The sequence below is a fragment of the Aplidium turbinatum genome, chromosome 2 (genome assembly GCF_918807975.1).
Source record: "Aplidium turbinatum chromosome 2, kaAplTurb1.1, whole genome shotgun sequence".
NCBI classification, from domain to species: domain Eukaryota; kingdom Metazoa; phylum Chordata; class Ascidiacea; order Aplousobranchia; family Polyclinidae; genus Aplidium; species Aplidium turbinatum.
This window is the reverse complement of record NC_137473.1, coordinates 11,030,770-11,134,527: the sequence shown is the minus strand read 5'-3', so window position 1 is coordinate 11,134,527 and position 103,758 is coordinate 11,030,770. Positions and strand designations below refer to the sequence as shown.

General features: G+C 37.8%; 6 protein-coding genes and 1 pseudogene across 9 annotated transcripts; 3 read left to right on the top strand and 4 right to left on the bottom strand.

Annotated features, from left to right (window-relative positions):
* Positions 1 to 6,736: 6,736 nt before the first annotated feature.
* LOC145765561 (neurocalcin homolog) lies at positions 6,737 to 11,436 on the top strand. Its single transcript, XM_082577397.1, has 3 exons — positions 6,737 to 6,968; positions 8,639 to 8,807; positions 9,558 to 11,436. Exons 1-3 carry the CDS (start codon positions 6,766 to 6,768, stop codon positions 9,726 to 9,728), a joined length of 543 nt encoding a protein of 180 aa, XP_082433523.1. The 5' UTR covers positions 6,737 to 6,765; the 3' UTR covers positions 9,729 to 11,436.
* A 3,373-nt stretch (positions 11,437 to 14,809) lies between these two features.
* On the bottom strand, positions 14,810 to 15,688 carry LOC145788321 (putative methyltransferase DDB_G0268948). Its single transcript, XM_082600099.1, has one exon. The coding sequence runs from the start codon at positions 15,686 to 15,688 to the stop codon at positions 14,810 to 14,812; it is 879 nt and encodes a 292-aa protein (XP_082456225.1).
* A 7,701-nt stretch (positions 15,689 to 23,389) lies between these two features.
* On the top strand, positions 23,390 to 26,874 carry LOC145765084 (protein LZIC-like). Its single transcript, XM_082576829.1, has 4 exons — positions 23,390 to 23,531; positions 24,321 to 24,453; positions 24,910 to 25,104; positions 25,980 to 26,874. The coding sequence occupies exons 1-4, from the start codon at positions 23,431 to 23,433 to the stop codon at positions 26,121 to 26,123; spliced, it is 573 nt and encodes a 190-aa protein (XP_082432955.1). The 5' UTR covers positions 23,390 to 23,430; the 3' UTR covers positions 26,124 to 26,874.
* Positions 26,875 to 27,898: 1,024 nt separating this feature from the next.
* Positions 27,899 to 40,666, bottom strand: LOC145765083 (uncharacterized). Of its 4 annotated transcripts, none has more exons than XM_082576825.1 (8): positions 40,613 to 40,666; positions 35,767 to 35,819; positions 32,180 to 32,326; positions 31,359 to 31,493; positions 30,950 to 31,077; positions 29,147 to 30,355; positions 28,705 to 28,872; positions 27,899 to 28,051 (listed from the first exon to the last, which is right to left on the bottom strand). In XM_082576825.1, the coding sequence occupies exons 2-8, from the start codon at positions 35,807 to 35,809 to the stop codon at positions 27,932 to 27,934; spliced, it is 1,950 nt and encodes a 649-aa protein (XP_082432951.1). In that variant the 5' UTR covers positions 35,810 to 35,819; positions 40,613 to 40,666; the 3' UTR covers positions 27,899 to 27,931. The 4 variants fall into 4 exon arrangements, with proteins under 4 accessions (XP_082432951.1, XP_082432952.1, XP_082432954.1 ...); XM_082576826.1 differs by lacking the exon at positions 40,613 to 40,666 and adding an exon at positions 40,411 to 40,506; XM_082576828.1 differs by lacking the exon at positions 40,613 to 40,666 and having other exon boundaries at positions 35,754 to 35,860.
* Positions 40,667 to 48,679: 8,013 nt separating this feature from the next.
* Positions 48,680 to 49,399, bottom strand: LOC145788320 (uncharacterized; annotated as a pseudogene).
* Positions 49,400 to 59,300: 9,901 nt separating this feature from the next.
* LOC145765129 (cubilin-like) lies at positions 59,301 to 80,624 on the top strand. Its single transcript, XM_082576884.1, has 13 exons — positions 59,301 to 59,416; positions 62,054 to 62,229; positions 62,729 to 62,876; positions 65,696 to 65,880; positions 73,605 to 73,752; positions 74,720 to 74,898; positions 75,417 to 75,561; positions 76,143 to 76,327; positions 76,672 to 76,819; positions 77,303 to 77,484; positions 78,297 to 78,441; positions 79,877 to 80,052; positions 80,282 to 80,624. Exons 1-13 carry the CDS (start codon positions 59,353 to 59,355, stop codon positions 80,441 to 80,443), a joined length of 2,043 nt encoding a protein of 680 aa, XP_082433010.1. The 5' UTR covers positions 59,301 to 59,352; the 3' UTR covers positions 80,444 to 80,624.
* Positions 80,625 to 81,786: 1,162 nt separating this feature from the next.
* LOC145788231 (CUB domain-containing protein 2-like) lies at positions 81,787 to 85,857 on the bottom strand. The gene is made up of 4 exons (XM_082599994.1): positions 85,768 to 85,857; positions 85,173 to 85,317; positions 84,443 to 84,618; positions 81,787 to 82,017 (listed from the first exon to the last, which is right to left on the bottom strand). Exons 1-4 carry the CDS (start codon positions 85,852 to 85,854, stop codon positions 81,856 to 81,858), a joined length of 570 nt encoding a protein of 189 aa, XP_082456120.1. The 5' UTR covers positions 85,855 to 85,857; the 3' UTR covers positions 81,787 to 81,855.
* Positions 85,858 to 103,758: the final 17,901 nt, after the last annotated feature.

Here is a 103,758-nt window from a genome sequence, read left to right as displayed (position 1 = left end):
TAAACCAGGGGTCGGCAACCCTTGGCACACGTGCCACTTGTGGCACGCGAGATGATTTTTCATGGCACGCCAAATGATTTGACGCGCACGTTATAGCACCTTAACAAAGTGCAACCATTGCATCACTAACATTATTATTACATCATTATTACATGGTTAAGTCGCGATAAGGTTCTCTTGAGGCTTGTTGAATGTCCAGTCGAGATAAGGGTCTTTTTGGCAGGGAAAGGCAAGGTCTACCCTACCCTGAAATGGAGGATAAAAAGTGGCTTGTAAAATAAATGTTTCTTGGAGCTGTCACCACCCACCTTAACAAACTTAATCTTTGTCTGCAAGCTTCACAACAAACGGTGATGGATCTTTTTGAGGCATGGAAAGGTTTTGTAGCTAAATTGGATATCTACACAAGGGACATCCAAACTGCAACTTTTCGCTACTTTAAATACCGTACCTGAAGGTTTTCTCATTGGGTCACCAAGTCAACATAGTTGAAATTGATGTGTACATGAAGGATCTAACGTCTCAATTTTGCAATAGATTTCAAGATTTTTAACATTTTGGTTCAGTATTTTCATTTCTCATCAAGCCCGAGAGCAGCAAAGACTTGAACGTATCTGCATTTGAATGGTTGGACATCGAAGACTTCCAGATGCAGCTGATCGATTTCAAAGCATCCTTATTGTGGACATCAAAATTTGTCGAATTGCGGAAATCGCTGAAAACGATTGAAAACAAACAAACAAGCATTGTGACATGCTGGGAATCTTTGCCGGAGAAATTTAGCTGTCTCAAGAAGATGTCAATAGCTTTGCTATCTGCATTTGGCTCCACTTATTTATGTGAACTAATATTTTCGCACATGAATTTTATTCTTAGTCCACATCGCAGCCGACTTACGGAAGATCATTCGGAAGCATGTGTTCTACTTAAAGTGTCCAAATGTAATCCTAATACTACAGAGCTAAGCAAGAAAAAGGAAGGACAAGGATCTCATTAAAAAGTGACTCTTATGACTGCAATCGATGTTTTCCAATACCTAAAGTTAATAAAACAAATTTGTTTCTTGTCTGTTAACTCAGTCAACTTTAGTGTTTAATTTTAACATCAGATAGTTGCCAATACAAAACCAAACATACAAAAATGTTTGGCACGCGAGTTGTTGATATTTTGATATTATTCATAAACTATTCATAACACTGCATACGAAAGGTTGCTGAATGCTGACCCCTGGCCCTGGGATAAACAAATAACATTTCAATTCAATCAATCCCATTTCCGACCACAGTTGCCAAGTGTTTTTTTCTAATTTTCTGTTCATTAAATAATATGAGATGTTCTACTGGTGCAAATTAAGCTAAACTATCACAAGATGTATACAGTGACAATCTGCTTTTATTCCGACGTTTCGTCAATCAGACATCGGAATAAAAGCAGATTGTCACTGTATACATCTTGTGATAGTTTAGCTTAATTTGCACCAGTCATCATCATCATTAAGTTCCTTCCTCTCGTCGAGGGTTGGAGGCAATGAGACGCCAAGTTTCTCTGTTGTAAGATTTTTCTACTGCAGTTTTGTAGTTAAGTCCTGACCAGTCTTCAATATCATTAGTCCAAATTCTTGGTGGTCTGCCCCTATTTCGTTTGCCGTTCATTTTTCGTTCTAGTAGTTGTCTTTGAATAGAATTACTGCGAATCATGTGGCCAAAATATTTCAATTTTCTTGATTTAATTTGCATCAGTAGAACATCTCATATTATTTAATTTAATGCCTGGTGAACAGCCTCATTCAATTTTCTGTTCATTGTTATTGAAAGTAGGCAGTAGCCGTCAGAACTGAAGTGATCGTCACAAGTGATGGGAACAAGCGACAAGCCCAAAAGTATCCCAAAATATAAAATATTTGCACAAAATATAGTCAAAATCAAAAACTGTTGGTAAAAATGTAACAAAATCAAACGAAAAAGAACTGCAATTGCAAAAATTTTCCCATAACGCCAAAATTAACTGGCCCAATTTTGCGGAAAATTGCTGAACTGGCAACTCTGATTCCGAATCATCTTCGGCGTTGCCAGATTTTTGAAGGTTGCTAGGAATGCTAGGGTTTTCAAAATTTTGGATTATTCAAAAACAATAAATCATCATTTACAGGCAAAGCACAACAACACAAAAAGATTGTGCATTATAAGAATCTATTTTACATATTTACACAAAAATGGGCATCTGCTACGTTAAAAATAATGATCTACTCGCTACCGCTAGTCGGGCTAAAGTAGCGTGCGCTACGGCTACTTCTTCTGCTACATTAGCCTACTCCTAAATTGATACAGCACTTTGTGACGTAAAAATTGCCTTGTAAATAAATGATACCATTCGTTTACACTGCCATTTCAAGGTCGTTACAGAAAACACATTTTGGGTGAAATTTGTTGTTACGCATCTTCTGAAACACAAGCCTTTCAAAATGCGAGTCGCTGAGTTATGGTCTCTTTGGTAGCCTACGTCTTTTTCAACAGAGAAATTTCTCTCCACCAGAGTACCATACTGAAAGTAATTGCGAATGGGGGTGTTGTATTTAATAAATAGACGATTAAAATCGGCATTGGGAAAGCTCAATGACTTGTTTCTGTCTGAAGAAAGGTTTGCACAATTGACGTTTAGTGCGACTGAAAGAAATGTAGCTCTTTTCCACTACCGCTACATTAAAAAAGCAGCGCCTCTACTGCACCCGTAGCCATGGGCGCCGGAATTGCGGGGGGCAGGAGGGAAATGGTGCTCTTTTAAGGTCATCTAAGCTACTGCACATTTTGCAATATAGCAATTTCTGCTATTTTCTTTTAGCCTAAGTTATTGATAATTAAATCTTTCATTTTTGTCTCAAAGTAATATTCACGACACAAAATTCTGTATCACAGTAGATTAACATCATTATAACATAGCATGATGCCCTTCCGTGCCATTGTTCTTTATAGCCTATAGGCTACCGGACATTTGTATCATTACTCGATATTGAGCTGATAGATGAGCATTAGGCCTATCGCTATAGGCTATGATACCTTAAAACTTTTTTAAAAAATGGGCCTTTCAGCAACAAAAGTGCCTTTTTTCATAACTTTTCCCCCCCAGTCAAAAATCGTTTCGGCGCCCCTGCCCGCCGCCGCTACTCCAACAAACATGTACAGTAGTTTCCCTACCAGTATAATTAGCCTACTACTGAAAAAGTAGCGGCGCTAGTAGGGGCAGGGTTGGAAGTAACGACTAGTTGTCACTATTCAATAGCGATATTAGTTGCTTTCTGAATATCGACTGCTGATACCCATTCCTTTTAAAAATAAATACTGAATGCGCGTCATTCACTGCTTTTTTATGAAAGCAACGAAATCATTATTTGTTTTTCATTAATCGATATTTAGGAGAACTGCTGAATCATTTTTTGTTGTTCACTTACTATCGTCGTCAAAACGAATTTACAAGATTTAGTTTTCGGATTGCTATCCGACTTAGTTCCCTTCCAGTTTTCGAACTTTAAAGGATTAGGAACATTTTTGCGGCAACATAGTTCAGAAAAACCATGCCAGTGAGAGTCGTTGACAGTGTTGCCAACCTTTCAGTTTTCCCGCAAGCTTAGGCCTGTTTAATTCGAGTTTACGTATTTTTTTTGAGTTTGCGGGTTGCTTGTTTTTTACTGGAATTGCGAGGTTTTTATTGTAGGCTAGTCAACATTGTATCCCTTTTCAAGATAATAATTTCTAGGAATGGCGTAAACAAATGTTATTCTTGAAATAAACGTGATGTATGGACTGCAATTAAAGGTTGTATTGAAAACTTTGAACTGCTAAACTGCGTGCTTTATGCCAATTGGCAATGGTTGCAAATTATTGGGCTTGTTTTTGTATTGATTTGCCTGTTTTGGACTGGTTTTTTAGATTCATTTGCTTGTTTCAAAAAACAACCTGGCATGGCATCAATGGTCGTTAAATACGCAAATACAATAAAATACAATATTTTTAGTAACTGCTATTCATTGCTTTTTTTAAAGTATCGATAGCGGAAAGTCATTGCTTTTTTGGGCACTATCGAATAGCGAAATAGTCATTGCTTTTTGACTAACGACTTTCAACCCTGAGTAGGGGTGCTGCAAAAGTAGCGCGCTACTATACACACCTCTGTATTTTCAAACAGTTTTAACAGTCGAACATTTTTTCGGCTTAACTTAATCCCCATCGTGAATCTGAAAATATTGTAAAAAATGGAATAATTTTCCTTGGTAATGCAGGCTACTACTTACTAATTCAATGCGATTTATTTTTTATTGTTGAAACGTAAAAGAAACGATACTGTAGAAATGAACTTAGGCTACAGCAACAAAACTAACAAAAGGAAAGGGTGGCAAAATAGCAATGGTTTAGGTTAGGCCGTGCATGTAAAGAGGGAGGGTGAAAGAGAAGAAATACCTTTATTTGCCAATCAACGTCTGTAAACGTTAAATCAATGTAAAAATGACGGGTTTTGCTCTCTGGAGACGCATTGAGTAGCCATATAGTATCGTGGGCCTCTTCAAATTTATCTACCGTTGGCTACCCTGTAATACTATTGTGAAAAAGATAAAACAAAAACGTTATGCTACTTTTTTTAGAAAAATTTATTTAGATGGTAAGCTAACGTTTGGCATCGTTGCATTAACGTGGATAATATTATTTTTCAGGCCCATTATTTTCCCGCTACGCTTCATTTGAGGTTTTTATATTGACATAGCATTGTGTAAAGAATGTAAATGAAAGCGTTGGTATTTGATTGTTGTATTCAGTGGATACCTGTGAAATGATACACAAAGACATAGATCACTAACAGTACTATCAACGAAAGCCATAAATTCCAGTCAGTCAACAACAAAAGCTGTGTGCCTTCTTCCCAAACTTCAAAGGTGGCCTACCTAATCAAGCAGCGCTTTTCGCTCTGCGTGTGATTGAAGGCAAACAGATTTTAATACCAGAAAAAGTTTACTGAACAGACTTTATTTAGCGTTTAAAGTCAGAAGAACCAAGCGTGTCAAGAAAAGCAGAATTTTATGAAGCAACTTTGTCTCTTGACATTGAGGTTATTGCTCAAAGCAGTAGATAAAGTTAAGTGAGCCTGTAGCAATCGTCTTTCTTGATAAAGGTGGTTGAAGTCTGTTAATAGTAAAGGTCACAAATGGCGAAATGGGCTGGTCTGAAGTGAAGTGACAAAATTTGCTTTCAAATCTAATTGTATTCCGGTTAATTACTCGAGTCAAGTCCTAGGTCATATAAACAGACTTGGACACAGGCCCGGATTTAGGGGGGGCAAAGGGTGCAGGTGCCCCGGACCCCCCGACTTTTGAAGGGCCCCTACGTGGATAAATGTGATTTTGTGTTTTTTTCTCTTTCAGTTTTTGAAGTTTCTGCAAAATGCTGTGCAGTGCTGGATTAATGCTAGCCTACTGTAGACGTAGAGGTGGTTTTTCCCGCCCTGGGCGCGAAAAAAATTTTTGCACGGGGGGCCCCCCATCAGATAAATCCGGCCCTGCTTGGACAACAAGATTTTTTGTAGTCTTTCGAAATTAGATTAGAATTAAAGTAATTTAAGCTTTTACAAATTAGACTAGGATTAGAACTATAGAGCTACCCAAGTTTTCACAAATCAGAGTAGAATTTAAACTAGATAAGAATTAGTTGGACGCAGTTGTATATTTTTTTAGTTGGATAAAAACGCCAATGTGACAACTCGGAATCAAAGTGTCATTCCACCATCACAGCGCCAAAACCACTTACGTCATAATATGCATTGTAACGTCAGTAAATTGATGAATTAATCGCATTTTTCATGACTTTGCTGCTCAAGAAATGGAATGACACTTTGATCTTGATCGTTTTATTGCATTTTCTTTGTATGGCATTGATAAGAGCGCAGTATCCTTCCATTTGCCAAAAAATACTGTTGGACAGACTAAAATTTCTAGCAAAACTGGAGATTGGATAAGAACTAGGCTACTGTAGGCTACGATTAGAGCAAACAGGTTTTTACCAAATTAGATTAAAATTAGAATTGGCGACATTTCGCTCTAATTTATCGAATTAGACAACTAGAATTATCTAGTTGTCCAAGTCTGCATATAGATGACTTCAAAAGGTGTGGCCAGGAATAATGTATCTATAATAATAATAATAGAGGCCAAGGAAACATTTTTCGTGTCCACCTCTAAACAAGTTAACAGGGATACCAAAATGAACTAGCCGGGGATTTTTAGAGATAAAAATGACCCCATTTTTATACAAAACAGTAGCACTCTGCCTGGCCTACAGCCAAGGGGTCTATTGGAAAAGATCTCGATTTCTAGGGCCGTTAAAAGGATAATTTGGGCCCAGTTGGCTTACCAATGAGATCCTCTTTCCCAATCCAGACATTCCTATAAGAAAAACGCATGATACCCAAAAAATACGCTTTTTCAAGTTGCCCGTCTCCTTGGAAAGGTTACGGGCCCCTAAAACCATCCCGGGTCCAAAAGTACCCCTTGGACTTTCCTATCAACGCCACTAGATATAGTCAGCACCTGGCTATATGCGTCTTGCCAAGACATAGCAGGAGAGTATTGAAAGCTTCCAAAACACCTTTTATAAACTTCTGGCAACGAATTAAACAGAAGATAAAACAAACTCTTTACAGCAGGCTGCTGATATATAACTTATTAAAAATATATTCTGTGTACTCGTTCAGATATAGACTACTACGTATTTGCAAAAGAACCAAATGGGTAGCTTGCCTTCAAAACCAGACAATTTGCCTGAGATTTTAAGCAAAACTGAATTCAGTCAAAAAGAGATACTGGATTTCTACAAACAATTCAAAAAAAGACATCCTTCTCAAACCATCAGTAAGGACGACCTCAACGGAATATACAAAGAAAAGTATCCAAAAGGAGACGCAGAAAAATTTTCCGAATTTGTTTTCAGGTAAAGAAGCGTTTTAATTTCTAAGAATCTTTTTTTCTAACCAAAAGCAACGTACCAGCAACCTCATTGACAGAGATCCAAACCAGTGAAATTTTCCGAAAACAGTGTAATCCTTATAAGAATTACTGTTCTCTTGTTTTTGTGAACGTGTCGTATAAGCTCAATGGAAAAATTGTAAAAGCTTATGTTTTGCATGGTAAGACATTGGCATTAAAATTGGCCAGCCCCGACAGTGATCCACACTGTAGCAATCCAGTATTATGCCAAACACGTTTTCCTTCCTAACAAATGAACCATTTTAACCCATACGTCATTTTCTAAAGATTTTGTATTTTTCCATCTAAGCTGCTTTAAATACTGCAGAAAAAAGGTAACAGAAAATAAAACTGTTTACACTCGCCCTTTGGCGGGAGAGACGAAGAGACACGAGAAAAAATAAAAATTAGAACACAGACAAATTGGATGACTGCTAAAACGTGATAATTCGTAATCTCTTATTATTTCGTTATTCTATAATGTTTAAGTTCATTTTTGTTATTAGAACTACAATATTATATGAACTATGAACACCTTCTGATAACTAAAAATTATAATTCGAATAAGAATTGTGTGGAAATAGTTGAATGGAGTCAAGTTGTCAAATTAGTTAAAATAACCGTCTGGCATACAGAATTTCATTAGACAGCCAATTAACATTTAAAAATCTCAATAAAATCATCCCTACACGTAAAAGAAATATATTACCACAACTTGAGACTACCTATGCCTCTCTTGCTAGAAGCATTAAGCTTGCCCAACATTTCATTCGATGGTTTATATTTTGCATTTCAAAAACAGCATTTGCAATGAGTTTGAGCCTTTTTTAGCCTTTAACTTACACCTCTAATATTGCCGCCAAGAATTCTTGGTTTACCTTCGTATACAACAAGTCTTTCAAAGGAATTGTTCTTTGACATCACACTGCAATGATGTTTAGTTTAAAACGACTAAAAAAAGAAACATTTGATGTCTGGGATCAAAAAGTTATTGTAAATTATTTTCTTTCCATCTGAAATATGCCGACTACTAAACCAAGTTTAATCTGTCATGTCTCTGTTAATTGCTCTAGCCCAGTGATGAGCAACCTTTTTGTGACTGTGGACCATAAATTTTTTTTAGAAATCTCTGTGGACCATAGCCTTTTTTGTATATCAGATTTATAATTGTGGCTTAAGTTTAGAAAAACAACATAGTAATAAGTAATAAATTTAACCAATTATTTATAAGTAATAATTGACCAAGTATCATAAAATTTTACGTCAGTGACTGCTTTGTTCTGTCACACATTAAGTTTGTTGTTTGTCACACATTAAGTCATAATTACAAGTAAAAGTTTGATTCAATCTTAATCTTACTGTACTACGCTTATTAATATCAACTCGGTTTCTTTTTTTACAAAAAATGTCATTAATAACAGAAAATCCAGCCTCAACTAACCATGTTGTTGGAAAGGATATGATGAAACATTGTACGATTTCGTAAACCTGTAGATTATTATTTATTATTTTAAATAATTATTTTATCCCTGGACCACCGAAAATTCTCTGTGGACCACTTGTGGTCCACCTGGACCACGTTGCTCTTCACTGCTCTAGCCTACCTTTGCTCTCACTGGTTGTTTTCCATCGCAGAATGTATGACACCGATAAAAATGGTGTAATCGATTTTCAAGAATTTGCATGCGGCCTGTCAGCAGTTTCAAAAGGCACAGAAGAAGAAAAGCGACGTTTTTCCTTTCGACTGATAGACGAAGATGAAGATGGTTATATTTCAAGGAAGGAAATGATTTTTCTTCTTGCTGTAAGTACACTGCGAATATGAATATGCCTTCCACAAGGTTACAACTGTAAATCTTGCTTGCAATGATAATAATAATCATGTTATATTTTGCTCCCATTGCGACAATAGACAGTTAGCCTACTGCCTACACTGCGAATACGGAAGCAGCAGAATAGGAATTATCTAGCCTAAGGGACATGATATAATCTTCGATTCAGCTTCCACCCATATTTTAGTAGGCTATACAATAACAAGGGTTAACGAGTGGCACGCAAACTACGCTAAAACTGTAAAAACTTCAAAATGTTAAAGAAAAGCTTCAATTTAGATGTCTATAACGTTCACAGCATATCCTAAAGTTTCTGAGTAAGCATCTTGCTTAAAAACATAGTTATCAGTGTTTTTTGCCATTTTTGTACAATCAAACGTGGATTCAGTAGCCTATAAATTACCTCATTTACCTAACAGGCTATAGTCAAATTATGTAAGCGCATTTCTTCTTCTTCAACAGATTGATCATGTTTGATCAGCTGTGATCTCCCTTATGAACTGCCTCCATTTTGTTCTGTCTTTTGTTTTTATTAGTGCTTCCGGCATGCTTTTTATTCCTGTAATTTGCTTGATATTGTCAAAATATTTCATTTTTTGTCGTCCTTTTGTTCGTTTGCCTTGCACCATCCCATTACAAGCGCATTACATTGGTTGTTTTACGTAATAATATTGTGTTAGTTATTTTATTGTGATTTTATCATCCTGTGTTGCTTATTTCAGGCTTACTTCCGACTACAACCACAAGTAAACAAAACGGCACTAGAGCGCGCGATAGAAAGAACAGAGAAAGCTTTTTCATCATTGGACAAAAATAAAGACGATATGTTATCTTATGATGAATTTAGCCAAATTAATTTAACGCCACTCTTAAAACAACTTGTGTACAAATGATGTCTTTTTATGTAGGCTACTACTTTTTAGATTTCTTTACTTTAATGGCTTGTTTTTTTTATAACCAAGCTTCAAGCCAGGAACACACTAAACATTAAATAAATGTGGAACCATTGCTTTTCTATTTCTGTTGACTTTTGTATTTTTATTGCCTGAGTAGACAGTTTTCTTTGTTGTGCCATGTAACCGAACACCACAGGTTTTCAAACGTAAGCTGAAATTACAAACTAAGGTTGAGAAAACCATTGGAAAGCGTTATCGAGAGTCTTCAAAACAACGTTTTGCTAAAGCGTTGTTTTAAAGTTTTAAAATAATTGAAAATTAGTTTTCAACGGTGCATGCCTTGTATCTGTCAGCGCTATTTGTGATCTTTTGACCTAATTCAGATATTTCCAAGTTTGTAGTCTTCATCAGGCGCGGATTTATGGGGGGGGCCCAGGGGGCCCGGGCCCCCCCCCGAAATGTTGCGAGGAATTATTGTTGAAATTCTATGTATCCGCATCAAATCGTTTGATATGCGTCTACACAACTGATATTAGTCCCACGGCAGACTTCACTTATCTGGGAGGGGGGGGGGTAATTTTTTGTTATTATTATGGTTAAAATCATCCATCGATCAGACTCCTTTATTCCGTTATACAACTGTAAATGCATTTTAATAGCAACATTTGTTGGAGCTGACTCAGCTGAAACCAATGCTGAACCAAATGACGTCAGTTGAAACAATCTGAAACCTTGAATGGCTGTTTTATAGTTTTTAGCCTTCATTATAATTTCAATCAATTGCCGTCTATGCTTGCAAACATACAAACATCCAATTGGTCATGGACACTGCATACAGGGTTTTAAACCAGATTTCAAGTTTACTTTGCATGCTTAGCAATTTTTATTCAAGCAAAATGTATTTTTCAAACATTCACAATTGATGAAATGGCTGTTTCTTTTAATGTATATTTTATTTTATGGCATATCGTATATGTCGTAGTATAGTGGCGTAGCCAAGGGGAGGGGGGGGGGTTACAACCCCCTCCCCCTTTGGCACGCGTGTGACATCACGATATTGAGAATAATGCTTTCAGTCTCTGTTTCTCTAAAATAAAGTTTTCCTAATTTTAAACGAAACTGCATTAAAAGAGCGAGTTTTGCCAATACCAAACATTTAAATATCTCAGCCAGGAATTAGCAACAAGAAAACATAGAGACTTAGGTTTATTACCGAAAAATCCGAAGAAAACATGATCTTATCACCATTTTACAGGAATATTTATACCCACATTTTTGTTGAAAATGCTCCCAGAATGCACCAAATTCAAAGCAATTTTTCAAAATTTTCTGGGGGCTGCCCCCCAGACCCCCGCCGCTGGGTGTCGCATTTGGCGAAGACGCCGACGGGCTTCGCCCGCCGGCCGTAAAAACCCCCTCTTTCAAAATTCCTGGCTACGCTACTGTCGTAGTATCATTGTTAATATCTGTTTTATCTTTTTCTTTCTGTTTAATTGATTTTCAAATTTTCTGGCCCCCCCCGAAAAAAACTCCTAGATCCGCGCCTGGTCTTCATCTATTGTGGTTTCGGAGAAACCTGTATGTTCTAAAGTGGGATAGTTGCCCAAATATCATAGTATTTTGCTGATCTTACTATATGTAATTGTGGTATAAATTGCTCTGATTATAATCTCACTTTGCAAAAATATATATTTAGAACATCGTGTTTGGAAAGCAGTTAAGGATTGGTTAGAAATAGTAAGTAGTAGATTCTACTATTTAGAAGTCCATGGGTTAGTTTTAAAATAAAAGCTGATCATCGCCTGCCTGAAAACAACAGTTGTTTGAACAAGACAATACGTAAGTGATGTTTGTCAATGTGGTCAGTGGCCAAAAAGAAAAACTTGCTGCGCAAAGCAGAAGACTGAAAACAAGAAAATTTTGTGTGATTGATCTCGTACAAAAGCAGTTTGAAGCTTTTGATTTACTGAAATGCACGTTTTGTTCTCGAAATTTGCGTCACTCAGCAATCTTTGTTTTTACAACGTCCCACTTTTCAAGTAAAAAATTTCAGCTTTGAAGGTTTTCCTGACGTTGTCTGAAATCGTAATTTTCATTATTCAGTGGCCGTTCATGTTACATAAAGGGCTGTCCATAAAAGACGTCCGCTGTCGGGGGGGGGTTGCAAACTGCAAATTTTCTTTATGAGACATAGATTTTGCAGACATGGGAAGAAGGGTAATTTTTTTGCAATTTTATAAGGACGTCTGTTATGGACAGCTCCTAAACACAAATCGGCTTTACAAAAATCAGCGAATTAAAACTTAGCCTAGCACTCAGCTTGAAAGCGAAAAAGACGACAAAATGTGTGAAAACAACCTGCAAAGAATCGCCGCAAGTCAATTGGCACATTGGAAATGCAAAATGATGTTTAGTTGGTCAAAGAAATCGTCGATGCTACCAATTTTTTTTGTCGGATCCGTACAAAATGATATCGAGCCAGACGAAACATTGAACTCGGTGATGATGAGTAACTTGGAGTGGGTGTGTTTAAAATCATAGGCGTTCTGCCGAGACTCGTTAGAAAGTGTCGAGTAATGCAAAAGTACGTCGATTTAGCCGACTTATATTGTCTTTTGCTGTTGACTATTGAGACAAAATATAAAAACATTAGCCTACTTGCGCTATCCCACAAAAATCGTTTTTCTTTGTATAAACTACTTGTCTTTTGTGACCTTACTAGGCCTACTGTCGTAATCGTTTGTTGATATATTCTGTTTTTTATTTCACCAACATCGTCTAACAATCACAACAAATAACTTAAACAGAAAATAAATAATATCAGTGATTGGTTTATTGCAATCAAAAATGTATCATCTGCTCGAACACATTTAAGACCTAAGATTTGACAAACAAGAAAAATTAAATCAACTTTAAAGCCGTCAATGAACGAGATGAACTGTACGTAAGCAAACAAAGCATGTTGATATGCAGTAAATAGGTCTATGGGTGTCGCCATGGTCTTGAATTGTCAGCTATATAATAAGGTTCAAGCACACATAAACTGTTTATTAAACGTTCGGCAATGCAAACTAAAATTACAGTAAACACACAATCATATTTAGGAACAACGTCAACTGCAGAAAACGTAAATAAATATTGTATGCAGCAACTAAAAGTTTTTTACCTTGTCTTTTAATTTAAAATAATCTACGATATTATTATGCTCAGTTTGGGGGGAGGCTGTCGATTCTTCTTATGCTTTAGGAGTGATATCTCTGTTATTTTTTAAGGCACGATTTCAAAATTTGGGATTCACTTTGTAAAATTATTTACGCTGAGCATATCCGAAAATTAAAACTATGTGAATTTTAGAACTGCTCATATACGTTGAAATGTTGAGGTGACTTTTGACTGTAATTGTAGCGTGAGTTTACACATTATTTTTTGGTAGAGTAATGAAAAACATGCATTGTAATGTTGTGATTAAAACTTTTTTACATATTCTCGATTTGAATCTATATTTTTCATGCAAAATAATATAATAATGCAAAATAACATATAATAATGCAAAATAACATATAAACAGAATATGAAATATTTCAGAGGATGTGCTGAGAAATGCCTTATATCTCTCAATTTATAACCTTTATTCGCTCAAAATTTCAGCTCAATAGAGGTAAATAAAAGTTAGGAAAAGTCAAGAAATCTCGTAGTCGCAACCTCAGTGGTTTTAGAGATACAACTTTTGATACAAAAAAGTTGAATTGACAGCCCCCCCCCAACCTTCAAAGGGTTAAAGCCGTCAATGAACGAGATGAACTGTACGTAAGCAAACAAAGCATGTTGATATGCAGTAAATAGGTCTATGGGTGTCGCCATGGTCTTGAATTGTCAGCTATATAATAAGGTTCAAGCACACATAAACTGTTTATTAAACGTTCGGCAATGCAAACTAAAATTACAGTAAACACACAATCATATTTAGGAACAACGTCAACTGCAGAAAACGTAAATAAATATTGTATGCAGCAACTAAAAGTTTTTTACCTTGTCTTTTAATTTAAAATAATCTACGATATTATTATTGTTTTATTTTCAAGATTCATTCGGTCAATGTTCGTCGTAAGATAAATTAGATAAATCCAGTAAATAAATTAAATCAGCGCACGCTGCATATTGCAACCAAGTTATTAATTCAAAAGAAGGATACAAAGCTAAAATATAATTCTTAGGATCTCATAGTAGCCTAATTACAAAACAAAAAATTAACACCTACATTACTTACTTTTCAGAATTAGAAAAAAATAGCCTACAGCAAGGAAGGAAAAACAGGATGCTTAAACCATAGGCTAAGGTCATAAAATGCAAGACTGTCATTTAATTCCAGCAATTCTTTTGCCAGAAAGGTCAGATATTGTAGTAGGCTACACCAATCACATAAAATAATAACTTATATAAGGTATGTAGCCTAAGCTATTGTTTTTTGAAATATTAAAAAAAAATTGGAAAACATTTTATCCCTATTTTGCTCAACAATAAGTCAAATTGAGATGCCATAAACAAACTGCAAATTTTCAAAAATAATGCAATAGAACTGATTATTGGAACATTTTTGTGCTACGAAATAGTTTATATATTTAATAAAAAAAATTCCAGAACGTTAAACAAAATTTATCGTAGACCAGGCTTCTAAAATAAAAAACCGGTAACAAAACTAGAGTAAGATATTCCACACTTTCAAAGTTTAGTAAAATTATGCTCCCATTATAGGCTACTCCCCAAGCACACCTAAGTAAAAACATCTGATTTAGATTTTTTTTATATCATCATGTTGTCAACCTCCTCGTGTTAGTTACGTAAGTTAAAAAAAAAAAGTAAGAAAAATACATAATACATGATTATACGAATATAAACTTAATCATCGTCAAGGACCTTTGCATTTTTGCATCATTTTTTTTTTCAAGAAAGTTTAAAATATTTTCCAATAATTAAATCTAAGTAGCCTAAAAGATGCTGTCATCAACGTTGAATTTCTGTTATCCAATGGTAGATTATTTGCTAGACTTAGCGTAAGTTTGATTTCAATTGCTGAAACCTTAAATTTTTGCAAGTACGATGAAGAAATCAAATTGAGCCTTCATAATCTTTTCATTTTCAGGTTCTGCTTCTAGCTTCCATAGCTTTTTTAGATCTTTTGAAAACTTCACTGCGAAGTCAAACAACTCAGCGTTTTCCGGATTTACACTTTCTTCCCTTTCTTCCAGTTCTTTCATTTTTCTGTTCATGTAAGAATAATATGAATCCGTAGATCGCATGAATCCCAAAACATCATTCATCGACCACTCCTGACAGACTTTAATGTTGTCGATATGCTGTTTCGTCACAAATGGCATTGCGTCAAATATGCTTTTGTAATGGTTCTTAATGTTTAGGTATGTCTGGAAAACTTTGGGGTCGTCTTTTACTCCTTCCAATATCAATTGCTCCAATAAATCACTCGCTTTTAAGCAGCAGTAACCGTTAGTGAAGAGCCTGGGATTCCAGTAACCAAATAATCCAATACATCCTGAAGGTTTTAAGATTCGTTTAACCTCATCGTAGAATTTGGGGAAATTAAACCAATGTGCTGCAGACCCAGCCACAATGACGTCAGCACTGTTGCTTGCAATCGGTATATTTTCAGCCGTCCCTTCCACAAATTCAATGTGGGAGTGCTGATTTTGCTTCTTGGCGTGTTTGAGCTGCTCCATACTTACATCCACAGCTACAATTTGCTTGAAATAAGGAGAAAAAATTTCGCTTGATTGGCCACTCCCACAGCCGACATCAACCAACAAATCTAGCTTTTCGGGAGGATTACTGTCATGGTTGGTCTTGTAAAACTTTAATAACGATTCCGCTATTTCAACTGGGTAATGTGGGCGATATTTTACGTAAAATTTTGCAATTTCGTCGCTTTCATAATATCTATTCATTTTCATCCACTTAAATCAAGAATGATATATCGCACGTCTGCAAAATTGCAAAAATGTCATCAGTATAACTTCTGCTTATGCAAAATACTAGGGCGACTAGGTGTACCGTTTTTTAACATTTTTACCATTCTGTGGTTTGGATAAATGACCAGTTTTTTTTTTTTACAAAACGTTTTATTGCACCAAAATCAAAATCCAAAGCTGGTTTGGTATGTGTTATACGAGTGGCCTAGTGTGACTCATTTGATTAGGAGTGCACTTCAGAAGCACAAATGCTTAACTTGACGATTGAATTTAGTTTTCGACAACTTTTATTCTATAAAGTTCGAAATTTACTCATTATCGTATCCAATACGCATTTGTAATATCTGTCCATTTTCATCTCTCTGATTATTCGCGAACTCGAGCAGTATGCACAGTTGCACACATGAGAAAAATGTCAAGAAACTATTTCTCAAACGAGTTTTAAAAAGTCCTTTAGTTTTATATTTTTATTGACTACACTGCTGGTTGTTCTCATTTTAAAATGTCCTACTTTGCATCTTTTAACAAATTTTGTTTGTTCAGCGCGGCAGCGCCATGGTTCAGCTTAATCTTTTTTGCTAAGAGTGGTGCTGATGGTAGGCTTATCGATACGCTTTTTATACGGATATATCTTTGCATGAAAAAAATCTGCAATGCAGTAAGCGCTACAATAATTTAAGTCAGCACGTCACCAAATAGCCCTGGCCCAATTATGAGCTTATGACACTCGATTGACAACACAAAAACATAAAAAACGAATAATACTTTGATGTGACGATGATGTCATAAATGCGTTTATAAATAGGCTACTTGATCTGTAACAATGTTTTTAAACCGCAAATTCATCAGTAACGTGTTATTACAATGTTTTGGATATTTGTTTAACCAGTTTTGAAAACAGAAACGTTTCAAATAGGCCCAATGGGCCTATGCATGAGTTATGCTATTCAAGAGACACATGAGTCAGCTAATCAGTCCCTTTTTACATTAAATTTACATTTACAACGTACGTAGACGTTGAATCAATGTGCAAATGACAATTCGTTATCTGGGTGGTGACTTTTATCGCTCACATGTCTTCATATTTCATACCACTTCATATTTCCAGAAAATTTATACTTTATTAAAAGATTTTTTTTCAAAGAAATATTAATAAAAAATTATATTGCAACTTCAAATCTATTGGGGAGCACTTGCCCTCTGTGCCCCTTAGAGGCTACTGATTTACGACTTATTTTGTTTTGTTGGTCTGTGTGTTTTCTAGTTGAAGAAATACTAAAAAATTTTATACTTACACTTATGTTACTTAGCCTATGTGTTTCATAGTGTCATAACTCTCAAATAGCCTACTTTAAATTCTGTTTTACACGTTTATGACGCAAAACGCATGTTGTTGAACAGAACCGCTAAGACTTTTCAATGTAGCACGAGATCCGAGCAAAACCAACAAGGATTGGGATTCTTCAAGCTTAAGATCACTGTGGCTACTTAGTAGGCTTCTGGTTGCAACTTTGCAAGAATTGTGTTCAGGGCCGTTGAGAAGATAATTTGGGCCCAGTAGCCTACTAACGACATTCTCACGCCCTAAATCAAGACATTTATTAGAAAAGCCTACCACATTTAAAGAATATACGGAGGTTTCTTTAAGTTCCAGGGCCCCACAATGCTACTGATTGTGCCACGTATACGCTTGCATTAGCCTACTCTTAAGTTTACGGAATGCTTGTTGTACTGAATACTGAAAAGTTTGGGTGTTCATCAGGACAATTATCATTTCTAGCACTAGTCGCAACGTTCATCTGATGAAATTGAAAGTAAAATTGTTGTTAATTTTACTTTCAATTTCATCAGATGAACGTTGCAACTAGTGCTAGAAACAATGCTTGTTGTAGCCCACTCGCAGAGGGATATGAGTTTGTTTTCATTTTTTTATGGGTTTAGTTGGTGAAACTAGAGGTGTTGCGTTTTCGTTTAAAATAAGAGACGACAGCGAGTAGGTTAAATATGTCCATGGATTTGTTTTACAATAACCAAGTAAGTTTACACTTTTGTGCTGAAAATTGCTTTTTCACAGCTGTTGTAAAATTTTGTCTTCTGTCCATGTAAATGTCAACAGACATCTCATCTGTTTAACAATTCAGGAAAACTATTGTTTAACAATGCAATTCGTCATGACTAGGAAACTGTAACCTATTCCTACTACCACACGGAACCGGCAGCCTCATGTTAAACAGGTCGTTTGAATCTGCATATGTTAAATGAATAAAACGCCTGTCTTGTGTTTTAAATAAAGTTTAAAATCGGGACGAGTTTAAAATAACACTTTTATCTCGTTAAATCATTCAGCGCTGCTGTAGGCCTACGATAAAAATCGCGTGTATACGATAAGACACGGTTGCAGTTATACGCTGTTACTTTTAACCAGAGCAGATAAGAGGATAATTTGGGCCCTGTGCCAGGCATAGAGAAACCATTTAAAAAGTAGGTGGGCCCAGAGGCGCAGCAGTCAAAGTCAATACAACTTCTGGGGGGCTTTGTCTCCCAGACCCCCCCCCCCCATAACATTGTGGCATTCCTAATACTTGAAATCGTTTATTCATTGTGTTTTCATTATTGCCTTTCGTGCCAACAAGCGAAAATTTTCTAATTTTGGACCCGATTTGGCCAAACAATTTACAAATTGTTAAATTGCTCTATGGCGCTGTACAAAATATGGCGATGTACACACAAATAAAAAACAATGCACCCACAGTTATAATACCACCTGGTAGTAATAATCTGTAGCATTATACAGTACGTGCATATGTAATGATATCATTGTTAAGAGATAAATTAGGTATATTAATTGATAGATTGCTCTACCAATCACAGGCAACCACACCCACACGCGTTGCCATTCAACAGAAAAGTTTGAAGATTAAATTTCATCATTGAGCTATCAAAGATAATCAAACTAGTGTGTATCAAATGAGTGAAGACGTTTTTTTGGAACTCCCTCTCTGATTTGCCGTTTTTGCTACATTTTTAAAGAAGTTTGGCTTTCAAAAGTGGGTGGCTGGCCCACCCAGAAAATAAAGTAGGTGGGCACAGGTCCACGTGGTTCCTCCATACCTGCCCTGTAGTAATAAGATTTTCATGCTCCCAAGCAAAACAATTTCAAGAAGAGCGTACTATAGGTTATCCAGTATCCAAAGAATACGCTGTGGCTTTTCAAATTCCCGGGACCCTTGCAAAGATTATGGACCCCTAAAATCATCCCGGGCTTGGGTCCAAAAGTGCACCCTCCTGTCAACGGTAGTGTTTTTAACTGTCAATGCGCTCGGTTATATTGTAGAGCTACGCAGGAGGCTACGTAGGCTATAGGTAACCTATTGCACTATTGAGTCCCGCACTTCCTCTACCGTTTTTGTCGTTACAACATCCAGTTTTTGCCACAAGATATGGCTAACCTGATACATAGGCTATATTAGGCGATATGCCTTCTTTGATTGGTGTAGCCTACTGCAGGCTACATTCCTACAGGCTGCGTTCCAGCTTGCAAATTCGTCACTTTTATATCGTTTTATCGTCGATAGATCAAAAAATGACAACAATACGATAAACTGGAGCGTTACGTCCGCCTATTTATGAAATTTACTCTTGGTTTCATTTTTGACACAGTTCTTCAACAACGACAACAAACTTCTAACACTACACTTGACGTGTCCTCAGTTTTATATTCGGTTACCATCTGCCTGAAGGTTAAGATGAAAAGCAGTTTTTGTAACCACCGATAGCCTTCTTTTATCAAATAGCAAAAACGTTTTTAAGATTGCAATAATACAATTAAAGGCAGCCATTAATTCCTGGAAGCAAGGATGCCAAATTACAGTAGAGGACCTTAATTAAAGAATTAAGTTCAGTCAAGTTTAGTTCAAATGAGTTTCCTTTTCAGTCACCATCACAAAACATAGGCTACCATTGAACAAAGTGCTGTCGATGTCACAAATGAAAGAATTTGATAAAATAAGAAAGAATCATTGTGTTCTTGGGTGGCGATTGCATGTTAGTAAACTTAATTGTTGCAGTTTCGTATTGATTCAATGATTCTATAAGAGAAGTTGACTTCTTGCACTGTGGAACATCTCATGGAGGATATTTGGTTGCTTAAAAATCCTAGAAAAGTAGGCTACAGTTTTTTTAACTAGGAAACAGAATTCTTGGTCTCTTTTCTCGCTTCTTCTTGAGTATGAAGTCATACGGTAGCAGATGTGTTTCCATTCAGGCGCTGCAGCCATGGAAGTTGATGGAACTGTGTTGTTGCTGTAGCCTATGATCAACATTTTTATCTCCACGTTTTAATCGGAAAGGCTAAGCTGCATAACCGATCGTGGTGAAAGCCCTGGTTTGACGTTCGATAAGGCGCCAGTTCGATACCGCTGAAGAGCATGTGACTCTTCGTCGGAGTGGACCAAGAGCATGTAGCCTTTATTCTTCGTAGGCTACAAACTTTCTTCGCTACTACAAGGGGGGGGGGGGCTGTGCCTTTTCCAACCCTTGTGCAGTGGCGGCGGCTAAGCATCGATTTTTGGTTAGGGTGTGGACTGTGGAGCAGCCACTGAGTTGATTCGTCATTCAGATTACGCACACCATCTGGCGCATGGTAGACGGTGCAGTGGCAGTTGGTGTGGTTTGCAGTTTATTGCCCTCTTTGTCACACTCACAGACCGTGGATGGAGTCATAGCCTACCTCATTTGTGCATGTTCGAGTGGAAAAGTCCGACGTCGGTGTAAAAGCGGTTGAGCCACACCCAGGCCTTCCTTTGAAAAGCATTCTATAGGAGATAAAACTTTGGACTCTTGCTGAAGAATTCTCCTTCCACTCGGAGCTCTATTTAATAGTGGTTATCGCCCAGGCAGCTGCACTGTGGCTATGTCTTTGACAAGACACTTAAAGGCATGTCGTCGACTGCGGAGTGCGGCGCCCCTTCGACCATAGCCTTTGATTTCTTTCATGAACAGTAGGCTACGCTGCTCCAGAGAGAAATGCGAAATGCCAGCGGCCCTTTTCAGAGCAATGACCTACCGTATTGAATGAAACAGTGATAGTGTTTTGCTGTTTGATCCCCCTGTGTCTGATCCACAAACAGAGGGCGATTTGGAAAGACTCCATTGAAATATAGGCCTAGCACAATTAAAGCGTCTCACTCCAGTAGCCTACAAATAGCGGTTGAGCTTCACCCAGTCTTTTCGGGATAGCACTCCCCAATCAGATGCAAGGGAGAGAAATGGAAGTAGCCCACTGTAAACGGCTCTGCATTGGTTTTACAGTTTCATAAAAACGTTTACTCCGCTCTCTGGAGATTAAAATTAGAGTGATAGAGATCTGTAGCCTGGCAAGAGAAGAGTCAGTGTGATTTGAGACATTGAACGCTGTGCATGATTCTCTTGCTCACATGGGCTACATTAAATTGGTTTGGTTTTGAATCTTTATATCCTCGGATTGACAAAGCCTTGAGTGGTTATTCCTGGTAGTTTCGCATACTTGTAGAGGTTTTTGACCCAGGGCCGGTTACCGAGATTAGCAGAATTATATAGGCTAGGCCTAGGCTGCCTGTGAATTTTCAACGTTTAGATAAGTCTTAGCCTATTTAGAAAATTCGACCAGATCCGTTGAATTGCTATGATTTGATTTAAGTTGTTCAAAACGAAAGTTAAAAATACTTTGTATCGAAGCAAAGTTCGTTTATTTTCATTTCGAAACAACTCTATTTTACTTCATTTTTAATTTCCAACAGAAATGTTTAAATAAGTTTATTTTAAAATAGAATGCTTAACCTAGGCTACCTACTTTCTTCCGGCACAGATTTTGCTGTCTGCATTTCATTTCAACTTAAACCTTTTATTAAGATTTTTGCTTCAACCACAAAGGGGGAATTATAACCTTGATGAATTGATCATTGAAAAATAACGTAGGGGGTAATGCAACAATCCATCATTGCGTCAGATCAGTTTCCCTTTCTTTAACTATAGTGAACTAGTTTAACATGGAGTCCCCAAAGATTGTAGATTCAAAGTCAGGTGTCTTTGATCCAAATTAACAACTCATGGTTTGAGAAACATTTTAGACACTGCCACTAATAAATAAGGGCCTATACTAGTAGATTTCAGGGAGGGGGTGCAAAATAATGCTTACACCTGTTCCAGACAATTGTTCACCTAATCAAACGTCATATAAAAACCGTTCAAGTCTACTGAATATTACGTCATGGAAATTCCTAAAACATGTGCCAAAATTGCACCATCGTTCGTAAGACTTGTGTCAAACCTGTTTAAACCTGTTTCAGTTGAAACCTGTTTAAACATGAAATATTGCGTCACACGAACTGCTCACGTGCCTTTGAGTTATCACAAATTTTTCTGATTCATTCTTGAAGTTGTTTGTTGGAAGTCGGTCGCACATTTAACTGGTTTTTGGTGCTTGCTAGCTGGACAAATTCTCCGTCTTTTATCCAAGTAATCTGTATCGTAGTGACAGTTTTTAGAGGTGTAAGGCGTTGCATCTCGATTTCGATAGCCGCGGGCTAATTTTACAGGAATACACTTATTGAATAGACGTTTCGAGGAGTGTTTCTTTTTCGGTCACTACATGCAGACAAACGGATCCGGGAACTTTATGTTACAATTTTCCCACGAAGAGATTATGGTTTACCGCTGTGACCAACACCTTACACGGTCCTTATTTACTACTCCAGTAGAAAAATTTGCCTCAAAACTAGGTGACTACCTTCAGATAGTGATCACATTGAAGTTGAACTGTGGTGTTAAAATGTGTTGGTGAAATGCAGCTGCATTGTGGGAGCTTACCAGACAGCTGTGGGAAAATAAGTTTGGCGATACCTGGCAACCCTGGCTTGAATGATGCACAAAAAGATTTAACTTTGGGACGTGGCTTGTTGATGTAGAGTTCTGTTTCTGGTGCTTGGCGTGCTTGATCGATTTTTTATCCTTCTTTGAGAGTTTAATCCAGGAAAGCTTCTTTGAGAGTTTAATCCTAGCGGTTTTGTATGCTTGTAGAGGCTTTGCACCACGGACGCAGACTCAGTCATTGACAGAGTGAAGTTTCCCACCGAAGTGTTGTTGCCGGAGTTACGGTACTCCACCCATTAAGTGGCGCTGAATGGAAAGCAGTTCTTAAAATACATCGCTCAAGCGCATACCCTGAGAGTCGAACCAGTGTTACTTGATCTTGAAGCTTTTTTATTTATAAAGTCATGCGCTAATCAACTGAGCTGATTGATTGAATCTTTATCCTTGGACTGGGAAAGCTTCTTGCAGAGCTTAATCCCGGCAGTTTCACATACTTGCAGAGGCTTTGAATCACTGACACAGGCTCAGTGGCCAAGATTGACAGAGTGAAGTTTCCGATTGTTGAAGTCTTGTTGCGGGGAATTATACCATCCATTAGATGTTGCTGAATGGAGAGCAGTGCATAAAGTGCGTTGCTCAACTGTACAACCCTAGAGTCGAACCAGCACCGCTTGATCTTGAAGCTTCTTCGTTCCAGAAGTCACACGCTAACCAACTGAGCTTTCGGGACAACTTGGTGGTTTCAGACTGATAACTGATTAAATTCTTCATTATCACAGTTATTATTATTATGCGTATTACTGTAACCAAAAACTTTGTTTTTTCCCAAGTTACTATAAATTTGTGTGATGAGTATTTAATTTGTTATCATGACTTCTAGAGGAGAAAATGAGTCAAAAAGATTGCAGCAGAATTTAGTTGATCAAATTGATCGTCTTGTGCATCAATTAGCTGATTTAGAAGAATCGAAGTGAGCCAAGACATTTTTCTGTTTGTAGTAGCTAGGCTATTATACTGTTTTGTGCTATCGGCAATCTATAATTTTGCAGCAAGGTTTTTTATAGTTATGTTTTATAACTTCACAATTTTTTTAGTTTCAACAGTCAATTCTACGTTGTGTTACATTGTTACAACTACTTGACATAGTGATTAGAACTAACATGCTTGGGCACTAATAGCTCTTCAGTAACAAGCGTTTTCCTGATTTAAAATTTGGAGGCATTCCTCTGCTCGTCATATGCAGGCTTACCCTCGGTGATTGAAGATTTAAATTGAGTGAACAGGAAGGCAAGGAACCATCTTATGACCACCTTCACTCAGGGTCAGGCATGCCTTTATGTGTCTTGCTAAAGACGCAGTTGCATGCTCTTGAGCTGTGTCGAACCGACACCCTTTTGAACGTCGTTCCAGGGCTCTCGCGACTCGGTAATGCAACCGACATTCTACTGCTGATATGCATATACTGCTTAACAGTTTCAGTAGCTGAACCTATTGTAAATACACAAGTTTCTCTAAAATGCATCTTATGTTTTATTACCGTACTGACAGAACAAGCTTTCAGTATGCATAATTGCATATCCACCGGTAAATCTTTGTTTTTTTGTATGTACTTGAAATTTTATGCATTTTTAATTGTAAAGTAGGTTTGCTGTGATTTAAAAAAAAGTACATAAAGTCAGTTAGAAAAATGTACTACATGAAAGACTAAATCTTTCTCAAAAATCTGTTTAGTCGACTCATGATCTTCATCCATTTACAGAGAGGAACTTGAAGATGAATATGAGGAAATGAAAGCAGAAACTATTGAACAACTAAAGGAAGTGAAAGAGGCTCTTGATAAGATGGTTAAAGGAGATATATCCTTAGTGAATGATGTCAATGCAATGCAGTTGGTACGTTTGTGCTTGTAATGGTGCAGTCAGCTAAAATTTCGGCTGCATAGCCGAGTGGTGAGAGCGCTGGAATGACAATCGAAAAGGCGCTGGTTCGACAATCGACACCGCTCATGAGCATGTAGCTGTGTCTTTGGCAGGACACTTAAAGGCATGCCTGAAGGTGGACATGAAGATTGGCTTCCTTGCCTTCCAGTTCACTTAGTCTAAATCTTCAATCACCAGGTGTAAGCCTGGATGCAACAACGAGCTAAAATTTCGAAAAGATTAGACATGACCAAACTACTAAATAGGAAAATTCAGTGCCATTTGCATCGTTATTGTTGAAGATAGTTATTTTTTCTTGTTTTAAGTATGTAAAATTAGTATATATGTTTTAGGTATGCAATAAAGCTTTCCACCTTTTATGCATTTTAAAACATTTTCCTTTCACAAATATTTGTATTTCTTTTCAAGGCTATACAAGCTGCTATATCAGATGCATTTAAAACACCAGAGGTTATTAGACTTTTTGCAAAGAAAGAACCAGGCCAGCTAAGAACTAGGTTATCTGGACTTGAACGTGACTTCAAAATTGGAAAGCTACCTAAAGATGCTTTTATCCAACAGAAACTAGAAATACTTGTTGCTGTGAAGAAACTGGGTGAAGAGGTTAGAAAGATAAACTTTAAACTGTGACAAACTGTGTTTTAACAAGATCAATTAATATTGCTTACTTTTAAGCATGCTCTTTGAGAAGTAAAACTTGATTGACAGTGTGGCTCTTTTTTAAACCAATCTAAAGCGTCATTTGTGTATAATTGTAGATTGGATGTTTAGAGAGTTTTAATAAGTTTGACATGAGATGACTCATAGCATCATAATTATGATATTTCATATTGTTTCATTTTTTGTCAAGATTTGAATGTATGCTAACACTCTAGTATTACTACACTCACAAAAATAGGCTATGCTATGTTTTTTCTGTTGTTGGAGCTTCATTGCTTCCAACCTGTTAGCTCAGTGGTTAAGCGCCCAACTCAACATCAAGCGACGCTGGTTCGGCTCTAGAGGTGTGCAGTTTAACGACGTATTTCAAAGGCTGCTCTCCATTCAGCGGCACCTAGAACAATTCCCCGGCAACAACATTTTCAACAATCACAAATCGGAAACTTCACCCTGCCAATCTCGGTAACCAGCTTTGCGCCAAAACCCTCAATAAATATTCCAAACTATAGTAAGTCTTTGTCAGTCCGAGGATAAAGATTCAAAGCCAACCAACCTTGATGAGAAGAAGAAACTTAGTGATGATTTTCTATTGCACTATCTCATCTACAGTATAATATGTAATGCAGCATCTGCATGTTGTCGAAACAGACACAAAATACATTTATGATTACTGCAAAGTAGTAACAATCTTTATTTTTACAATTGCAAAATGACATCAAGAAAATGAAATATCTTCTGACAGCAAATATCTTCCTTTGCAAAATGACATTCTATGCAAAAATACAAGTATGTACATTTTTTGTTGTTGTTGTTTGCAGCTCACAACAACCGAACAGTCATTCATTTCACAGCATGGGAAAGCATCACTTAAGGAATTCAAAGAAGTAGGTTCTGAATACTCAAGTGCTGACCAGATGCTTGCTGTGGCTGGAAGCCAGGTGAAAGGCTCTCAACAACACTGAAGTCGCCCCGCAAGGCATCTGCTGCTGCTCAAATTGCTTGATTTTGGTACTGCAACATTGGAAAGCAGTGCTTGAAGTAGGCTTTTGCTTACCTTACAAAAGTCGCTTTCATATTGACATCTGCGATTGTAAATGTGCAATTAAAAAAAAAAAAGTTGAATGGGAAAGCAACTTTGGAAAGTATATCACGAGTTCTCATTTAGTGGGCCAACTTAAAAACATGTTGAAAGTGGCTCACAAATATCCAGCTAATCCTGCAAAGTTGATACCGGTACATTGATTTATCAAAGCTATGGTTTGATATTTATTAATTTCATGTGCGGTTTTATTTCAACTTTGTATCTACTTTAAAAAGTCACTGCTGAAATTGCGAGCTCTTGTTTTCCTAATTTGGACTGGGTTTACCTGACAACACTTAGACTGCTCATCGAAGTTTCAACTTGTGCGATCTTTTTGGTACTGGCAGTAAGTGACAAGCAAATGGTCTGCGACTGATTTACCTTAGAAGATGCAAAAGTTCCACTATGGCGTTGATGATTTATGAGTGCGATGTATTTGATTCGTTTGCTTTTCACTGTATTATTTTATATATATCACCATGTTTAACCGCCCTTTAAAGCAATTGCTATGATTTGATTGCTGAAAGTTATAATTCTGTAGTGATGGAAATTATTCAGCCACCGGATTTGCTTTGTTGAACGACTTTGCACGTCGTATTTTTAGATTTGTCAAGAAAGTATGTTCTGTATGAGTTGGATCTAAAACATTTTGAAACGAGACTGTGTCCGCCCCGTTAGCTCACTGGTTAAGCGCTAGCTCGGCTCTTGGGGAATGCGCTTGAGCTACGCATTCCATTCAGCGGCACCTGGTGGATGGAATATAATTCCCCGACAACAAACTTCACTATTTCAATCTCAGTTACCGGCCCTACGCCTGTACAAGTAAGCGAAACTAACAGAAATAACCTGTCAATGCTTTGTTAGTCTGAGGATAAAAATTCAAAAACCAAACCACCACTAGTGGAGTGAACAGTCATATCCTTACAAAGGTTGATGAAAACATCATTTGATATCAGTCTTTACACAAGTACTAGTGTGGATTTAGGTGTTGCGTCCAAATCTCTGCGTCTCTGGAAATAATTCTGAAGCACTTGCTAGAAAGCCCGAGTCGGTTTAACTTACCGCACACTCAGGGCAGTTGAGAAGGTAATATGGGCTCGGTACCAACGTCACCTTCGGTACTGCGACAGTTTATCAAACGACAATTAATCGAGCGACGGTTAATCGAAACGACTGTTCAACGAACGACTAACCCTAGATAAAATTTGTTTCGGGAGATTCGTCGTCCGATGAACTGTCGTTTCGATAAACAGGCGGTTCGATTAACTGTCTTTCGATAAATTGTCGCGTCACTACGGTACAGCATATTATTCAAATTCTCGAGTCCCTTGGAAATGTTGGTCAAGCGTATACACTTCGGGTCTGCTACTATTCCGTGAGTCCGATTTGGTGAGCTCCTAACCTCTAACCCATAACCCTAAAACGGCAATGATAATTAGGCTACGGTACCCGATAATTTAAAAAAAATTGAAAAAAATCACCGAATAGGGATCGGACTCACCGAAACGGGCCATTCCAATACACTTCTAACTTAGATAACGCAATGTAACATTTTCCACATGCTTACTGTTTGTTTACACTGGCCAGAACGACCTAAAAAAAAGTTAGTTGGCTTTCGTCTTGGACTGGTAGCTCGTCGCTACATCACAATAAATATGTATAAAAATAATTTATTAAACTGTGACTTCGTCATCTTAAAATAGATAGCAATTCATCTAATATGCTGACATCCTTTGTCAGCAATTCTTTCTTTGTAACGGATTCACAGGCGTCAAATAAAGCAGCTTTGTCGTCTCTTAGATTCTTCACCTGAAACAAAGATTTTTGTTTATGTTTAACTTCCACAGAGAAACAAATTTGGCCAACCCGTTGGCTGAGCATTCCAGATCGTTTCATAAAAAAGCCTTGAAAAACGGTATTAGGGAACGTTCAAATATTACGTAACGCCTTCGAGGGGGAGGGGGGGGTTTATGCAAAGCGTTACGTTAGCGTCACATCGGGGGGGAGGGGGTTCAAGCAAAACGTTACGTAACGCTTTACAGTACGGAGTAGTAGTTTTTTGTGCTGAATTCGTAGTGAAAAAGCGTTACATGGGGGAGGGGGGGGGGTCAAAAATTCGGAAAAAAAGCGTTACGTAATATTTGAACGTTCCCTTAGGCCTACGGTAGCAATATCCCGTGCTATCAAGCTATGGCTCATAAATATTACCATGTCGTCAGCGATACCTGATCCATGCAAACAATATGGTTGTATTGTTCCTTCGCCTGTAGATCAATCACACCACTGTATCTTCCCAAGGCAACCCCACATAAATGTAGTCGAAACTATGGCAACATTGAACTGGCTTATTGTGTTGTCGTCGTATGAGCATCCGGGGCCGACGGTCTATCATTTTACCACCCCAGATATAGTGATAGCATGACCTGCGGCATAACATATACTGCACTAGCACATAACCATACCTCGTTAAAACTAAGCTTGTAGTTTAAGCTTCTTGTTTTACACCAGGTTTTTATGCTTTCTTCTCGCTGGCCAATATTCCATAGAAGCAAAACAACATTCCATCGCATTTCCAGGTTCTTGCTGTCGTATTGCAGGGCACATTGAAGCGAATGTAAAACATCCTTTTCCTGTTGAGAAGCAACAAGTTAAGTGGGTCTGCCGAGTAAAATATCTCCCAAGTCTTGTGTTCCGCCAGAAACCAGCGCGACATATTAAAGCATTGAATCCATCTCTGAAAACACAGTAACTTACAACAGCTTTGAAGTCCAAAGGTGTAGGCTGGTTATTGGTTAGGTCACTTTGACTGCAAACTGAATTTATTTCAACACATTAGTACTACTTTAGTTCGGATAAAATTGCTGCCCACTACAGTTACTTTTAATTTTGATGGGTTTAGCGTACCATTTTTGGAAGGACCTTTGAAGCTGCCAAAGCACGATTGAAATGAAGTTTTGCTTTTGTGAAGGCCAGTTTTTGAGACACGACGCAAGAAAGGAGTTGTTCACGATGAAGATCATTCTCGTCTTCCGGTGAAAAATCGTTTTTATTTCTGCTAAGTTTTGCTGCTGGAAACACGGTGTCCATTGCTCGTAAGCAGTTATCTATTTCTTTCACTACAACAGCAGCATCAACGAAAAATAAAGCAGAAACTCTATAAAGTATGACGCATACGCAATAGTAAAATTGCAATGCTGAAGCATTATAAGATTTGATGCGTGGTAATAAATCCTTTTGGTCAGTTGCTTTTTCCAACGGGCAATCAGATTGAGCCTGTTTAAAGCAATTGGAACAATACTCAAGTTCGGATACGTCCATTGCAAGCACATGGTCAAAATCGCCTATGCTGAGCGCAGCAAGGGTCTGTTCTGCCTTAATTTGCATTTGAGGCGGGACTTCTATTGGCAGTATAAATTTTCTCATTAGAACGACCTTGGAAATGCTAAATTTCTCAGTAGCTTGACTCATTACTCTCCGATACCAGTACACAGCTTCATTTGCCATCGATAACCGTAAACAATCGTTAGCAATGTAATACAGTAACCGGCCATCTTTATGCTGGTTTTCTTGGCTTGTCAGCATTGATGCGGTGCAAGTGGATTCACTCATGTTGAAAATTATTGAGGGCAAAATCTCGCTTTCAGTCTCACTTTTACAAGTCAAATTCTGCGCCAAAAACGTAACAATCTCTTTCGCTGCTTCAGACATCTTGCATTTTGTGTAAGTTTGATGCAAATTAAACAGAAGTGGAATCATGTATACATCTTCATTTAAACCAGCGACTGCTTTCCTCCAGTGGACGACCCCAGTCAAGGGCTTACCGAGCGACACGTAGCTACAGGCCACCAAATTATGCAAGAGAGATTCGATAGAAGATGAAAAGTGATAAAAATGTTTTCTTGAACTGATGTATTTCAAGCAGACGTTTAACGTTAAACTGTATTGTTTTTTCTTGTACAAAATCACTGCAAAAAGATAGAATAATGTCGGATGAACATCGTTTGATGTCAATTCAAGTGCATCTTTTGTATCTATTTCACTAATACGATCATGTTCAAGCTCTACCGTCATGAATAATTCAATCGTTTTCAAAAGGTGCTTTTCTGGAGTTTTCTGCACAAAAAATTACAGAAGATTAGAAACACAATAAATTATTTTCGTACATTTTAATCCTGAAATGTTCGTTTTAATCTTGCATTACTGAAAATTAAAAACTAATTGATTGAATCTTTATCCTCGGACTGGGAAAGCTTCTTGCAGAGCTTAATCCTGGCAGTTTCGCATACTTGTAGAGGCTTTGAATCACTGACGCAGGCCCGGTCACCGAGATTGACAGAGTGAAGTTTCCCATTGTTGAAGTCTTGTTGCCGGGAATTATTCCATCCATTAGATGCCGCTGAATGGATAGCAGTCCTTAACGTGCGTTGCTCAAGCGCACACCCCGAGAGTCGAACCAGCGCCGCTATTGATCTTAAAGTTTCTTCCGTTCCAGAAATGACGCGATAACCAATTGAGCTATAATTAAATAATGTACATCAAATATTCTTAACTTTTGCAACGCTTTATAGATATAAGATAGCAAAATTCTACATGACACACTCAGGAGTTGCTTTTGACAAATGAAAACACACCTCAACTTCAAGTCATTGATGCTAATATTTCATTGTAAGACATACACAGGATTGAACTAACGCAGTTGCAACTTACATGGCAATATAAACCTTGAATCGATTGCAACTTTCGTAAAAGTTCTTCTACAAGGGTCCATTCAACAGATTTCACGAACCAAATAAAGGCAAGAGAAAAGAATATCTTTTGAAACTGAAATTGTTTGTCTGAAAATAAAAACAAATCATGTCCTCAACGGGGGTCACCGGAATGGCCCGTTTCGGTGAGTCCGATCCCTTAACGGGGGATTTTTTCATTTTTTTTTTAATTATTGGGTACCGTAGCCTAATTATCATTGCCGTTTTAGGGTTAGAGGTTAGGAACTTACCGAATAGTAGCAGACCCCCGGGTCACTGCTGCCAACAGCATTCCCAGCAAAAAGATTTAACTGAAAATGGAACTGATATTCAAATTAATAAACATATTATGACTTGGCCTTTTCTTTTACCCTTGACTGAGTTGCATCCTTTATCCCAATTTTCCATATTCTCAACGCTTTCTTTCACAATGCTCAAAACTTCAGTGCACGAAAAATTGTGCGGTTCATCATGCTGAGCTTCAAAATCCCGTTTCTCAAGAAAATCTGCAACAATATAGGATCATTGGCCTATATTGTATATATATTATTATTATCATTTGTTACTGCAGACAGTGCACACCGTTTCGGCCTTCCGGCCTCATCAGTGCAGTTAGCTACACTGGGTATGGCCACAATATATAGGCTACCTTCATGTGACGTTTTTCGATTTGTGGAACTCAAGCTCCAAAAAATGGTACTACTGCCAACCTTGCCAAAGTGCTCCACCTGAAAGCAGTACGCTTTGCGCAATGCACAGCAAGGTGCCTCCAGTAAAGTGCTCAATCGGCATAAGCCAAGAGTGGCCATAACTGCAGACAGTGCACACCGTTTCGGCCTTCCGAGGCTTCCGGCCTATTAGTTTTATTATATATATAATGTATATGATATGTATATATCAAATATAGTTATTATCACACTCTAAACATTGGAGAAATTGAGTCTCCTTCACAATTTAAAAATGGAACAACGCAAAACGGCTAAAACAAAACGTTTCGTTTGAGTGAAAGAATCACTGCATCTAACCAATGCCAAAAGGTGCGCGCAGGAAATCATGGGAGTGTGAAGTATCAAAAATTCGAACAAGTCGTCATTATTCTGTGACGTTAGTTACTACTTCAAAAAATCTATGTATTTACTGACTGAAAAATACCCGTATATCGTTTTACCCTTGACTATTACATAAAACACACCTTTTCTAGACAACTGAACGACTTGACTGTTGTACCATTCTACATCAACTTCGGATACCACAAAACGATCTTCTCTAAATGTTTCAACAATAGCGTTGTAGCATGTTTTTAAATAAACTTCATCATCATTGTTCTTTTGAGGATGACCTACCACAAACAGTAATTGTAACACTTTTAATGATTTGCTGTTACTGTGTTACTATTTCTTTGCTTATTAGATATGCAAACATTTTAGACATCCATAGGGAGTCAAAGCAAAAAATAAAAAAAAGATACAGGTACAGAAGAGTGCACCATTTTCTCCTGATTTTAGAAATTCATTTTGTGCCATTGAAGAACCTGTGACCATTCCAGGTCAGATTCAACCAAAAAAACATGGCGCTCATCGGACCCCCCTAACCACCACCTCCTCACCCCCTCAACTTAGTTTAGTAAAATCGCTATTTTAAAAACTGAACAAGATAACCACATATTGTTTGGTACTAAATATATTGCAACTACTATGTTTAGTTCAAATATGCAAAGAAAATAATGTTTCCAAATTTTTCTGCATATTTTATATGTACACAAAAGGTGTAAGAAAGCAGTAGAAAGCAAGGACAAATAACAAAATTGCAACTTTGCCATACCAAAATAATAAGCGAAAATTACAGTAAACTGCATTAACAACTAAGGGAACGTTCAAATATTACATAACGCCTTCGAGGGGGAGGGGGGGGTTTATGCAAAGCGTTACGTTAGCGTCACATTGGGGGGGAGGGGGTTCAAGCAAAACGTTACGTAACGCTTTCGAGTACGGAATGGTAGTTTTTTGTGCTGAATTTGTACTGAAAAAGCGTTACATGGGGGAGGGGGGGGTCAAAAATTTGGAAAAAAAGCGTTACGTAATATTTGAACGTTCCCTAAGTACGTAAAATTTTAACTTGGGCGATTGGGCATGTCACATTGGGGTGAGGAGGTGGTGGTTGGGGGTTTGATGTTGTACATCATATTCTTTTGGTTGAATCTGACGTAGAATGGTCACCTTTGGATTTCTCAATGACATAAATTGAATCTCCAAAATGAGGAGGAAATGCTGCACTTTAATCTTTAACGTACAGGCAGGGGAAAGACTACAAACATTTTTTTTTATATACATAGTTAATGCAAGAGTATATAGCTTTAACAATGACATTTTGCTGCCACTATGAGTACACCTCAGTTTTCCTTGTACAACAGGGCCTACTTTAGCAGAGTATAAAATTAGGTAATTTTGGAGTCTGAGCAACGTTACAGAAAATTATATATATACATTTTTTCACAATAGAACATTGGCAATTATTATGCTACAAAGAACTAAGTGAGTGCTCATTCTTTCATATCTATATAAACCAAATTATTGTAGGAAACTTTAAACTTATTTTTTCGTTTAGCAGAGACATTGGTCCACGGGTGTGCATTATAAAAAGGCATGCAATGGGCTCAAAACACAGCTTGTTTTAAGTTTACACTACAATGTTTGACAAATGGAGGCATGCTATCAGTAGCACATTAAGCTCTGATTTGTCTTTTTACATCACTATCATCACACAACATGTTGTCAATAAGGTTTAAGCACACGAAAATATTTGGTTAACTGCACAAACTTAACGTGTTTATCTTGAAGGATCATTATATACAGAATCATACTGCAAGTTCATGCGTTTATTGCTACATCTTTAATGCACGAAACATTATGTCATAAAAGTTGGCATGTTCTGCTGTATCCGTAAGGTATCTTCTCAAGCTAAAGACTGGTACAGTACTGAACCTTATTGGAGATAAAGTAACACTTATATACCGTAGATAAATTGCTTATAAATATTTTTCAGACAATAACAAGTCTTCATGCAGTTTTAGGAAATTTTAAAAACATGCAAGAAAATAAACTGACAAAAATTAAAATGAATCTTACACCATTTAAATACAATGACCTTCATGTCAGCTGCATAGCCGAGTGGTGAGAGCCCTGGAACGGCAATCGAAAGGGCGCCGGTTCGACACCACTCAAGAGCATGCGGCTGTGTCTTTGGCAGGACACTGAAAGGCATGCCTGAAGGTCAGGGTTGAGAAAAACCCGGGTTTTTTTAAAAAAGCCCAACCCGCCCAGGTTTTTTTAAAAAAACCCGGGTTTTTTTGGTTTTTTTTTAAAAAGATGCAAAAAAAGGTAGATTCATGCTTATTTCACCTCAAAACTACTTTTTACGAATGAAGTGCCTTTCACTCACAGTACAATGCTCGCATAACTCAATAAAATAATGCACTAAGGCTGTTGTTGCTTGAATGTTGCATCATCCATTAATTTCAAGATCAAGTTGGATGTTGCATATCCACTGATTTCTATACCAAGTTGATGCTACCGTGGTAGAAATGACATTATTGCATCATTTGCTTTAGATTTGAAGGCAAGGAGCATTTATGCCATCATGTTTAAATATTTTTTATCATTTATAAATATATTATATATAGTAATGGATGAGCAATTGAGCGATTGTGTGGCCAATGGCCATTTAGGTAAATGCTCTGAAACAGCCAAGCGTTAGAATCCAGAATCTGCGGTCCACGACATTAAGGCGCGAACAAAACGGCGCAGACAAAACGGCGCCAAAGTCAACGTAACAAGCTTAGAACCTTTTCCTCATTTTGTTAACATGTTTTGGTCAATTCCTCTTTGTCATGAGTTGCCAAGGGTGGTGGGGGGGGACTTGTATACCAGCTCCAAAAATCCTTATTCACACATAAACTTTCGTTATGGTTGCAGAGTATTATCGTTCTATAAATTGAACTTGTTGTGTTGACTTTGGCGCCGTTATGTCTGCGCCGTTTTGCCTCTGCGCCATTTTATCTCTGCGCCGTTTTGTCTCGCGCCGTTTTGTTCGCGCCTTAATGTCCTGCTTCGCAGAATCTGTAATTGGTAAATAGCCTCCTAAATTGCATTTCACATCATATATACAGACTACTGTAGAGTAGTACTTTCACCAGTTTAACTATAAGGCCTTCTTGCATAAATGAGTTTTAGTGTAGTATACACAAAGGGGTATTACTTGATTTTTGTGTACTGTACAATATCCACCGCGTTTTCAGTTTATTCTTGGAAAGTTACTTCACAATCACATCCTTAAGTCCTAATTTAAAGTTTGTTTTAAGTGCCTTGTAGTGTTTTTGTTCATTTTTTTTAATTTTCTAGTAAAAACTGGACAAATATGATGCTCTGGGTTTTTTTATGGTTTTTTTTGGGTTTTTTAAGTGGGTTTTTTTGAAAAAACCCACCCGAGTTTTTTTGGGTCGGGTAAAATACCGACAACCCTGCTGAAGGTGGACGCAAAGATTGGCTTCCTTGCTTTCCTGTCCACTTAATCTAAATCTTCAACCACCGGGTGTAGCCTAAGCCTGGATACGGCAAACCTTCATGATTTCTGCATTTGTCAAAATTACATGGTGGAGTCCTACTACAGCCACATTACTATGTATATATAAGATTATATGTACATATAATCTTGATAAAAAAAGCAATAATTTGCTGCAGTCATTTCAAGTACAAAGTCATGAGTCTCACCATAAGACCATACCTTTAATCTTCATCCACTCAAGTTTCCAGTAAGATTTTGGCATAATTGTCTACCTTTTCAGAAAAAAAAAATTTTTTGGAAAAACAGATCATACGAAACCTACTAAGATCAGAACCAATGCGTATGGGTCAAGACGGACTATATAGAGGCCATGACAACGTACAATGGGATTGTTAAAACTGGGGGCAGATAGTGACGTCATAGTGCCATTGTCTTCAATTGAACCGACATTGAACGTTAATATTTATAACACTGAAACGAAAGCTGTGGCAGCTTTAAAAAATTAATACTGTATGTTGTTACAGAACGGTCGCCTACTGAAAGTTGAAATAAATCGCCAAGTACGCTAAAACACTCAGCCAGCTATTCTTCGACAGTTGCAAAACATGTTGCTACATAAATCCCATAATTGTACTCGTCTTGTAAACAATTTTGTATTTTTTAATCTTGTATCAAACGGGCCCATCACAAACTTGTAAAAGGAAAAATACAATTAAATCGTTCGTTATACTGATATTGTACCACACCAACCTTGAAAATTGCGGTGGATCAGCCATGATAACACTGAGATATTTAAAAAAGTGGTAACATCACTAGCCAAAAGTATGTAAAAAAACAATGCACCAGCTACTGGTAGCCTAGACTCGGTTAGTTAAAAGATTAATTGTTAACGTGTAAAAAGTAATGCATCATTCACTAAGCCTTATAAACAAGTCAATATCGAGACAAGGCTGATGCGCATCATCTTTAGTAGGCCTATATAATTTGACTAATATGCTAACCCGACTTATAGTAGTATTAATGAGAACACTCAAGAAAAAAAAAGATAAATATCCAGAAAAGCTCATAAACTAACGTTAACTAATCCATGATAATTAACTCCCAAGCTTGAGAATTTTCTGTCTCGGCTCTTTGTCAGATCTGGGACAATAAAGTGAAGAATAGTTGTTAAAAAAGATATTGCTTAAAATACGACAGTGAGCTTTCGAAACATGAAATCCATAGAAATCTGAAATCACTAGAAATACGTTACAAAGTGATGAGAGGCAGGTTAAATCAGCAATAGCTTGAAAAATGATGTAGCAAAAAAATGACCAATGGCACAAGCAATCACCAGGTACTTTTAATTTACCTCGATTCAACTCATTAAGATATGAGCCATACTGCGAATAAATACTGTACGTGTCCTCATCATCGTGATCAAGTCGTGAAACATAGCCTGCAATGTACACTAGAGCCATTTTAGTATCTTCAGATAAACATGTTTCTAGTTGTGGCAAACTGTCAATCATATCACAAAAACGTTCTGATAAACTGAAGCAGCATTTAGGACAGCTATGAGTGTGAGACACTTGCGCAGTGGCTTCAAATAAATCAGTGTTTAACCTCAAGCACAGCTTGGTTTTGCGTATTTGGTGTTTTTCTAAAGCTTGTTGGACGGATATGAAGTAGGTGCCTCCGGAACCCTGTCGAAGCTTGCCAAACTCTTTCTCCAGTGGGTCTGTCTTAAAACTTCCCAGAGTAACATAATCATGAGTACCAGAGACAAGAAGAAACTTCGTCAAATCAACCAGTCCGTAGCAAGTATGAGCCAAGTTCGATGAGGTATCTCGGGTCAACGACTTCACGCGTGAGCTAGCAAGTACTGGAGACAAATTTTTCGCGAGATCACCAACGCTTGTTAAGTATCGCAAATTGTTATCAGACACTGATCGGATAACTGCACGTCGTTGGTCATTGAACTTGGCATCTTCATAAGGACCGTGGACATTAACTATTTTTCAGAAGTCAATGAAGGTTTGCAGGAAATCGCTTGCATCATCAATAAGAAGTGGGTGCGTTCTTAGCGCAGACAACGTTTCGTCACAGAAAACTTGAAGGCAAGTCGATACTTTTTGTCTTTCGATAGGCTTCGGCGATATGGATACATCAGTAAGTTTAGAAAGTTTTACCAGCTTTTCTTTCTCATGACAATGAAGTGCTTTCAGATCAGACCACTTTGCGATGCGTTTTCTTCCGGCACTATAGTATATTGTATTTCTTGAGTTTTTTCTGTTATCCAATTGTTGCGTACGCTCTTGAGCAAATGCACGTAATCATACAGCAAGAAGATGTCGTCAACCGTTCGCCATGGAGCACTAGGTTTGGTAGAAAATGATTTGAAAAAAGCTTGATTAACCCGGTTACCATCGCATAGTATTGCAACTAATTTTCCACCAGAATTTTTAATTACTGAAATAAGCTGCTGCGTTTGTTGAAAAAGAAACTTTGCATCGAGTTTTCTAACAGGCAACATTTTGCAAACAAACTTGGGGCCTCCAAAAAGATATACTACCATAAAACTCAGCATTGTATTTGCAAGCAAATCTGGCTTATTTGCAGCTTTGCCAAAGAGGGCACTACCGTGGTATTGCAGCATTGCTTTTACATAAACTTCATCGATTAAAAGCAGACATGTCTTTTGCCTCTGATCCAATGAAGCAAAAACGTTCCGAAGAAAAGAAAAATCATCAGTGTTTTTGACAATTGATGTAAGTCTTGTAAGTGTTCTAGTACTGGGCAACTTGAAATCCCGTCTCAGTCGGTTGTATGAGCTTCTGGACAAAGAAAAATATTCGAAGGACCTAACGATTGTTTCCACGGTGTATTTCTTTTCTATAGCCGGCATAAAATTCATAGATTTCATCTGTTGCAAAAGAATACTTTGTTGATGAGATAATTCCATATAATGCAAGAATCTCACAGCTTCTTGAATTTGTGACCATCTGGAACATTTACTTGCTGATAGAGACGTTATAGAGCATTTTACTCCAGAATGAAATGCTTCAAAGCTCAGATTGTCATCAATTCTTAACACAAACTTGGGTATGCCAGAATCTTGCATAAATTCCTTGCATTGAAAAACAAGCGTCTGATGAGCCCGAAATACAACAAGGTCATCACCTGCTAAAAAAGGAAATTGGACACTAAAAGCATTAGCCAGGAGATTTTCAAAGCTCACAATAATGTCACTTTTGTCAAAACTAGGTAATTCATCAACAGGCTGATTGCGAGTTCCACTTAACGCCCTTTGAGTACTTCTAGGAAGAAACGGTGGTGAAGGAACTAAACTCAAAGGGACACAGGTAAACACAGATGGTGGATACAAAGGTCTTACTTTCCCATACTTGATAGTGGTAGGATAGTTTTCTGGCCAATGGCGTTCACAAACGACGGTGTCCTTTGAGTCGGGAATATTATCTCTTGGGATAGTGGCAAGCCATCTATCACGTTCCAGTTGGCATTTAGGCAGTCTAAACACTGCAACTTTATTTTCTTCACTATAATTTCCATTGCAATTAAAGACACAGCACTTCTTAACCATATTTACAAGAGTACTAATATATCACAAACAACGCTTCACAACGTAAAACAAATCAAATATAAGATTGAATCAAATATAGACGTATTAAGACGTTAAATAGCCTATCCATCAAGGCTGCTCAAGAGTAGACCCTCCGCCCTAATAGCTCAAATGATGACCAGCAATTCAATTAGGCTATGCTGTTTCGAATCAAATCATCCATGAACGTAAAAACAATCATTGTATTACAACCGGAAAAGCAGCTTACCGTGCAATAGCACTGGGGGTTGGAAAACTATTTGACTGATGATTTCAATTTGTTTATTGCAAAAATTCCGAAATATGGATTAAGGGGAAGCCAAGAAAAGTATAATTTGCTTCAAATCAAAATGAATTGATACAAAAAATACGCCGGAAAAGGCAAAAGTAAATTATTCGTTTTCTACCTCACAGAAACTGATAGGCCTATTTGAGATTCTCAAACTAGTAGCCTAGTCTAGTAGTTCTGTATGGCAGTTTCATACACTCAGCTGGTGATCTCAAGAACTGCTGACTTGTAGGAGACTCTCTCATTCATATAGGCGTCAGACGTGTTGGGTCAAATTTAGTCCTGCAGCTTATTAGGCCTACGTTCTCAGATTCTCCAGTTTTTCACTATCGTTTCAAACGCACAACCAAATGAAACTGCTTAGATTTTGAAACGATTAAAAAAACATATTTTGAAATACCAAAACAAATCAAAGTAGGCTATTTCTGTTTCAAATATCGATCTATCTCATCCTTATGCTGATATAGGACACCGATAAATCACATTCCTACCAAGTTTAGAGTTCTAACTTAAGTAGGCTACTGTACCGGTATTCATTAAAGTAAAATAACTCCTGACTACCCTGAACTAAATACACTGCAAAATGGAAGCATCTGCAGAGAAATTTCATTGAAGACAATGGCACTATGACGTCACTATCTGCCCCCAGTTTTAACAATCCCATTGTACATTGTCATGGCCTCTATATAGTCCGTCTTGGTATGGGTGCACAAATTTATCATAACAAAATATCTTAAAAGTATTAAAATAAAGTATGGGCTACAACAGTTGCCAGGTAATCGTTGAAGAACTAAGAGCATCAGTCTAAAATTCGGATATTTTGATCAAATAAAAAAAACAGTTATGGTACAGTATCACAAGAAATTAATCAGTGAACAAATAAATGTTTAAACGATTTGCTACTCATCAGACACTGTGCATACAATAAAGCAAACTTATTGTTTTCTATCAAAATTTAAGGCTACCTCACAACCTTGGTTGTAAGAGGTCGAATTTCTTGCAATTCTTTTGTCGTAAAAACAGGCGCCAAATCAACCAGCGCGGACTTAGTGGTTCATTTTAAAGCCAGTTTCAATGTTCCGGATCTAAAAATTCTTTCCAAGATTACGTATTTGTCTTCTATTACCTTGGAATTTTCCCACATTTTAGCAAATCACATAAAAAAAATTGCCCACCTGGCAACACTGTAGCTGTTTTGCCTGTGTTGTGTATTGATGTTTAGACGTCAGATAAATTTCTCCTAAACAGCTCCTACAATTTCATAATGGCAATAACACTTCGTAGAACGTCTCTAAAAAAAAACGCTCCGTTGGCTCACTCAAGATCAAGCGGCGCTAGTTCGGCTCTCCAGGTGTGCACTTGAGCAACGCACTTCGGAATCAAGACTGCTCTAGTGCTCAAGTTTGCTAGATCATAAAATTTCCAGCTCAATCGCCACAAGTGAAAGTAGCCTAAAATATGACAAATTTGCACAAAACATAGCCTAGTTAAAATCAAAAAACTTTGGATAAAAGTGACTGATGACTGCGATTCAGTCTTGGATTCACTCTATGAAAGTTTGTTTAAACTTTGAAACAGAGTTGCCAGACCGTAAGAAACTTTCCGGCCAAAAACAGGTTTCGAACCAGCCCTAAACCATGCCTAAACGAGCCAAATTTTTTGCAACAACCCACAAAGAGGATCCAAAACACTTAGGTAATTTGCTAGTAATTTGCGTACATTTAAAATAACCAAAATGCTTTCAAAATAGGTTTTATTTATATAATGATTCAGTTCTGGCACAATTATTTACCTTTTGTAAAATAAATACTTTTTGTTTTTGCCTTCAAATGTCACATCATCCAAGACGTCTCATCATTTCAACAATCTTGATGAAGGTTAACTTATTTTATATTTTTGACCACTACAAGAAAAAGAAATACATGCTAAACATAGCAGAGGTCTAATAAAGGGAAAAAGCAACAAAACGCCAATGTTATACCCCAGTCATAGACAGGGCCTCCGAGAGAAATCAGCACTGGTCGGGAAACAATACGAAAAATGGGCCCCATAACATTTTTTAGCAAATGTACAACTAGTTTGTATCTTGCGTTGCATGTTCGTGTTAAGCTGAAATTAGCCTACTTTCCTCAGCATGAAAAGAACTTAGTTCAATGTAAAAATCGTCAAACTGGATTACACTTGCAGCAAAAATGCCATTTAGGCAAACTATTTTGTCTAGAAAGCTTTGTAAACACACAATAGGCCTACAGGCAACAAAAATAGTTCAACCAAGCATTTAATTCAGGACTGTCCAAACTTTTCCCACGCGAGCCAGATTTGATAATAAGAGTTCGCTGGCCAACAGCCACAATAATTTTTCTGAAAACTGCAAGTTGAATTTATATGATTTTTGAGTGTCTGCAGGCCAAAAATAACACATTGTACAACAACAGGCGCGGGCCATACAAAAACTTCTCGTGGGCCGGAGTTGGCCCGCGGGCCGGACTTTGGACATCCCTGATTTAATTCAACCCTTTCTGGATTTTTTGCAATGCAAAGTTACGGATCACAGCATCAAATGATAAAATTTTGCGACGTCTGAATTGATGCACAACATGTCTAGTTAGGCTTTTCAATCGGTTTTGAGTCATAGGCCTACTGGAGCGCAAACGATTATTTACAGATTTCAGTAATTGCTAAAACCACGCTCTCAAAGCGCAACCGTTGGAGGTAGCTACCGAAAGACCAAAAAATCATAACAAAACTATTTGGAAAAACCTTTCGAAAGTTGCAATCAATGATTCCTTGTGTAGAGATTATGGGGTGGTTCGTTCTGGTTTGCAGCTGAAGTTTGCTGTGTGGCTTTCTGTCAAAAGTACCAACTCATCCAAAATGTCTTGAAAAATATCATTGTTGTAGCCTACAAATGGTTTAAATTTGTCCCACATGCCCGCAACTGCACAACAGACATACGATGAAATTTTCATGGAACTCAAACTCATCGACGATATGTTTGAGTTTGTTGATACATTTGTCAATTCCAACAACTATTGAATCCTTTGCAATGTAGGACGGTAAAATACATTTCCTTCGAATGATTCAGCTAGTTAAGTGGAGTTATAAAAGCGTTCTGTCCTCAGGAAAAGAAAATCATTTTATTTTAAATTTATAATTGCCACTGCAACTTTAGCTTGCGAGTAGTAGCCTACTCTTCTCAGCTTTCTCTTACTTAGATTACATCTTCCTTTAGTTTCATTAAACTCATCAGTGAATCTTGTTTAGGACCGTAATCCACATAATGCAAAGCAGTCACAAATTTAAAACTGCTAGTTGTAGGCTACTTTAGCATTGACTCAGCTTCCGATCAAGCTCTTGTTGGTTCCAACTTGATGCATTTAAGAAACGTCTTTAAAGCTTCAATTGCAAGAGGGTAATGTAAAGCATTGGGTATGACTGCACCACGCCTTGATTACCCTCTCGAAGTAAATTTTCTTTGCAAGATGATAGGACAGCTTACTTTAGACTTTTCAGAATTTTTCCTCTGGCTGGGCTATAACTTTAAAGATGTCACAAGCTTACAGATAATCAATTACTCCAAAAATGATAAGACATTGGAACAACGCTGTCTGTAGGCAACATTTTGCATTCCAACTAGACTTAGCCTAAGCAACAACATCCATATACAAAAAACTCAAATAAAGAAAAAACTCACTACCTTCCAAAATCACATCATGAGAAGCATGACTAACAAAAGTTTTAAAACTGTTCGGCCACACTAAAAGATCACAATTCGGAATCAGCAAAGTTTGCACAGAAGGAAAAGTAGAAAGAAAAAGAAAAACGTGGCAGACAACCAAAACGATGGCAAGACAACATCTAATCATAGACCGGACTCAACTTGGCGACACTGTGCGAGCTGGCTCAAAATTGCCACTCTTGGAAGCAAATAACTCATGTTGATGCGCAATCTGCTGCAGGCGGAGATGATGACTGATGATGATGATGATCCATAAACAAAAAAATACGGGATTTACTTGTTTAATCGTGCTTGGACTGATACCTTTAACTTTCCCTGATAACTTATGTTGGATACAACATCCTATGCCTGGTCAAAGCAGATTTTGAAGTTAAGGTTCAGTTGTCAAGCAAAAATAGTTCTCGCTTAGCTAAAACAACACCAGTTTTCAAGTTGAAACTATCAGTACAATCGAAACCGTTCAGTGATGCAGAAATCATTTCAGCTTCAGATTTTACGTCTTGAAGCTGTTCAACATCGCCTACCTTAACACGAAAATGATTTGTTCTTGATGAGAAGCATCGAGAGTGACATTTACAATGATTGAGAAATACTTGGAACTACGCACTTCATTTAAGAATTTGTTGATTATTTAGTTGGTACCGGTAGCCTACATTTTTACTTTAGTACTAAAAATGGGCCCCCCTCAAAAGTGCAAAAACAAAAAACTACTCGTTTTTCCTTTACAATGTTTTGCTAGGGGGGAAACTGGCCCGACTTCCCCCCCTCTCGGAGCCACTGGTCATAGAGACTGTGGTTATATCGTGCCTTATACCGAAACAGGAATCAGCTTAAAAAATGGCACAGTCGCAACACTGCAATAAAATTTTAAAATTTAGAAAAACGCGCATCAAAAACATATGTGAACTTTTCATTGATTGAATTCATAATCCTATTGCAATCTGCAAAAAATATGAGCAATAAAACCGTAACCTGCAAACGTTGAGTGTTACCGGTACTGGTGATCTTCTATTGCTCAATTTCGGAGAACCAGTGTCCAGTAAACTCACCCAACTGTGGTCTGAAGTGTTGCTGCCGGGGAATTATCCAATCCATTAAAAATAACACGCTAACCATAATTAGAGTGGGTTTAGACTCCGTGCGTTTTTCATACGTTTCTTTTGCGTTATACATTTTGTGCGTTTTGACTTAAACACCTCGCATTTACACTACTTGCGATTTTCATGTGTAGGCTACTGTACTACGTCATTTGGAAAATAGAGGTTATTTCCCTACACTGATGCCAATCAGTTGATCTTGTTGACATTTTTCACAACTTAAAGGGGTAGGCTACTAAAGGAAAAACCTGACTTGGCGATTTTCCACGTTCTTTGTGTTTAACTTGCTACCATAAAACGATTTTCAATAAAATTTTGCCCCATTGCGGTCTGACCATCATTGCTCGCGTGCTTTCGTCAGAGCTTTCAAAACCAGAATGGACCTGAGCAGCGAAGCGTGCGACTGTTCAGTCTACGTAACAAAAGACGAGCAATCAGCTGATCACGCAACAGTTGTTACTGCGGGCGATTTAACTGTAGGCTATGTATGTATGTACATCAAAACATCAGATTTCAACGTCAAAACATCAGACAGTTTGCTCAAAACCTCAGATCTCATGTTAAAACATCAGATGTTGTAACGTGGCTTTTGTTATTGCTGTCTTTTGTGACGTATTCTCGAGCTGTGTTTGCACTTTTTGGTCATTTTGAAAAAAAAATGAAAATAAATGAAACATTGGACTTTGGGCCTTGCCAGCGCCATTGAAAACAAATTTTTTTCGGTAATTTTTTTTGAAATGTATTCTTGAATGTTCAGCTTACGCATTTTAATGCTTAATTCCCGTTTGAAAATTTCATTTAGTAGCTATGCCTTCAAGAGCTTTTTGGAATTCTGTAGATATGTAACATGTACCATGTTTTTAACAAACAAATTAAAATTATGAGAACATTTAACCGAAACCTATGAGAATTGCAATTTCCCAATGCCTTACAACTGCACAAATTCTTAACTGCACCGAGTAGCCTACATTCTTGTGTTCAAATAAACTTTGTGGCCAACATCAAGACTTTGCCATTGTAATTTCTTGATGATGTCTTTATTGGATTCTAACCTCATTTTTAGCAAACATTTTGAAAACTAAACTGTTTTCTGAATATGAGCTTTAGAGTTTAGTATCTATATTGTGGGTTTTTTATTTTTTGATTAGATGGACCATGCGTTCAAACCATTTTGCGCCTATAGCCTTGGATTCTTCGTACAACCTTCCTTATATAATAACCTTAGATTCTTTGTTTGTTATTTAATAGATTGAATTTTTAGTTAAATGTTATCTCACATAGACAAGATTCTTGTAAAAAAAACAAAACTAGGCTATATCACATATTTACGACTAGCGAAGGGGCAATGACCAAAATTTTCTAATAATATCATGATAAGTCTATTATTGGGTTAATAGCTGTTTTTTTCTTTTCTGCGTCCATAAGATATTAGGCCTATATAATACTGAGAAAACATATTCAATGCAATTCAATTTTATTTCTGACCAACGAAGTGAAAAGACAGAAAAGCCAAAACAGTTTAAATAGAAAATTTGCATGTTGGCAGTTTATAGCATATTTGCATGTAGGCTACTATCGGCACAGATAATGGAAAATGTAGATGCTACAAATTTAGAAGATGCTACAAATTTACAAATGTAGAAGCACTTAGCACTAACAGACTCAAAAAAGTTACAAATAAACATATGTACAAAAATTCTTTGTAATTGTTACGGACAACCGTTCCCTAAATGAAACGTCACATAAAACCGTTATGGTCTACTTAACCTAGCTGGCGTCTTACGTCATGGAAATTCCTAAAAAATGAGCCAAGATTGCAACATACTTCGTAAGACCTGTAAAACATTGCACCTGTAGCATTGCATTGCACAATCTCTCTTTGAACACCTGTTAAAATGGCTTCACAATGTTTATCATTGTTACGTCACAGAAGCTGGTTACGTGCTGTCACAATCAATGTGCAAGGCCTCGCGTCGGGCTGCTTTGTATCTTGACAGAACGTGCTGTTTTCATTATGGAATTTTTGAGCGATGTGTTATTGTGACGTTTGGCTTCGATCACCGCAAGCCCGCGCGAGAAACTAAATTAGTCTCGCGCTTGCCTTCAGATGATCTTACATTTTTTGTAAGTTACACGTTTCATTTTTTGACTACGTTGAGAAAAATTCATCAGTTTTTAGTTTGGTCGAGATAAAGTTGGTCGTTTTCTTTGTTTGTCACAAAAGTTCAAAAATAAGGAAGAAATAAAACAAAAGTTGCACGATAGTTTATTTTTAGTTGCATAGCGTCAAAACTTAGAAGAAAGAAAAGAGAGAAGAACAAGCCCGTCGCCCACATTGGTGACCCGACATGATCTTTTTTACGTGATTTCAGTTTATAACAGAATTGCGATCGATTGCGATATACTGGCAGGAAGGAAGGAATGGCAATCCTGGCGGCATCACACCAGTCAGATTTATAATTCCAGATCGCTGTGGCACATCCAGAAAGAATGGATTTGTGGCCGATGAGATCTGAGCTGACAAATAAAAACATTCGAGGATTGTCTTCGACAGTCTCTTTGATTTCGTTTTCTCTTTTGCAAGCGTGTATGTTGGATTTGATTTCGACCTCCGATTGCTGGCACCAGTTCTTGCGAATTCTCTTTAAGCTTTTTGATCAAACTTGTAATATTTTATCGTGATTTTTTTCTGTATATTATTTCGTTGTCTTGTTTTGCATACTCTGTTACTTTTTGCTTAATAGAAAAACTTAAAGGGGTACTAAAGGAAAAACCTGACTTGGCGATTTTCCACGTTCTTTGTGTTTAACATGCTACCATAAAACGATTTTCAATAAAATTTTGCCCCATTGCGGTCTGACCACCATTGTGCGCGTGCTTTTGTCAGAGCTTTCAAAACGAGATTGAGCCTGAGCAACGAAGCGTGCGACTGTACAGTCTACGTCATAAAGGCTAGCAATCAACCGATCACGCAATAATTGTTACTGCGGGCGATTTGACTGTAGGCTATGTATGTATGTACATCAAAACAGCACATTTTAACATCAAAACAGCAAACAGTTTGCTCAAAACATCAGATGTGGTAACGTGGCTTTTGTTATTGCTGGCTTTTATGACGTATTCTTGAGCAGTGTTTGCACGTTTTGGTCATTTTGAAAAAAATGAAAATAAATGAAACATTGGACTTTGGGCCTTGCCAGCGCCATTGAAAACAAATTTTTTTCGGTAATTTTTTTTGAAATGTATTCTTGAATGTTCAGTTTACTCATTTTAATGCTTAATTCCGGTTTGAAATTTTCCTTTAGTATGCCTTTAACGGTTGATTTTTTTTCTTCAGCCATGTAGAATAAGAAGCTGTTTCTTAATACAAAATCCAACTTTAAACATCGTTTAGGTGATCTTCAGTTATGTTATTGTCGCTTTCTTATGTATTGCATTATTTTCAGTGTTGGGCGCGATAACTCATTTTTCAGTTAAGCGATAACGATAACACTGTGCTGCGTTTGAAAATTTTTTCGCAAAGGTCAAAGATGTTTTAAGTGTTTCTGAATCAATTTTTTGCGCTGAACTCAAAAATGCAACCAGTTTTTTTCGATCAGGTCAAGTTTTTTTTTTATTACATGTTTAATTATGCTAGCTTTGGTCATTATTGTGCACATAGAAACTAATTTCTGTGGTAGCTTAATTGGTCATGCATGTTGTCAATTTTCGCAAGATGGTATTTTTATTTGAATGCAAGGTTTTGCAATGACAACCATTTTAAATACTACAAAAATATAATGACACAGTTGAAATAAAGGCACTTACAACTAACCAAGAAAGCTTCCTAACACATAATTTTGTTCAACGGCGCTCAACCTCACAGTAGAAGTTAATATGTTACACTATAGACACGTAAACACTTAACATCACAAATGTGTTTTAAATGCGAAATGCTTGCCAACATCAATGTGTGAAAGAAAAACGAAGTGTTCAAAATAGCTTAACACAGAAAGCGTGTTAAGCTATTTTGATAATATAATAAGGCACATGATGATATTCCGACGATAAATACAATAACAATATAAATACAAATGATTTATGCTGACAAAAAGTATCGCTTCAAAGATTTTCTTCTATGTGTGGAATTGGGAAGATCTCTTTTTAAGCACCAACAGCAATCTGCAAGCATGTTTACGTCCCAGTATCCTTGGTACCTTTCTTTTATCTGGCGAAGGTCTTGGTAGAATCTCTCTCCCTATTCTTCGCTGTAGCCACCACAGTTGTCAGGAAAGTCCAAATGCGAACTCAGAAAGTGCATTTTCATAGACATCCGGGCTCCAAGGGATTGAAAGCTTTCAAGCAGCTCTTTAACCTGTGCTTCGTAATCAGGGCTTCTATGCTTTCTAATCAGGGCTTCTATACTTCTATTCTTGGGTGAGATTTAAATCTCGTGTTAGGTCATTCAGCTCAAGCTGTGTAAGAGGCTTCGGTTGGCTTGTACTTTGCTTTGCATCTCATGTGTCTTGTTCACTTGCTTCGCTCTCTGCAGATGAAGAACACTCCATTTCACTTATTTCTCCAGGTGGTTCTGGAACAGGAATTCCAGGGCCATGTGATACTGGTTTCATGGCTGAAGGAACATCAGGGTACTTCACATGTTGTTTGTTCTTCCGGTTTATTCCTGAAATGAAACTGTTACTCTTCAATCAAACAATAAATGAAAATGCCTCCATACAGTACAAGCATCAGCATACCTTGTAAGTTGGTCATGCAAAAATAACAATCAGTGACATGGTCTTTTCCTTCTCTCCATACCATAGCTAGGAATACCAGAAGGAAAGCTCTTTATTTTCTTTAGGCTCCATAATCTCAAGCTTTCAACGCATGCTCTACAACATATGTGCGGAGCAAATGCCTTGTCCTGATCGCCTAGTTTTACTCCAAAATACGCATCATATGCTTTCTCAACAAACTGCATAATTTTTGCTTGGCGACTATGCAGGGTGACCTTACCACATATACATGTATAATTGTATATACCGTATAACAGATCTCCTCCCTCAGTTTAAAACTAGAGACCTTCAAAGACATACTGTATAACAGAACCTGTCTGGATCATTTTTGCACTTTCTCATTGTACTGTAAAAACAAAACTTATCATTATTACACAAACGTGTCAAATATACTGATGTGGTAAAGTATTGAGTGCACATAAGTTTAAAATAACTATCATCTTAACTGCACACTAACGCAGCCTGTAAAAACCAGTTCAGATGTTTAACTTTTCAAGCATCAGGTGCATTCGTTATGTTCTTCTCATTGTGATGTCACTGAAGTTTCATCAAAACTTAATTCATTTGCTAAATCATTTTTATGACATCACAAATCTCAATCGCAAGCCGCTGAAAGCTGCAGTTGTCAAAAATTTCAAATGCAATTTGCCAAAAAACTAGACCTGATGGAAGAAAACGGATAACAGTTTTGGATTCAGCATCAAAAAGTACACTAAGAACCGTCAATACTTTAGTAACCTTAAAATTAACGCAGCACAGTGTAATCGATAAACGAAAAATGCCTAAAGCGATAACGATAAACGATAAATCAAAAAAAGTTAAGCGATAACGATAAGCGATAAATTATCGCCGATAATGTCCGATAACGATAATTTTTTTTTCTTGATTAGCGCTTCCCCATCCCATGCAGCACGAACTGTTTTTATCAACATGATGAAAAATCGAACATAATATACTGTAAAGGGACAAAACTTTTTGTAAGTTATGCATGAATAGAATCGCAACAGCGGCGCAGTAGGTATCGAATCTTCAACCTCTTGATCCAGAATCAAACCAATGAGGTAACCGCCCTGCTTATAATTATACCTTCAGATACCAGTTGGATGCTTTTATCAATTGAGTTACACTGCCGCTTACGTGCAGTAAGAAAAATAATTAAATCAAATGAAAATACCATAAAAAATTCCAAACTTTGTATTTTGCTTTCTGCTTAAAGGGCTGTTTACAGCAAAGTCAGCACTAATTAAAAAAATTCCAAAAAACGCAAAATGCTTGAAAATTTATCAGTAATCTTAAGCGTTATTGGTAGTAAAGATGTGCATACTGTGAAATCCATCAAGCTTGTCAAATTAGTCGTGTTTGTTTAAGAACAATAACATAATTATCGTAATTTACTGATAATTTCAGATAATTTTTTTTGTTTTCTTTGTGAACACCATCATTAAAGCAATGGCAGAACGCTGAGTTGTTGAGATAAGAATTACAATATAGGCACTGTATTAGTGGGAATAAAAATGTTTGATTGAGGTATAGGCTAGGTCGCATAGGTAAATGAGAAAGGTTATACTGTATTTAGCATAATTTTACCACGCAACTCGATCCGCCTATTGTCATGCAAAAACTACTACAAGATGCAAAAAATGTGATGTGATCGGTCTGCATGTCAAATGCTTCAAGCAATATCATAGCCTATTCCGCAATGACTTGTTTCAGTGATATTGTGTTACTTTGCTAATTTTCATCTTCATATTTTTTGAACTTTCATTTTAATAAAATGCTCGATGACAATAATGACATGACAAGACATGAACAAGACATTTCCCATTTACCACTTTGAACGATAAGTAAAATATAATAACGCTTAAGCATAACGCACAAGAAACTTGTGAAATTTGATAACGGATTTGCCTAGCGTCTGATATATAGGACGGTTTTTTTCCCAAAACGTACAAACACAATCAGAAAAAAAATAATTGTGATCTATGTTCTTTAGGTCTTAATTATGCAATATTTAAATTTTCCGAAAATTTTTTTAAGTACTTTCACTTTCGGCACAAATGGGTTAACTTTTTAAGTTAAATGGCACTTACGAATTTGGTTATTATTTTTGGATTAAAGTTATATCGCCAAGCTAAAAAAATCGATCTTATAATCTATAACCGATCTTGTGTTGTTATTGTGTGTGAATTTTGTCTTTCAAACTGAGTTTTTGACGTAACCGCACGTCTCAAGGCAAGTTCTTGCAATTTTAGTTAATCTACTCATCTAAAGATTTAATGCGCTTAAAACAGTAAGTTTCATGTTTTGACAAGAGGGATTTTATTTTTTTACGACAATTACTAAAAACTAACACTTCCAACGAAAAAAGAAAACACAAGAATAAAATAGTTGATCGTGAGGTGGCGCGAAAGACCATGTTTCTGATGTAAAAGTGGCCTCGTATTGCGACACTTTCACAAACCACTTGCCAATTTCTTTCGCTTCGCTTCAAAGGAATCTGTACTGTCTGTGCGCTTACATTTTAATTGTAAAATTCACTCGCGATTGCCGATTGCAGCAAAACAACAAGAGACTTGTTGCATGCATTTCATTGCATTGCAATTTGCAACTCTAAAATTTATTGTGTTGTCAGGGCCGTCGCTGCAGGGGAGCGTGCCCCCTCCCTTGACAACGACCTGTGCACATACACTTAGGCACTGAAAAAGAACTGGTTTTAATTTTAGTTTCATTAACTAGGTGGCTAGTAAAAATATTACTTTTTATGGTCTTTCCACTTGTGTGTTGATCCGAAATAAAATTTATCGGCGATTAATTATATCGACGATAATCAAATATTGCCTTTGGCGATAACGATAACTGAAAAAATATTTGAGCGATAACGATAAGCGATAAAAATTTATCGCCGATAATTATCGCCGATAAATTATCGGCGATAATGCCCATCACTGATTATTTTGTACATCATTCATTTTTTTGTCGATTCACCATTTTGTTTAGATAACCACATGGTTCATCTGGGGGAGGGCTGGTGTGACGTTTGGCTTCGATCACCGCAAGCCCGCGTGAGAAACTAAATTAGTTTCGCGCTTGCCTTCAGATGATCTCACATTTTTTGTAAGTTACACCATGGCCACCTGGAGATGCGGCTTGATTTGTCACATTTTGCAGATTTTGATTACAGCTACTGCTAATGCTTGACTGACATTTTTTGAGATGAATTTACTTTTTGCGGTTTCCTAATGACATAGAACTTTTCTGTTGCCTTGGGGAAGCAGTAGCAAATGAGAAAAAGTAAGTTGAAAAACGCAAAATTAGACTGTTATTGAAAATTAACAGTCTGACTAAAATCTTCGAAATCAAATTTTCTTTGTTTTTCAACATGTGAGGATGTTAAAACCTATTGTGTCATCTGGGGAAAAGAATAAAGAAAGCGTAAAAACCTAATTTTTAGAAAAATTTATTTAAACATTCGCCCAAAGTTAAAAAAAACCTGGAAATCTCTGCAAAATGTGACAAATCAGGCAAATCAGGCTGTATCTTTAGGTGGCCATGGTTACACGTTTTATTTTTTGACTACGTTGAGAAAAATTCATCAGTTTTTAGTTTGGTCGAGATAAAGTTGGTCGTTTTCTTTGTTTGTCACAAAAGTTCAAAAAAAAAGGAAGAAATAAAACAAAAGTTGCACGATAGTTTCTTTTTAGTTGCATAGCGTCAAAACTTAGAAGAAAGAAAATAGAGAAGAACAAGCCCGTCGCGCACATTATTATTGGTTATTGACCTGAAGTAACCTTGATTGCAAAGTCTGTATTATTATGCAACGTGTTTCCAGAGCATTTGGGACATTCATTCAGAACAAATCTAGAACGTTCTGTTGTTTTTCACAATTGCCGAGTGACGTTTTTCATGACGTCATAAGGATGTTTACCAGTAGATCTGTGATTGCGAAATCTTTATTATGTAACGTGTTTTCTAGAACCTTCTACTCCTACGTGACAATCTAGAAGCGTCTTTAAACCTGCTATAAATAGTGGTGTGAATTAATGGATTATTATTTTATGAGCTGACTATGAGTTGATTATGAGAGTTGTGTTATGAGTTGTGGATTGGTAATAGGTGCAGAGACTATTGGTGATTGAGATTTGAAGTAATTGAATACAAGTAGATGAGAATTGGTGCTGATATAAATTGTGTTCGAAATTAGAGTTATTTGAGAAGCCGTTCGTTAAAGTCCTTCAAGAATTTTCATTATCATTTCACCAGTAGAACTTATTCGACATTTAATTGACTGCTTTTCGGTTATATCCCATTAAACTACGTCATTGAACCTTTCCAAGTCTCTTTCCTGGTAAGAGAGAGAAAGAAACCGTGACACGTGCGTTTGAAATATCTCAAGTCAGTTTCGTCATTTAGAATATTGTCGTTTTGAAAAGTTGGTCGAATATCAAAACTGTTTGCTTGTGCTTACCAACTAGACGAAATTTCCGTCTTTTATCTCAGTAATTTGTATTGTGGTGACAAGTTTTTAGTGGGTACGGTGTTCCCCCCTTCTTCGACAGCCAGTGGCTATTTTTTGCTGAAATACAATTCTTGAAAAAGGACGTTTTCAGAAGAGTATTTTTTCGTTGTCATCGCATACAGACGAACTGATCCGGGAATTTTTATGTTACAACTTTCCCACGAAGATATTATGGTTTACCGCTGTGACCAGTAATAGCAATGTAAATAATAACTCTCTGCTACAGTTGGTAATTTACATTGTGGTTGATCACCAAATCCATGCTACTGTCCGTTCAGCGGCACCTAGTAGATGGAATAGCTCATAACAACACTTCAGACAACAATGAAAACTTCACTCGGTCAATCTCGGTGACCGTCCCTGCGTGGTTGCATCAGTGATCAATCTACAAACAGCCTATGTGAAACTGCATGGAATAACCAGAGGTTGGCAGTAGCGCGCTATTTGTTTGTTAGCGGTACAGTGGCGCTACATTTTTGTTGGAGTAGCGACTCAGTAGCGGAGCTACTTTTTTTAATGCAGTGGAAAGACATTATATTTCTTTCAGTAGCACTCCCGCTACTCACTACTTTTCCATTTAAAGTGTAAAATATGACTCGCTTTTAGAGATTTTTTATGAAAGGAATGTGTAAAAGAATCACTGCCGAAATCGCTTGACTGTTGGAAAACATCAAGCTACGTTGACGAGCTACCGACAAGAGTGACACCACAACCAGTCATGACTCCGAGGATTAATTTTTGGTGTGTTGAAGCCATTTCATAAAACTTTTGTGCAAAAAGAAAAGTCACTTGTGGACACTGACCAAGTCCTTGAGCTTTTCCAATAGCGAGCTAAAATGTCTGTGCATTAAGTATAACACCCCCTTCCAGTGCTGCAATGGGGAGGCTTTCCTCAGTCAGTTGGTACATACCCAGCTAGAAATTTCACGTGTATTACACGTAGATTCTACGTACCTTGGGTCGTGTATTATACGTTAATTTTCACGTATAATACACGCATATGTGTAGACACTATTTCACGTGCATTACACGTATATTTGGTGGTGGATTTTACGTGTTTTACGCCCGCGTTACACCTAATTTCCTCGTATCTGACACGTAGATTCTACGTACCTTGGGTCGTGTATTATACGTTAATTTTCACGTATAATACACGCATATGTGTAGACACTATTTCACGTGCATTACACGTATATTTGGTGGTGGATTTTACGTGTTTTACGCTCGCGTTACACCTAATTTCCTCGTATCTGACAACACTAATACACGTGTTTTCCACGTATATTTGGTGGTAAATTTTACGTGTTTTACACCCGCATTACACCTAATTTCCTCGTATCTGACACGTAGATTCTACGTACCTTGGGTCGTGTATTATACGTTAATTTTCACGTATAATACACGCATATGTGTAGACACTATTTCACGTGCATTACACGTATATTTGGTGGTGGATTTTACGTGTTTTACGCCCGCATTACACCTAATTTCCTCGTATCTGACACGTAGATTCTAAGTTCCTTGGGTCGTGTATTATACGTTAATTTTCACGTATATGTGTCGACACTATTTCACGTGTATTACACGTATATTTGGTGGTGGATTTTACGTGTTTTTACACCCACATTCTACCTAATTTCCGCGTACCGTATCTGAAATCAACAATTTAACACATTTGTATTTATTTAACACATTTGTATAACACATATTGTTATAAGAGGCTACTGTCCAATTGTGACCCTTCTAGCACTCATTCGGAGAGTTAACGCTTGTTTTGAACTTTATTTGGAATTAGAGAAGAAAAAGAGCAATAGCAGTGGTGGGAATCGAACCCGCGTCAATGAAAGCCAACCAGCTGACAAAACCCCTAAGCCAACCAGCTGACAAAAAACCCATCACTTAATTTGCTTTCTATCAACTTCTTTTCGCCATTTTTACGTCACTTAAACCGGAGCTTATGATTGGTTGGCGGTTTCATTCTAGTCATTTTTAGTGGCAGAATTTCGACTTGTTAAAGTGGCTACCGTACCAAACCTTAGTAAGTAATTGTTTAATATCAGTAAGCGAGACCACTTAAATTTACACTAAGAACTATCGTTAAAAGATCACATTAATTTGCGACTAAAAAATGTCATGAAGTTTCCTTTTTACATAACGTAATAAAAACGTGTAAAGACACCTACAAAAACACATAATCTAACTTATATCCTAAAAAATGCGGAGGAGTGTGGTTGACACCAATCCACTTGAGTGGAGAATTCTTTCTGTTTATACCGTCCTTGGGAGGTAGTTTTACCTAACACAGATTAAAAATTGCCCAAATGAACGAAAGAACTTCAACACGTTTAATATACGTGGAAAACACGTGTTACTTTTCAACAGATGGAAACGTGCAATACACGTGGAAACAACATATAATCAAAATATAAAAAATTCCGATAAAACATCCTTCTGCTCGGGTAAACATTTTTTCTCTTTTGTATGCCCTCTTCTGGGTGTGATTTTACCTTATATACCTTAAAAATTAGTCAAATAATCATAGGATTTTGAACACGTGTAATATACGTGGAAAACACGTGCTATTTTTGCAAGAGTTATATTCAAAAAATAATCCCTGATAAAACTTCTAGAATCATATTTACACACTAGTCATACTAAATGATAGCTAAAATATGTCTCTAAAAAAATGTTTTTTAAACTAGTGAATTTGTGTTGGTGTACACAAACTCCTTAATAACACCTGAATTCTACCTAAGATACCATACTACCTAAAATCAACCAAAAATCAACGTGTAATATACGTAGCTTTCTAGCTGGGTACGTGCTAAAGTTTATATACAAAATACACATAAAAATATGACAATAAAACGGAAAGAAGTAGCCTAATAGCGAATTGATTTTATTTTCCAAATTTAAAACTCACCAACCAAACAATTAAATTGAAGAACAAACACAAAGGGTGTTAACGATCTGTCACAAACAATGGTGGGGTCACAAGACAAGATAGCGAGCGGTACAGTTTTAAGGCAATTAAGGAAAATCACTAAACAACATAAAGCGAACGTAATTTAGTACAAATTTAATAAGAAAGATGTCCCTCCAGCGAATAATTGCTTGCTGAGTTTAGGGTTTATTTGGAGTGCTTCGTAAATTTTAATGTCAAACTCTGATTGATGAACAATTAAATGTTTATTGAAAGTGGTATTTTGCATAAAACATAAATTTAGGAGCAAATGATTGGAACGCCTGGTTACTCTAATCAAAAAATAAAGAGCCCAAAACACAGATACTAAACTCATGCTCAGCAAACAAACGTTTTCACTATTTTGTCTATTTTTTTTTGTCGTCGTATCCAGGCTTACACCTGGTAGTTGAAGATTTAGATTAAGTGGACGGGAAGGCAAGGAAGCCAATCTTCATGTCCACCTTCAGGCATGCTTGTACGTGTCCTGCCAAAGACATAGCTGCATGCTCATGAGCGGTGTCGAACCGGTGCCCTTTCGATTGCCGTTCCAGCGCTCCCACAACTCGGCTATGCAGCCAATTTTTGTCTACTAAAAACTATTGGTTATACAAATGATATTTATAGCTATGAAGATAAAGGCAGTAGCTTTTGTTTTATAAACGTTTGTTTGCTGAACAGAAGTTTAGTATATATATTTTAGGCTCTTTTTTTGATTAAACATAAATTTATTTCGAGCATAATAGAACAAAAAAATGATAGGCTATTAGACAAAGCTGTTGAATAACTTCACAGCACTGAATGAGGTGTCGCATGATTTTTAAGTCAACTAAGAAAATAATTTAAAAAAGTAAAGTAAGTATTGTATAAAGTCACAACCGCACTGACCTGCTATTTTGTAAATAGACATAATGGCAAGAAGAAAGTTTTTTTTTTTTTTTTCAGGAAACAAAACAATTTCCTCACGTTTATGCTAAGTAGTTCTTAGTAGCCTATTTAAAATACTAAGTGTTTGAACCATGACGAAACTACTTTCTGATCAAACGCACGTGCTGTTGGTCAGCGAGGCTGTGAAAACCAGCAATGTTGACAGGGGGTCCAGAGGGTAGGCCTACTTTTGAACTAGTGCTAGGGATAATTTTAAGGGCAGATAACCTTTGAAGTGGATCAAAAACTTGAAAAAAAAACACAGTGCACTGTTTGGGTAAGTGCGTTTTTCTTAAAAGTCTTAATTCGGGGCCCAAGAATCGCATTGGTACCGGTCTCAAATTGTTCTCTCAACGGCCCTGATGATAACCTACTAGGGTAGAATATAATGCAGTCTGCAAAGTTTTGAAAAACTAGCTATTTTTTCGTTGTACTATGACGACGATCAGATACAGTTTATATACAATTTTTAATGAAGGCAAAGAACCTACAGGCCTACCTTACTTTATTGAGCAAAGTGTTGTAGTTCAACATTTTGAATGGTCAGACATCGTGAAATGCGCATAAATACGCAATAACTTATACGACAATGCCCTTAAAGTAGGCCTACCATGGAGACCCACAATTATTGAGCAAGAATTAAAAATATTAAACACAAAAAGCGAACATCACGGAAAAGAAATATCTGGAAATAGGAATGACAGCTACACAGTAACAACTTTGTTCACACTTGGTACGTGCAACCCGATGATTGTGTTCCGCGGAACACTATAGTGTTTCGTAAAAAATCGTCAGGTGTTTTGCAAGAAATATATTAGTTTGACTAATATTCCATGGAACACAGGTCGAAAATCAAAATCATAAAAACTTCGAGTTTGTCTTTTTGCAATTCCTGCTCGAATATCAACTTTGTGCTCATCCAAATAGGCCCAGATATTGCACAGAGAAAATCTGAATGTGAATGAATTGTTGTGCTGTTTACGTGATTGCTTCATTATAAAATTTTGTTTGGTGTTTCTTAAAATTATTTTAATGCATAAATGTTCCGTGGCTCTACAAAGGTTGAAAAACTCTGGTGTCGCCTATAGGCAAAGGCTACGCCTATAAGGCTACGCCTAAGTAAATCTATTGATTAGTAGGCTACTCTAATTAATGTAGGCTACGTTTACGTTTTTTAGAAAAAAAGTAACATAGCCTACTATAGATGCCCTACGGGATACGTTTGAACCTTGGCCAGCAATGATTTCAGGAGGCCGCAACCTTGCAACAAAGGACCCAGGAACTTGAATACCGGTAGGCTAAACCACTGCGCATTTAAAAACAAATTAGATTGGCCTACTGCGTTTTACTTTGAAACGTTTTGAATTGGGGCCAAGGGTTGCATAATTTTGTTATCGGATATGCTTTGATATGGAGCCCTTCATCTTGCAGCGTAATAAAAGCACCGTCCATACATTCATTAGGCTATAGAGGCATAGTGATGTTTCAGCATCCTTATAGTTTCAACATGCAGAGCAGAGTTTTGATTTAAAAGTGTTGTCAATGATTTGAACGTTTTCATTTCATGAATCCAAAAAACAGGAAATATGACAAATCAAAGATTAATTGTCATCAGTTAAAAGAGAACGAAATTTAGCTTATACACGAATTAGGTAATATTGAGTTGATACATCATGTGAGCTTCCTTTTTTCTAAAATCAATTATTACTAATATAGCTTGTTTGCGATAAGCTCAGATAGCTTGCGGGGACATAATACAGAATCGCTGAAGGCTGAAAAAAATTGAAAAAGTTATCTTGATACTTAATTCCCAAAGTTTATAATTTTCGATCACTTGCTGAAGTTGTTTGGCAAGACACTAGTTTTTTTTTTAAGTGTAAGGTCTTGTCATTAGAAACAATGAGACAGCAATTTTTGGTTGTTGTGTGTGCTTTGCTTCTTTCTTCTATTTCACAAGCTCACGGTAAGAATAACCTAAGTTAGCCTAGTGTATGTCTACACAGGCGCGGATTTAGGAGTTTTTTTGGGGGGGGGGCCAGAAAATTTGAAAATGAATTAAAAAGTAGACGGCCGGCGGGCTTCGCCCGCCGGCGTGTTCGCCAAAGGCGAAACCCAGCAGAGGGGGGTTTGGGGGCCTCCCCCAGAAAATTTTGAAATATTACTTTGAATTTGGTGCATTCTGAGAGCATTTTCAACAAAAATATGGGTATAAATATTCCTGTAAAATGGTGCTGTCCGGTGGCATAGAAAAAGGATAAGATCATGTTTTCTTTGGCATTTTTTCGGTAATAAAGCTAAGTCTCTATGTTTTCTTGATGCTAATTCCTGGCTGAGATGTTTGAATGTTTGGTATCGGCAAAAGTCGTTTTTTTAGTGCAGTTTTGCTTAAAATTAGGCAAACTTTGTTTTAGAGACATAGAGAATGAAAGCATCATTCTCAATATCGTGACGTCACACGCGTGCCAAAGGGGGGGGGGTTGGAATAAAAATTGCTAAGCATGCAAAGTAAACTTGAAATCTGGTTTAAAACCCTATATGCAGTGTCCATGACCAATTGGATATTTGTATGTTTGCAGACATATAGCCTACGGTAATTGATTGATATTATGATGAAGACTAACAACTATAAAACAATTCAGGTTTCAGATTGTTTCAATTGACGTCATTTGGCTCAGCGTTGGTTTCAGCTGAGCGAGCTCCAACAAATGTTGCTATTAAAATGTATAATCGATGGATAGTTTCAACCTTAATAATAACAATAAATAATCCCCCCTCTCCCGGGATAAGTTGGTTTACCTGTTTAGAAGCATATCAAACCATTTAACAATTTCTCACAATATTTCGGGGGGGGGGGCCCGGGCCCCTTGGGTCCCCCCCCATAGATCCGCGCCTGTGTCTACATACCCTAATATTTGAGTTGTCTAATTTTATATCGAAAAAAAAGGGCGAAATTACAAACAGTGTAAGCAGAAACTTTCAACATCAATAATTTAGAACCTTTAGTATAATTTCTTTTTTTCATCAAATAAAATAAAGAAATTTGGTGTCGTCAGTAGGCTAACTGAAATTTGTAATTACCCTCCTCAAAATCTTGAAGTCACTTTATGAGCATTTTTAGTGGAATTCTTAAATAATTGCAAGTCAATTTATTTTCAATTTATTGTAGTTTTTTATATAAATTCTAACAACAACTGATAAAACTTTTGCTTGTTTGTGTAAAAGATAAAAACTTTTGAACAAACACTCACACTGAAGTCAGATTTTTGAGCAAATAAGATTTGGACAAGTTTTCCTTAGAACATTTATCTGAAATAGTAGGTAGGCTACCCTACCCAATGTACCCATGTCATGAAAACACTTTTGCAACTGCTAGTTATAAATAAATAAATAAATTCGTAATCCTTCAAATATAATTTACAAATTTAATATTGAGGTGATGTGATATTCGTAAGTAGCCTACTGTAGTTTATGTGCAAATTTGTATCAACGTGGTACATTCAACGGTTCTGTGAGCTTTAACTTTGCAATTTTATTCAGCATGCATTTATTTTTAAACTTTTAATCACGTAAAACTTGATAGCCCGCAGCAGCTAAGTTCCTGCTACGACAAATCTCCCCAGGCGTGTTATGTTGCATGCTCATGTAATTGTAAGAGATTTCTATTTGTTGCAACTGCGCTGGAAATACAGTATTGGTAACCGAATTCAGCAACTGTGTTATTTTTGCTGCAATCCCAGATTAGCAAAGCTACCGTTTTTTACATTGATTTGCTTTGCTAGAGTAGAGATTTTCATGCTGTTGGGTGGAACTCAAATATTTACTTCTTTTTTATAGACAGTTCTGTCCGAAATGCAATAGCGAACTTTATTCAACGATTGTAAATTAAAAGAACATACAGTTCCAAACACATTGATCGCTATAAGTTAGGGTGCATCTAAATTTTTCCAACGTTTGTCGGCTTTGTGGCGAGAGCGTTTGTGAAACGCTGAAAGTGACGACAGTAGCCTACAACATCCGCCGATAGTAGGCTACGTAGCTTATAGCTGGAACTTGACAAAGATACTCAATGCATCCTTGAAGACGGACTTTGCCTTTCTGTCTATCTTCAAAAAACATGGTATTAACCTGGACAAGAAAAAAAAATGTTTTCCTCTATTTTCAACAAATACAGCAGAAATACTTTATGACGTTACTGGTAGGCTACTATAAAATCTCTCCTTGTGAAATCACTGTTGTGGTTCTGTAGTTAATATTACGCCAACCACCACATTGGATCGTAACATGCTTTATCTGAATACTTTTCTCCACAAATGCAGACTGTCTCTTTTTGCACATGAAAACCAAAAGAACAGCAACTGCTCAGGCACATGTACAGTAGCTCCACACAAAGTATTCTTTTGAATTTAAAACTCCTTTGAGTTTTAAAGTCGTGTAATTTCATTTTGTGTGGAGCGACTATACATATGCCTGAGAGGTTGCTGTTCTTTTAGTGAAACCATTTTAAGCAGCATCCTTCTCTAGTATCATGGGCCATTCCGAAAAATGTTTGTAGCTCATTTACTTACAATTTTTACTCTTTTTGAATCATTGTTTTTTGCAGGATGTGGAGGAAACTTTACAGCCGCTGTGATTTCGCAAGTTCTAACTTCCCCTAACTATCCCAGAGACCATGGCAACAACCTCAATTGTGAATGGATCATAGCCGCTTCGTCTCATCGAACTGTTTTGCTGACAATAACAGATTTAGACACAGAGCCATGTTGTGATTATCTGGAAGCAAGTACTCTAAGATTATTTGAAATCAAAAGTGTTGTTATTCTAAAACTGATCGACATTATTAGAAAGTAAACTTTGCCATATTCCTTGTCATTTTTAAGTTTATTCACACAAGATGCAGAATATGTTATATTTTTTATGATAGTGAAATAAGAACAACAAACGTTCAAGTTTTTAATCTGCTACGAATTTATGCTCCCATCTGAAAATTCAGATTTAACCAGCAGCGGGAAAACAATAAGACTAATTTTAATGTAGCCTGCGGCTCTAAGCATTCCATAAAAGTGTTTTGCAAAGACACTCAGCCGAGTGACTTCGGTCGATGTCGAACAGATATCCTTGCAACTTCGATCTAAAGCACCAGCCACTTAGTCACACAAGCGATACAAGAAGGTTGTAATCCAGGGCCAAAAGCACAATAATTTGCTGATTGAGAGACAAAAAATATATTTTGCTCTGTAAGTAGATTTGCAGTTAAATAAGAGTTGTTTTTTTTCAGGTTTTTGATGGTGTAACAAAAATAGGTCGGTACAAGGGCCGCTCCACTACTAATATTCCTATCATGTCTTCAAACGCCCGCTTACGTTTGGTATTTAAAACTGATTCCAGCGTAGCAAATTCAGGATTTCGACTTTCGTTTATTGAATGTGAGTTATTGCAGTGATTTTTATTTTGTTTTCATGTTACCACCATGTTGTTAGTTTGTTAAAGCCAAACATAAAGTTAGTTTTTTCTTTTCTTCAGTAAAAAGCCTACAGTTACCCAATTTATTACAAAGCCCAGTTAGCAAAATTCGTCATGCTTGCATTGGTTCGACGTCTACAGATATTGAATATATACAGAAATAACGAAATTTTCTGTCTGGGTGGGTAGAGGTGAGCCGTGTTTTTCAACAATCAACTCAAGGTGGAAATCGAGCCAGAATTGGTGTCACAATTGTTTCTATCTCTTAAGACTTAGGCCTATACACGTTTAAGCAGTGACGTTCGGTGGCTTAAACCGTTGGGAAAGCAAGTTGGAAATATGCTGCAGCAAGGTAGTAGGCACGAAGGGCGTAACCGTCGGGCTAAGCCCGAAGGCGTGATGCCAAAGGAAACACTTCCAGCGGGGGGTCTGGGGGGCCTCCCCCAGAAATTTTTGAAAAACACTTCCAATTTGGTGCGCTCTGAAAGCATTTCCAAAACAAATCAAAAATAAAAATCTGTCAAATTGTGCTTCGCCTGTGTCGTGATCATACATCCATTTAATGTTTAGAAGTCATGAACAATCTTAATTTTAACGTTGCAGGACCAAAATCCTGTGTTAGACATGGAATAATAGTTGTCTAAATATTTAATTCGTCATGAATGTTCATTCTCAGATATTCAGTTAGGCCTACACTACAAAAACTGACACTTAGGCTTAAACATTACAACCGCAAGCAATTTGTACAAAAGCTGGATAAGTTTGCCTCCTGCGTATAGAAGCTTAACAAACTAAATATTGCATCCGCACCTGAACGTTCATTGGCGAAGTAACGTTATATCAACACTGTAAAAAGGGCAAAGGCATGACTATGAAAGCTAGTAGGCTACAGTACATGGCGAGGAGACATCAAAAAACAGCAACAATTATTTCGGCATTATGATGCTGTGCTGTGTACCGTGACGAGAGACCATTCTGACGAGTTAGTCTAGCCGATCTAGCGAATGTACGCATTGACGTCACAGGGAAAGCAACTCTAACCATAACACATCTGATTGGGTAAGCAGCTGGTGACGTTTTGCAAAACGATTGAGGATTGGATAAAACAAAGGCGTTTTTTGACATTTTTGAACCATTTTTGAACCCGCAAACAGAAGCGTTTGCGGTAATTGGCATTTATAAGCAAGACATGCGGTTTGGTGAAGACTTAGACTACTCACAAGCGTTACGAGTAATTCTAGTCACGAATACAGTAACTTTCAAGTTAAAATAGACGTGATAAAAATAATAAGAAGTTAAACCTAGAATTCAGTCATTATATTTTGCATAGTTTTCGGTCAGGTAAGCACTGCTTTCCTTGCTTTCCCTCACCGATTGTCACTGACGTTAAGAGTGTTGGGAAAGATTGATGACGTATTTTATTGGGATGTCAAACGTTATACAGTCACATAAATGATCGGATAGTTCTACTTGCGAGATGATAGATGAAATTCTTGAACTGACGAATGGTTTACCACTTCCAACACGAACACGTAAAAAATTAAAAATTTAAACAGCAAATGTCTTCGTTGATTTAAAAACAGATATACGCTACTACTTGCAACAGTTACTTTAATTGGCAATAACTTCCACTTTCACAATCTATTCAATATCGGCGAGAACTCTACAATCGTCTTAAACATACTTTTGTTACAACTTCAAATCTCCATAATATACAACTCTGAACACAACCCTAATCACAACTCTCATAATCATCCACGAATCACGCTGCTGTTTACAACAGGTTGCTTGGACCAAAAGCTTCCAGAGACTAAGGTAATATTACATCACAAGAACTCATTCTTTTGGTCAACAAGTCAGAGAAGTTTGGAGAATCGCACTTATGCAGAATCATCTAGTAGTAGGCTATGTTTCGCAATAAAGATTGCGTAACTAAAGATTGGCCCACCATGGTGACCTACCATAAGTCAGTAATCGATGAGACACCACAACAGAATTACACAAATAAAATAGCACACTTGTTCAAGAACACAAATACAGCCTGCCGTCCAAGCTACGCATATTGATTGTGACAATTGCATTATTTTAAATGTGAAGAAAGCGTTTTATCCTCTGCGCCATACCACCAACATAACCCTACTACGTGATGCAATATTTTCATAACTGCGCTACTGAGCAATTTCTCTAGTCTAGTCAAAGTGTGTGTAAAGATAGCTGGTTGATGTGCAAAACTGTTTTCACCTTTGTATTAAAGCTCTTCGACGATGAAAGTAAACTTGCTTCTTTTGCAGCTCCTAATGCAATTTCTTTAAATTGTGGTAAGGATTGGTTAGAAAATTCGACTACAGTATGCCACAAACTCACATGTGCTGCTGTCGCATGAAAATAAAGTACAGAAAGTATTACTAAAAAGTAAAGCTATGTAAAAGACCTACCCAAATAGACTGCCATATAAATTAACCATTGTGCTTATGCGGGCAGTGGGCATGCATTGATTCAGCATGTCCACTGTGACCTTTGCACGTGCCCTTGACACTATAATATAGCTGCACGTAGACCAGATTTGTAAGATGAGTTTCTAAGGTCATCTAATTTGGGAAATGCCACCTCGCAAACTTTGCAGAAAAATGTTGTACTTAAAAGGGCTAAAACTGGATGAAGATGGTAAAAGTGATTCTATATGTCGATCGTTCCCGTTAAATAGGCTTTTTGCAGCTCTGCGCCTTCCAATCCACAATTATTTCAATTTGATAATTTCAACTTTCTTTGTTATCTATTATAGCGTTGAACTGCGGATATCCGGTACTTGCCACCGAGACAGATCATTACTTATCGACTCCATTATTCCCCGATCCGCATCCAATTAATTTGGATTGCTTCTGGACAATAGGGGCTACTGACGACACAGAAAAAATACAACTTCAAATTACAGAGGGTACTATTGACGAATGCTGTGATTACATTGAGGTGGGCAAGTATTCTAGCAAATAATAGATAGCTGATAGCATAGCGACCTATAGCTTATAACAGCGGTTCTCAACCTTTTTAGGCTTACGGCACCTTTATAAAAGATAAAAATCTTTGCGGCACCCCGTGGCAGACCAACGAACCTTTCACCTCGAAAGCAGCAAGTGTTAGCGCGTTGGGCTCATAGTCGAGAGCCTGCATGTTCGACTCCAGCCACCCGCACTTGCTGTTGTTTCTCTGGGCAAGAAACTTTACGATAATTGCCTCTACCCAGTGATCGATTTCGAGTAATGGGTAGTACCAAATTTAAGTCATAAGTAGAGTAGACAACCGGAAACAGACATTGTCGTCGGCTGCAGCGTGGGTCAGGTGTATGTCGGAAGGCGTACACCGATGCATAGCGCTCAAGTCCGCTTTCCCGCAATGCAGGATAAAGATAAACAAACAAACAAACAAACTTAGCCATTTCATATCAAGCACTTTATAATATGATATTCATAGCTGCTCTGCTCGACTTTCAGCTTTAATGCAGTGTGTAAAAAAGTATGCAAGTTCGCTTGTCGTGCTCAGAGAAAAGGCGATTATTTATTAACATCTTTAGAAATCAACGTAATAATAGCTAGTAGCACTTCATTTTTAGAATTATAGACTTCAATTATGCCTATTGGTGATTGAATGCCGCTTTGAAATAACATTTTGATAAAAAATGAAATAAAGTGTGAAACCTAACAGGCTAACACATTGCTCTTCTCTTAGCAAACAAAACAGGTAAAAACCTTCTATGCCCAGCAGAAGTAGAAAAAAAATCGAAGTTTTGGAGTATTTAGAAACCGGAGTCTCTCCGGTTTTGACAGGAGTCGGAGTGGAACTGGAGTCTAAAATTCTTGGCAAAAACAGGAGCCGGAGTCTGTATTTTTGCCAGTTGATACTTTTTGATTCAAATTTTTGCCTATAGCCTAGGCTGCAAATACGCTATTATGGATTGCGGTTTATGATTTGCGCTCGGAGTTGGAATGGAGTTTTGAGTCAATTTCTCCAAGCTATTTGGAGCAGGAGTCAAAGGTGGGCAGTAACTAGTTAAAAAAGTAACTAGTTACATAACTAGTTACTTTTTGAGTAACTGTAACTGTAACTTCGTTACTTTTTTCAAAAAGTAACGATAAGCGGTAACTAGCTACTATTTTATCGTTTTTCAACAGTTACTAGTTACAGTTACTTGATTTCCCAAACAAAAATGGGTCGTTTGTTTTTCAGTTTATGGCAGTTTTTTTGTAGTGGTCAAATTATTTGTTTGGGAGAGATTATAGGCATTCGGCGACAAGAAGCAAGGTTGTGTACAGAAAGGAGCTGTGTAAACTGCGAGATAGGATTTTGCGGTGTACCAGCGACAGAAAGGAGGACGCGTAAACTGCGAGGTAGGATTTCGCAGTGTTCTATACGGATTGGTGTCTGTGACGCCACAATCCGTTGTTTGTTCCCCCACTAAGCTGTCTGTTTTTAGAAATTTCAGCTTCTCCTTTTTTGTAAAGCGATTCTTTTTTTGTAGATTGTGATTATATAGCTTTCAACACAGGTAGACGCGGTAGTCAGTAGTGGAAAGTCAAAATGGATTAGTTTTTGTCTAAAGTATCAGAGACTGAAGCAAACCCCTCTGGTAATGCCACCAATATGCCAATATCTGGACATTCTGCAATCAGAAGAGAAGGCATATATGGGTATGACGAGGAAAAGACTACAAGAACTTCGAAACAGCGACAAGGTGGCTGTATGCCTGCCATTACTACCCGATTGTTGAAATCTTTGGAAAACAGATTTGGCCATGTTTTTGATGATAGTGACTGCCAGTTAGCTGCTGCTTTTCACCCACAATTCCGACTTTCTTGGCTTTACAAGGATGAAGAAATTAAGACGCCTCTACATCCCAAAATTGTTAACATATTACAGAACCACAGCAATTTCAACATCGACGATGCAGCAAGCAACAGCGACACTGATGTTGACAGGCATGAAACAGATGACTTTTTTGCTCTGTTATTTGAAAAAAGGAAGTTAGTGCCGCAAAAATTTTAAATGAATTTTTAGAACGTAACCCAACAAAGGCAGTTACGTCTGATGCATTCCCCAATGAAGCCATGAGGCGTTTGTTCTTGCGTCCGCCCCGTTAGCTCAGTGGTTACGCGTCGGGCTCAAGATCACGCGGCGTTGGTTCGACTCTCGGGGTGTGCGCTTGAGCAACGCATTTCAGGACTGCTCTCCATTCAGCGGCACCTAGTGAATGGAATAATTTCTCGGCAACAACACTTCAACAATCGGAAAACTTCACTCTGCCAATCTCGGTAACCGGCCCTGCGTCAAGAGCCTCTACAAGTATGCGAACAAGTACCAGGAATAACCTATCAAGGCTTTGTCAGTCCGAAGATAAAGATTCAAAAACCATTCAAAAACCAAACCATACAATACCCCTATCCCCTCCAGTGCTGCTGTTGCAAGACTGCTCTCTCTTGAAAAGGATATTTTGGAGCCAAAGCAAGCTGGACTTAGCGATCAACATTAATTTTGAAATATTGATGTTTCTGAAAGGAAATTGATGTTGTGACTCTTCGTTCGTTTTAGATACCCGTATAAAAATATTGACACGCTCTATTGCTTATCACGGAGTGTCCTGTGCATGTCGTTTTTTCAATTTTTTATTGTTTGATATTCGGTTGGCGGACGTTTTGGTTTTGGGGTCGTTTTTTTCAATTTTTTATTGTTTTTTATTCGGTTGGCGGACGTTTTGGTTTTGGGGTTAGATTATGGATTCTTAGAAGCATTATAGTATGTGGACAGCTAGCAGAGTGGTCGCTGTTTTGCAGTTAGGCAACAGCTACGAACAAAGTATCATCTTGCCCTTTATCATGTATTTTTCAACTTGTACTTCATAGAAAGAAGAATAGTTGTAGATCAGTACTCATATACATCCATTTTCTTTGAAAAGTAACTGTAACTAGTAACTGTAACTGTAACTAGTTACTTTTTAAAAAACGGTAACTGTAACTGAAACTAGTTACTTTTTGAGCGAAGTAACTGTAACTGTAACTCAGTTACTTTCAAAGTAACTAGTGCCCACCACTGGCAGGAGTGCTGTTTTGAGGCATATCCAGAATCAAATATGGATATGTTAGATATCCAGAGCAATTGCTAAAATTTAGTTTAATAATTGCATGAAAAAAAGCATCCCCAAAGTAGTTCAAAGACAAACAAACATACACAAAGATTATTATACAGTATTTATCAATTCGAATCTGAGCGCAATTTAGACTAGTCATCTGATCGCTACCAAGCGTACCAGACCAGTCTCCAGCCAAATTGGAAACTTGCTCGTTAGCATGGCCAGTATAGGCTACACAGGTCTCCATGGCTGATGTTGTTTGATGAATTAATAAAGTAGGCTAAATGGCGACTTTTCGCATACAATATTACTGCCTTGTGTCCCCATGTGGCTTTGGTGACCTTTTAGCAGTAGCGTTGACAGAGGGGTCCAGAGGGTACTTTTGAATCCTGGCCTGGGGTTATTTTAGGGGCTCGGAACTTTCTCGAAGGGCTCGGAAACATAAAGACACCACGAGATTCGAGAATGTCGTTGATTGGTACCGGAACAAAAGTATCTTCTAAACGGCACTGCCTTTTGGTCTTTTGCTGTGTTTTTATGCAAACTATTTGCCATTCGTGCTTGTACAATTTTTTTCCTTTCATAGACGGACAAAACAATGTAGCTTTAACGGGTTTGACACAATGTATTACACACAGAAGTAATTAAATAACATAATTAAAATAAAAGAAACTCTAACGTTTTCGACACGTACGTGTGTCCTCATCAGGAATTTAAAATCTTTAATATACATAAAACGAAAATTATGAAAGAGTAAAACCAGTAAAAGAGCAAAAGAGTAAAACGAAAATATTTGACTATGCACTATAACTGTAACGACACTGCGAACTGAAATGCACAAACTCAACAAGCGATTCAAGAATGATTAGTTGATTACGAGTAAATAACACGGCGGAAAACAGATCACAAGGAATTTAAAATACAAGCATGTGACAAAAATTAGAACACACACAGAAGGAAAGACGAGCCACAGGCAAATAATTACCTGTTGAGAGATGGATTATTAAGTATAGTTCTTAGGGCTTCCATGATCTTGGTGTGGTATTTAGATTTGCCTCGAGAAATAATGTTGAATTCATCGATCCACGTTACACAAGAGGCGATGTGCTCTTTGAACTTTTAGTTGTTAAATCTGTGTTTAGGTGCTCCCCGGTCCTCGTCAACAAATGTCTGGTTGACACCAATGTATGTCTGGTTTGCTTCACGCAAACATTTAAATTTATATTCAACATTCGAAGAAACAGCAAAGAGGGTAGGCGACTTCAGTTGAAAATATTGATGCACTTTAATAATATACAAGATGAATGTCACACAAAAATTTCTTTTTTTACAAGCTTAGCTAGATTTTTTGTTAACCTTGTTGAATCTTTTCCTAAAAAGGGTGCACTAATAAAATAACTAAAATCTACTTCTTCGGGCGTGTTCTTTGGTTTACCCGCCAGGAAGGTACTTATAACTTTATTGAAAAAATGAGAAGGACAACCATGTAAATAAAATATATTTTACAATTCCTTGATTTCAAATATTTAAACTATCGTAATTTTTATCCCATTTTTTTTTTTAAATGGTTATCCTTCTTATTTTTTCAATAAAATCTTGAACACCTTAAAAAAAAAATACAAACGCATACAACACAGTTTTTGTTTTGTTTCAAGCAAAAGACTCTATAACCTTTATTGAAAGTGTCAATCTGCATTAAATAAAATTTAGTTTAAGAATAATACGTAAAAAAATTGGTAATAGACAAACTGTTGAATAACAGAGTAGACAAACTGTTGAATAATGTCACGACATTGTATGATGTTTTGCATGATTTTTGAGTCAGTGAAGGAAGTGATTTCCTAAAAATGAATTAAGTGTTGCATAGCCTTGCAGTCGTGATGACCTGTTAATTTGCAAAGAACGAATAGCAAGAAGAAGGTCTGTATTTCAGTAAGCAATTTTCCAGTCTTCTATCTAAAGAGTTCTTTGTGTTTTTCACAATGCTACAACTTCAACAAATAAAACCATTTTTACTCTTTTTGCATGATTTTTCAAATACAGTCAAGCCCGCTTAATTTGACCACCACTTACTCGAACCATTTTTCGATGGTTCCAGATCGATATTTTTGTACAACTTTTTCCGCATAATTGGACCACTAACCCGCTCAAACGGATCAATCTTTCGCCAAAAGTAGGCGTTCACGGCTAGCTTTTTTTACGTCTATGTATGTGTTCACGTTCTCGTAAAACAATTAATTGAGAAGGCACCACAAAAAATAGGCCACACACATCATGTCATAAGATTATTTGCCATCAAAAGAATTGCAACCATGAAGCAGTGCCAAATGCCGTGAGCGTGCTATACAGTGGAATGAAGTATGCTTTTTGCACTTGAACAGATCTGCCTACAAAAAGTCGCGTATATCGAATATTTAAAGAAAAATTAAAATTCTCAACAAAATCAAAATGAAGCCTTCGGAAACGTCAAAGAGGAATGTAACGGAAAATTTGTTCTCTCCGTTTAATCGGACCACTCGCTGAATTAGATCAATTTGGCTTGGTGCAGATATTCTTCGATTGACGAAATTGACTAATATAAAACAGAAGTTGCCCTTTTTTCTCAGAATACACACCGAGCAAGTCCCCTCTTAAACTTTTGTGACATTAAATCGTTATGTAACTTATAAAGTAACTTCCCAGACAACAAAATCCGTCATTTTTACATTGATTCAACGTCTGCAGACGTTGAATCAATGCAAAAATGACGGATTTTGCTGAAAGGGTTTGTGACAAACAACACGTTATGTAATACCGGAATAGAATATAAATGCAACCTACTAAGTGTCTCACAAAACAAACTACAGCACTGAACTGAGCTGAAAAGGTCAGATACAATTTACATATAATTTGGTGAAGACGAAGGAGTAATACCTAACTTTATGAAACAAAGTAGCTAACTATAAGTATGAGTGGCTGGACTACGTAAAACGCTCAACAACTTGTAATATCCTCAAAGTTCATCATTTGGTTGGTTGATTTTTGGTTTTAAATCTTTATCTTTGACTAACAAAGCCTTTGATAGGTTATTCCTCACAGTTTCGCATACTTGTAGAGGCTTTGAATCACTGACGCAGGCCCGGTTACCAAGATTGACAGAGTGAAATTTCTGTAGTGGTTTGAAGTGATGTTGTCTGTGAGCTATTTCATCTACTAGTTGCCGTTGAATGGAAAGCTGCTCTGAAATGCGTTGCTTAAGCGCACACTTCGAGAACCGAACCAGCTTCACTTGATCTTGAGTTGAACGCTTAACCATTGAACTAACCGGTGTCATCACGTTCCTTCCTTTAATCGAGGGTTGGAAGCAATAAGGTAAAGGTAAAGGGGGGTCCCATACTTGATTCAAGTGTCGGGTATGAGAAGATAAGGTTCTCATTGTACTAAGCCTTCGGCACTAAGGAGAGTAGGGTGGCCAGTTCCTTTCTCTCGGCCGCCTTTACTTCAGCAACTATGCCCACCCAATTTATTACACCCTGGGTAGAGGTGAGCGGTGTTTTCAACAACCAGCTGAAGCCGGGAGTCGAACCAGGTTTGCATAATTGGAAAGCCAACGCCTTATCCGTTGCGCAATCCCACCCAAAATTGTTCTGTTTTGAGATTTTTTATTGCTGTTTTGTAGTCAAATCTTGCCCAGTCTGTGATATCGTAGTCCAAATTCTTGGTGGACGGTGGTCTGCCCCTATTTAGTTTTCTATTAATTTTTCCTTCTAGTAATAGCCTTCAAATAGAATTATTGCAAATCATGTGGCCAAAATATTTCAGTTTTTTATTGTAGAATTTCCATGTTGGTGTGCATTCTAAATAATAGTCTACATTGGTGACGAAAATATATAACCTATACTCAATTTTATTTCTATTTGATTCTATTTGAATAAGCATGTTTTTCAGACCCTCTGATGATCCGTTAGGTGAAACAGGCTGTTAAGGATTCAGATAGTAATAACTATATTTGATTTAATTCGCTCTGCTTTGCGTTTTTGCTTAGCATTGAGCACTTTTTGTAGTAGCCTATTAATAGTTTTCATTGTTTTAATCTATACTCAATGTGCCTTACCGACGAAAGTGTCAATAATAAAGGATTCAGAGCGACATATCGACAGAGTAAGTGTAGGTGAAATTCCCATGTGGAGAGCATCCTTTGAAACCGACAAGAAAGAGCAGAAAATAACGTATTTCCTGCTCTAATTTTGAGAGTTTCTAGGTTCATGCCTGGGCCGCGTTTTTGCAAGTTTTGAAATTAAATTTGAAGTAAATTGGGGCTTGATTAGAACCGGGATGTGGGTAATTTTTAGATCTTAATATAGACCAGCTAACAGCTTACATTTGTTAAGATGATATAGCTTATAGGCCATTTAAAAATTAGTTTTCGGGTCTATTTCGAGCTTTAAAAATTGTTCGGGAGTTTGGCCGGGTTTAGGTTTTACTTTTCGGGCCTTATTTGGATCTTAAATATATTTTGCTTTTGCAGGCCTTGTTTACAAATGCCTTTGCCTTGTTTACAAATTTACATATTGTTTTTCAAATTTGTATTTAGATCTACGACGAAGCTAAAAGACTGGCTCGCATCAAAGGGGATTTGTCAAACGTCAAAAAGTATTCTTCCAGCAAACAGAGATTGAACGTTTTTTTCCATTCAGAATCAACAAATCCTCTAAATGGCTTCAGAGCAAAGTACAAGCAATGTGAGTAGAAAGTGAGAACATTTATTCAACGTCTGCAGACGTTGCATAAATGTAAAACAACTACTGATCTGTTGTATGGAATCAAGAATGACAATATTTCCTCTGCACTGAAATATTCTAAACAGCTAACAGAGAGCAGCCAGGCTTTGCTTTTATCATCCAAGATAAGCAGATATTTTGCCGCAATGACTGGCTGAAGATGGAACTAATGTTGATAGCATGGCCTGAGGTCTGTTTCTTAGCACAATACTCTAAAAATAGGTTTGTTCCTTAGCATAATACTCTAAAAAATAAGTTTGTTTCTTAGTACAATATTCTAAAAAAGAAAATTCAAAAAACCATTCCATTAAACATGTTAAAGACTGGAAGTGATAAAAAGAAATCAGCTCCAAAGCTTGTAGATTGAGAACAGAGTGACTTTTTTGCAGTGAAGCTCAGCTGGTTAAAAGGCAGCCAGAATGGGGAGTATGTCCAGTGCAATAAACTCTTGTCATCGTCCAACACCATTGGACAATATATAAACAAAAAACCCTTCAAAAAAACTGAACTATCAGTAGAAAATATCATCAGCTCTAGCCTTTTCGTGTGTTTTAGCACGGCAATTTGTTCTTTGAGCATTTCTACTAATTTAATTGTTGCCTTGTTTTGTTACTCCCATCCCTTCTGCTGGTTCAGTTCGTTGATTCAGTTTTATTGCTGTAGCGTGGTGCAAGGAAGCTAATAGTGATGTGTTCTACTTTTGTTACAGATGTAGTTGTGTATACTATTTTAGAAAAACTTAACTCATGTAATAATAAGAACGTTAAGAGGGATAAGAGTGATAAGAGTGAAAAACTAACTCAGGTAATGATAAGAGTGTTAAGAGGGATAAGAGTGATAGGAGTGAAAAACTAACTCAGGTAATGACAACAATGAATTAAGTTATAACATTTGTAATTTTATTAGTTTTAACTTTTCTTCTTTGCAGATGAATGCGGTGGCACATTTCGTTTGGATAGCAATGAGATAAAGACTCTTTCGTCACCAAATTATCCAAACGGCACAGACCACAACTTGGATTGTGACTATACCTTTCAAGCTGAGCAAGGATATCAAGTAGAAATTGACCTTGAAGTGCATACCGAAAAATGCTGTGATTACGTGCAGGTATTGGATTACAATTCACTTGATCTAGATAATATTCAACGGTTTGAATTCTGTGGCCTAAACTTCTAATAAGAATTTTTTTTTTTGATCTGGCAGGCAGCTAGCTATCACAGGTGCTGTGACTGATTTAAAATTTTAAGCCGATTTCAGTGAGACAAAGGCTTTTAAAGAAAAGAATATATACGCAGTTGAATTCGCCTTTGTGACACCTGAAGGGACTTTCTAAAAATTTTACCAAAGCTAAATGCCACTGAAGCAGACTTCTACTGTAGATTAAAAATGTAACTCGCAATAAGTGCCACTGTAACAAAATGTCACCATAGCCGTAGTCATTATGGCCGTATTCTACTGTATTGTTATAGATTTTAGCTCTTAACAAAGCGCCACTGTACACCAGTATACGTTTCTCAAAAGCATAATGTTCTGTTTCATTTGAATAAATGAAACTGTTGATTTTTGCATTAACAACAAATGACTAGGGCACAATTTTATGAACTGACTTTAATTAAATATTTAAGGTTTTTGAAGGAAGTAGAGCCCTAGGTCAGATCAAAGGCGATGTTCTAAAGTCTACGACTGTCTCCACTGGACGATCATTAAGAATTCGTTTCCGTACCGACGGAAGTGTCAATAGCAAAGGCTTCAGAGCGACCTATCGACAGAGTAAGTGTCAGTGAAACTCCCATGTGAAAAGCATCCTTAGAAACTAAAGATGAGGATGAGAAAATAACGTAGGTAGCCTATTTGACTATTTTCCCACAAACTATAGACACAATGACCTAATTTGGGAGCCTTTCATGACTTTTTGTAACCAACACAACGCGTTTACTTAGAAATATGCTTAGTGAGCTCATTTCAGGTAGGTCTCACCCACACCTCCTGTTTGTAACTTTCAGTTACTTCTCTATCCTATACTGTACATTCTTTTTTGATGAAGATACAAAGACCTACTCACATACTTTGTGGTTAGGCCTACTTTGTATTGACATCTAAGGTTTTAATCGAAACCCAAATAAGATAAAATCGGGAATGGTTGCAACATCAGGAAAAGAGTAAAAAAATTCTTTCTGGGTTGCAATCGTTCCCGATTTAATTTTACTTTGGTCTTAAGCATGTCTTAACTTTTGCGTTTAGTTTCTACGTTTTCTGGACTTGTGTTTAGTATGTATCCATTTGTTTTTAGAATGACACCTAAAAATTAAAAGAATGTGAGTTAAAAAATAATCAAAGCTGTTTATATTCAGTTTTGCCCAGATGTGGAACATACTTTCAAGCAACCAATAACCCTCAACCCATAGTTTCTCCTGGTTACCCACACACGTATCCCAATAATTACCAGTGTGACTGGACCATCTCAGCTGTTGGCGATAAGAGGATTGTGCTGACAATTAAGGATCTTGTGACAGAAAGTTGCTGTGATTATGTAGAGGTAATAACAAAAAGTAAGCTAAGCATAAGCTGTAGAGTGCCGTCTAACCCTGGGCCTATTTTTTGGAAACATTTACGTCTATTCTTATTGAGTATATTTTTAGAGGTGAATCCTGAATCTCATTTGCTTTTCACGTGAATTGTAGTAAATGTTTCAATAACCCCAACTTTTAATCCAATCATTAAGCTCGGTGACCATAGCGAAAATCTATGGAAGCTGCAGTGCATTTAGAGGTAACCAATAGCCTACTCGTTTATTGTTAATTTCAGCAGTTTATATTTACGGTCCCAACCTATTTTATTATTATGTGTGTGCATCACATACTTCAATGCGTGCTTTTACAGGTTTTTGATGGGTTAACAAGCATGGGAAGATATAAAGGACAATTAAGAGCTCCAGTTAGCATTGTAACCCAAACCACAACCATGAGAATCCGACTCTTTACAGATGACACAACGCAGAAAAAAGGATTTACATCTAGTTTTAAATTAGGTAAAGTAGGTTACATTTTTTTTTAAATATTTCGACAATACTAGCCTACTTCTTAAACCAACAGAATTCTTGTGAAGAAGGGAGCGTTCTTCCTGGCTATCAGCACAAGGCTGAGTACCGTACTCACTAGTACAGCGAGGAATTACGATTCGCTAACCACAACGGTGCAGCCTGAGTTTAAACTTTAGCACCTTTTTTATACCAATCAACTCACTGAACCTTTTAAAGCTTTCCACGGACCCCAATTTAGGGAGTAGGCTACTGATTTAGATATCAATATCATTATCATCATCACCATGTGCCTCCTCATATTGTCGTACCACACTTTCATAATTTAGTTTCGTCCATTTAGAGGTTTTTGTTGTTCCAACCATTCTTGGTTTGTCTTTGATTTAGACATGTTGAAGGTTATATGTTTTGTAGTGTACGTGCATACAGGGATGCAGGGTACATTGGCTGAAAATAAAAATACAATGTATTTAGCGGAAAATTGTGGCAGTGCACTTGTTGCCTCAAGTTCAGCGGCGGCAATAGGCACACCAGGATATCCGTTGGACTATGCTGATAATCTTGATTGTATGTGGACTCTGCAATCTGGAGATAATACACAAATTGAGCTGAATATTACTGCAGGGGAAACTGAATCCGGACACGATTATATTCAGGTAAACTCACAGCCGTGGGTAATAGGGTGCAAAGGGGAAGTCGTAGCCTACTCCCGCTACAAAAAAACGGCTCTAATTTGGGTAAAAATGTCCAGTTACTTGGGACAATTTTAAATTGTTGCGATTTTAAAAATATATTGCAAAGATGACATTTTGGATAATTTTGTTCGCACCCCAAAATGTTTTATTCTCCTACAGCTATAGATAGACATTAGACAAGGCCTACAATAGGTTTGTTTATACTTTTGCACAAGAATGTAACCTATACGTATACCCTGTTAATCCATTTTCACTGCTACTTTCTTGCTTTTGTGGCTCAGACAAACGTTGAGCAATAAAACTGATCATATGATTATTATTTAGCCTGCATGGTGTTGTGTTAGTCTGATATTTTGTGTAATGATTGTTAAAAATTTGAATTTTATGAACTTTGTGTCTGATGCAAATAAATAAATAAAAAAGAAAATAAATTATTTACGTTACATTTTGTTAGCTCAACGCTAACTATGTTACAATCCTAACTAGTATATTTTCATTTCTGTCACGATATGTCCACTGGAGTTAAAACTTGATTATTTAGGCTAAGTTATATGTCATTCTTGCAGAACACCAGAATGGTTACATTGGTTTGACTCTGTAAGCCTTTGAATATTTCAAATTTGACAATCTATGCAATAAAATCAACGAAAAGATTGAAATCGAAAACAGATTTTGAGCTACCGATAGTAAATATTTTTCAAGTGAAATTCTAGTAAGCCATCACTATTCTATTCATGATGTTATACAGTAGCCTACATTTTTCGTACTTCAAGGTACTTGATGACTTAAGTCCAATTGCGAGACTAGAAGGTGTTCTTACTCCGAAAACTTACGTTTCAACGGGAAAAATAATGAGAGTTTATTTCCATTCTGATGAAGGCGCCACCAGAGATGGTTTTACTGGGTTTTACAAGCAAGGTGGGATTTTTCTTTTTTTAAACAAGCACTTAAAATTGACCGTCGCTATTGCAAATTGTGATTAGATTCGTATTTCTAAAATCAGCATTTCTCCATTATCAGTCAATAACAAGGCATTAAAGTTAGATTTTATTCTACTGTATCATGAAATAGGAACAGGGCTGTATTAAGAGGGTCCGAGCGGCCTTCGACCTATTGCGACCTAATGTAAATGGTGGGTCCCTTTTCACATACAGACATATCCTACAGTTTTGAAAAATGTTTAACTTCAACAAGATTGTTAAAATTGAATCCATTCTTGCTTTGCTTGCGACAACAATAGAAATGTTTAGTCACACTATTGTCCTTATTGATTAGGTAGCGTAGAGTAGACTGTAACACAAGGTTCTGAAATGAAAGATTTGCTACCCAATGTTACGCTGTATAGTACAAGTTTACGTGCGTTTACGTACAATTATGTGCACGTTTGTGTACAAGTAGCCTACGTATGTTTCATTTTGATTCCGTAAAGTAGACTATGTGACAAGAGCATCTGCATACTGGAAGATAATAGCGTTGACAGGGGATCCAGGGGGTACTTTTGGACCCGGTTTGGGATAACTTTAGGGTCCGTAACCAAGGAGGCCGAGAACGTGAAAAAGCCACCTCATATACGTTGGATAGAGTGGCTTTTCTCAAAAGTGTCTTAATTTGGTATCCGAAGATCTCATTAGTATCGGGCAGCCTGGGGTCAAAATGTCTTTCCAACTACTCTGCTGGAAAGTCATTTCTGTTTCTTACCTTAGCTGTTGAGCTTAACAAGACTACAGACATATACAACCAAGCAACCACACGGCATTTAACATAATCCATTAAAATTGAACATAAACTATAAGCTACAAACGTTTTCGGCCATACACACGTTAGCCCTTATCAAGTAACAAAATTGATACTTGATAAGGGCTAACGTGTGTATGGCCGAAAACGTTTGTAGCTTATAGTTTATGTTCAATTTTAATGGATTATATTAAATGCCGTGTGGTTGCTTGGTTGTATATGTCTGTGGTTGAAGAAAGTGACCTCTTTACCAAAATTGTATTAACAAGACTAAACTACAAATAAAAAAGACAGCTGGATCGAAAAAGCGGCGGGCATTGTCTCATTACACTGAGTTTGGCTTTTACAAACTAATCAAACCTTAAAATTTTTCCCAAAACTTTGATAAATGGTGTCCCAGGCATAATTAGTATTTTTTTTAACATTGATTCAACATCTGCAAATGTTACAAATCTCGGTTTCATAAAGCATTTTCTCGTAACGCAACAATTCGGCAAAGATCGAATGCCTTGGTAATTTCATTGTAGGCCTATATTGCAGGCTACGTTAGCTCACACTTATCTTAATGTTTTAAATATAATGTCTGACATATTTCATCTAATCAGTGTTCATTTTGTAGTTTGCCGTTTCCGTTACAACGTCACTAGAACCTCTGCTTATTTGCGTTCACCAAATTATCCCAACTATTCACACCACAATTTTGATTGCACCTACTATCTACAAGCTCCTCCAAATAATCGAGTTCAGTTGATGATATTAGACGTTATGACGGAGTCATGTTGCGACTACGTCCGGGTAAGTAGCCTATTGTGCTGTTTTAAACAAGGCTGCAAATTCTTTCGGATTTTTTGCTCGATTGGTCAGGTAAATAGCTAGAATTAAAATTAGCCTTCTGTAATAACAACAAAAACCTATTTTAAGAGCTATTTGAAGATTACGTGGCCCCATTTTTTGTGTTTTGTAACTCTAGTTAGCTTAACGCTTTATGACGGTTTCACCTTGATCTTCTTTTTTTTTTTTGAAGGTCAGCGATGGTGACACAGTTTTAAATACATATCGAGGAAAGGACGTTGTGCTACCTCAAACACTTGTTTCATCGGGGAGGGAAATGAGTGTTTTCTACCACACAGATTCCAGTGTTGGCAGCAAAGGATTCAGTTTCACCTACAGAATAGCTCCTGCATAATCAAACTTTACTCGGAACATGGCTGCGTTATTGTACTTTTTTATCTGATGATGTCAGTGGCGTTGGCCACGCTGTTATCTGACGAATGATTACCAATGTGATTTTAGTTATTGCAAATAAACGTGCAAAACCATTAAGTGAAAAGCTTAACAGTTCAATTTGAATAAAATGTAAATACGATAGCGTACTTGTTTTGTGACATCATCTTTTAAAGTTTCGACCAGGACATTTAAACCAGCAGACGAGGCTAGAGCTTATAGGAACAAAATGCAGATGGTTTGGTAGGTTCTAAATATTTATTCTCGTACTGACAAAATCTGTTTTCTATAACGACGTTAAAATGGCAGTGTAAAGGAATGATATCATTCGTTTCAAGGTCATTTTGACGTCACAAGTGCTTCCTGTGTCAATTTAAGTTAAGACAAAAGTAGCGGGAGAAGTAGCGGTAGCGTGCCACTTTTAACGATTGGTAACGGTAGCGCGCGCTACTTTAGCCCGAGTAGTGGAAGAGAGCTATTTTTAAAGCAGCGGTTGCCCACGTCTGCCTTTGGCACAAGCAAAAGTGGAGACTTGCAGTTGCTGTTATATAGCCTACCTAGGCCCAGCCAATTATCTACAAGTGTCCTATGGTGACCATTTTTTGTGTGTTCGCCGTCCGCCCCGATAGCTCAGTTGGGTAGCGCGTGACTTCTGGAACGAAAAAGCTTCAACATCAAGTCGCGCTAGTTCGACTCTCGGGGTGTGTGCTTGAGCAACGCACATTAAGAACTGTTCTCCATTCAGCGGCATCTAATGGATGGAATAATTTCTCGGCAACAAGACTTCAACAATCGGAAACCTCACTCTGTCAATCTCGGTGACCAGGCCTGCGTGAGTGATTTAAAGCCTCTACAAGTATGCGAAACTGCCAGGATTACGCTCTACAAGAAGCTTTCCCAATCCGAGGATAAAGATTGAAATCAATTAAAAAAAATTCATATTTCTTAGAAAGCTTCAAACACATGCTTGACTAGCACAGTGGCTCTTTATATCAGATCCCAGTTTATTTTGGTATGTCCTGAATAGCTATTGGGCAAACTGCAAACCTAGTGTGTGTTTAAAGCCTATTGCCCATGGAAGGAGCTTCAACAACAAGCTAAAGCCGGAAGTCGAACCAGGATCCTTGAACAATGAACGATCTAATAATTGAAAAACAAGCTCTTTATCTACTGCGTCACGCTACCATGCATGTATTTTATTTCAATACAAATTGTAAAGGATTCTTGCCTCAGGTTAAAGTGTTCCAGGCACTGTGGTCGTAGGCGAACCGAAACCTAATTTTTATTTGACAGTAGTGTGGTCTACACCTACAAAAAATGTCATCACTAGATTAAAAAACAAAGTTATGCAACCAAGCTCCAAGCAAAGTTTGATTATGCAGGAGTTATTTCGTAGGTGAATCGAAATCCTTTGCTGCCAACGCTTGCATCCGTGTGGTAGAAAACACTCATTTCTCTCCCCGATGAAACAAGCGTTTGAGGTAGCACAACGTCCTTTCCTCGATATGTATGTAAAACTGTGTCACCATTGCTGATCTACAAGAACGCAAAGCAAACTGTTATAATACAACACCAGCAATGACATAAAACGTATTTGCACAAACACGTTAGGCTACCAGCTGTTTTTGTCGTATCCTATACTGTCGTATACTTTTCTCCGATAGTTGAAGGTTTAGGGTGCACTGGAAAGCAAGGAAACCGACCTTCCTGTCCACCTTTCCAAATACACAGCCACATGTTTTGAGCGGTGTCGAAGCGGTGCCTTCGAATGCCTTAACAGGACTCTCACCACTCGGCTATGCAACTACCACTTGATTGATTTAAACTTTATCTTCAGACAGAGAAATTCTCTTTGGAGGCTTAATCCCAGCAGCTTTATATACTTGTGGAGGCTTTGTACTGCTGCCGCAGGCCAGGTCATCGAGATTGACAGAATGCAAGTTTATCTTGCTATTGAAGTGTAATTGTCTGTAGATTCCTTCATTGACAAAGTATCATTAGTTGCAATCCGGATCATGAAACGTGTTACTCAAGCTCATACCACGAGAATTCAACCGTCATTGCTTGACCTTGGTTTGGTTGGTTGGTTTTTGAATCTTTATCCTGGGCCTGACAAAACCTTGATGGGTTATTTCTGGTAGTTTCGAGTACTTGTAAAGACTCTTGAAACAGCGCTGGTTACCGAGATTGGCAGAGTGAAGTTTTCCGATTGTTGAAGTGTTGTTATAATCATTCGCTATCTCCGCTTGCAGCAGATTGCGCATCAAGATGGGTTACTTGATTGATTGATTGAATCTTTATCCTCGGACTGGGAAAGCTTCTTGCAGAGCTTAATCCTGGCAGTTTCGCATACTTGTAGAGGCTTTGAATCACTGACGCAGGCCCGGTCACCGAGATTGACAGAGTGAAGTTTCCGAGTGTTGAAGTCTTGTTGCCGGGGAACTATTCCATCCATTAGATGCCGCTGAATGGAGAGCAGTCCTTAACGTGCGTTGCTCAAGCGCACACCCCGAGAGTCGAACCAGCGCCGCTTGATCTTGAAGCTTCTTCGTTCCAGAAGTGACGCGCTAACCAATTGAGCTATCGGGGCGGACAGGGTTTCATGCGATTTTATGAGCCGTATTGCTTCCATGCTGGCTCAAGGCAGATTGGAAGAGGGTGATAATATGTCACCAGATTATTACCCGATTTATCCTCACTGCGTTATGCAAGAAAGAACACAATCGGTACCCTTTTTAAAGTCATTGATATGACCCGACCTGGAATCGAACCCAAGGCTACCAGCACCAGAGCCGAAGGCGATAACCACTGAGCCACGGGTGCTGGAAGTGTTGTTGCTGGGAAATTATTCTATTCACTAGGTGCCGCTGAATGGAGAGCAGTCTTGAAATGCGTTGCTCAAGCGCATAGTCTGAGAGCCGAACCAGCGCCGCTTGATCTTGAGACGGGCGCGTAACCACTGAGCTAACGGGCGGACCTTCTTGCAACGAAGTTGGAGTATGTCATCCAACTGAACTACGAGAGCAAACATATAGTAATAATATTTCTCGGCAGCTGTTATACTACAGTAGCAAAAATTAGTAGCGATGGACAAGTGTTTCTATTGTTCGCTATTCCTTGAAATGCGTATTCAGTCTTGTGCTGACTACCAGGAAGAACGTCCCTATCAACATAAGCAACAAATGAAGTTATTATTCACCAAAAATCTTAACAGGCTGTTAATTTACCCTCATCGAGATAATTAAAAAGTTCTTATTTAAACATAAATAGTTTTTTAATTTTCTTCGCCAGCCAAGAGTCTAAGGGCTCTTCGTATCTTCGATAGAGTGGTGGTCCAGACTAATTGTTAGGACCGGTATCGAACAGTCATAATGTTGTTTCGTTTTTTAAGTCACAAAGATCCTGAGCTCTGTTTGAAAATTGGTGTGCTACACGCAGAGCCACAATAGGCAAGGCGCCGTTTTCTGAACCTACACTTTGCTCACAAGTTCCGGTAGTGGTGAAACTTCTTTTACAAATTAGCTCAATAATCATGTGAACCATCTGCTTGTTCAAGAACCGGTGTAGTTTACAGATAAACCCTTGGTTCCACAAGACGATTAAGTAGCTTGTATAGTTACTGGCTCTTGATTTATCAAAAGGGACTTTTTAAATTTTTTTTATAGTCCGACCTAGCTCCAGCTCCACCCAGTGATGTAGTTAGAAAGAAAACTTTAGAGGGGTAAAAGCGACTGTTAGAGAAGCAAACATCATTCAACATGAATTACACTGGATAATAAAACGTTGTTGTAGTAGGCTACTAAAACATGTTTTTTTGGAGTAAGATAAACTTTTGGGGGGCGATTGCCTCCCAAGCCTTCCGTGGCAGCGTGGCTATACGTCCTTGGTTCGAAAATTAAACATTAAACAACTGTAAAAAACAGTCGACTGTAGAATAAAATAGCATTAATAGGCTGCTTACCTGGACGTAGTCGCAACATGACTGTGTCTGAACGTCTAATATCATCAACTGAATTCGATTATTTAAAGGAGCTTGAAGATAGTAGGTGCAATCCAAATTGCGGTGTGAATAGTTGGGATAATTTGGCGAACTCAAATATTCACGGCTTGAAGTGACGTTGTAATAGAATCTACACACTGAAAAATAAACAGTAATTTGAGCTTAAAATGTATCGTAAATTGCATTTTGCCTTGTTACAAAATCAGGCGCGGTTGTTAAGAGATGTTGCCTGAATTGCCGCCTCATAAGAAGATGTTCTTCACGTTACAACCACAACAATTTTTAATACAGTCAAGTACCGGGATAAATAGAAAGAGCTATGCATGAACGCCTAAGCCTGGAACAGGCATTTTATACAAAGACGAAGAAGCAAGAAAAAGGCGCGATTGAGTACAAGTTGTATTCGAATCTGTAATTCATATCAAAGTTTTTGCTAAACCATGTTTAGGGAGGCAAGGTTGTAGTGTGTTGCTTGTAGTGAAACCAACCACAAATCCTCAATTAGAAGTCTATTTTGCTAAAGCATATCTAGGTTGCAAACTAAAACCAAAGTGAAGTAAAGCAGGTTATTGATACAAAGTCTTAAAAAGGCAATCTGATCATAAACTAAATGCCTACACATTAAGCGCTTCAAAAACTAATATTTTGTCATTTTCACTGTAATAACTACGAAATTGCTCATTGATGATACCTTGTTTAAAAGATCCAGTAAAACCATCTCTGGTGGCGCCTTCATCAGAATGAAAGTAAACTCTCATTATTTCCCCAGTTGAAATATAAGTTGTTGGAGTAAGCACACCTTCCAATCTGGAAATTGGACGTAAGTCATCAAGTACCTTAAAACATGAGAAGTCAATGACTTTTATCAATTGATTATTAGGATTTAATTTGCCAAACATTCACTCAAAATTGGAAGATTTGTTTCGATTCAAGCTCTTTTCGTTGGTTCAATAAGATGTCCTCTTCCAATATCCAAGAGCTGTCTCCTGTCTAGGCCTAGGGTACACAGGTGACGCAATGCAATGTTTTTATATGTTCTGACGCGTTCATTACATTAAGTCAACGTCTGCAGACGTTGAATCATCGTAAACAACGCTTGATTTTCTATCTAGGCCGACAGCGTTAATACGTTCTGAAATGTTCTGCTTACAAAGTGGGCAGATTTTAATCAGGTTTGTTGCTTTCTTGAAGCACGGAAAACTAAATCACAAAAACAAGATAATAATCATAAAAAAGGATTAACTGTGTAAGTTGCATTTGTTTTGAAAAATTAGCGATGAAATTACTTGAATATAATCGTGTCCTTCTTCAGTTTCTCCAGCGGTGATACTCAATTCAATTTGAACGCTATCTTTAGACCGCAACGTCCACATACAATCAAGATTATCAGCATGGTCCAACGGATATCCTGGTGTGCGTATTGCCGCCGCTGACGTTGAGGCAACAAGTGCACTGCCACAGTTTTCCGCTAAACATAATTATTATTGCTTTTTTTATTGAATGGAAATATGAGTAAATGTAACATCCATGCATCAATACCCTACAGAACATATACGTCTGTCAACAGATGAAAATATTTTTTGAAAAGGTAGCCTTTAAAAAATTATACTTTCTATTGCTTGATATAAACGCTGCAGAATATGTATGTCAACAGGTTGAAAAAATCTTCAAAACATCTAGCCTACCTCACCTAATCTATAACTAGCTGTAAACCCTTTTTTCTGCGTAGTGTCATCTGTAAAGAGTCGGATTCTCATGGTTGTGGTGTGCGATACAATGTTAACTGGAGCTTTCAATTGTCCTAAATATTTTCCCATGCTAGTCAATCCATCAAATATCTGAAAAAAGCACGCGTTAAAATGTACACCGCTCAAACAATGACAATGAAACGGTCTGCAATTGAGAGAAAAAATATTTCCACGACATGTAGGATAAAGCTTAATGGCAGCCGAATAACTCGGATGATTAAGACTTTGGAAAAGTGTTGTAGCTTAGGAGAGGGTATAGCACGTGAAACGAAATCACAAGGAGAATCAGTATTTAGCGTACTGGGCATAGAGTAATCGTAATTGGTTGTTGACAAGCAAAACAAAGTAACCTTAGCGGGTTTAACAAAATGTAGCCTACTATACATACAAAACAAAATATCGAACACATTGACTCAAACGTTTTCGACACGTACGTGTGTCCTCAACAGGATTTAAATCTGCAATATACATAAAATGAAAAGTCGTAAGGTAAATTTGACTTTGCACTATAGCTGTAACGACACTCTGGACTGAAAAGCACAAACTTAACAAATGATATAAGAATGATACAAATGATACAGAAATGATACAAGAAGGCTTAGGCGTATGTCAGCTTGACTGACCCCTTTGTTTGTTGTTAGAATTTAAATACTTCGCCTGAATGTTTCATAATTTCGTGCTTTTTATTGTTGCAACTGTCGGTTGTATGACCTAATAACCCTCATAATTTGCATAGAAATTGTCATTATTACTGCTCGCAAACTAATTTGTTCCTTGGCAACCACATAACATTTTTAGTCATTTTCTAAAGTGAATTGCTGTAAATTTTACTGATAGTATGAGCTAATTAGTTGTACTGAAGAGGGTTCACTACCCGAAATCGCGATCTGCAACAGAAGAATTTCAATTTGGACTTTGTCATGAACATTGAATTTTCACCCAAAATTTTCTATTTCTGTTTGAACTATATGTAGGCCGTAGGGGAGTGTGGGGATAATTGGGACGCGTTACAACTGGGACACTTGCAATATTTCCCGCGTTATACATTCAGTCATGCTAACGATCACGTGTTCACGTAAACATCAGTTTCCTTTCACTTGTGTGCAGTTGAGACCATTGTTGTAGCAGCTATTCAACTTCAATCGTTGTAACTAGTTTTTGAGTGGAAAACGTTAGGCTTGGCACTATTTTGTAATAGTGCTCGAATAATAAAGGTATAACTTATTAGTTTTTGTTAATGAGCTGTGTTGCTTCAGGTATCAGCTTGCATTGATGGTGGTAAAGAAGTCATCCTTTTGCAAGATAAATGGTAGAACTACAAAATGGCTTAAAAACATCTTGCAGGAGAAGTGGAGAACTGGGACAGGCTGTCCCAGTTCTCCCCTATAGTAGTGCTAGTTCTCATCGTAGGGTTACGATTCATTCGTGTGACGATCATGGCAGATAGTAAAGATGACGAACTTGAAAAAAGTGAAGATGAATTTTTAGATCCAATTTATTTAGGAGGTGTGGATCTAGATGCCTTGCAAATGGGGTGATATGTTCTTGTAGAATTTAAAATGGAGAAGGCTCTCAATTCTGAATTATATGTGGCTCAAGTTGAGGAAACATCTAGGCTACTGAAGATGAAGAGGTGATGGTTACCTTTTTACGGTAAACTAGTAAATTCAACAACAAATTTGTTTATCCGCAAGTCCCTGACTCCCACCCTATTTCTCCACTTGATATTGTTATATTTCTCCATTCTTCCAAGGTCATTTTCGAAAGGAACAACACTTCGTAGGCTACCAAGGACAGCATAATATTTGCCGTGAAGTTTGGAGATCTTGATATTCGTTAAAAGATCGAAGATATTTTTTCACAAACATGCTTGAAACATTGCATTTCTATAGTGTGATGCTGACTGTTAACATCACTTTTGTAATTTGAGTTTGTTATTACTGTAATAAAATCAAAAGACAAGTTTCAACAGCAAAACTTGTGTGCATTCTTTGTACTGCCCATTTCACCCCAAGGTGTCCCACTTCTCCTAACCATGTGTCCCAGTTCTCCTGCACGTGTCCCATATATACCCATTTGACTCACTGCTTTCAAATTCAAACCATTCATTTTTCTTTAAACCTATGATTTCATGCAATCCAAGATTAATGAAGGGCATCAAACTCCACAAAATACAAGCGCTAGTAATAAAATTTCGCGAAGCAAAAAATTGTAATTTGCTTTTTTCTGAAACCTTAAAATTTTGTCCCACTTATCCCCAGTCTCCCCTACTTTAAAAGGTCGTCAATATTACTGCATTCAATTTTTTTCACTAAATTAGATGCTTTTGTAGCTGCTTTACGCGGATCCTCTATTGACTTTACGTTAATTAGGGTTTAAAGTGTCGAAATTCTCTTTTTTTCATTTATACAAGAATGATTACGAGTAAATCATACGGTGGGAAACAGATCACAGGAGAAAAAATTTCCTACCGTATAATTTTATTGCAGATTTATTGGTAGACAGATATATCTTGGAAGTTGGAACTGCCATACTTCTCTTTGATATGGGCGACTTATTTGATACATGTTTGCTTTTATACTTTTCTGCTGTTACCTCAACATAATCACAACATGTTTCCGTCACAAGGTCCTTGATGGTCAGCAAGATGCTCTTATCGCCAACAGCTAAGATGGTCCAGTCACACCGGTAATTATTAGGATATCCATTCGGGTAACCAGGAGAAACTATGAGTTGCGGAGTATTGGTTGCTTGCAAGTATGCTTCGCTTTCACACGTTGGCAAAACTGAGTACAAACAATAAGAGTTAGGCTATTGTTGTTGAACTATGCGATTTCAAGCGACGTAATAATAAAATTTCATCAAAATATATTGTAGCCTCCAGTAAAGTCAAAATTAGGCCTACATCCCACCCGTTGGACCTTCTGTCAACATTATTTATATGTAGGCTGTAGCCTGCATTTTAACATACTCTCGTCTAACGTAATTTTCAACTTCTCCATAACAATATTCTTGGTATGCTTTTCCCGACTGAATAGGTTTTCAGGCAAATTTGCTATTTTTGAAACAAAAACAAAGGACAAAGAGGGTCCAAATTAGAGCACTATATGCAGTTAATCTTGATAATGGCTTGACCTTTTTGTCCCAACTGTCGGTTACGTTTCTAATTACACTTGCCAGGAAAATTCCGCTGCAGCTGCTTCTGTCGATAGGTAGCTCTGAATCCCTTGTTATTGACATTTCCGTCGGTATGAAAAAGAATTCTTAAACTTTGTCCAATAGAAACAGCTGTGGATTTTAGAACTTCGCCTTCGACCTGATTTAAGATTATATTTCCATCCAAAACCTTAAATAATAAACAAAATTCAGTTTGTCTGTTATGTCAACGTCATCATTTTCAATTGAAAAAACTAAGGTTAAGTGCAGATTGAAGAAATAAAGGCGGGGCACAGTGGAACGGGTGTTTTTAATGACTTTGTCAACTGATAGATGTCGCTATGAATTTTATGGATTATAATCAAGAAGGTGTTATAATCTTCAGTTTAAACAATTTATGGCGCAGAGGTTTCACAAGAAAATACTGCTTGTGGAAGTAACCCAGACAATCACATTTTTCTGGTAGCCTACATATCTTCATGAGATCAAGTACGGATCTGACCAGACAATATGTGGTGACATTATGTAGCTGATAAAATGACCTCTAAGAAATGATGTGATTTTCCACTTCTCTTTACAGTATAGCAGTTAAGGTTTTTGTTGAGTGAAAAGCATCTTATAAATAAAAAGCTGAAAAACAGAGCCTCAGTTTCTTAATGTCGGCTGGGTTACCAGTCTTCTGGAGGCTTTCGCAACGTGTTTGTGTCCTGCCAGAGCATATTTTACTTGTCAAAATATAATTAAGCGAACTAGTCGTTATTGGCTTAAGGAACGTTTGCACGACACTCAAAAAGATATCTGTTTGACGCCGCTCCAGATCACGTGGCTGTGTTTCAGTAAATAAGGCTTTAATGCCATGTTTAAAAGATTGCAAATAAAATCTTAATTGGTAATTGGCCTTTTTTTAACCACTCCAACTCCGGACACGCCAAAATCCCTCGCTCAACAGCCCTGTTATTTAGTCTGAAAGTTTAGAAACTTATGGCATTTAAATCTTGTAACTGAAATAAAGCAGTAATCCATTAGGCCTACTGCACGTAATTGCAGCATTTCTCTGTATGTACTTCAAGGTCAATTTCCACTTGATATCCTTGCTCAGCTTCAAAGGTGTAGTCACAGTCCAAGTTGTGATCTGCGTTGTCTAGATAATTGGGCGACGAAACAGTCTTCATTTGATCGCTGTCTAAACGAATTGTGTCATCACATTTATCTGCAAAGTGGAAAAGCTTTAAGCAGGCTAAAACTTCCAACGCAGCAGCAACAAAACTTGACCTGAAGTTGTGGTATATTTTAGGACGGCCCCACATGCAGTTAGGCTTAGGAAAATATTTTCTTATAACTGCTCAATTGCTTTTTGTAAATGATTTGACAATGCAGTAGATTTTATCAGACTAAAAATTGTGATAACTTAGGTTATTTTTGTCTCTCTCCAAATGTAAAGATTTTATTTAAATTGTAGCTTCCTTTTTTTTGTTTGCATCATTTCAGCAAAATGACCACACTGCTTACAGTGCTTAGCCTACCCTTGTGCAATCGATAGTGTTTTAGAAGTCTTTGACACATAGCCTATATAATAGGGTGGAGTGAAAAAAACTTTTTATAAAATTTTTATTAGCTTGGGGTTGGAAAACTTACCAATTACTACTAAAATTAGTTGTGAAAAATCAGAATGTAATCTGACGAGAGCTTGATCTGCCACCAGCCACTTGAAATTTTACCATTGGGCCATTCCGTGTCAATTCACACAGTCAAGAAATTCAACCCCTTCAATTTTTCTTGAATTTTACACACCTTTTCATTATCTTATATGATCAACACCTGCAAAATTTGAGTGAAATTTATTGAGAAACACGAGAGTTATAAAGCATTTAGTTTGGGGGGGTCTGCCGAGGGGCACATTTTTTTTTGTTTTTGGCCATGTTTGTGGTCCTATTACTGCTTAAGTAGATTAGGTAAGAACCCAATTTTTTTACAGGTGATAGTACTGCTGACAAGTATTGAAAACACAACACCGGTCACATTGTCACTCTAAATGGTCAAAGGTCAAAGACATCCAAAATATGGCCGTTTCTAGCTCTAGGCTAAAATTTTCCAAAATTTTAAAACCTTACCAAGACCCTATTGGTCACAGCGGTAAACCATAATCTCTTCGTGGGAAAATTTTAACTTAAAGTTCCCGAATCCGTTCGTCTGTATAAAATGACCGAAGAAACACACACTTGAACTTCTTTTCAAACAGTGTATTTCTGTAAAATTAGCCCGCGGCTATCGAAATGACTGGTGCAACGCCTTACACCTCTAAAAAACTGTCACTACGATACAGATTACTTGGATAAAAGACGGAGAATTTGTCCAGCTAGCAAGCACCAAATAAACCAGTTAAATGTGCGACCGACTTCCAACAAACAACTTCGAGAATGAATCAGAAAAATTTGTGATAACTCAAAGGCACGCCAGCAGTAGCGCGACGCAACATTTCATGTTTAAACCGGTTTCAACAGGTTTGACACGAGTCTTACGGACGATGGTGCAATTTTGGCTCATGTTTTAGGAATTTCCATGACGTAATATTCAGTAGACCCGAACGGTTTCTACATGACGTTTGACCAGGCGAACAACCGTCTGAAACATAGCGGCCCCTAGTTATGACAGTCTGACATGGCATAACTAAAAAAGAATTGACGACAATTGTGAGCCAATGAATAAAAACACATGATACACAAATTGTTTGAATCGCTCACGTTTAAGTTAATACGCAAATACAAAGGGCATGCAAAGAATGAACAGCAATAAGAATAAACACGACGATACATGAAATTGGTACCTTAGGTAGTAGGTACACGCAAAAAGTGATGCTATATACAATGATTGCGATAATAACCGACTGTTCTGGGCTCAGACAAGTGTCGGCCACCGCAGACAAAACCAGGCTCAAACCCTAACACTTAGGTGTTCTTTACGGGGGCGAGGCACGAAATATCCCTCAACACATAGTCTACTTTCACTTTCCCCGTACTCTCATCATAGTTGCAGACGGCAACTTTAGCTCTACGAACCACAGGCTTCCCTTTCCTAATTTGTGGAACTACCTCATGCACCCTCCCAAGTTGATACTTCCCACGTTTACCAATGTCCTGGAGAGAACCTACCACTACAAGTTGACCAGGCTCCAAATTCTCGGCCATTTTTAGCCATTTTTTCCGGCCCTGAAGACCTGGCAAGTAAAAATCGATCCATTTACTCCAAAACTGCTGAGAAAGTGACAAATTGAACCGATAATCCCTTCTTAATTGGTCACGATCATGTGGTTGCCCAACAGCACAGTATGGGTCTAAGTATGGGGTCAAAAGTGAGGCAGGGGTGATGACAGTAAAATCCCTAGGGTCGTCACTCAAAGGTACCAAAGGGCGTTCGTTCACGATCCGAACGGCACTGCCTGTGTACGTAAGCAGTTCAATAAAATTGGGCTTACGAATTGAAGAGTCCAAAATGTGAAAAAATGCAATTTTAAATTGTTTAACCATTGCCTCCCAGGCGCCACCTTGCGCCGGAGCATACGGAGGTATAAATTCCCAGTTTATCTCTCTCTGTCTCAGGGCGTTGTGAAATTCAGCTGATTCTATCAACTCGGGTAACTTCTTAGATGCTGCCTGAAAGGTACTTCCATTGTCGGAATAGATAGCATTAACCTGCCCACGTAAATCTGTAAACCTTGTAAAGGCAAGTAAGAAATCACTCAGCGAGAATGACGTAACCAGCTCAACATGAATAGCGCGAGATGCCATACATGTGAACAAGAGTCCCCAAGCTTTTTTGTGACTTCTACCTTCAACAAAGGTTAAAGGTCCAAGATAGTCTAAGCCGCAATCAAAAAAGGGTTTCCTATGCGCAGTTGTGCGAGACAAAGGTAAATCAGACATGAGCTGCCTTATAGGCCGTGCTTTCTCAATCGCACATACACCACAATCATTAAGATACCTCTTCACGGAGGCATTACCATTAGCGATCCAAAACTTCTGTCGCGTAGACAACAAAGTGTGCTGTACTCCACAGTGCGCATTTCCCTTATGATGCGACAGTACAACAAGCCTAGTGAAGGGGTGCTTCGAAGGCAAAACAATCGGATGCTTTGCTTCAAGAGAGATCTCGGGAGAATTACTTAAGCGCCCTTCAATGCGGATTACATCAGCGTCATCTACACAAGGTCTGTACTTTTTAAGTGAACGTAATTCTTTCAAGCGTTCCTTCTCACGTTGCGAAGCGCCAACACTACCTCGCTTTATCACTTCCTCAAGGGCATCCGGCGATCGTTTGGTCATTAAATGTACCACATCGCCATACACGCTCTTCTGAACAAACTTCACAGCCAACTCTGAAGCACTGTTAAGATAAGATGCATCCAGTTTTGGCTTCACAAAGCTACGCTTTCTCGTTTTACAGCACAAAAATTCAACAAAAGCAACCAAATAAGCGATTCTCTTTTTCATAACATACAAAGAAGGTGCGGCCTCGATCAATCTGTGAAGGCCACCCTGTCCAACGTCGAGCGACCCCTCTTCGTCACGAAGGTATAGGCTATGTACAGGTACTGGAGTGGCGTTTTCTACAGATGGAATTTCTTCACACTGATAGAGAAGACTAGAACCATTCAACCACAACTCTCGAAATTCCTTCTTTGTAATAAGATTTGGCCGTGTGCCAACATCAGCTGGGTTCATATCGGTAGGGCAAAAACGCCAATCCTGGGCTCCAGACAACAATAAAATATGCTCAACTCGACGCGTAATAAACTTATTCAAACGTAAATCAGGGTTTTTAACCCACTGCAACACAGTACGAGAATCACACCAAAAATACTTAAGGCAGTCGGGCATCTTCAATGCCTCGTAGGCCTGCTTCACGAGTCTTGCTGTATTCAAAGCGGCAACAAGCTCTTTCCTAGCTATCGGCCAAGAAAACTGATTTTTTACAACAATGGTAGATTTACCCAGAACGAAAGACACACTCGGAACTCCGTTAACCAGTCTACGTAAGTAAACAACAGAAGAGAAAGCTTGATTCGAAGCATCACTAAACCCATGCAATTGATATGAAACAATATCATCAGGACTGCACACACCAGAGTTTGCAAAATACCATCTCGGTAACGAAAAATCCTTAAGCAGGTCCAAAGAGCGAAGCCACGACTCCCACTCTTTAACAAAGCTATCAGGGACCTCGGTGTCCCAATCAAACTTGTCTATCGCCAATTGCTGAAGTATAAGGCGTGCTTTTAGAAAAAATGGCGCTCCAAAGCCTAGCGGATCAAAATTTTGTCCAAGCTGACTGAGCATACTTCGGCGCGTGTGTTTAGCTAAGGGCTTTAAGGAACATGCGATACGCATCTCGTCAGACTCGGTTTGCCACACACAACCCAATGTCTTCGCTGATGGCAAAGTCATATTTTCAGTCTGAAAGTCAATGTCACGAATCAAAGGTGAAAGCATCTCATTATCCAAATTTGACAAGACAATCATAGCCTCCTTGTTAGCACTCCACTTAACAAGTTTAAACCCACGGCTATCAAACAAAGCAATTGATTCATGAGTGATTTGCTGAGCTTCCTCTAAGCTATCAGCCGAAAATATAAAATCATCCATGTACATATTATCTGCAATATTGCAGAGAGTCAATTCACCAGCACTGCTGGGATTCTGCTCGATCATTTTCTTTATAGCCAAGCAAGCGATATACGGGCTACTCTTTATTCCCCAAGGGTGTACACAAAAACGAAATGGTACCATCCTACCATTTTCAAGGTCATCATCTGCAAACCACAATATACGAAACAAATCCCTTTGCGACTCAGGTAACTTTATTTGAAAGAAGCATTTAGTCACATCAGCCATGAGACCAAATCTACCAAGCCGAAATCTAGCCAAGACATCTACCAGAGGGTTTAACAAGTCAGGACCCGAAAACATTACATCATTAACACAAGTTCCTCGGAATTCAGACTTGCCATCGTAAACAATGCGCTTTTTTAATTGTGACGTAACAAAGTACGGTAAATACCATTCAAATCCCTTGACATTTCCTGCTTCACCAGTACGCTCAATATAGCCATTTGATTTAAGATCTTTCATGGTGTCAGTAAGGAAATCACGAAGTTCAGGTTGTTTTAAAGCTTTCTTCCTTAAAGCAGCAGCTCTATCTGACGCCAACACAAAATTGTTAGGTAGATCAATATCTTCCTTCAACGGAACAGGTATCTCAAATCGACCATCTTTCAACTCAATATTCGGTTCAACAAGTTCTCTAGCCAACTTATCATTGCGAGACAATTCACAGGTTTCATTTTGCAACGTCAAATCCTGAATCACTTTATTCAGGTCTGCTATTTCCATATCACGAGACTCAATTTTACGCTGAAAGCCAGAGATGACATCCGACTCTGAAGACGTCTGCACTCTGCACACTTTAGCAACGCTTTCATCTAAGGGTGACTTACCACCACAAGCCAACCAACCGAGAGGAGTGAGTAAAGCATGCGGTTCACTACGATTTTCACCAACACGTTCTTCTTTTGCCCACATCAAATAAGCGTTGTCGTTGCCAATCAGTACATCTACAATACTACAATCATTCAAATGAAACATATTCACGTCATGAAAATGACGGAAACCATTTAAATCTTGTTTATGCGGTAAAGTTTTAACATCGTCAGCCCAAGCTGGGTTAACCACCGAAGTTATATCACAAAACAGTTCATCTGTCTCTAACGACTGGATGTTGAGTTTGACAAGGTCAGCACAAGTAGCTTTCTGACCAGCCAGGGTATCCATTTTAAACGACGCTTTATCGTACGGTTTAAGATCAAGTTCACACACCAAATCACTCGAAACAAACGTCAACTGCGAACCAGGATCATGCTGACAATACACCAACTTCGATTTGCCAGTCATTGGATTCAAAACACGAGCAGCAGTAACGCGGTTAAAAGCTGCTTTAACATTTCCAATCTTAACATTACGCACAGGAACTCTGGCACGAGCACCATCTTTCCCAACAGAATCCAGAGAATCATGTGACGTCACATAAAAATCATGCAGAAGATAATAGTGTTTCCTATCGTTGTTAGGCCCACACTTACGACAGTTATTTGCATGAACGCAATCCCTAACCATATGCTGGCGCAAACAATTCAAGCATTTGCCAGCTTTCACAATGACATCTCTCCGATCTTTAGGTGTCAAGCGCAAAAATTCTTTACAATTAGACAAAAAATGATATTCAACTTGACCACGTGACGAACAACAAATGCATGCCGGTAGGTTTTTACATCTGGCTTCACCACCGCGCGGTGCGCCAACAACAGTCGAGTACTGCGAACTCCCTGACATCACATCATCATGGGGTTTTACGGACGTCTGCCTAACCGGACATGAAGGCAATTTTCCTTTGCCAAACTTTTTAAATTGCTGCGACTCACCAGAATCGCCCATTAGCATAATGCTAAAATCAGTCGACTTACGCGTTTCCTCCCGTACTACAAATTCAAACAAACTCTGAAAAGTAGGCTCATCAGTGCCACCATACTGATCACCTAAAAAGTCAAGATAACGCTGCTTAGCGTCAAACGGGAGTCGCTTAGCCAAATCCAAAACAAAACGTCCTTCCAATTTGTCACGCTGACCATAAGCTTGCGCGTAAAGCAAACACTGCGATAATTCATCTTTAAACTCTTTCAGATCACTGGAAGAGGTCGAAGTCAATTTGCTACCATAGCGATACTTTCTAATTTCCGGTTCTGCGAAAAGACCTCCACGAACCCCAAAACGCTGGGACAAGCGAGCTAACGACATTTCTATCCTGTCTTCCTCTGACAAGCCAGGGGTGTCAGAAACCAAATTAGCAATCGTTTGCGCAGCTGTTCTAACACAAGCTGCTTGTAACAAAGTCAAACGAGTCCCCTTAAAGGGCGAAGCTGCCATTAAGGCCGTAACACGATTTTTAAAGAAGATAAATGGCATATTATTACCATCGTAACCAATCAAGGCCGCCTTATCGAAAAACGTCCTACTATTTTGGTATTCAAAAAAGCAATCCTGCTGTTGAGAACTCGATTTAGCGGGAGAAGACAAGCTATATCCCTTAAGGGGCTGAGTGGGCTCAGTCACGTGCACAGCCCGATCACGATCCTCACACACGTTAAAATCAGGAGACGCGATACGCCTCTCACAACCACCCAAATTACGTGTAGCTGGGCGATCAAAACCTAGCGGCGCAGAAAACTGTGAAGGGGGCAAAGCATTACTACTAATGGCGGCCCCGTGACCTGTACGCTCTGGGGGAGGAGTTCGGTTGTAATTCGCAGACCTTGGCTCTACAGCATTCGGAAGACCCTTAGCCGCGGCCCCGAGACCTCCTGAAACAGTTGGAAAACGTGTGGATTGCCCTGGTCCACTCACAGGTTGAACGGGCGTTTGGAAAAGGTTATGTAAATTAAACTGCAATTGATGTTCATTTCTGGAATGCCTAGAAGAGCCCTTCTTAGAGCTACGCCGAGAGCCCACCTCTGATCGATATTCAGCTAAAACTACCTCTTTACGTTGTTCAGCCCTCAACTGAGCGTCTTTGAGTGCGAACTCAGCAGCTCTCGCTTCGGCTCTCGCGGCGGCCTCAGCTGCTCTCGCTTCGGCCTCAGCTCTCGCGGCAGCCTCAGCAGCTCTCGCTTCGGCCTCAGCTCTCGCGGCAGCCTCAGCAGCTCTCGCTTCGGCCTCAGCTTGTATCTGGAGCTCCTCTCGTCTTAGCTGCAGGTTAATTTGTGCCACTATCCGAGACGAAGTCATAGACATCCTAGTGCTTACATTTGAGGCGCTATCCTCAGGATGTATGTCAGCATCCAACATATCTGAGAACTCACTTTCTTTTTGTTCAAAGTTATTTTTTAACGAGTTAAATTCGGGATCTACCCTATCACGAAGTTCTGCCAAGATCGCAGAGTTAAAGATTTTAGTCAAAAGAGCATGGAAATGCCGTAATTCCTCTTCTAAAGTAGATAACTTAGATCTAAAAATTAACAGTTCCTGCTTATCACTCAAAGAACCTAGGGCTACAGAAAGTTTCCCAATTTGAGTCAAAATATCCCGTCTAAGATGCCGGGCCTCTCGAACTGACTTAGCCTCATCGTTAATGGGTCCCTCCCCAGAATGGCCTGCCCGACCGCAAAGAACATCATCAGGCTTAAACTCAGTCGAGTCTACGGCGGTCGAGTCCTTGTCGCCACCGAGTGTAGACATATTAAATGTTGGGGCTAAATTTAACAATTAAAAAAAATTAAGTTACACAAACACACAAAATTATTAGGCTACAGTAGTTATAAAAAATTAACTGCAAAGACCGTAAAAATACAAAAAAGAATTTAAATGCACGATACCGTAGCTGTACGAGTATGAAGTCATAAAGTCCACAAAACTTGCTTGGATTCTTCCACTTGAATCTACAAGCACAGATGGATTGTCTTTTAATCTTCTTTCTTGCCAATGAATGTCAAAGTTATTTTTCTTCAGTACCAAACTGAGAAGAAATGTCTTTACTTTTCTTTGCTTCTGTAAGAGTGTAGACTACCAACCAACAAATCTTCTTTTATTATTTCTTGTACTTCTAATTAGTTCTTCTGCACTAGCTGACAACAAACACGTCGTTTATTTTTATGCCTTCAAGTGCTTCTTGGCCCACCAGCTAACAAAAATCGTCGTTTATTTTTCTTGCTTTAATTTCTTCTTGACCTACCAACTGACAAGAACTCGTCTTTTATTTTTTATGGTCACAGCGGTAAACCATAATCTCTTCGTGGGAAAATTTTAACTTAAAGTTCCCGAATCCGTTCGTCTGTATAAAATGACCGAAGAAACACACACTTGAACTTCTTTTCAAACAGTGTATTTCTGTAAAATTAGCCCGCGGCTATCGAAATGACTGGTGCAACGCCTTACACCTCTAAAAAACTGTCACTACGATACAGATTACTTGGATAAAAGACGGAGAATTTGTCCAGCTAGCAAGCACCAAATAAACCAGTTAAATGTGCGACCGACTTCCAACAAACAACTTCGAGAATGAATCAGAAAAATTTGTGATAACTCAAAGGCACGCCAGCAGTAGCGCGACGCAACATTTCATGTTTAAACCGGTTTCAACAGGTTTGACACGAGTCTTACGGACGATGGTGCAATTTTGGCTCATGTTTTAGGAATTTCCATGACGTAATATTCAGTAGACCCGAACGGTTTCTACATGACGTTTGACCAGGCGAACAACCGTCTGGAACACCTATTTTTGATTGGTTTTGGCTGACATTTAGTAGAAATGTTGTTTACAGGATTTTCTATAAATTGAGGAAATTTCAGTAAAAAATATTAAAGGAGTTGGGAGATATTTAATGTGAAACATGGGTCGAAATGACAAAAAGCAAAAAAAAGGTCCTTTTAATATCCCGGTTACCCATGACCCCAGTGAAAATTTACACTGAAATTTCATAATTAATTCAGTAATTGGCAAGTTTTCCAATCCCGAGCTAATAAAAATATTATAAAAAGGATTTTTCACTCCACCCTACTATAGGCTATATGGTCTGACATAAGCTAATCGTATCAGAGCTTCTGTCACTAAGTTGTATGTTTTGTAAAGTACGATGAAAATTCAGCTTTCTATACTTACATTGCTTGTACTTTGCCTTGAAGCCACTTACAGAATTTGTTGAATGGAAGTAAACGTTCAATCGCCCTTTGCTTGAAGAATAATTTTTAACGTTTGACAAGTTCCCTTTAAAGCGAGCTAGTTTTTTGGCTTCGTCAAAAATCTAAATGAAGATGTTTCAAGAGTAACATGTAAAAAAATCCAGCAATGTCAGAGTTAGATATTGCAGATACAAAGCTGTAAAAAAGAGATTTGAAGCTCAAATCAATCACCCAATTTTGAAACGGAAAACTAAACTTTCCCAACCATCGAAACATTGAAAAGCCTAAAAGTTAGATTTTCTGATTGAATCACCCACGTTAATAGATAGCCAAAAACTAGCTTATTGCTATTTGCCACTTTCAATAAACTTTTATTAAAACCTCTAATGGGGGTTAGCTTAACACAGCCTAATGTAGCCTCATTTAGATTGCCCGTTAGTGGTTAAGTGCCTGCCTCAAAATCACGCGGCGCTGGTTCTGCTCTTGGGGTATGCGCTTGAGCAACGCATTTCAGGGCTGCTCTCTATTCAGCGGCACTTATTGGATGGAATAATTCCCCGGAAACAACACTTCAATTGGAGATTTCTCTCTGCCAATTTCGGTAACCGGCCCTGTCTCGAAAGCCTCTACAAGTAGCCTATGCGAATCTACCAGAAATAATCTATCAAAGGCTTTGTCAGTACGAAGATAAAGACTCAAAACCAACAAGTTTGATTTCTTCTATTTGAGCAGAAATATTGTATCCGTCTCCCCATTTGGCCTAGGTCAATCACGTTATAAACTTATGAAAAATAACCATTCAATAGCCTATACAACCATTTATGATCATATTTGCCCACCTCAATGTAATTACAGCATTCGTCAATATCACCCTCTGTTATTTGAAATTGTATTTTTGCAATGTCGTCAGTGGCAGCAATTGTCCAAAAACAGTCTAAGTTAGTTGGATGCGGATCAGGGTATAATGGAGTCGATAAGTAGTGATCTGAGTCGGTGGCAAGTACCTGATGTCCGCAGTTCAACGCTATAATAATAGAAATAAGACGTTTAAATTTATCAAATTGAAATCAACGTATTGTAGCTTGGAAGGCGCAATAGCTGCAAAAAGCCTATTTAACGGAAAGGATCGATACACAGAATCACTTTTATCATCTTCATCCACTTTTAGTGTCCTAGAGTAGAAACTCTTTTCTGCAAAGTTTGCGAGGTGGTATTTCCCAAATTAGGCGACCTTAAAACTCATCTTACAAATCTGGTCTACGTGCAGTATATTATAATGGCAAGGGCATGTGCAAAGGTCAACAACGACTCATGCTGAGTCACATGCGTGCCCGCATGAACACGATGGTTAATTTATGTGGCAGTCTATTTGATGTTTTTTGCGCAACGCTTTCAAATCGTCCAGAAACAATTCAAATTACAGTTGTCAGGAAAGTATAGACTTGGCATGTAATGTTCGCAGTCCACGACAATTAACGAATATTCGCAGTTCAACGGTGCCATAGAAAAAAAGAAACAGTTTGATTTGCCAAACAGCACATGAATTGCACAGGCCAACAATTTTTTTTCCAAAGGCACAAGATGTCAGACTCGTTTTAGGTATTTCGAGGCCCTGATTCCGAATATGCACTTATTTGTTTCGAATTGGCTGGTTTTTGATATAGGCTAGGCGTGGGTGCGCCTCAACCGCCTTTGTACGGGCGTCGGACTTTTCCGCTCAACCATGTACCAATGGGGAATGGCCTCTTCCTCCTCCTGTAAATGTGGTGCCGAAGAACAAACCACATTATCAATTACTGTATTATCTTCAAGCCACCTGACAGAGTGGAAGGTCTGCGCGTTTTGGACGATGAAAGCAAAGACTGGCTGCTTTCTCGTAACCTTCCAGTGTAGTCAGAAAACCTCGTGAATTTGGGATAGTAAAAGAATAGACTCTCGGGTCAGAGGCTCACACGACGAAGAAGTTAATTGCAACGAAACAAACGGTTATTAAACGTGTAGCTTACTAGGCTAGTAGTTTTTTAAGAAATATTTCTTTATGGCACAGCCTGAGACACCTTTGCTTTCATATTTTTATGATTGAAATTAGGGATGGCAATTGAAATGAATAGATAAACATGATTTTTTTAAAAGAATAATCGCTTATCGAATGATGATTATGTTCATGTGTTAATTTTACTTTTAAAAGGAACCGGTTAGGTTCTCCTTAAACTTTTCAAGTCAGGATTATGGGGTTGTATTTTTAGTTGGTCTTGCTTGACATCAACGACACTCGGTTCTTGCCCGTGCTAAAGACAGGTCGTTTACGTAGGCGAAAGTAGGCTATAGAAGTGCAGTTTTACTCGTGGCACTGACTACAGAAAAAAATAAAGTTGCAAAACTTGCCTTCAACAAAAATAAGACGAAATCCTGAATTTGTTACGTCAGAATCACTTTTGAATACCAAACGCAAGCGTTGGTTATAAGAAATAATGGGAATATCAGAAGTAGAATGGCCCTTATATCGACTGATTGTTGTTGACCTGAACCTAGAGGTGTCAATAACCTGACGAAGAAAAAAAAAAGGTTATGACTTATAGGCCTACAACCACAACACTAATTTATAAGCCTATACTCAATGGCGGCTCGTAATCATTTGTAACCTAATGAAATAGCTGCAGTCTTGATTCGTTTATGTTTATTGGCCGATCTAGTATCACACAAGTCCGATAATAGTAGCCTACGTAAATTTCATTTGAGGACTTGACAGTAGCGGAAATGTACTTGCAGAGTTGTCGCATGCCAGGTGGTCAGGCGACCTTTAAAATTAGATTAGAATAATTAGAGCAATTCAAGTTTTTCAAATTAAACTAGAATTAGAATTAGAGTTTTCACAAATTAGAGTAGGCCTGTAATTACATTAGATTAAAATTAGTTTGACGCAGTTGAAACATATCTACACGTCGTCTGATGGTAGACATGTCGTCGTCTTCACAATTAACAAAGCAAGCATGTTGGTAGACCTACTTCATTCAAAAAGCCCGGTTCAGAGTTGTTGCTCCTGTCTAGCTTTCTGCAAATTATGCGATCCACGGTATATCTATAAACCTACATCTTGTAGGATTAACTTACACAATTCCAAAGGCAAGTACACAAAGCTGTGTTTACCTTTTAAACATGACAATTTTGTGCACAAAATGAATATTCATACAAAGAAAATTAACAATTTTCATTTCAATTTTTTTGATCCATAGGCATACGAAGCCGAGCAACGTTATCAAGTTTAGCATATTTAAAGATTAGTATATTTACAAAAACACAAAACTAGTTTTGTGTTTTTGTAAATGTAATAATTTTTAAATATGCTAAACTTGATAACGTTGCTCGGCTTCGTATGCCTATGGTTCAACAAGACAAACTCTCTACCGAAGCTGTATTTCAATTTTTGTTACATAGACTACTTGCCTCCAGATAATCACAGCATGGCTCTATGTCTAAATCCGTTATGGTCAGCATAATGTTACGATAACCAGGAGACTCAATGTTCCAAACGCAACTAAGATTGTTGCCATAATCTTCAGGATAGTTCGGAGAAGTTAGAACTTGTGGAACTGCTGAGGCTACGAAGGTTCCTCCACACCCTGCACACAATTTAAAGTCGTATATTCAAACA

What these genes read in the sequence shown, in the direction of transcription:
- LOC145788231 (XM_082599994.1), bottom strand. Translation starts at nt 85,854, where the DNA reads ATGTGGACGTTGCGGTCTAAAGATAGCGTTCAAATTGAATTGAGTATC. An exon ending in TACTGGATCTTTTAAACAAG is followed by an intron (nt 84,619 to 85,172) that starts GTATCATCAATG and finishes TTTATTTTTCAG; the next exon opens with TGTGTAGATTCTATTACAAC. An exon ending in CATGTTGCGACTACGTCCAG is followed by an intron (nt 82,018 to 84,442) that starts GTAAGCAGCCTA and finishes GCGTTCTTGTAG; the next exon opens with ATCAGCAATGGTGACACAGT.
- LOC145765561 (XM_082577397.1), top strand. Translation starts at nt 6,766, where the DNA reads ATGGGTAGCTTGCCTTCAAAACCAGACAATTTGCCTGAGATTTTAAGC. An exon ending in TTTTCCGAATTTGTTTTCAG is followed by an intron (nt 6,969 to 8,638) that starts GTAAAGAAGCGT and finishes TTTCCATCGCAG; the next exon opens with AATGTATGACACCGATAAAA. An exon ending in AAATGATTTTTCTTCTTGCT is followed by an intron (nt 8,808 to 9,557) that starts GTAAGTACACTG and finishes TGCTTATTTCAG; the next exon opens with GCTTACTTCCGACTACAACC.
- LOC145765129 (XM_082576884.1), top strand. Translation starts at nt 59,353, where the DNA reads ATGAGACAGCAATTTTTGGTTGTTGTGTGTGCTTTGCTTCTTTCTTCT. An exon ending in AATGCTGTGATTACGTGCAG is followed by an intron (nt 74,899 to 75,416) that starts GTATTGGATTAC and finishes TAAATATTTAAG; the next exon opens with GTTTTTGAAGGAAGTAGAGC. An exon ending in TACTGGGTTTTACAAGCAAG is followed by an intron (nt 78,442 to 79,876) that starts GTGGGATTTTTC and finishes TTCATTTTGTAG; the next exon opens with TTTGCCGTTTCCGTTACAAC.
- LOC145765083 (XM_082576825.1), bottom strand. Translation starts at nt 35,809, where the DNA reads ATGCCAAAATCTTACTGGAAACTTGAGTGGATGAAGATTAAAG. An exon ending in CAAAGGTCCTTCCAAAAATG is followed by an intron (nt 28,873 to 29,146) that starts GTACGCTAAACC and finishes GCTTCTCAACAG; the next exon opens with GAAAAGGATGTTTTACATTC. An exon ending in ACAAGCTTAGTTTTAACGAG is followed by an intron (nt 28,052 to 28,704) that starts GTATGGTTATGT and finishes TCTTTGTTTCAG; the next exon opens with GTGAAGAATCTAAGAGACGA.
- LOC145788321 (XM_082600099.1), bottom strand. Translation starts at nt 15,688, where the DNA reads ATGAATAGATATTATGAAAGCGACGAAATTGCAAAATTTTACGTAAAA.
- LOC145765084 (XM_082576829.1), top strand. Translation starts at nt 23,431, where the DNA reads ATGACTTCTAGAGGAGAAAATGAGTCAAAAAGATTGCAGCAGAATTTA. An exon ending in GCTGATTTAGAAGAATCGAA is followed by an intron (nt 23,532 to 24,320) that starts GTGAGCCAAGAC and finishes ATCCATTTACAG; the next exon opens with AGAGGAACTTGAAGATGAAT. An exon ending in ATGTCAATGCAATGCAGTTG is followed by an intron (nt 24,454 to 24,909) that starts GTACGTTTGTGC and finishes TTTCTTTTCAAG; the next exon opens with GCTATACAAGCTGCTATATC.